The 126,397-nt window shown below is 33.5% G+C and overlaps 3 protein-coding genes and 1 long non-coding RNA gene across 4 annotated transcripts in view; 2 read left to right on the top strand and 2 right to left on the bottom strand.

Moving 5' to 3' along the window:
- The first annotated feature begins 14,653 nt into the window (after positions 1–14,653).
- Positions 14,654–41,815, top strand: LOC124368804. Its single transcript, XM_046826191.1, has 8 exons — positions 14,654–14,897; positions 21,631–21,745; positions 22,133–22,300; positions 30,904–30,978; positions 31,230–31,452; positions 31,953–32,158; positions 38,775–38,935; positions 41,517–41,815. Exons 1-8 carry the CDS (start codon positions 14,859–14,861, stop codon positions 41,793–41,795), a joined length of 1,266 nt encoding a protein of 421 aa, XP_046682147.1. The 5' UTR covers positions 14,654–14,858; the 3' UTR covers positions 41,796–41,815.
- A 3,400-nt stretch (positions 41,816–45,215) lies between these two features.
- LOC124368797 (small ubiquitin-related modifier 3) lies at positions 45,216–52,735 on the bottom strand. Its single transcript, XM_046826180.1, has 3 exons — positions 52,512–52,735; positions 48,089–48,208; positions 45,216–45,961 (listed from the first exon to the last, which is right to left on the bottom strand). Exons 1-3 carry the CDS (start codon positions 52,527–52,529, stop codon positions 45,806–45,808), a joined length of 294 nt encoding a protein of 97 aa, XP_046682136.1. The 5' UTR covers positions 52,530–52,735; the 3' UTR covers positions 45,216–45,805.
- An 8,635-nt stretch (positions 52,736–61,370) lies between these two features.
- LOC124368790 (digestive cysteine proteinase 1) lies at positions 61,371–119,759 on the bottom strand. The gene is made up of 11 exons (XM_046826167.1): positions 119,330–119,759; positions 109,340–109,480; positions 103,880–104,052; positions 102,479–102,583; positions 101,895–102,054; positions 87,731–87,920; positions 87,282–87,499; positions 84,822–84,922; positions 71,166–71,297; positions 65,716–65,905; positions 61,371–61,656 (listed from the first exon to the last, which is right to left on the bottom strand). The coding sequence occupies exons 1-11, from the start codon at positions 119,391–119,393 to the stop codon at positions 61,472–61,474; spliced, it is 1,659 nt and encodes a 552-aa protein (XP_046682123.1). The 5' UTR covers positions 119,394–119,759; the 3' UTR covers positions 61,371–61,471.
- Positions 119,760–121,392: 1,633 nt separating this feature from the next.
- Positions 121,393–126,397, top strand: part of LOC124368785 — a 6,262-nt gene continuing 1,257 nt past the window's right edge. Inside the window, exon 1 of the long non-coding RNA XR_006923003.1 lies at positions 121,393–121,624. This is a non-coding gene — a long non-coding RNA (uncharacterized LOC124368785). The remainder of the gene's footprint in view (positions 121,625–126,397) is intronic.

Here is a 126,397-nt window from a genome sequence, read left to right as displayed (position 1 = left end):
TGACGGCCGAAAACCCTTTAGAAAAGGAGGGCAATTTTCGAGCGTTGCTCGGGTACAGATCAAACTAACGGTCGGGAAATGCACCGGAAAAACTCTACTGATGAGAAGTTCGCCCCTACTTTGGATTTCACTGATTGAGGTATTTATGAATGAGTTATAATGACGATTTTTTGTATCATTACACTATAGACGAGTATAGTATCGGCCTATTTTATCGGAAAAATAAAAAAAATCACTTTCGGTCGGAAATAAAATACACCTGAAAAACTCTAATGATTAGAACTTCAACTACTTCGGACTTCAGTTAAACCGCGTTTACACCGGAATTGGCAAACAAAAATTGCCAACTCCGATTGCCAACGCTAGTTGCCGATGGAAGTTTGCAATTTGTATCTGCAAACCATGAACACAGTTTGCTCAATAACTGTAACTTGCAACCAAACAAATTAGACAGTATATAGCATGTCGAGTGCGGAAGAGGTTGTACTTGCTGCGGCAGCGTGTGTTGTTCTGTGTAAATTGAGGAAGACGGAGAAGACTTGGGTTCGACTTTCATTGCAGGCAAGAACAAGAGCAATCTATTGAGTGACTTAAATAGGGATGATACAGATCCTTTGACGAGAGAATTAAGATGCGATGGCAGTATAAAAAACTGTTTAAGAATGTCGAGCAACGATTTTGAAATGTTTAATTGTTGTTGTATTGGACACATAATTAGCAAAAAGGATACTAAACTACAGGAAAACAATTCCAGTGCGTGAAAGGTAAGCTATAACTTTGCGATTTTTGGCAACGGCGACTCTTATACAAGCATCAGTTATTTGTTTAAAGTTTCAAAAAGTGCGATATCTCTCTTTGTGGCCAGATGTTTGTGAGGCTTTAATATGTTTCCTGAAGTATAACATACAGGTGAGTAAATGTTAAAATACCTATCGACCACGTGAAGCCGATAGGTGGGAGGGGGGGTAGCGGGGTTTGTTGCAGACTCAATTCGCCGCTCGATTTGGCACTGCAACTCGTATTGCCGACCGAGGTTGGCAACCGCTTTTGATCTTTACCGACTTCAGTCGGAAAACCAAATTTTTGTTGCCAATTCGTAAAATCGGTCTGCAGCTACAGTTGGCAATGCGAGTTTGCAGTTGTTTTAAAGGCGTTTCGACTAAAAATTGCCGATAAAAGTCTGTGATCATTGGTTGCCAACTCCGGTGTAAACGCGGCTTTATTGAGGTATACGTGATATTTTTGATTGAGTTAGGACGACCGATTTTTTGTTATCATTAAACTGTACTCGGCTACCTATATAGTTATAAAAAAATCACTTCCGGTCGGTAAATACCGAAGAAAAGCTCTCTACAGATTCAAGTTTTTACGATTTTGGATTTCACTGGTTGAGTGGTTGAGGTAAAAGTGGTACTTAGAAATATGTTAGGACGTTGATTTTATATATTAATTCAACGCCGACTAATACATATATAATTATCGAGAAAAAGAACAATAAAACACTCCCGTCGGAAAATACCGAGGAAAAGCTCTACTGATTGAGATTTTGACGATTTTGGATTTCACTGGTTGAGGTAAAAGTGGTAGCCTACTTATAATTATGTTTTAGGACATTGATTTTAGGTATTAATTCAACGCCGACTAATACTTATATAATTATCGAGAAAAAAAAAACAAAAATAATCACTTCCTATCGGAATTATACTAAGGAAAATGAAATAATTCCTCAGTCAGTGAAATCCAAAGTAGTCGGAACTTCTTATCAGTAGAGTTTTTTCCAGTGTATTATCCGACCGGAGGTGATTTTTTTCAATTTTTTCTTTGATAATGATATAGGTATTAGTCGGCGTTCAATTGATACCTAAAATCAACGTTCTAACATAATTCTAAGTACCACTTTTACCTCAACCACTCAACCAGTGAAATCCAACATCGTCAAAATCTCAATCAGTAGAGCTTTTCCTCGGTCTTTGCCGACCGGAAGCGTTTTATATTGTGTTTTTTCTCTCTCGATAATTATATATGTATTAGTCGGCGTTGAATTAATATCTAAAATCAACGTCCTAACATAATTCTAAGTACAGTACCACTTTTACCCAATCACTTAACCGTTGAAATCTAAAATCGTCAAAACTTGAATCTGTAGGAGAGCTTTTTCTTTCGTATTTACCGACCGGAAGAGATTTTTTTCTCGATAATTATATAGATATACAGTGTATAGTTTCATGATAACAAAAATCGTCGTCCTAAATCAATCGAAAACACCACGTTTACCTCAATCACTGAAGTCCAAAAATTAGTTTGAAGTTCTAATCGGTAGTTTTTCAAGTGTATTTTTTCCGACTGAAAGTAATTGTTTATATTTTTTTACGATAATTATATACACGTCTACAGTTTAATGACACCTAAAATCAACGTCGTAACTTAATTCTAAGCAGTCATTACACGTCCCCAAGACGAATTTGAACAAAGTGGTCGCTAATTTAAACTGTTCGCCGTGTTACGGTTCAAGTTACTTTGCGACGTCACGTGACCGCGCCCTATAGAAATGCCGTAATTACACTAACACTATCCGAAAGGCCGAGCCCAAAAGTCTCGTTTGATACTTTATGATTTAAACGAAAGGACAATTATATTTTTAACAACGGTCACTTTAATCAATTAAATCAATCAATTTAATGTTTGTAGACAAGAGTAATGATAACCTTTCCCTTCTTCTCCTGCTACATGCTTTATTTTTTTATATGTCTTAAAATTTCGGGGGGGGTCGGCGGACCCCCCTGGACCCCCCCCTTCGCTACGCCTCTGGTCAAAGGCATCAATTCCATCTCTCTGAAAGCTTCTTTGTACGATTCTCTGAATTTCAATTTAATTATTATTCTAACAGCTTGTTTCTGAAGTTTGAATACTCTTTTAAATCTATGTTTGGATCAAACATCCCCATAGTCTCATTCCATATAGAAAGTGATGATATATTAGCCCTTGATAATGATAGAGTAGGCCTATCTTTAAGACTTTAGAGGGAACAAGTTTTGTTACGTAAGGCAAAAAACCTGATGCAACGGTTGAGTAAATACTGTCTGTGTGATGATCCTACATCAGGCCACAATCAATGAGCATTCACAGGAACTTTGTAGAATCGGTTTCCTCTAGCTAAAAGGACATCTTCCATAATCACTAAAGTTTGGTTTGTATTTTCCTTCTACCGATCAAAAAATTATTATGTTTATTTTTGTTTGATCAATATTCATGTTTATTTCTGAAAAATATGGAATGCATGTGTTAAGTTCAATAAAAGAGATTACCTCCGAATGTTCAATAAAATTTGCTATAAAACAAAGAATTATGTCTTCAGAATTTGTTACAATCTATTTATTCTGAGTACGTGAACTCAAATTGTTGGCATAAATTAGGAATTTTACTTGCCTTAGAATTGGGATCTGATGGTCACCTAAGGCATTTTGCTTCTACTAGACATGAAATCCGATATCTGCTCACACTGGATGTAGGACAATTAATTAAGGAGCAGACCATGCAAAAGCTTTAGAAAGAACAGGAAATATGCTGAGCACATGTTCCCGTCTCTAGTCCCTTGACAACTAGGCTTTTTAAAATATCGACTGTATCAATTATGCTCCAGTTATTGTAAACTCCGTACTACTGCGGAGAAAGGGTTTCGGATCTATCCAGAAAGCCTAACAGTCTCCCTAGGAAAGTTTTTTTCAAACACAATACAATACAATTTTTTCAACAACTTTGACCCATATAAAGACGGGTCAAAGGTATAAATTCAATCTCTGTTTGTTCTGAAACGGGCTAAATTTAAAAGACGGTAATTCTCAATTTGGGATAGGTCTCCTTTACGTAACGTAGCTATGATTAGACTTCAGGAGTCAAGTTTGGCTGATGTCATCAAATCCCACATGCTGCAATAAGAGGAAGGGAACTGGAGCTTAACTCAACATTCACAGATCTCCGTTACTTTCTGTTGAAATTACCTTAGCTGTTTTTAATAAATTGTGAAAGTCAATTATACATACCATACATTTTTCAATACTTTACCAACACATTATTGTCATGAAGTTACCCCTTTTGGATTTATTGGTTTCGAAAGGGAATCTTTTCTGAGTTACATTGACTGGGATTATTAATTAAAAATGGGATGAATAGAGCAATGACCTTATGTATTGAAACTTATGTTCAACAGTTTCTATTAACTCATTTTCTTGTCTTTGAGTAAAACATTATCGATTTTAAACTGTGGAGATTTAGAGTCGTGAAATTTTGGAACGCAGTTGACTTCCTGCTTTACATAGTAAAACCTAGTATATACTTATACAAGTGTTTGCACATTCATAGCATAGTGCTCTTAAAACAGAGGGAATTCATATCTTCTGCCACATGAAAATCAATAGATGTTTGTTACTGAGTAATGCAGTTTTTTTATATAATTTATTTCCATGATTTTGCAGGCGCAAGTAAACTCTATGTCTATTTGAAGATGTACAAGGAAATGGTACAAAAAATTAATCGATTATGAAATGTACGGCTATCCCTTCAAATAAAATTATATAAGAATTTAAAACTAGTCGAATTTAAAACGTTTAGCGCAGTCTTTCCTACGATGACGAAAGCAGATTTCATTTTGTCTTTGTGTGTGTCCATCTTTATACTTGATGCCTTTCGAAATAGTCATCTTGGAGGGTTTAAATTTGGTTTAAAACTCTACCTGTATTGCATCTATATAAAAATTGAAATTGGAAAATATCGGTCTATTGGGAGTTGATCTCCAGCCCAGGCTGTTTGTCTGCTGTGTGGCGAACTCGAAGCTTGCCTCGCTGACCCAAAGTCTGGCGTGCGTTTAACGTGTTTACAAGCGAAACGTAACCAACGTGTCGAAACAGTGGCTAATCCAAATTGTTTAGCAACTCTGTATAAATACTTAGCCGCTTCAAAATTAAGTGGTTTCTTCCTATCCGCTTATTTGGTCTCACTAATACTGAGCAGCTTAAGCTACCCAGTTATTTGGTCTCACTAATACTGAGCAGCTTAAGCTACCCAGTTATTTGCTCTAACTAATACTGGGCAGCTTAAGCTACCCAGTTATTTGGTCTCACTAATACTGAGCAGCTTAAGCTACCAAGTTATTTGGTCTCACTAATACTGAGCAGCTTAAGCTACCCAGTTATTTGGTCTCACTAATACTGAGCAGCAAGCTACCCAGTTATTTGGTCTCACTAATAATGATCAGCTTAAGCTACCCAGTTATTTGGTCTCACTAATACTGAGCAGCTTAAGCTAACCAGTTATTTGGCCTCATTAATACTGGGCAGCTTAAGCTACCCAGTTATTTGGTCTCACTAATACTGAGCAGCTTAAGCTACCCAGTTATTTGGCCTCTTCGAACTGGACAACATTACCTACTAGGTTATTTTAACTCTCCTAAACAGCGTCAAGTTGCAGTTATCTGCTTATTTACCCATATACCTGTCGAGTTATTTGCAAACTTCACAATATACCAGCCACAGTCATCTTGTCACAATCCAACTGTATATTTCCTGTAAATTACCTCTAATGTTTTTTTCCAGTTATCTAAACGCCTAAGATAAAGATCAGTAACTTGAAGACTATCTGCTCACGAGGCGATGTTTATTCAACTCAAACAGTGCAACTTTTACTTGGCCAGTCATACTTACCTACCTAAAGTATGTACGAGTATTATGTATAATACTATAGTATTGTTTATTCTAGTCCCATAATGTATGAATCATAGAGCTGAGTAACTCTGAGCAATAAACAAGAATTGTTACTGCTCTGTCGTATGTTGTTTCTGAAGCGATTACTCAGTGACACGTCATTTTACACGTTGCTCAGTGAGACATTGCAGATTAAATAAAGGAAATAATATCACGATTTGCGTCGGAATTTGGAAATAACTAACAGCGATTTAATTTTCTAAGCTACCTTCGCGGTTTTTTTAGCTAAATCAAAGGATAAATGTTATTTAATACTACGATGGATAATATTAGGGAATAGAGAGAAAGTAAAAAAGAAACAAAAGTTTTGTTATTAATTTTTACTTGGTGCATTTATCGTTATGTGTTGAATTATTTACTTTTTTTTAAATAAAGTTGTGTTTTGGTATTTGACACCTTAAGTAAAGGAAGTTGAATTTGTTATCAACTTACAAGTAGGCAAGCTCATGCATATTAACTAAGTAGGCCTACATTATAATAGGGGTTTAACTCTTTAATAAAGTTGTATTTTAGCAAAACTATTCATTACTCGTTCATTGAACTTTAAATAATTTCGATACATATTACAAATGCACAATCTCGGTTACCCCTCATGCATACTAACTAAGTAGGCCTAGATTATGATATGGGTTTCACTCTTTAATAAAGTTGTGTTTTAGCAAAACTATTCATTACTCGTTCATTGTACTTTAAATAATTTCGATACATATTACTGTTGTGTACGGGTTACGGGGAATCGGAATAAAAGACTGAATTAGTTTACATCATCGACTGTTTTCGGGTAAGGTTGGAGGGTAACAGAGAGAGAGGCAAGGGCAGGACACTGGAAGTGGTAGGTGGTACGATCTGGTGGCGTAATGAGAACAGCCAATGGCATTTATTCAAACTAATCACCCCATATGACGTCACAGCATCATAGATCATACAGTTGGTCTTTGGCTGTAGCTTTAACTTGCCAGTAACAATTTATAATATGTATAATAATAATTATTATAATTATTATTGTAATTCAATACATTACAATTACAAAGGCACAATCTCGGTTACTCCCTCATGCATACTAACTAAGTATGCCTACATTATGATTGGAGTTTAACTCTTTAATAAAAATGTGTTTTAGCAAAACTATTCATTACTCGTTCATTGTACTTTAAATAATTTCGATACATATTAAAATGCACAATCTCGGTTACTCCCTCATGCATACTAACTAAGTATGCCTACATTATGATAAGGGTTTAACTCTTTAATAACGTTGTATTTTAGCAAAACTATTCATTACTCGTTCATTGTACTTTAAATAATTTCGATACATATCAAAATGCACAATCTCGGTTACTCCCTCATGCATACTAACTAAGTATGCCTACATTATGATAGGGGTTTCACTCTTTAATAAAGTTGTATTTTAGCAAAACTATTCAATACTCGTTCATTGTACTTTAAATAATTTCGATAAATATTAAAATGCACAATTTCGGTTACTCCCTCATGCATACTAACTAAGTATGCCTACATTATGATAGGGGTTTCACTCTTTAATAAAGTTGTATTTTAGCAAAACTATTCATTACTCGTTCATTATACTTTAAATAATTTCGATACATATTAAAACTGCACAATCTCGGTTACTCCCTCATGCATACTAACTAAGTATGCCTACATTATGATAGGGGTTTCACTCTTTAATAAAGTTGTATTTTAGCAAAACTATTCATTACTCGTTCATTGTACTTTAAATAATTCTGATACATATTAAAACTGCACAATCTCGGTTACTCCCTTATGCATACTAACTAAGTATGCCTACATTATGATAGGGGTTTCACTCTTTAATAAAGTTGTATTTTAGCAAAACTATTCATTACTCGTTCATTGTACTTTAAATAATTTCGATACATATTAAAACTGCACAATCTCGGTTACTCCCTCATGCATACTAACTAAGTATGCCTACATTATGATAGGGGTTTCACTCTTTAATAAAGTTGTATTTTAGCAAAACTATTCATTACTCGTTCATTGTACTTTAAATAATTTCGATACATATTAAAACTGCACAATTTCGGTTACTCCCTCATGCATACTAACTAAGTATGCCTACATTATGATAGGGGTTTCACTCTTTAATAAAGTTGTATTTTAGCAAAACTATTCATTACTCGTTCATTGTACTTTAAATAATTTCGATACATATTAAAACTGCACAATCTCGGTTACTCCCTCATGCATACTAACTAAGTATGCCTACATTATGATAGGGGTTTCACTCTTTAATAAAGTTGTATTTTAGCAAAACTAATTCATTACTCGTTCATTGTACTTTAAATAATTCTGATACATATTAAAACTGCACAATCTCGGTTACTCCCTCATGCATACTAACTAAGTATGCCTACATTATGATAGGGGTTTAACTCTTTAATAAAGTTGTATTTTATAAAAACTATTCATTACTCGTTCATTGTACTTTAAATAATTCCGATACATATTAAAATTGCACAATCTCGGTTACTCCCTCATGCATACTAACTAAGTATGCCTACATTATGATAGGGGTTTCACTCTTTAATAAAGTTGTATTTTAGCAAAACTATTCATTACTCGTTCATTGTACTTTAAATAATTCTGATACATATTAAAACTGCACAATTTTGGTTACTACCTCATGCATACTAACTAAGTATGCCTACATTATGATAGGGGTTTAAATCTTTAATAAAGTTGTGTTTTATAAAAAACTATTCATTACTCGTTCATTGTACTTGAAATAATTCCGATACATATTAAAACTGCACAATCTCGGTTACTCCCTCATGCATACTAACTAAGTAGGCCTACATTATAATAGGGTATTTAAATCTTTAATAAAGTTGTATTTTAGCAAAACCGTTCATTACTCATTCATTGAATTTTATTTAATTCCGTTGCGTATTAAAACTGTCGATATATTGTCCTATACTTACAAACCATGTGTTAATGTTGCAATAAAGTTATAAGTCAATTATAAAGTTTTTTATTTTTTTATTCTGGAAATAAAATATAACAGCCGGTGTTTTCAATAATTCAGGTAATAATTGCAACTATAAATTTGGATTCGGTTTTGCATTTATAATGAAAATTATAAAGAATATAAGCTTATAGATCCGTTACTTTTTACGTCTAGTATTTATAATTTTCTATGTCCCTAATATGTCATCACTTTAATAACCAAAGAACTTACCTACTAGGATGTGGCCGATAAGAGTTGATGATGAGGCAGTAACATGAGTCAACCCCAGATAATTTGTTATGTTCTGATGCATTTGCTCAGATACATTAATAAATTAATCATATTTCCCAAATATCTCACTTCTGGCACATCTCACAAACTTTACCACACCAAAAATTAAGATATAGTCCACAAAGAGTGAATTATAAAATGGGTCAGGAGGTAGACTCAGCAAATGCACAGTTTATGAATTGTTACATAAACTTTACCACATACATATGAACTAAAGGCGTATCTTATTTAGAAATACTTTGTTTACACTCAGACAAGCTAATACGTCCGTTTTTATGTATTTTCGGCACTGTTTGAATTTTTTATTACACGGACATTCTCTATCGAATTAAAACAACATTTTAATACTCGTGGTATCAAATGATTTAAACTGTATATCTCCATAAGCCCAAAAAACTATTCTTGAATTAGCCTATATGGTAAATTGGATTTTTATCTTCTTGTGAATCGCAAAATGTGTTGCTAAGTGATTGATTCATGAGCCACAGAACAAAGATCCACAGTCAGGTGAATATAGTCCCTACACACCACGTCAGCAATACCAAGTTTCCGATCAAATAAAGATTTGTTCAAAAGTCTATTTTTTCGGAAAACCTTTTTTAGACAGACCAAAGCCGCCATATTTATTTTGATTGACACCATTTTTACAAATACTCTATGGTAGAATGGTTTACTATCCAAAATACTGAATCATTACTCGGCTGTAAATCGCCTGTTTCGTCAGAAGTAGACATAGTAGGTGTCATATTTTGAGGTACCTCTTTATTTATTTCTACTTCGGATTAGGCATAACTTTCTTCTCCTTGATTACTACCAGCAACATTTCTATTATCTATACTACTTGCTTCTTCACAACATCTGAAATTTCTCCTTCAAACACAGAGTTAGTATTTGATTGGAAAGAACTTTTTTCTTGAACGCGCATTTTCTTTTAACGTATAAAGTTTTGAAATTTTACCATTTACATCAACAGCTCTTTTCTTATTTTATTCCGCTTTTAGGTACTCTGCACCGCTTAGGCTCTTACATCCGTCAACCGTATTTTTTGTTCAAACCAAAAGAACTGTGATACACAATACGTTTTTGGTACACCAATAAAATGATACAATAAAGCATATTTTACGAAACTGATACCGTTTAAAACGAAATGTTCACTAAACACAATCACAAAATTAGTAGTAGAATAATAGCAGTAGCGAAAAATTATCACTATTAATTTCCTATAGTTCATTGTTTCCAAGAAATTTTATAATTTTAAAAGGAAATTGCAATTTTTAACAGTCAAAGTTGCAGAAATAAAGTTTTACTTCAAACTGCAGTAATTAAACTTGGCAATGAGAAGAAAGCAAGCCAATTGTACCTTGATCAACAGTGGATCACAACGTTCGTACATTTTAAAATCTAATGCGGATGAGTTAGACTGAAACCTGAGGGTGATGAATCCTTGATCCAATCGTTATTTGGTGGAATAAAATCATACAAAAATTTACATAAACAGTTTTTTGTCCCAATTTCCAGTATTGACAATGACTTCAATATAGAAATAGCTGTTTTGGATCAACCAAATATTTATGGGTCAATACCCGAATTACCCATGAAGCTACTGAACAAATTGTGAATTGTATGAAAAGAACATCAAACCAACTAACATAGGTGATGGACTACCCAAAATAGCAGTACTGATGCACTAGGAGCAATAATTACAGAAAGATATGAGAAACTAAAATACGGACTGATAGCGATGAAGACTGTTACACTAAACTTTATTAGTGCAAAAATTAAAGTAGACAATTTGTTTAGAAAAGTAACTGTTAATACTAATGCTAGTGATTTAAACATGAAGTGAGACCACTAGAAAATATAGATGTTGAAATATAATAAATAGAGCCGATGAATCACGAAACCGAGACGCAGCAGTCAGTACGCGCGACCAATACAGCATCAATCATAATTACGAGTTTTTTTCTCCATATTCCTAAAAATACTTTGTCTTGGCATTACATAACTCTAAAAAAATAATAAACTTGAGTTTTCTCCAAGTGAAATTAATTTCCCCTCAAATATTACCGCCCTCAAAATGTTGCCGCTCTGGGCTTGGCCCATGCCTAAATCCGGCCCTGCCTATGGGATGGGACTCGAAATATTTCAGACTGAAAGTAGATTTCAAGAGTTAGAAGTAGACTTTTTTGAGCGAAGTAGATTTCAAAGAGATACTTATATATTTTTATGATCGGGGCAATAACGCAAACTAAACAGTGGCACCTGAAATGGATTTAAATGACCAACAGTATTTTTTGACCGAAGTACGCTTCTCAGTCTTACGTATATATAGTTTTTCTTTATCGGGACAACAAGGCAAACTCTACTGTGGCACTGGAAATATCTTAGACTCGAAGTATATGACAAGAGCTTGAAGTTAGCGCTTTTTGACCAAAGTAGGTTACCAAGACCTGTGTATTTGTATTTTTGTATCGGTATAAGAAAGCAGAATCATCCGCGACGTTGGAAATATAACATTTCTGGTTAAATTAAAACCAGAAATGCGCCTATGCGTATAAAACATTATATAAGACATAGGTCATACTCTGATATTATTAACCATGAACACTTAAATTATATCTACCTGATGTATATGCCTACTTATGTTAGAAGAACTGCATGCGACTTCACCATATTATATCATAAGTGCTTTTACTAAGTTCTACAAGAACTTCGATTTCTGAAAATGAGTGCGTAGCCGCGGATAACACTACACTACACACACACACACACACACACACACACACACACACACACACACACACACACACACACACACACACACACACACACACACACACACACACACACACACACACACACACACACACACACACACACACACACACACACACACACACACACACACACACACACACACACACACACACACACACACACACACACACACACACACACACACACACACACACACACACACACACACACACACACACACACACACACACACACACACACACACACACACACACACACACACACACAATACTATACTTGTGTGTGTGTGTGTGTGTGTGTGTGTGTGTGTGTGTGTGTGTGTGTGTGTGTGTGTGTGTGTGTGTGTGTGTGTGTGTGTGTGTGTGTGTGTGTGTGTGTGTGTGTGTGTGTGTGTGTGTGTGAGTACGTGCGCGCGTGCGTGTGTAGTATATATACGGTATATATATATATATATATATATATATATATATATATATATATATATATATATATATATATATATATATACGGATATTGTAAACACTATATACTATTGTACTATTCACTCTCCTACTATTCATCACTTTAAAGATATCTGATTCTATCATGTAGACATTTTTTAACATGAGTGTGTAAACCTCTTCTTTGGTATGTTTCAGGATGTCTATTTAGATTTTTATTGCGTGTACATGCATTATAAACTTTTTTACTAAAGCTATAATTTTTAACTTAATGTTACTGAAGTACTGTATGTATGAATATACAGGCTCTTTTCATTTTAGGGGACATGCTTTTATTGTTTATTGCACACATATGCGTATATAAACAACGAAAATAAAGTTAGTGCCAGTTATTATAACTTACCTTAAAAATAATGTCCCTCATTTTATAATGTTTTCGGTTATGATTAGCCACACTTCACCGAAAACTGAAAATAAAAATCAAAACATAAATACTAAACTAGTTGTATTACATATTAATGTTTTTGTCAAACAATTTGTAATGGTTGTTCTTCTTAGGCCTTAGGATTTTTTATATTTTAAATTAAAAGTGTTTGTTTATTACAATACGGTATTTTGTCTGTTGCCGCCTTCAATGTATAGGATGCTACTGCATATGTGCATATCCATGTTGTAGTGGCTTTATAAAATATTGCAGGAGCCCGATTGCTGGAGTAGGTTAGCGACAAGTTAGAAAACGAGGTAACATAGCTACATATTTTGTGCTGTTTAGGCTTTGATTAACTAATAATTCTTAGTATGACTTGTGGCATGTGGATAATTTATCACCAGAAAACGAGCAAATTATTGAAACTGTTAAGTTTATTTATTACTTAACCATTTATTACTGGTCATTATAAAGGTTAGATCATTTCTTGAGTGATTTAAAGCTAAGAAAATCGGGGAAAGTGCGATTAATACCGGTAATTATATTGTGTTTTGGCTGTTAGGATGATTTTGTAATACAGCCTACTATGGGCTAAATCATAAAACTTGCTTATTGAAGACATGTTCAGATAATTTATGTTTAATAGTTCATCTTTATTGTTTGTAAACTAAATATAAAAACACATTTGTACATATAATATGTTTTACGAAGGAGGTTATGGACGTCAATATACAGTTTTTGATGAGATCTTGCAGTACATAAGATACAGAATTCAATGGTGTGCGTGGTCTTGTAATTTTCGAGGATTTCGTTAAGATATATTGGCGTTGTTCTTCCTAAGTCATTCTCCGCAACTCTCGGATAAAACGATCCTATTTTAATACCACTTAATTAAATTAATTATTGGAATATGTGTTGTAATTCACTAGTGGTATTAAGTTCAAATATTTCCAATGCTCCAAGAATCTTCACGATCCTATTTGTTTATTTTGCTGTACCCTCGGACTATTTTTGTGAATAAAAGCACGGGAAAACTTCTATTACAGCAGTCTGGAATAGCCTTTCAGTCTAGGTTATCAACCCTCCTATTTGGCGGTGCTCTCTCAAGGGATCAGGGTAGGTTACACCACTGATTGCTTCTCCTCCAACTGCACTGATATCTGGCAACCTTCAGTTTCTCGTGGTTTCTGTTGAGTTTGAGTGCCCGAATTACAAAAGAACTTTTAAAATTCTAAGAATGAGAGTAACCCAGATTGATTCAGCAGTGATGTTGATCCCGATAAAGCAAGCTCTATCAGGTTACTTATAATATTGACTCGTACGTTTTCCTATGTGATTATGATCCTCTATTCAGGATGAGCTTACCGACGCATTCATGGGACTAGTAAACAGTCTCTTCTATCTATCTCCTTTTTCTATTAATCCAAGAACGAATTGAAGTATCTACCAAATTTGCACGAAGCTTCGTTTCTATATATGCAATATCGAGCGATTGTGGTATACGGTCTATGGTCTGTGGGATTTGACTGAGAGAGCACAGCGATACCTACTTTTCCACAGGATATCGAGAACGAATTGAAAAGCAGACCTACATTTGTAATAGTTTTCTATTACTTAGGAACCTTTTTCCGAAGAATTAATGTGCCATACAAATATTTTATTCGTCTACATTTGATGAGCGGGTATATCACTTTAATCAGCTAAAAGATTATAAACTATTCAGCTTTCCTATAGTGTTAACTTATTTCTACTCGTTTTAGTTATAACAGTTAGTTTCCTAATAGTTATTTGTATTGAGATGTAGTCTAATTAAATTAAATTATGTACACGATATGATTTAAGCACATTGTGAAACCTTCAAGAAAGTTCAATGATACCCTCTGACACATTAAAAATGAAGTCAAAGGTGAAAAATGCATCGCGATAGTCGAATTTCGATTACTAAGTCTGAATTGTGAGTGTTGAAAATAGATAAAACAGTTAATCGGTATTTGTTTTAGTAAGATAATGACTTAATAATTGGCTTTATTGATAAGGCGGCGCTGCAAGACGCGTTGTGTAGTGGTTAGGACATCTGTTTAATCAACGTTGGATATTCAGGTGTGTGCTAGTTCTTGCTCGTGAACTCTCGTGTGTGGAATTGGTCTTCTGGAAGGTGTTGATTTACTGACATCATGGATACCTCTGTGAAAGAAGAGATCTATTTTGATGGGGTAGTTAAATTCATTTAACTTTCTGAATATTAGACTTTAAGTAAATTACACCTACTTAGCATAGTTGTTTCCGTACTTCATTGTATAATTTATCTCTTGATAGCGCAGCTTAGGCCTGTACGGCTAACCTGTTAGTTTATAGATTGGTTCCTTAAAGTTTTTTAATCTTTTCTATTTTTAATAGTCCTTCTTTATAGTTGGAATATTTGTGTTGTACTATTAGTTTTCAGAATGTATACTTTAGTAGACATATTCTATAAATTTGTACAAATTGTACAAATATTATATTATTCAAGAACAAAAAATTGCAGCAATTGACGCTGGAATTGGCTGTACAGTACTTTGAATATCATACCCAACATTTCTAAATCCCAACGGGATACTTGTGGAAATAATTAAAGTTGTTTTAATTGAAGGACACGGTCACAATAATTCTTTCGTAGTCTGACAAATAATAAATATTGAAACAATTTACAATTACACTTCAGTCAGTAGGGCCCACAAATATTGAGTTAAAATGATTCTTATTCACTTAAATGCAGACTTGAAATGTAGGTTTTGGTATACGAATCTAAAGTCCTACTTTGTAGATCAAGTAGGCTAGGCACAGATAAAATGTACTCTGTCAGCCATCAGAATGTTTATATATTACATCTTCAATATTTCTCAAAATTTTCAAGTATTTAGTGTAGTTTGTAAAAATAACAAAATTTGCACTTAAAATGTATTGTTCTAGCTTCTTGCTCAAAATCAGAGGCTAGAGGAGTTAAAGAATGCCCGGTCACAAGGTGAAGTCATTCTACAACTCAACCAAGGATTTTAGACAGTTCAAGACACATTTGATAACGAATAATTATACTAAGTATGACTAAGTAACAGAAAATGGCTTTGGAAAAAGTGAATTCCAATGATTTTGAAATAGTGAGAAACATATCAATTTGTATAGTTTTGTAAACGCCTGCCAAAGTAATGTGAACCGTTTTTGTATGTATTGCCAGTTCAAAGAGGTCACACATTAAATCGAAATTGGTGGTTGTACATACAGAATGTTTCATTTAAGGTTTCTCAAATCGATTGCTAATTACGAGCGATCAGATTACGTGGAATAGTGAACCAACAGTTAAAAAATGTATCCATTAAGTTAAACTGCAATGACTTTAGAATTGGAAAGTCAGGAATGTAAGACTTTATATCACACCACAATGAATGCAGTAAAAATACAATAATGAACATGTCTTGAAAATCTGTTGATTATTTCTATAACTCATCTCGATCAATCGCCAAGAAATGTTAATTTGAAAACCTCGAGAAACAAACTCCGAACAACGGATTTTGAAACACTGAAGGCTTATCAAGAGTTCATTTTATGGGGAAACCATTTGTTAATTATTCTACGATAATCCATTCTCTCATTCAAATTGAGACATCTTAAATGAAACACCCTGTCTAATTACGTCGTTATACATAACCTTCAGTCTGCGTTGAAGGTAAAGTTCAAATACTTCAAATCGAGCGTCTGAAGGAGAATATGATAACTACTTCAACAGTCAGGGCCGTCACGGCGTGAACAGGGGTGCATACTGCGCAAGTGGACAGTGCGACAGCGACGGGGACGTGGGTGACAAGCGCGTAGATAATGAGGGGCAAAAATAATAAAACTACAGTATTTAAAATTTTGCTACTACAATTTGGAATATTAATTGTCTTACTAAACTATTATCTTAATAATGTTCCTACGCTCACAGCTACTTATTTCATTCATAAAGTGTAATGCCATATTCATTTAATACTGGTGATCTGAATTGATTAATGTCTTGTGGAGGTCACGAAGGCAAGAGTGTAGTGTTGTGTGTTTGAAGAGATATGGTAGAATGATGTGCAGTCCCTGCCCGCATCTCCACCACAGGAGCGCTCCAGTCGCTCCAAGAACTTTTAGAAACAATTCTCTTCATATTGTCTTGGCTTTACCCCACATCACATAATGATTTCAAACCGGTGTGAGCGCCATGTCTTAAGTAGTTTCCCTCTTTTGTTAACGTTTAACATGTTTCCCTCATGTTATAACATGCCGTACCTTAAGAAGAGATACCGCATAATGATGTTCGTAGGCATCATAATCCTGTTATAAATTTAAATAAATTATCATTCATAATGAAGTTTGAACAAAGCAAATGTCTTTGCCAAAACTGTGATACAACAGTCCAAATGTCAGAGAGCAAAATCTGATGTTTGCATATTGATTACACTTTTTACCCTTGCTTGTAATTCTATAGTCATTAAACTTCATATCACAAAATTTTTGCGGAGGGGAGCGGCAAAGTATTGTTTTGAACTGAGCGGCTAAATAGCTAGCGCTGTCCGTATTTATTTCCTGATATTGTGAAACATATTTCAATAAAGGGTTTTATCGTTAAGGACATTTTTTGCATACTGGATCATCAACTCACAGGCTACATGCGTTATACAGAACCCCAATAACGTTTGTTGGGGCCACTAATAAAGCAGACAGGGGAATAATAGTGGGGAAATTATGAATAAAACAGTGTACAACTGTTCATATTACTTCAAAGACAACATCATTAAAACTATTTAAATTAAATTTTAGAACACGTCCAAAAGTTGTCAAACAACTTACTAATATGTAAAAAAAACTGAAAATTCTCATTAAACCAATAAAAAATCTGCTACAGTCAATGAAGAAATTTTTGACAAAAAGTCACAAAAGCTATTAATAATCTCTCAAAATTAATGAAAAATGGTAGAAATTTGAGAAATATTACCACATCTATGATCTAACCATACAGTTTTTTATGTTTTGATTATTTCGCCACTTTTTCCCCAAATTTTGCAACAATATCTTTGATATACAATAGACATGTGTTAAAATACCTAAAAATGTAAATTTTTGTAATATTTAATTAAAAAGATTTTCTGTAGTAAATAGAGTGAGAAAAAATAATCTATCCTTACTAAAAAAAGGAAATTTCAAAAAAAAATTATGGAAGACATTACAACTCTAAAATACATTTGAAAAACAAAGATATTTATCAAAATGAGCTAAATTCTTTACGGACTTGGGCTAGAGAAAACCTAATTAAGGACTAAAAAAATGTATGATTTTATCCTCTAAACATAGCCTATACAATACATTTTAACAAATTCTAGCAAAAATTTGCCTGTTTGCAAACACCTATGTGTAATTTGACCCAATATTAAAAACTTGGTTGAAAAATTCTTACATAATGTCAAAAAATAGTTAAGGTTCTCTTTAGAATGCAAATGTGAAAGAACTTTAATACAGGAGAATCACAAACCTATCCAATGTATTTTACTATCAAATCCAACAAAACATACAATATTGATGATTTTATCACTAATCAATTCAATAAATTATTGCATCGAGAACAAACGAATAATCCAAATGCTGGATCTAGATGGACATTAAAACGCTACAAACAACTAATTTTGAGACTAAACAAACACAAGGTTATGAATGCCGGGTTATGTATTGATATACCAAAGGAAATCAAAGATAAAAAAGTTTTTGTGCACTATTAAAAAACCTGAAAAACATGCTGATAAATATAAAAAATATGAAAGCTTTGTAAATGATGAAATAATTTCTATATTTGACTATCCATTATTGTTCAAAGATTGTTCGAAAAACGAAGTTTTGATCCAAAATACAGATATCCAAAATGTCCATAATTATATATACACTTGTAATGAAAAATGTAATATTGTTCCACTTCAAACATCAGAAAAATATGACAGAGTCAGAAATTGATCTACTATTTGTAAAAAAAGTAAAAAAAATCTGTATACCAAAGAATTAGCTAAAAATATGGACATGCTGATTTAATTGCAAACACTGATGAGAAATATATAAATTACTAGTTGTTTCCCGGGGCTTCGCACGCTTTTCGTAAACTTTGCCCGTGTCCATGCACTTCACATGATCAAGAAAATCTGTGTATTTTTATAAGAATTGTACATGTACATGTACTTTATTATAAAGAGGTCTAACACTCAAGCTTTAAGTTCAACCAGGAATTTATCTTGAAGACAAATATAGCCTACATCATAACTTAGCGCCTTCAAATATTATTTGGCTATTTAATATAAGTAACTGTCTAGAAATTGCAGTTTATCTTGTGCAGCCGCTTCGAAAACTTTTATGTTTTGCAGCGCCGCCTGGTGGCGAGTTACATCAATGAACATAACATATAAATCTTCTCCGTATAAAAATACATATACATACAAATTTTCATAATGATCAGTCAAATAGTTTACGATTCCATAAAGGACAAACACACAAACATTCTTTTTTATATATATAGATTCTGTAAATTCTGGTTATGGATACGAGTTTGATGGTGATAAACCCAGGAAATTCATAAAATTTATTGATAATATAAAAAAACTTGATTATACAGAAAAACTGAAAATTCAACATTTTTTCTCAATTTTGACAGATTAGAGTGTTTCCAAGAAAGATTATCAGTATTACTTGAATGTGTAGAACAAATTGAGGGAGAAAAATCTAGGAAATTACTCAGATTTATACAATATTCTAGATGTTCTACTTGCAGGTATTTTTGAGAATTTTCGATCAATTTGCTTGAATTGCTATAAACTTAATCCAGCTCACTATCTGACTACCCCTAGTTTTGCTTGTGATATGATGCGAAAATTAATAAAAATGGAACTACAATTAGTTAGTGATTACAACATATATTTGATGATCGAAAAAGGAATCAGAAGCAGAATTCCTCAATGTATAAAAAGATTTGTCAAGCAAATAACAAATATTTGAAAAATTTTAATGAGACAATAGAAGAGAATTATGTTGTATGCATTATTTTGATGCAAATAATGTTTATGGGCATTGTCGCAAAAATTGCCATATAATGAAATAAAGTGGGTGGCCCGAAAAATATATAAAAGAAGAATGGAAAGACTAGCAGTTGATCTAGAATATACAGAAAATTTACATGCAAATCCTAGACGTTTACCTTTTTCTCCAAAACATTATAAAAACAGGTTGGGCATAACTTTACGAAACAAAACAGAATATGTCGTTCATTAGAGAAATTTTAAATATTACCTAGAAAAGGAGATGATTTTGAAATATGTTAATAGAGTGGTTGCTTTTGACCAAAAACCGTACATGAAAGAATACATAGATTTTAACACGAATATGAGGACCAAAGCAGTAAGCGAATTCGAAAAGGACTTTTATAAGCCGATGAACAATTACAAACATATTTTTCTACAAACATTATATTATTAACACATGTATAACACATTATTAACCATGCCCCCACCTCAACCTCATTAATTGTGATGACATATAATGTACTAATGCTGGCGGGACTAAAGATTTTTTTATAACTTTTGAATGATTTTGTATGATACATATTCTGAATGATTATCGAAAACTACAATGATTATTTTATTAACTACAATCAGCAGAAATAGAAAGATAGAAAAGCAATCTGATAGATTTCCTATAAAATGCCTGGGATACTTATTTACTAATCGGCTTTCACTACGATATTCTAGAAAAATCGGACCTCTAACATAAATTAAGCCAATACCACAAGAATTCTTTGTTTAAAATTTGTTATTGACAATGGTTGGATTTGGAAGGATAATATAGAATTTCAAACATTTGCCATTGTTATATGTTACTAAAACTATAATGTTTAGAGGATTGAAATCTGCTCCTTTTTTAGATGTTAAAAAACACTAATTAGGTTGTTGAAACATTCACCAAAACACTTAAAAAACAAAACAAAAGTGTGACAACGGACTCCCACTTAAAAACTACATTATACCTGACTGGTAGACCAACAGCATGGGGTCCAAATGAGAGAATGGACCCAAATGATGCCACTGCACATAGGTAAGAGCACAAACATGTTAAAAGCACTAACCAAAGGTGAAGACTGACAAGAAAATCAATGTCTGTATTTCCTGTGGTATCGCAGCATATCATCTGAAGCAAAGAGAACAGGAAGACAATTGTCGGGAGAAGAAGGGGTGAAGGGCACTCGCTTCTGGTTTCTTGTTTTGTTATTGGTAAGTTTTTTGTTTTGTTTTAGGCTGAAGAGAGGGTAGACTATAAATACAACACAATATAATACAACCCTCGAAGCGTAGTGTTATACTTTTGTTACATATATCCATAGAAAATGCCTAAATATTATTATACTACCATAAGAATGATTAATTGTATAGGGGTAAGTGTAGAAGTAAATTAACCCTCTGGTTTTGGAGAAACTAAAAATGTTGTCATTTTCTCTTCTCTCTATCTTGATGAGCTTCTTTATTTCTCAACTCCTAAACTGCAAAAGACTGTAAAATAATCACGAGAAACAAGATGTTTATTCATAAGTCACAAACTTTGGTTGTTGTTTTTTTCATCAATTCGTCCTTTAGTCATCTTCAAAGAAAAAGGGTGTTATAGTGTATATTTTTAGAGGAAATGGACAGCATTTTGGATTAGAAACTCAGTTTCATACAACTAAGATTTTTGAATTCCACATTATTAGACTATTAATGCTGCCTTATCTACTAAGAAAATAACAAGCTTGAGTATTTATTTATCATCCTCGATTAAAAAGTCATTCATAATCTTCCATTACAATGTTATATGCTACAAAAATAATAGTATAAGATTCCAAGAATTTCTCAATGAAAATTTAATCGGCACAAACGTGTGTTGCAGTTCTCGGACTGGTTCATCCATGCAACCCCTCTAGAACCTCTGTGGAAAAATCAGCCATCTTATTTAATAGCTCAAGGGTCTTACCTTCTTGGAGGAGTTTTCACTCTTATTCATGGTAAAGTAATAAATTTAAACCAGTACATTTAGCTATTGAATTCACAACTACCTGTATTGTCAACCATATTTGTTATTCTTCTGTCAACCATAGTAGGACTTTGATCTAACAATAAGGATTTGATTATTTGAGGAATGCTGAATTTGGCCAGAACCATAGTACAGTACTAGTAACGCAATTGTTTGGAGGGAAGATGTTACTGGTTGTATAGCTGGCCTATAGCATAGTTTTGCAACAAAAGAAGGTGGGGAAGGAAGGTGGTGATATAATTAGAATGATATAATTGATCTTTGACCATGAAAAGGCTTACTGAGTTCTATTCTATTCATTCTTAAAATGTAGAATCCATTTTTTGTGAGTAAATTATGAATGGTATTTTGTTGGTAGCACTGCGAGGGGGTGGGAGGCTGCGGTACCTCTGGCTAGCCACGATACTCCATGGACTGGCAGTAGAGAGTATCTGCTACGTGCTGCCTGATGTAGACAATTTCTGGCACTCGCAGACTCCACTCATGTTCTTTGGTAGAAGGCTGCCTCTACACATTATTCTACTCTGTAAGTTCAGAGTTCATACTCAGAATTTCTTTTAGGAGGATGGTACATGTACCAAAATAATAACTACCATGTTATTATTTTTTTTATTTCCAAGATAACCATCTTTTGATAAACATAATTGAAAACAAAAATGGATATACGATGTTAATTAAACTTATTAATTATTCTTAAGTATAGTTTTAACTGTTGGGGGAATTTCTTGTATCTATTCCATATTTGCCATTATGATTACAAAAGGCAAAAGGTACATCACTTATAAGTGTATACCTTTGTAACCATAACGATGGCAAATGTCTAAAATCCTGGTATCCTGTCAAACCTTCCATTGCAAATAAAAAATAATTCCATATTGGCTACACTCCTTTGTAGCAAGATTTTATAATGAAAGAGGTGAGGCTGTTAAGAATTAAATTAGTTTGTATCCCCTTCATTTTTTTTTTAATCAGTTGATTTTTAACTGCTACTGAAAATATATTTAGTTATACTAGAGTGTGTAAGAAAGTAGAAATGTTAGTACAGGTAGTGTTAAAGTGATGCAACTGTTTTATTTAGATACATTGCCCTAAAAAGACACAAATCACTCAATAAAATGTTAATTAATGAATACTGTTAAACAATGCTCATATACAAAGGCTACATGTTGATCGTGCAAATTGACTTCAATCAGATTTAGAGTTTTAATTAGCATTAGTACTAATAAAAAAATGTTGAAAGTAATTTAATTGTCTTTGCTCAACAAACGGATGTTGTGCTCCTGATACAGTAAAAAAATAATTTTAACGTGCCCGTGACTATAATGTTTATCTGAAATACAATCTTGGTTTTGTCTGTCCCAAGATCTAGGATGCATTTGTTATAAATCAAATAAAGAGTCAAGAGATATTTAATAGCACTTTTAATATTTTAACTAAATCAAATTAACACTCCCCCTGAATTTGATGTTAATTACATAAATGTATGACCAATTTTAAGTTGAAATTTACAGTTATGCCTTTATAATTTATAGAGGATCATTTAATACTGCTTCAAAGGTTCCTCCTTGTCATAATTATGTATAACAAGACTTTATAATGGACTGAATATAAATCACTAGAAAACCATATAGTCAAATTTTCCGTGCAGATAACTTATGTATGACATTTCTCCAGCTAGCTTTAAATATACAATATGTGATATATGTTTCTCAACATGCCTTAATATATAAATTATACAGTTTTATACTATCATATTTTAACTTTTACTAAATTTTACTTTATAATTTATTAAATTTTAAATTCATATTCCATATACAAACAATAGTCATTAGGATTGTTACAGAACATTTAGACTATAATTTAATATTATAAAACTTAAACGTGACACTTGCAAACTACACAGTGGTATACGTTGAAGAAGTTATCCTTTGTAAGAATAATTGAGGCTCAACCAGGATCTTGGACAATACTGCTCTGCATCCACTGCCTAATATTGTGTAATTTTATGTAAATCATCAACTGTCAACACTAATTGTACATAAATTAATGTTTTTAGTGATTATGTAAAATTTACATAAATTACTAAAAACGTTTAAATGATTGTTATGAACATGTGAAGAATGACAAAATTCTGATTATTAATTTAAAACTTGAGTTTTGAACTGTACATGTGTGTTGACAATAGTATATTTCTAATTAATTATTGTATTTATTCATACTTCATTGTATTTATTAACATTTTCTAAATTAATCTTATGTAACAATAATTCTAAAATGTATCTCATTTTTAGTGAAAATTGAATTAACATGTGAAGTTTTTAACACAAGTAAACTTGTGTGATTAATCATTGGCTTTATGATTTACCAAATCAGCTCTGAGATATAAATATTACACTGAAATAAATTTCACATCAGTCATTTCACATCAGTTAAAAAACAATCAATTACACAAGACAAGCTTTGGCTAAGATTTTACAACAGAGTATATTTTTAATTAAATTGAATTTTTTTGTCATAATTTGGTATATGAATAATGCATATACAAAATATAAATGTTCATCATCTCTATTTTAGTATGAAATAAAATAACTTTAATTTATAATGAGTAATAAATATTTAAAAAGAATTTGATTTTTGTGTATAAAACCTAAGTTTATCAACATAATACATTTGTGGAATTTTTGTTATATTTGTTCACTTTCTCTGCTCTCAGCTTGATCTTATTATTCCAATTTATCACTATTTATAGCTTGTTTGGCCAATTATTCAGAGAACTTTCTATTATCCCAACATAGTATTAACCATTAGGCCTACCTAAGTAAACATTGAAATGTATGGTCCTATTTCAGTATATTTACTGTCCTACTAAATTTTACTGTTTCTGTCAAGATTCAAAGTACAGTTCTTTCTATATCACTGTCGTAAACGTTTCACTATTTTTATAGGAAAATTTTGAGTATTAATTAAATGGTCATTACCTGTTCCATTATATTTATATTACTAATAAAATAATATTGATATTACAATGACAACTTTTATGCAAACTTTAGAATATTTTCTGTTTAATTCCACATTTTACTACATCAACTATGCTCATCTATCTAAGTTACATATCTGTATATGTACATGTACATTTCTTTTTATCAAATCAAATCAAAGAATTCTTTATTGTTAATTTCTTCAACAAATAACATGGTGTCAATGATATTGATAATGTTAAACATCAAATATGTTTTATAATATTTTCATTTATTACTATAAACTTTTACTTTCTAGAGACTATTTGCAAAGTAATTAATTTAAATAATTTTCTGTATTTTTATTCTTCTTTGAGCATCTTCCATTGATCCTAATTCAAAGTATTAGTAATAATTTAATATTCCCTTAATATCTAATATCAATCAGTCCTTAGACATTAAATAATGATTTGTGGTTACTTCCCATAAGTATATTGAATACAAACTTTCTAACCATTTTTCATTATACCCTTATGAAGTTTTAAATTTTCTTAATAATTTCTGCTGTTTGTTTTTGACCCATCACAATATGATACAAAATTATATTATAAATAAACTATTAAATATTGTATAATTATATTTATATTACAACTAGCAGTTGCCCGCGGCTTCGCACGCAATTTCCTATTGAAAAAACAGTACACTATATTCACGTATTCTTTTTCTATCACATTCTAAACATTCCTGACATAATTGATAGTCGTTCCTTCGTGAGCCTCTCGGGCGCGTTATGAAGGTATGTACCATATTTCCTGCCTCTATCTTTCGTGGTTTTTGCTAGGTGTTGATAAGTTATTCAGTACAATTAATTTTTATAGATGAATCTTAATAAATTAATTAGGTTATAAATAATCAAACTCGGTCTGTTAAAATTAATTTTCTGTCTAAGGTATTTTCAGTATTATTGTGGAGTTTGCTTTGTGCTCCGAACAAGAAAATATATCAACAAAAACCAATTTCGATCATAAATCGCCTTCTTTCGGCTCTTTTAATTTACCTTCGATCTAACCAAATTCGATTTCCTTATGTGCAAACATTCACGGCCTTGTACAATGAGGTGGTTTTATAACAGCGTTTAATAGTATTTGTATTGTATTAGATAAGTTTATTGATCATTGGTGCAATCTAAATTTAAAATTAGGCAATAACTTCTTCTATGCAATCTGCATTACAATACTGATCAAGCACTTTACAATAATAATTTTCAAAATTTTAAATGTAAACAAATATTTCTGCCACTTTGATGAACTTCAGCTGAAAGTATTAACAGCTGTTAAGTATCAGTTTACTTTGTATTACGTGTTGTAGCGCAGTCTGCCGGATCAAAGGTAAAACATCCCAAAATCAATAACAATTTATAAATTAAAATTAATGAAATAAACTATTTAAAATGGACCAAATCATTAATCTAAACCATACTCGAATCCCCTTCAACTCATACACAAAATTTCATCAAAATCGGTCCAGTCGTTTAGGAGGAGTTCAGTCACATACACATGCAAGAAATATATATATAAAGATTATAACAGGGTGTCGTGTAATACTTTGAGCAAAGATACACCACGTTATTGCTCAGCAAAACAAACATATTTCACCATATGAACAAGAGTCTCCCATGCTTCCGATGCTCATTTTCCCATTTGTCTGTCTGTATGTGTTTTTTATAAAAATTTTAATATCTTAAAAAGTTATAAATTAAATTATACCAAATTTGACTCAAATGTTTATGATAACAAGGCCAGTTATTGAACAAATATCATGAAATTATCTTAAGTATTTTCAAAATGGCATCCATCAAAACGTTTTAATTGAATATCTTAAAAAATATAATTGTCTCTCAAAAATTGTATGGATAACAGTTTTTAAAGGATTTTATAACAAATCTAATGACATCAAAATTATTTTAATCAAACATTTAATAAGTGATTTATAACAGATTTACTGCGACAAGACATGGCCCACATTAAGGTTGTCAGTGAATAGCCAACAATACAAAAACTGAATGAATATATGGCAGCTTAAGTATGTGCCTCAGAAATTTGTTTCTATTTGTACAACATTAGTATAACTTCTACAGAGTATATTTTAAAATTAAATTACATTTTTAAAAAACACCTATGATAGGTTTTCCCTTTAGATCACAACACCCACACAAAATAATTTAGTTGAATGATCTCTTGCTGGAAGTGGGCTTTCACAGAATGAATCAGTGACACTTTGAACCATTTTGTCACACACTTCTGTAGAGATACTTATTCATGTTGAACAGTAGTTACTTTGTATCAGGCAGTACCCACATGTCAGTTCGGAGCAAAGTAACAGTCAGGACCATCTGCATGTTTCGCTTATCTCTGAATTTTTACTATTAAAGCAATTTATCTTTTGTATGAAAATTTTTGTTTGTTTGGGAATCAATAATGAGAACCCTACTGAACTTAAAACGAACAAAATCTTCAGAGATAATTTGTATGTATTTTGAACCTTCATCCAAATAAATTTATGAGTATACGCACGGAAATACCTACTAACTCAGAAAACCAAGGCACAGTTTACAACACAGAGTCATAACTCAATCACAAACAATATGCAGGTTAAATCAAACAGAACTTCATCTGGGAGGGGAACCAAAAAACTGTTTCAGCGTCGCACTACAAGTGGCCAAACATCATTGTAGAAACCATACAAGGCCTGGGACCTATGACAAGCAATAAGCCAATAAAGACCAACGTCACTGAAGAGGAAGCTGAAGTTGGCAATGAGAACTGTCCTCTAACGGCCCAAACTACAACTACAACACTGAGAGACAATGGAGGCACCCATGAAGCCTCCAGTTTCTGCTAAACTCCTAGCACCCAATGAAACATACTTGGACTTCTTCAATAAAAATGCAGAACACTACAGGGCAACATCAAGAGCTGCAGCGGAGGCTAAAGAAAATGCAAGAGAAATTTCTAAATCTCAGCCAGCTGATAATGGCTTAGTTACTGACACGTTACTAGCAGCACCTACGTCAGGACAGAGCCCGCCTTTTTTAGACAGAAGCTTCAAAACAAAAAGCCGCTACAAATCACGGCTTATCCTAAATTCAATGCTGAAGGAGCACATAAAACACTAACAGTATTTCACCAGAATGTGGACAGGATGACAAATAAAGTAGAAAGAATAAACCATGAACTAAACACCAGGAAAACCGGACATTGTCATCCTCACTGAGCACGGGATGAATAAGGACTGTCTAGAAAATGCTCGACTACCGGGGTACTCCCTCGTCAGCAACTTTAGCAGAGTCAGCCACCAAAAAGGAGGAGTTGCCATTTACAAAAGTAACGAACTGGGAAATGATATAACAAGCCTTAATATTGAAAACCGCAGTATTGAACTCACATGCGAGATCACATGCATAAGTCTTAGAGTAACAAAATCTAATTACCCCTATATTCTTGGAATCTATAGGACAAGTAGCCATCTAGACACCACTCTGGAAATCCTAACAGACCTGCTGGATGACCTCCTAACGCAGAAAACCCAATACTGATCATGGGTGACATCAATATTGACTCCATCAAAGAACATACCCAGAAAAACCAAATTTAATGAACTCCTCGCCACTTTACAATCTGCACAGACTGACACTCCCAGCGACAAGGATTACCCACAACACTGCAACCTCAATTGACTGTGTCTGCACAAACATGGCACAGCATGACATTGACGTGGAGGTTGTCCACACAGGCCTCTCAGACCACACTGGGCAATACTGCAGCATGGCAATACCAACACAGGCAAAAAAGACACTAATCTCAAATCGCAGACACTTCAACAACAGAAATCTTGAGAACCTTAGGCAGCTTCTATCGGCTCAGGACTGGACAAGTGTGACCTCAGCGAGCGGTATGGAGGAAACCTATACCAACTTCTCCAACATTATGACTTCTGCCCTAGATATAACATGTCCATACAAAAGATCTCGGGCAAGGCACAGTACCCAACGAGGAATAGTAAATGACACAGAGGGCCCAGACCTTAAAAAAAGAACTTCCAAATTGCTTGGCAAAAGTACATTCAAACCAGCAGAGATGAGGACAAAAGGGATGCTGTAAAAAATTTTAAAAAAATATGACTTGAAGCTCAGAACCCTCCGACACCTGGCTAGCGAAGAACATATACATCAAGCCAATAACAAGAGTAAAGCTCTGTGGGACATTGTTAATGGCGAGAGAAAAACCAAAAGGTGAACAGACATCAAACCTGCAATTGCGAATCAGAGGGAGATTAGTAGACGACCCTAAAATAATAGCTGACCACATTAACACCTACTTTGTTAATGTTGCTAATGAGACCCTTAAGCAGAATGACAGTGTAACTCAAATGCCCCTAGACAATGAATGACATCCAAGCTTACAAACCATGTCATTACATTCAACTACGCTCAAGGAGGTCCAGAAGATCATTGACTCACTAAAACCCAAAACCCTCAGCTGGAAATGATGAAGTGTCAGCGAAAACTATTAAAATACTGCAAAAATGAACTATCTCCCATTCTTGTTCATATAGTCAACAAATCTTTCGCCAAGGAATCTTCCCTTCTGGCTTAAAACATTCCAGAGTATATGCCAAATACAAGCAAGGTGACAAGCTAGAACTTTCAAACTACAGGCCAATCTCACTGCTCTCAACCTTCTCTAAAGTAATTGAGAAGGTTGCCCTCACCAGACTACTGGAACATCTAAAGTGGAATGGACTATTAACAGACAGGCAGCATGGCTTTATCAGTGGCAGATCAACAGCGATAGCCCTCATTGATTTAATTGAGCGCACTGTAGACCACTGGAAGCTGGGGACACTGTTATAAGCCTATTACTGGACTTTAGCAAAGCCTTCGACTGCCTGGACCATGACTTGATAATAAAAAAACTGAATGCCCTTGGAATACATGGAGTGGAGGCTAAATGGTTTAAAAACTACCTCAATGGAAGAAGTCAGCTGGTAGAAGTAGAACACACCCTGAAGAACACTATCACCTCAGTCAGATCAGACCTGCTTCCAATCCAAAGAGGAGTCCCACAGGGCTCAGTGCTTGGCCCCGTGTTGTTTGTCCTATTCACAAATGACTTACCACAGTACCTCCAAGACTATGCGTACAGTGTAATGTATGCTGACGACACAGTGCTGCTAACAGGAAAGAAAAACACAGAAGACCTGGAAATTGACTCATATATTGCACTGAATGTGGCTGCTGAATACTGCATAAAAAATGACCTTGTACTTAATGAGTCTAAGACAAAACAGATTGTTCTGGGAAGGAAACAGAGAGAAAGTCTCGGAACTCCCCAACATCACAGTGACCAGCGAAGTGAAGCATCTGGGGATCATCATAGATGAAAAGCTATCCTGGAATGGACACCTGGATAGGCTTTGTCAAAGACTGAGCTCAGCCATCTTTGTAATAAGGAGGATTAAGGACCATCAGCACTCAGCACTCAAGCAGCCAGGCAAAATCGCATACTATGCACTGTTTGAGTCACACCTAAGGTACGGCATTGTGGTCTGGGGAGGCTCAACAGCAAGAAAATATACAGCGTGTACTGATCCTACAAAAGAAAGCCATAAGAACAATATCTGGGCTAGGCACAAGAGACAGCTGTAGACAGGCTTTTAAGGACTTAGGGATCCTCACAGCACCCTCCCTTTATATCCTAGAGACAATACTTCATGCCTCTTCTCGAAACCTTCCAAGACACTATGATAGGCATGCCTTCCAAACTAGAAATGCCACAAACTATACATTACCTCTACACAGGTCAGCACTCTATGAATCAAAGCCTACATACGCTGGAGCAAAAATTTTTTAACAACCTCCCAGAAGCACTGAAGAGTATCAGCCGCAATCTGCTTAAGAGAGACTGACAACCTGGTTGCTGGACCAATCATTCTACAGCCTGGAGGAGTTCCTGAATTGGAGAGAACATTAACCACAACTGCCTAACCTGGAACCTATTATTGACAAATTGTAAAATGCTTATACTGCTTGACACCAATTCAGATCTTGATGATCTTGTATTAAGTTCTATCAATAAATCAATATGGATTAAAAACTAAACTTATGTTTCAGATCCTTGCTTCATTTATCAGGCTTCTATTGCAGCTGCTCAACTGAGACTTTCAAAGTGGGCTGAGCCTTTTGCAGGTATAAATATTGACTATGATGTGTTGTAATCACTGACCACAAAGTTCCATAGACACTAGGATATTAGAATTAATTATTTTTTTTAACTTGTGAGCTTTATTGTGAGCTAGAATTTAATATAACAATAGTACAACCAGAAAGTAATAATGTTCGTAACTCTTACTGAACAGTTGTCTCTTATTTTAAATTCTATGTATAAGGGCATAAACAGATAGTTTAGGCATATTTTATAATCTTGTCACTGATTGCAGTGGGCCTGCTGGTTGTGCTGATAGATGTTCCATATGACATCACCAGTGTTAAGTTTGTCCACTGGTCATGGCACGACACAGATCCGAACATTGCGGATCGTCACTACTGGGTACCTTGGAACTCCTATTATTTTCATCTGACCTTCGCTGCTAGCTTTGCATTCTGGTTTCACTCTATTCGACGCTGGTTGGCGCCACAGATACCTAAATGGCAATCTTCAAGGTGTGTATACTTAGAAGGTTCAGGTTTATTGACAATTCAAAGCCATTATTTATCTTGAGAATTATGGACTTATATAGATGGAATGATAAAGCTGTCTTGAAGATGCCACTTTCTCTTAACAAATGACTAGTCCTATTGTGCTGGGTTCTGAAATTATAGAATGAATGGGTCTTGTTTAATGTTACCTTTATTTTATTTGAGAAGTGCAAAACCATGTATTTTTACTGCATACTTTCTACTTCTGTCACTTTTTAAATTATATATGCTAGTTTTAAAAGCCATCAACATTTATAGATAATAAATAACTTATTAAAAAATCATTACTTTCTCTAAGTTTAAATTTTAAACTTTAAAATTCAAGTGAAATATTCTCAGGAAAAAAGGACTAGCTAAAAAACTAAATAGAAACTCACGATTAGAACTTTAAGATGATCATATAATAATCGTATTGATTAATTAAATATAATCAATTTACAATAAATTAACTTTTTTATTACTAGCATTGGTATAGAGGTGGTCAGTATGGTGCTGGCTTCTATCTTGGGCCCACTGGGTGGGGTACTACTGTTTGTTCCTATATACCATCCCCTTCATGACATGTTCCACATTCACTCCGAAGTGACTTTCTTCATTCTGCTGACTTTCTCTGTGCTTCTAGTCTGGTCAGAGGATAGGACTCTCAACCGCTTGGAGTCTGACAGCATCAGTAAGTGAACAATTACAATATATTACTATCATATACTGTTTATAATATGATACCACACACATTAATACATATCATATCACATTTACTAGCCTATAAATACTTGTAAATAACTGTATCAATTAACAGTTTTTTTTCCTTTGTCATGAATGATTAATGTGTTTTTTTACTGTACTTTGATCTTACTTCTAAATCAAACTCTTTAAAAAAATTTTTAAGCTTAGAAAAATTCTACTTAATATTGGGTTTTTAATAAACAAAATTGAATCAATGAATTAATTTAGATCATACAAAGTGTTTAATTTATTTAGGGAGGTGAGTAAAGTAACTAGTAAAATAATGCAAAATGTTATTTGTTATTACAATAATTCACAATTTTCACATTCTAACTGCCTCTAAAATTCAGGGGAGGAGGCAAAAAATCTAGACCATATCCAAATTGGTAAAACCATTCAGCCCAAAGGCTGAAAAGGTATGGTCGTTTCCACTTTAAAATTTGACAGATAAAAATTTTGAAATAGTCAAAAGTTAATATATTTATGAAATGTGGATGATAATTTAAATATCCCAAAAATCTATATAAGGAAAAGGCATAGTCCCCTCTCACTCACTTATACACTCTTCACTAATTTTTCAATTTCCCAATATCCTAGAAAGTTCAAATTTGGCACATACATGCCTCATAACATAAATAGAAAAACTAAAGCATTTTCATAAAGATCATACATCTATATGGATTGAAATGGAGTACAACCCCTAAAAGAACTTAACTATATTTTGTTTTTCAATTTCCCAAAGCTGTAGAAGATGAGACTTGACACATAGGAGCTTCATAACTTAAATATAGGGTACACATTAAAAGCATTGTCATGATGATCAATCACCCATAGGGGTTTAAATGAGGTTGCAACCCCTAGAACAACTATATATTTTTTTTTTTTTGCCTTCCCACTGTCCTATAAAGGTGAAATTTGACACACATTTATATTAATGCTCTAAACGGACTACCGCACTTTCCTATAAGTGACTAAGGTGTTTCTGATGCCAGTGTTGGCTGGTAGTAGTTGCATAGGCTTTTTGATAAACATAGACTTTTCACACCAACATAGGTCAGAACTTTCTTGATCAGGACAATTATAAGGAAAACCCTCACATGGCGCCTGAATACTTTAGTCCAGAAGTAGATTACTATGAATGACAGTAGACACTTTTTGACATTCTCGAACTTTTCACATGTAAATTTTTTTGATCAAAGCAATAATGCAAAGGCTACTATGTCACCAAAAATACCATGGACCTTACAAAAATTGCAAACACTAGAAGTAATCTTGTTTGATCAAGGTAGACATTTCAGACCAACTTTCTTGATCAGGACAAAAAGGCAAACACTACCATGGCACCGGAAATACTTTAGATTGGAAGTAGATTATTTTGATTGTTCATATACGCTTTTGACCAAAGAAGTCTTTTCAGACATATGTATTTATACATTTTCTTCATCGGGGCACAACGCAAATACTATTACACCCCACAAATATGTTACACCAGAAGTAAATTTAAATGACTGGAAGTAGTTATATTTTTCAAAATAGTCTTTTTAGAACAACCTATTATATTTTCTTAATTGGGGCAACATTAAAACGCTACTGCGGCATCAGAAGTAGATTACAAAGCTAACATTCACAAAGTAAACACTTTTTGAGCGATGACTTTTTAGACCTATATACAAGGGAGAATAAAAAGTTTGCAACTAAGGTATAAAGAAAGCAGCCTGATCAATCTATTAGCCTGATTCCTTATTGTATCTCTCTAAGAGAAGGCACTCCTAATATTACCTCATTTAGTTCAGTCTGAGTTCTACAGCTGCTCAACTAACATGGCAGATTCCAGTGAGTTTAAATCTCAATACTGCAGTGTAAACAAATTTTTAAGTAAAGAGGAGAGTTCCGTGAAGAAAATTTACAAAAGAATGGTGATAGTGTACGGTGGGAAATGTCCTTCTTTTTATATAACAACTCGATGGTTCAATAAATTTAAGCGTGGGCGCGAAACCGTGAAAGACAATCTATGGTCAGAGAGACCTTCTAACTTGACTGACCCAGATAATGTTGCCCATGCTGAAACCCTCATTGTAGAAAATTTGCGGATAAAGGTGTCAGAACTTGCTATTGAACTAAACGTATCCTATTTCAGTGCATTCACGATAATTCATGATGTACTGGGCATGTCCAAAGTTTCAGCCAGATGGTTGCCTCGAAACCTATCCATTCATCGTGTGACTTCCTCTAGGGAGCTTTTGCACCTCTGTGAAAATGTCCTCGAAGACTTGATGGCCCGACTAGTGACTGGATAAGAAACAAGGTTTTACCAGTGGGACCCTAAAACTAAGCAGCGGTCCATGAGTAAGGGGCATGGTGGTAAGGGATCACCACCGAGGAAGTTCAGAACTCCGAAATCAGTCAAAAAATTGATGGCCACAGTTTTCTGACATTCTAAGGGTGTACTGATGATTGATTAGGTTGACAACAGAAGAACAATAACAGGAAATATGGTGCCAAACTAGTCAGGAATTTAAGACAAGTCATATTCGGAAAAAAACGACAACAAACCAGTTGATCAGTCTCTATTGCACATGCTGCTCTGCTCTCCAGATCTGGCACTAGTGATTCCTGTTTCCCAACTTGAAAAAACACCTTAAAGGAAGGTGATTTGAGGGCTTTTAGTTTGTGAAAGCTGCTACAGAACAGTGGTTTGTAGATCAGGAGGAAACTTTTTTTATGAAGGTCTTCTGAACAGGTTGACCAATTGTATTCAATTAAGGGCTGATTATGTAGAAACATAACAGTTTCTTATTTTTAACACCTTTCTTTATACCTTGCTTGCAACTCTTTTTGATTGCCCCTCGTACATATATATTTTTATTGATTGGGGCAATAATTCAAACACTACTATAGCATTGATAATACTTTATACCGGATGTTTTTCCTGTCTCCGCTGAAAATTTTAACGATTACTTTGTAAATATTTGTAATGATATTATACCAAATTCAAACCCAGCAAATATTGTAAATGTAGACAAAATGCTAGAAACAACACATGTTAACATTGTAAATAATTTTAAATGGAGTGATGTAACTGTACTTGATTTATAAAGATGTAATAAAAAACTCAGTAGTTCAAAGTCCGAAGATTTTTATGGTTTATCAAATTATGTATTAAAGCAATGTTACAGTGTTTTGCTATGTCCTTTGGCCTATTTGATAAACTGTATGTTTTTTGAGGGTATCTATCCTTTGAGGGTCTGAAACTTATCATTACAATACCTGTTTTTAAGAAAGGAGATATTTACTCTCAAAGTAATTATCGTCCAATATCACTAGTCCCAGTTATGTCAAAAGTTGTAGAAGCTATAATTAAGGAACAACTCAATAAGTACTTTGAAATAAATAGATTTCTATCATCAAGTCAATATGGTTTTAGGAAAGGTCTTTCTACCATCAATGCTATAGAAAATATAGTGTCCTATGTATTTCAAGGATTTGAAGAAAAAAATTAAACTCATGCAACCTTGTTGGACCTAAGTAAAGCATTTGACATTGTGTCTCACGATATTCTTATGACAAAACTTGAATTTTACGGTATTGCGCAAAATGAACTAAATCTATTAAGGTCGTACTTGAGGGATAGATATCAAATGGTTAAAACTGGTGAACAACAATCAAGCCTGCAAAAAGTATTAAACGGGGTTCCCCAGGGCTCAGTACTTGGGCCATTTCTTTTTATTATTTTTACTAATGACCTCCCAAGTTTCTTATCCAGTAATTGTGCTTTATATGCTGATGACACAACATTGTTAAATGCAGGAAAAGATCTTAATATATTACTCGAAGACAGTGAAACAACATTTAAAAAGTCTTGCATATGGCTTTAAAATAATAAATTATTACTTAATAAAAATAAGACTGAAAGAATTGTTTTTGGGCTTAAAAACACTGAAAATAGATCTGTTAAACTCCTAGGAATAAATCTACACTGCAAGCTTAGTTGGAATGAACATACAAATCAATTGTGTAAAAAATTGGCTAAAGTTCTTTTCTTATTAAGGAAACTAAAAACATGTACCAGTAGGGAACTTATTTTAAATGCTTACTACTCTTTTTTTCACTGTCACCTATTATACGGTACAACTCTTTGGGGAAACTCCTCTGGGGCTCAACAGGTTTTTATATGGCAAAAGAAGGCGATTAGATGTATAGTGGGAATTGGGGACACTGAATCATGTAGACCGTATTTTATTGATCTGAGTATTCTAACGTTACCCTGTGTGTTCATGTTTCAATCAATTATGTATGTTAAAGACCATTATGCAGAATTTAATTTACGAAGCAGTAAACATGTATATAACACCAGAAATAAAAACCTTATTGATGAAAAATTAGTACATCTAAGTAAGACGAAAAGTAATTACATACATATTGGCATAAAGCTTTTTAACAAATTACCTCTAAATGTAAAGTCTTTAAATAAAATAAAATAAATAAATAAATATAAAATAAAATAAATATATAAATAAATAAAATAAATATATGTTTATTGCCATCTTACAAAAATGCATCAGCAAAGTCAAATATACACCTAAGTGGTATAGTCTGGAGGCAATATTATTAATCTAACATTTAAACATATTTAACAAAAGTTGCCAAGAATTTCTCTCTTCCACCTATCTTCATACCTACATAATAAATAATACAATTTCATAAATGATACAACGGAATAAACTTAGGTACTAAACAACATCCTGATCAATCCCTATTACAAGCTATTTAAAATGGACTGTAAAATTGTAAATAAAACTATAACCTATAATATTAGCACCTACCTAGGAAGTTAAAAAACATTAAAATATTATACAATTAAAACATTAAAATATTATACGATTAAAAACATTACAATGTTATACAAAACATGAAACAAAGTATAGTAAATAAGAAGAAATAAATAAGAATAAACAGGAAGAAATGGAAAACTAGAAATTTACTTCATGAATACTAAAAAACTCAGTCAGATCATAAAAAGGATTCCTCAGTAACCAAGTATACAATTTAGCTTTGAAAATGTTTGTTGGATACTTATCAACTACATTTCTTAATTTGTTATATTTTTGGGTTATATATTATATATATTCTTTGTTATATATTCGGGTTATATATTCTTTGTCTGTAAATAGTTTTAAATTAGTTCTTAAGAAGTGGTTTTAAAAAAAAGCTTTTTATAGTTTAGACGAATTCTACAATGTTTCATTAGATGACATAATATTTTAGGTGTAAAATTTATATATCATAATTTATTCTCATATTTTGTAATTTTTTATTATTTGTTGTATTTATTGATTGTTAATTTTATTAATTGTTGTATTTGTTCATTGTTATATATTGTTAATTGTTATATTTAGATTAAGACACATTGATAAACAACAAGCTATCTTACATCAAATTTGCACTGAAGTAAAATGTCTACTATTTTATTTATATCATTGTGCTACCATTTAATTGACTAATGTGACAAAGCCTATTGTAACATATGTTATTTAACGGCAATAAACAAATTGAATTGAATTGATGTAGATTATAGTGGTTGAAATTGGAAGCTTTTTGACCAAAGTAGATAATTTAGACCAACCTACACACAACATTTACGTTCTTGATTGGGACAACAATGCAAACGCTACTACGGAACTGGGAATAACTCAGACCAGAAAAAGATTACACAGGCCGAATGTAGACAATTTTTTATTGAAATTGGCATCTCAGAGCAAGTACATAAATAATTTTTAATCAAGGCAACTACTCAAACTCTAATATATGGCATCTGAAATATAGTTGATTCAAACCAGAAATGCTTCTTTACACAGTAAACCTGAATTAAGAGTGAGTGGCAATGTTGTTTAATTCTTGAAGCTCTTAACACTAAAATAATATGTACTATAAACAGTTATATTTCAGATTCCAAATTATTATAATGCTCCATCATATTATAAACATTATAAGTGCTTTCATTAAAATTACTAAGACAGACTTTGTATTCCTCCACTCTGTAAAAAAATATTTCAAGTGTTACTGAAATTTTTGGAGCTATTCAATCAAACATTATGGAGTATTTTGGAGAAATTTGTGTATTTCATTGATACTCATAAAATCTGTTTCACTCTCTGACTTCAGTAGCACAAAACATTGATCTTTAAAGTTAAAGTTCAATTATCTAAATTGAAAAAAGAAGGAATGAAACAGCTTTATTAGAAGCAAATTTAGGACTATAAGTCCTTTCTTCTCCTAAACTAAGAAGTGGATCATGAAATTGGAATATTTTCCAGTGACCATCACTTATTTTCAGGAGTGTTTAATAAGTCATTTAAAAAGGACATGTCTATGATGTACCTGTTACTCAATAGGAAGTCACAAGCAAAGCCAAACTGCTAATTGGACATATAAGGCATTGTAAGGAGTCTCAAAATGAGTTGGATGAATCACGCATACATAAAAATGATTTAGATAATAACATTTTTAAAGTATGTTTTGACTTAGTATGCTAATTACTATGTATTAACTAATACTATGTGCAGGATTGCGATGGAGGTGGCTGCCACTTGTAGCTCTGATTGTTCACTATTCTGTGTATATGGGACTAGTCATCTGGGGGCAGCCAGAGAGAGAGGTGTCTGTGGGCCTGCACGAACCTGTCGGACCTTGCAGTGTCACTCGTCCAGTGCAGACCATACTTGGGGTCAGTACATTTTTTTATAAAACACAATATTTTCATATATTACTATTTCTTTGTTCAATATGTTAAAAATAATGTTTTATACTGTTATGTAAAAAAATAATAAAGTATTTCAGATAAAAATTATTATAAACATTTATTATATAGGTTGTAAAAAAGTCCTGCACAGGCTTGATAACTTCCAAACGATTACAGGTAAAGCAATAAAACTTTGTACATCATTACTGCAACTATAAATCTACTTTTTGAAGTAACTACCATTTTTTGTCATGTCAAATCAAATCAAAGAGAACTTTATTCATATACATCGAGTACAGAATATGTGTCAGTATGTATGTAAACATTTTATCTAGTTTGTCAGGGGGATGGCCTGTAAGGAGTCAGAAGGAAATCTTAAATTAGAGCATAGGTCAAGTAGTACATTAAAGTTCTCTATTACTGGAGTACAACGCCGCAATTTTGTGAGCTGAAAAAGTTCACTCTTTAAAAAATTAAGCTGGTTTAAAGTTTGTAGCATTTACATTGTAGGTTCTGTTCTAGATGATTTAATATTCTTATCTTGGCTCAAGGTGTGAAAGTTAAACTTAATAAATGAATACTGGACTTATGAAATAGTTTTGAAAGTAGTTATTGACTCTTCACATCTAATGGAGTATGGTCTACAAGGAGTTAGGCAAAAATTGTAATGTAAGTATAGCTCAAGATGTACATTGTTTTAAAGTGTGATGTAAGGTGTATATCAGGTAAAGTCCAAAGCCTAACCTAAAAATAACAACTTTCTATAATAATAACTGATACCAGTTATTTTCCTTTATCATTCATCTCTGCTAAATAACCCCTTTATAATTATTTTTACATCTTGAAGTAATGAAACAAATTATGCAATGTTATAGGTCTTGATCATAAAATATAAAAGAATTCGGACAACAAACAAACAGAGTCAATCCAAAGTGTTTAAGTTCTCCCAAATTATGACAATCAGAGCTAAAAATTACTGCTGGGAGTTCAGCGTCTTAAAAAAGTTTTTAAAGATATATTTGCAAATATTATTATAATTTCCACTTTATTAGAAACTTTAGAGAACAACTTGAAATAAATTTTTACCAAAATAAACTAACTTTCACAAAAAATTGTAAATTTCTTAGTATTACTTTTGACAAAAATCTGAGATGGGAAAATCACATCAGTCACTTAAACAAAAGGCTAAATTCAGCATGTTATGCAATTCATAAAATTCTAGATTTTATGAATTTAAGAACAACAAAAACTATTTATTTTTGTAATTTTGAATCTGTGATGATATATGGAATTGTTTGCTGGGGTAGTTCACCATTCATGGAACAGGTTTTCAAAACGCAAAAGAGAACAATCTGCATTCTAAGAAATTTAAAATTCAATCAATCATGTAGAGACCAATTTTTTAAATCTTCTAATTATGACAATGAGAATTATTTAGAAATTGGAATTTTTAACTAAAACTTATAAAAGAATACAGTCCAATACTTTTATTCCATCATAACTAAACTACACAACACCTAATAGTCATTATCTACCTGTACACACACATATATATATATAGAAATATATATATATATATATATATATATATATATATATATAGAAATATATATATATATATATATAGAACGGCCCATTTTAAAACATCTTTCTCTTACAACAGTCAGTATCTCGTATTTAATACATTACCTTTAGCATAGAAGTAAATTTCCACATTAAACTATTAAAAAATATATGCTGCAAACTGAAATTTATACTTTTAATGATTTTTGTCCAAATTCATCAGAAAATAATTAACATACGTTACTAGTGTTTTAGTTTTTTTTTTGTTATTTAGTATTAAGCCTACCTTGACCTCTTCACTGACCTTGACAAACAATCCACTATCCGTTATCTTACAGTTAATCACATCCTCCGGCGGTTGACGCGCCTTGTCTGTTGGTTGGGCCTTCGCGGGTGGCTATTGTTGGGCCCGGCGGTGGCTGCTGGACGGTTTGCCAAATCACAGACCGCTGGTGTTGATGAACAGCAGTCGTCGTTGGGCCGGGGCGGTGGCCCGGTTCGCGGATGTGGTGCGTCGGTCGTACTGGAACGCGTTTTTCGTCGGGCTGGCTCTCTCGTTAGAGCAGAATTATGTCCATAACCACAACATGCATTTTTTTGTTTATTTTATATTACAGACTTTCCCTTTTTTTTTATTAAATTTTGGACTCCTCTCACCCAATTATTACCAATGAAAATACTCCATACTCGTCATAATGTACCAGACCAAAAAATGTCATTTTAATTTGAACCTCCTCAATATTGTATATTATATTATGTTACATTAACGGCTCGCACCCACGCACAGGCTTCAGCCTATGTGGGTGTCAATTTCCTTGAATGTTTGTAAAGTTTATTTTGTAAATTTTTGGAAATAAATCTTTTTGAATTGAATTGAATTTAGTGTTTTTATATCTTGACGAGCCTCATAACAGTGTAATGTTCTATTGGGCTAATAAATTATTTCAATAAACAAATATAATACTTAATATCTTGGCTGATAAAATGTTTAATGTTTTAACAGGTTTTGAAAAAGAAAGAATTCCTGTGTGCTGTGGACTATGATGAAGCCTACTTTGATTTCCACTGTGTTCATGGGGGTCATCCCAAAGGAAAAGCAAAGTGGTACACCATTTGTGGCACACCTTTCGATAACCGAGCAGAATATATCACTGTAGTATCCACCATTACTCTGCTAGCACTTGGCATCTTCTGGAACATTTACTTCAACACAGCAAAACACCAGATACATTCACTTCAAGAAACGAAAAGTATTTCCACTAAAAAACAAAAGTTTCAATAAACTGTGTTTTTTGTGATGTATTTCAATGAATTCTTTCCCATCTTTTACCATTTAACCCCTTTAGTGCCATTATACCTTTTCTGAGTTACTTGCAAAATATGTCAGCCTGTTTACATAATGTATGTGCGAAGAGTGCCAGACCAATTTTTCTATTTTACACAACATTTTTAATACAATTTATATAACTCTTTTATTTGTTGATGAAAAATAACAATCAAGTGTTAATTTTTGCCTAACAATATGATTGTTTTATTACAAAATAGATTTGGCAATATTGACTAAGTGATAAACATTTTTTATATACAAGATGTGTCACATAAAGTAACCTAAACGTATATTAAGAGAATGGTTAAAGTTATAACAAAGAAACAAATGTACCCCCCTAAATAACATACCGGGAACCTACTGAAAATAATTTTATCTAATTTAAGGAACAATGTGTGTTAAAACTGGAGGCCTTGTGTTTGATTCTTAAAATATTTAAATGTAAACCTCTGACACATGGTAGATAGTTTTAAAGCTCTTTTTGACAAAAATATCACAGTGAAATTTGTTTAAATAATAAACCGTGAAACCAGCGAATTCTTAACCTATGATAAATATCATATGAATGTAATATTTACTCAAATTTGCCCAGCCCAAAAAAATAAATATTTTAAAAAACAAATATAGGCATTCAAAGAATTTTCATGAAAGATTTGTTTTCTCTTTCATGAAAGATTTATGTTTTATCTCATGTTAAATGTCTTTGAGAAAACAATTATTTACATTTAAACCATATGTTTACCTCTAACATTTTTGAGTGAGAATGAATTAAATTGTTAAAAATTAAAATGCACTTTTCTTAAACCAGTTGAATCTCCATTTTACAAATTGCGTTGCATGCTAAATTCAATATATATTATGATTTTGTCATTTCTGAGTATCATCTACAACTTTCAACAATATTTTATTTAAATTAATGTATTAAAAAACGTTTTTTTCTATTTGTTATCTGGAACTTCTAAATTAAAAAATAAATATGGATTTTTGGGAAAATTTAATAAAACAGTTATACCTTTAAGGTACACCTGTCTATACAGCTGGAAGGAAACCGAGTGTTACACACTGAGTTCATACTTCAGTAGGCAATATCTAATACCGCAATCCTCAGGAAGCTTCTGAACCAGCTGAGAGCAACAATTACTTTAATACCATAACGATTCAGTTGGTTCAACAATACTCCATGAATAACAGTTTTCTCGGTGGGCACTATAATGCAAGTGTTCTGAATTTAAATTGAGTCAGACTTTTAATATTAACTTTTTACTCTTATTTTTTCTTTCATAATCTATGATTGTAATGTTTGAAATTTAGTGAAAAATAATATACAGAAAATACTTCATACATGTGATTTGGTGTAAAATATTTCTGCTTATTTCAGTTGGGGTATGAAATGAAAATGTAGAGGCTGACGATCTGTAGAGGACTTACTGAGATTCAAGGGACTTATCAACTTTTTTCTTCATCACCAGTGCCTAAAATCTTTCTTCAGTCATTTATGGATGTAAAATGTTGCCCACACTGTTAGTCCACAACATAAACAACATCGGGTATGGCCTCTTCCAAATGTGTTCCTTATAATTTTGATACACAAACCACCATTAAAATACAAAGAATAAGGTAATTTATCATACTTCAGAGCAATTACAATTACAATAATCACAAGCTCATTGGCAAACTGCTGACACCCTACAAAAGCAACTGCTCCACCATGTTTGCAAAATTTTCACGCACTAACTAAATAATTAACCCTATGCACTCGAAGGCAATATATAATCTGTCCTTGGAGCAAGCTCTACAACACTGGTCAATGCCATTTTTTCGGAAGCATGGATTAATTTTTGCTGTAATGTTTTCTCAGCTCATATGTCCAGCTCTACTGGCCAAGATATAATACGTCTACTAACTAGTAAGGCCACTAAACATAGCAGTTATTTTCTAATATTCTTTTTGTTTTATAATGAATGGTGAGAGCTGAAACCTACAGGCAGCTTTAATTTAAAGTAATTTTTAAGTAAAGTAGTTAATTTTAAATTAATCTATAATTATTCTCTAAACATTGACTGTGCTAATAAGACAAATGACGTAGTGAACCTATACACTGAAGTGCTAGAAACCTAGAAAACATGTGCTAACTATTCGTGATCACACATAGGTACGTATTTTAAAGTTTTATTACGTAAAAAATATAGACATAAAAAATTTTTAAATAGTTCATGTCTCAGTATAATATAACTGTAAATGCCTACTTTATAATATGTATTTACATATCTTTTTAAAAATACTCGTATAAGTTAAATTTCCCAAAAGTATGTTTATCTTTGTATTAGAAATATTCATTCAAAATAAATATTTTTCATTTCTTCTTTAAATATTTTAAATTACTATTCAAATAACGCGGAGGAAATTGAAAAATAATGCTTATGTAGGGAGGCAAACAATAAATATGGCTACCGAGCTCTTAATGAAAGTAGCATGGCCATCTGTACTGGACATATGAGTTTCGAGGACAAACTACAGCAAAATAACGTGAGCTGTCTGCAATCTTGGCGTGGCCAGTGCTGCTGGCCTTTCGAGCGCAAAGGGTTAATCAATACTGGATCTGAGGCAGTTGACCATTGGTTTTCGGAGGGTCAGCTACTTCAGATAAAAACTATTCAACATGTTGTTTCTTAAGTTGTCAATCATCCAATTTATTCTTTGTTTTGAAATTATAATAAATTAATTATATTTTTGTGCATGGATGACCTGAAGCTATAGTAAAGAACCATTTATCATATTTCTTCGGGTTAAGCTATGATGATTGTTAGTATGATTATATTTATTAGTAAAATTATTATTTATTCAAATGCAATTTTCTGATAGCCTAAGTTCCACAGGTACAGAGCCTGGTTCATTATTCAATTAATTTATTTTAGTACCAACACTGGATTTAATTTATTCCATACTCCGCTCGACTTTACACATTATTATGTTATTCCTACAGTAATAATTGCTCCAAAAACGGTATTGCTGTATTTTGACTTTGATTGGATGAAGATTGTAAAATACTCAAATGACAAAGTATATTTATAATATATCAATTATTGATATTAATTCTTTCATAAGACATATTTCTACTTCATTGTATTATAATGTGATTGTAAAGTGCAATCAATGTTTTCTGAATCATTACATTAATCACTTACCAGCAATTTAATTGAGTTCATTAACCCATATACTGCCAGGTTTTCTGGTGGTTCAATCTCAATAGTGGCCCCTACTAAGATTTCTTCAGGCAATGCACTTGATTTTGCATTTCTTCATTTCAAATTTTTATTATAACCATCCATGAATTTAATTAATACACCTGACATCAATTGTGGAATAAAACTCATATTGATACAAAAAAATTATTTATTTAAACTAAAACATATTGACATAACTGTAAATAGCTATTACAGGGCTATCCACACATTTTCAACTTGACCATTTAAGTTCATACGACTTCCCACAATTATACAAATGAGATTTTAAAATACAATACAATTTTATTTAAGCACATTACATAATCTAGTCATCAAACATTTACATTTCAATAACTTTTGTTTAGGTGGAAAATATTTGAAAATTACATTAAGGGACACAATATCAAAACAACAATCAGCGGTCAATTAAAGCAACTAACTTAGGAATGATTTAAAGACAAACCATACCAAAAATCCTCTTTAATACTTCTGAGCAATAAATGAATACAAACTGAAACGTTCAAGTATTACATTTATTAGTTACAATGTTTTTTATTTGTATATTTAACCAATTTAATATGCATACAGAACAGCAGTATGTGTACAAGTTGTCATCGAACAAAATTTAATATTAAAAAGAACATGTATTTATGGTCTTGATAACTTGAAAGGAATTCACGAGACCATAGTATGTTTCAAGTCTATATTAATGTATATTACAATAATTCACAGGTTTTTGTGTTAGAGTGCAGGCACTGTTGGCCAATGGTGGCCCCCGGTCTGTTGTTGGTAGACTTCGATAGTATCCCCCTCTTCCATCTCCAGGGTTAGGGGAGTGTCACTCTCATTGATAGCTTGACCGTCAAATCGGAATCTCACCGCCGCCATTGCCAAGCCCTGAAACATTAAAATTGTCTATCACAATTTTGCAATGGCTTGATTTTTTAATTTGCTCTTGATACCAGTGTCTCAACACTAAGCAACATTTCCCTTAATAAAAATAAATGATAATTATGATGTTTGTTACATTATTTACAAGCTTGCTACCAAGTTATAACTATTTTAAGTCTATAACAATCTTTAATTGTCTCTACTTTCCCAAAAATACTTCAATCTTAAAAGTAGCAATCAATAGAATCATGTGCAGCCCTTTACTCTCAGGACAGCAATTTTTTATGGTTAGCGCATGGTAGTGTCCAGGGCTCTTCCCCACATAATCCAAGGTATCACAACCCACCAAGACGTCGTTGAAGAAATTCCCATGGCCTCTTAATAGGTAAAGACATGAGTGAGATATCCCTAGATATCCATGTCCCACTGAGATGTCGTTGAGGAAACTCAATAGGATTTAAAATACTTAGATACAAATATAAAATAACTCCATAGCAAAAGTAACAGAAAAATTTTCCAAAGTGTGACCTTGAGATTTGTTTGATAGCATTTGCTTTTTCAGGAACAAATCATGACGTGTTCTTTCAGTCCAGCTTTGTTAAAATCTACCACAAACTTTTAATGGAAAAAAACCACCAAGTTATATCAGTACCACAGGAATAGCTGTTGTAACAGCATACAGACATATATGTATTTTCTTTTACTGTGTACACTACAATTCGCGAATGTGCAGTAATGCGTAAGCGTATTAGTTTATGGCAGTCAGGAAACAATCTGGAATATTTCACACTGACAAGAAACCAATAACTTGTAATATTGATTTATTGCACCTTTTCGTCAGGTAATGTATGGGATGACATGCGAATATAGACTTATACCTGTACTAATGATGGAGCTTTAATAAAGATTTTCAAACAGAAGAGGGTATATATCAGATACATATTATTTCAGTGTTCATAGTCTAATTTGACTACTTCACTCAAAAAGCATCTACTTTTATATAGGATATATTATAGGGATATATTTTTCTAAGGTGATCTATTTGATTAGTGACAAAAACAATCTAATAAAAATTAATTTATAAGTTTTAATTTAGTGGTTAGTCCACCTATGTTAAATAGTCAAATGTAATATTGCACATAAAAAAAACTGTAAAATATTTACATTATAGTGTACAAAAAGGAGGCTAATGTTTATACATAATTGAACATCTATGGAATCCTCTCCAACCAAATCCACTGAGATCCATATTCGAGAAAATTTGCACGCCCACGAGGTTCGCCGATCGTCTGTGAAAACTAGTAGCCAGTGTGAACAGTTCAGTGCTTTCCCAAACACTACTATTACCCGGGACTTCGAAACGCTGCTGTCAAGTATGATCTAGTAGTAGTGGCGGTTGTTTACGATATCGCTCATAAACGCAGCAATTGACCAGCTAACGCTCACTCGAGTAAACCGCTCCATTTAATCTGACACAGTAGTAAATAGCGCCGTCAGATTGCCACGAGTCGCAATTAGGCTTGCGCGATTCTCGCTTACGTATGAACCAAGAGATCGCTTACAAGAGTCATGGCTTGACACATGTTGATTCATTTAATCACAAGTTGTGGAGCTTTTCAAGCTTTGTAGATTAAATTCACGGCTTATTTAAAGTTTTTTCACAGTAAACGAAATTCACTGCGCATTCCCGGTTTCACAATTGTGTGGGGACCCTGTTTTAAGACTACCTACATTTTGTTTGTTTGAAGATCACCGTATATTAATATATTATTAAAGTTTATAAATATTTCACGATTAATGGTTCTATATTTGGTTTGTATCAATCTCTTTCTTTTATACTGTGAAATAATACCTTTTTGAATGAGACATTAAACTGAATAAAAACTTCAATACATCAAATCATAACTGAGTGACAGTGAAGACGTGGAAAACCAACTAAACTACAACAATTCCTTACTCTACAGAAACAACTCATAATTTTACACATTTCAATATTCCATAAAGTATTAGTTCTTCGTTGACAAACGATTTTACTGATTGGTTATGTCAGATCACTAGTGAGTCCGTGAGACAACGCCCCAGGGAGTTAAGACTGAGTTAATACTATCATATTTAAACCTGCTAAATACTTACAGCACGATCACAGTAGGCATTCATTAGCTTCCGTAATGGTGTGTGTTTCTTGATTTTAAATTGGACAATCGCATTATCCTGGCCCATTACCTTAAGGTTGATGTGTTCTGTTTCTCCCGCCTGAGAAAAAAAATAGAAACTTGTTAAAAAAATTAAGATAACTGAAAACATGTATAATTGTGATTTAAATCTAACTTAAGATAAGTGATTTTAATAACGTTTAAATTATGACCGTGTCTACACAAATTTAACATCTATTGATATTGTAAACATAATTTGAGTGATATTTATGAAACAAATTAACAAGAGTATTCGGAATATTTTTACTTTTTCACTTGATCAAATTTTTCCTATACTCTTAAAGAAGAAAAATGTATTTTAAAACCTTAAAATATCACTAGCTTTAAAGTTTTAGTAAAGAACGTTAAGATTGTTCATTATAATGACTGATAAAATATAAATATGGGCTCAATGCATTGAAATTTGGTTCTTTCAACTTCAAAATAAAATATGTATTGCAGTAGGCAAGAACTATTTGGATTGAATTTCCAACAGATGATCCTGTCCCAAGACCCAACAAACCTCGAAAGCCTGGTATAAATTTGCTGTGTAATGTTTTGGGATTCCCTTCAATCACATCAGCACTTCAGAAATGAAGAAGTTAACATAACAAGATTTTCACTATATATATATACACACGAGGTGTGTTCAAAAAGTATTGCGAATTTTGTGTATTTTCAAAAATTATTTATTTATTCATGAATATCTATTTTGTCCCCTTCAAAGTAATCCCCCTGGGATATTATACACTTATGCCAACATTTTTTCCAATCTCAACATTTTGACATTTTGCTTCTACTGATTACTATACTAGATTAGCGTAGAACAATATTTCATCAATATCAAACAGAATTGTCTTATCGCAAACCCCTCCCCATCCTCAGACAGAGGTCAAAGTCGAGCGGTCTAGTAGATAACGTGATTGCAGTGTCTCACCGCCCGTTCAACTGGTGCGTCGCTTTGTTGTCGCCGTGTTTTACCTCTACATTTCTCCAAACACAAAAATTCAACAAAAACAAACTTTACCAAACAAAAACTTAACTCTTTATTGAAAAAAACACACAAAACTTGTTTTTATTCTTTATCACACTCCGCCACCCAAAATGCGAGTGCCTCCGGCCATCAGCGCAGGCTTCGGCAGTGCCCTGCGCTGATGTCAACAAAAGAAAAACATCCCTCGAGATAGTACCTATCAGTAAAATATCAAATTCTAGAGGGGCTGATCAGAAATATAAATTGAATTGTAATGGAAAGGCAATTATATACTGTGCAAAAAAACTTAAATAATCATGTGATGCCGCACGGCCTGCCGTAATCGGGATTCTCGAGAAAGATAAGATAACAGCGGCAACAATACCGATCACAATACCTGGAAATGCTTATTGATTGATGGAATGTTAGTTCTGTTACTCAACTACATCATTTTATAACGTTCTAAGTTCATTGAAAAAGTTTAAGCGTTGGGGGTATATAGCGGAATCTGATCCCATTAACAATTGATGTTGTAAGTTTGTAATTAAAGAGTTTTTTTTTTTTCGTTCTATCATGTTTGTTTCTATAAATTTATATTTTTGTGTTCTTCATACTAGTGTGGTCGGTATAATCCCAAAGTACCGATTAATTATTTTAACAATTAACTTAATCTATATTAACAGCTGCAATCACTTTCACGTAATCGTATTATTATATATATCACAATAATAATTATTATTAATTCAATAATTATGACATAAACCATATGAATTATGGGTCATAATTATTTATGAGTTTTCCTGTTTGATTTCGTTCTGGTTAGTTTATTATTTATGTCATTTCTTATTTATTTATGAGTTTCCTTATACTCCTATTTTAATTTAAAACATACAGTTGTAACTTAGGGTTATATAGATACTTTTATAGTAGAGAATTTATAGTATGACCGGTGACTTCGAGATGCGCCGTAGGCAAAGACGGAACTAAAGTGGTGGGGGGTGGAGCGGCTCAGTCTGTTGCCGTATTTAGCCTTGTGAACTTCGGTCTCCAGTCTTCTATACGTGCCGCCCAAAAAACATTCGCTTGTGCCAATTCACGAGTTGTAATACAATTTGTGAATTAATTGCGTTGTGCTCATTACGTTTTAAGTAAAGAGTTTGAGATGGATCATAATGTAAAAAGTAAAATTGGAGGTAGAAAGGTTATACACGGTCAAGCAAGAGAAGTGCTTCCCATTTTATGAAACGGGAAGCAGAAACCAACACACTTATAAATTTGAAGAAAGTTCAACAGCGTGTCGTAGAGGCAACTGGAATTTCTGAAAGTACGCTGAGACGAATTTTGAAGGAGGAAAAAAAATAAGTCCAATTGGCAATTCTTTTAGTACGCCCAACAAAGTAAGAAAACTCAAACATACTAAAAGTAATCTGGACAATTTTGATTTGGGTGTAGTTCGAAGAACAATAAATAATTTTCATCGACAACGGGGTTTTATTATGTTAACTATTGCGTGTGGATAGTTGGCGTTATTGTTATTTTAAGTATACATCATTAAATTAACTTGATACAAGTTGGTAGATAAAACTGAGTTTTTTCTTATTCTACTGTGTATATTGACAAATTAATTAACCAGTTTTATATTAATTTTTAATTTAGCAGCTAGGCTATGTCAGTTGAAAATTTTGTAGTGTATCTACTATCGTAAATCTTGAAGCTTACACGGTTAGTATATGATAATTTGAATTTTAATGGCTAACAAAGCGTAACAATTACAATTCTGAACTGTTGTTGTCGTTGGAGATCAAGAATAATATAAATTCCTACCCTTTCTTACCACCAGGTATCTCTACTGCGAACTCATTAAGAAGGGTGAGCTATGAACACAATTTCGGCAGAACATAGTCATTGTTAAGATCACGTACATCCGGTCCCAATATTTCCAAGATTTCCTGCATTGAATTCCCCATCATAAAAGTCCGTCGCCGTAACTTCAAAAGAGTCTAGAAATGTTCAAATATTCTCAAGGTCTCCTATACTAAATTGCTCATCATAAAAGACCACCGTGGTAAGAACATAAGGGTCTAGAAATGTTGGCAAACACTACAATATTCGGCTCCCGCCACCACTATGAGCCGGGAGCCGAAAACTCTCAGTAGGGTTAGTAGCACCGTATTCCCTCCCCTACTTTAGATTGTGCCCCCACGCGCTCAACTCCTCCACTCCTCACGCGCATCCCACCGGTCATGCTATAACTTCCCTAGAGTATATCAATTGATAGTCTATGATTTAAGATGCGAATATTAGGTATCGATGATTATATTCTTTGATATAAAACAACCGGGTCCCCTTATCATATCCTTCCCATAAAATTATTTTGAGCCAATCTGCATATACATTACCATTGTGACTGTAGTTATCACTATAGCCTTCTCCTACATAAACGAAATAACAACAGCTGGTAATGACGTAACTAGTCTAAATAAAGAAAGCTGGCAATTATTATTTATGAATATCTATAGGTCAAATGTTGTATTCGATAGTCTCGATACTTAAATTGATAGTCATAATCCGATTGTGTTGGTGGTCGCTTATTATACTGTAGCCATAATTAATTGGTTGACCCATTGACATGGATGTAATTTTTACTTTATAGGCCAAGGTAGGATTACATTTTAGTTTAGCTATATTTTTATACATTAAAATGATGATGAATAAAATAAAGATTGCCAATTTCACTAATAGGCTCTCATAATCAGAGAAAATAAAATGAAAAATCTTCAAAATCAATGACCCTTACTAACACATTAGATAGAGATATTACTTAGTGTATAGAAACACTAAACAGCCTATGATTACCTATTACAGACTAAACCTAAGCCTGTTACATTAAGTGGAACATATTTCACAAAGGCTAGCCATTAGTATCGAGGCTTATTTTTACTCCAAGTAGTGATTCACAAAACATGATTATATTAAATAGTATATAAGTTATTTGATACTCTAAATTAATCTGTGTTTTAGTAAACCAATATTCAAGATAGACTATGAGGCTAAAATATCACATAAAAACTAAGCTTACTTGTGAATTAGCCAATGCTTATCAGTTCTAGACTAGGCTAACAAATGGGACTCAAAATTTCTTGGTAAATATAAAACTATTTAAGTTTAAAATAAACTATTTTAGACTGAATGGCTTATACAGCGGCTTAAAATTGTTAAAGAGAAATACTGTTGTATAGAATCTGAACTTGACAATTCTCGTTAAAAACCAAGTCGGCAAGACTTAACATCATAAAGCATGGCATTTGACAATAACGAGAACCCATAACGATTTACCCGATAATCATATTTAGTCCACATATTGTGGTTATAAACTTGGATGATTACTCACTTTCTTATCTTCAGTCATGGTGTGAAATTAGCTATTTGACTTAAAAGTAACCAAAATTTATATATGTAACGTACACTGGTAACGCTGTTACTAGTTCACAAAATGGACGCTGGAAATGCCGGCAAATGGGATAGCTAGTTACTACACGTTATAGAGGAGAGACTTTTAGAAAAGATTAATTGTATGAATACTTCAATCATATATCAACAGTGAATTCATAATTTCAATAAATTTAAAACTAATAAATTATTTAAACAAAAATGTTACATTTTCATAAGTTAATATTTTTTTTACTGATAAATAATAATTACAATTTATATGCTAACAGACTGAAACTATTAATAGCGTTTAACCCTTTAGTTCAAAAAACAGAATATAACATAAATGGATTGGCTACTTGTTTCCCTGTATCCTTGAATATGTACTTTATTTAACACATATTCATCTTTTGGTATATATATTCTAAGACAGTAGTAGTTCTTTATTACAGAGTTTGCTATTTACTTTACTGATTTTGTTCGATGTTTTATGAAAGAATACTATATTACCAAATTAAGAAAGCTAATATTAAATGATTACAATGAGGAAATTGACAATAAAGATGAGGGACATTCATTTCAATAGAATAGATAGTTGGATTAGATATAATACACAACTCTTTGATTCATTTGGTACTATTATAAGATATCGATCATGAGTGGTAAATGAAAGCTAGGGATAGAAAATGGGTACCTTCCAGGGCCGGATTTAAATATAGGTACTTTTTACTTGGTTTTCCGACTGTAGGGTCCAGGGTTAGGTCAAAACGGTTACAGAAAAGACTACAATTTTTGTGAGATCTAGCAAAGGGTCCACCTATTAGAAATAGTGCTGCAGCATGTTTAGTATTTTCTAAATTTGTTCGGATTGACTATTTATATATACAAAGTTTGGGAACGCATTATGCAGAGGCGTCATCGTAGTGCAAAAGCCAATTTTTGGTCTTCCACAAATCCGGGCGTTTCTGGCGGATTGCTTCGCGCAAATTGCACATAACTTGCAGATAATATTCCATGTGCAGTTCTACCCTGTGGCAAAAACTCATGATGAACCACGCCCTCCTCTGCAATCGAAAAAAAGTAAAACTTTTACATTCGACCTAACTTAGCTTTTTTGAGCTGACTCCTGCGGTAGCTTCCGCATATTATGATCATATGAGCTTTGGTCATAACCGTAAACTTATGATTTGTCTGAACTGTGTGCTCGGGCTTCCGGTACGCTGGTTGTCGTTCAAATCTCAGTCCTCTGAGAACGTTTCGTACCACCGATAAACGTTGCGTCGGTCCAAAATAGCTTCTTCATAAGCCACAGTCAACATTTGGAATGCGTCCGCGCATTTGATTTCGTTTCGCTTTGAGGCCTTTTTGGTCATTAATTTGGTCAAAATTGAGGTGGTTTCCGGAATAAGGGCCCATAAGCCGTTTTTTATTTCGAGAAAATCAAGGCAAAACATTTATTGTGCGTACAATTCATTGGAAAATTACTGTATGGTATTATTGATGAGAATATATTTTTCCAACGATTTTAAGTGTAATTTTTATATGACGACGATTAACATTATTTTATTTTCAAAATATTAATACAAATTTGAATCTTATGTGTCCTTTTAAATAAAAAAAAACTGAAATATTAGTTTAAAAAATTAAATGTATACAGGAATAAAACTTTTTAATTAAAACATTCTACAAGACATATGTAGCCTACGTTTAAACAGAATTAATCTTTTTCTTTTAGGATAAACTCAATACAGCCACTGTCTTCATGAGGCAAGAACTGAAGGAGACTCCTCACATATTCCTCCTTTGCTTCTGCAATAGGTACTAGTTGAAGATTTATAATTCTTAATGAGTTTATGGTAGGAAAATACTTGAATGGAGAGTACATATGGATATAGCCTGAGGTGGCGTATTTCGAAAAAACGTACTTTCTGTTTTTAGGAAAAGATTCTTTTAGGAAAAAATTAGGCAGGGCTGATTCCCAGTCCCTAATCAAGTTAAGTGTCCATTGTCTTTTCAAATGGGGAAGGATTAGCTTGAGCTGTTGTGTCGGACAAGGGAACAACAATCTTAATGTTTTAAAAAATCTGGGCTTGCTTAGAATTTTTAAGGCAGTTATTTATAAACAAAAACATAATTTTTCTCCAGTATAAGTTTCCATTTGACAGTAGAAAAGTGATGAATCGTCATTATAGACATGGGTATTGTTCACCCCACACTTTATTTGATTTTATATCTCGAAATTTTAAACTTTGATCACTGTAAATAATCCTTCTCTTCTTCTTTAAAGATGAATCAATTTTAACTACAGAAAAATAATAGTTACTTAAAAATTAGGCACTAAATGAAGAATAAAATACAACATCACAAGCTCTAGCAGTGCAAACAAACAGCCAGCCATCTGACAAGAAAAAACGGCTGTGCAAATGCTAAAAGAATTTACTCTCAGCCTACAGAGTAAAGATATCTAAGAAAAAGTTCCTGTGAATATTCCTAACAAAAAGGTGGATGTTTTTAAATGATTTCTGGAAAAAGGAAAATAGGTATATGGGCCCATCTTTCGGAAACCCCATCAATTACAAATTTTAACCAATTCGCTTTACTATGAATAAACTTGTATATTTATTGGAAACAACAAAGATTTCAGTAATTAATGTTATCCTTTGCCCGCCACTCTACCGGAATTTAGAGCAAGAATCTATGCCACCACTGAGCAAGTTACACCAAGTAACTCGTTAAAAATAGTAATTGCATCTAGTATTTAGAATTGTTTACAGTTAAAAAGTAATCAATAATGAAAATAATATTACTATCTAATTCTTTTATAATACGAAGAGCTTTTATTTTACTTTTGCCATTATAAACAATATAAAATGTTTAAATAAAATCATGGTTTATAAAAATTTTTATTGAGGTATTAAAATGATTTCCTAGTGATCCTAGAGTTAAAAAAGTATACATGCTGAATAAAACCATATAAAGCTTATTGACACTGTTGAACCAACTTAAAGAATTCTGCCATGTCATATACAAAATGGTCTGCAAGCCAGTCTCTTAGGATCTTCTTCAGCTTGTTACCGTTGAGACATCGAAGTGACTCAGGAAGAGCATTGGAGCATTGTGAATGTGGAGTTTATGTCCGATGTAGGATGGTTTCTTTTCATACAATACTGTGTGATGAATAGGGTAGGATGTATTGTGATGCATGTCTGGTGTTGTGTGTATGTACACTTCTTTCTGTAGGTAACTCCATCTCATCAATATGTAAAACAGCATCATATAGTGTGCATTGACTGTTAGGATCCTGAGGGATTTAAATTACTCTCTGCATTGTCCATTGGACCAAGATTTGCCAATGCCCTTATGGCTCTCTTTTGAAAGACAAGAATTTGCTGTAGGTTACCTTCAGTCGTTCCTCCCCAGACTACTAGGCCATATCTAAAATAGGACTCTACAATTAAGTAATAGACTGTCTTTGTTGCATTTAGATCACCAATCCATTTAATTCCTCTCATAATGTAAATCCCAGTACTTATTTTATTGTCTAGATTGTTTATCCACAAGGTTCTATCCTTGGACCTATTTTATTTTTGATATACGTAAATGACGTTAAAGATGTTGTACATACCGGTAATCTTATGCAGTATGGCGATAATACAACCCTCACCTTCAAGGCTGAATCAAAAGCCCTATTAGAATTATCAGCCTACACAGAATTAAATAGCTGTATTCAGTATCTTCAGGAAATGAATTTCGTAACCAATGAACCCAAATCAACCTACATGGTATTTAATAGCCAGAGCATTTGATATAAATCATCACCATCGGTAATGATTGGTGAAAAATAATTGATCGAAACATATACAACTAAATTCCTTGGTATCAACATAGATTGTCTGTCCTGGAGTAGGCATATTGAAAATATTTATAAAAGAATTTCGTCTAATATATATTTGCTAAGACAATTATCACATCATTGTCCTAAGCCCTTATTGAGATTTGCCTACTATGGACTCAATTTTCCACGCATATCTTATGGAATTACACTGTGTGGTACTTGTCCAAATTCGTATTTTCAAAGATTATGTATATTACGAAAACAATCTGTTCGCATAATCAATAACTTAACTTCCCGAGAGTCGTGTAGAGAATCCTTTAAGGAGCTCAAATTGCTGACATTGCCTGCGCTGTACGTGCTTGAGACGAACATGTTCTGTCGTTTCAAGTGGTTGTTGGTGCAAGGTAGGAATGTCCATGGTTACAATACAAGAGCTGGAGAAAACGATAGAGTCCCTCAACACAGACTACAGCTTCATGGCCATCTCCCATCTTAGATGGGTGTCAGATTTATTAATTGTTTACCAGAAAAAATCAAATCTATCACAAATCGATCAAAATTCAAAATGGCGTATAAACAATATTTAATAGAAAACACATTTTATTCCGTGGGCGAGTTCCTGGAACTCAGCAACCAACGTTGTCAGAGCTGAAAGATGTGGGGAGCTGAAGGGTATGCGATTGAGTTAATATGACAGATTGTATAATATGTGTAGTTATTTATTGTTACTTATTGGATGCATTTTTATTATTATTACTAGTATTATTACTTATTTGAAATGTTTATTAAATTTTAATTTTAAATGTTTTATACATTACGAAACTTATTGGCTGTAGGATTAGTGACGCATGTCATACAATTTTGTATAATTGTTAAATAATGACAATAAAGAATTATTGAATTGAATTGAATGTATGTGGTTAGTCCACCTAAGATCGGTGCCTATTGTAAGGTCTAGGAATTTTGATGATTTTCTTATAATGTGTCTTGTAATGCTGAAACCTTTCCATTTTCCTACTAAAGTTTAAACAAACTGTTTTGCTTTTGTTTATAACTAGGTCATTTTGCAAGCAGTAATGACCTAGCAAAGTTTTGATTTTTGCTAGTTTGACGCTATTATGTAGTCCTTAGGGTGATTCGTCATTAAAGAGAAGAGTAGTGTCTTCTGCATACATAAGAAAGAGAACTCTTTATTCACGAACATTGAGAATAGAATATTTGTCACATCATAGAATAGTATAAAGTCTAAATCGGTTACATCACAAGAGAAGAAAATTTAAACAAGAGGGCAAAATTTAAAGGTCAAGGATGCAATATAATTCTTCTATGGTATAGATTGACTTATTCACCAGCCAGTCATGTAGTTGTCTTCTCATCGTCTTCGGGTTGCAACTTTTAAGGTCCTTGGGAAGTTTATTGAGCTTGGCTCCAGCAAATGATGGCTTTTTGGTGTAGAGAGTAGTTCTGTGGGCTGGAAAATGATATGCCTGAGCTCTTCTAGTTTGATACGCACGTACCGCTTCATTTATTAACATATTTTGTTTTGAAGCATACATAATCACCTCCATTACGTAGGTTGAGGTGACTGTAAGGATGTCTAGGTCTTTGAAGGCTTCTCTACAGCTGTTGAGGAGAGAGAGGCCGGCCATAACCCTTATTGCTCGCTTTTGAAGAATCAATACCCTCTGGAGATTACCAACTGAGGAGCCACCCCATAGGTTGATTCCGTATCGTAGGTGAGATTAAAAAAAGGGCAAAATAGGCAATCCTTAAGGCGGATGGTGTGCCAGTTGCTTTAATTCTTCTAAGGGCAAAGATGGCACAGCTTAGTTTTGAGCAAAGATTATCTATATGGCAGTTCCACGACAGACATTGGTAAAAAAAAACACACCAAGGTGTTTTAGTTCACCTACTCTCTCTAACTCAGGTGGTCCTGAAACGTGAGTTAAGCCATCTCACTGCAAGGAGCTTGGTTTTAGATGGATTAAACACCAGGTCATTATTTAAACAAGATTGCTGTGCTAAGCTAACTGAAATGAAGGTGTTGATCTCCAGTGATTCTACTGATTTATTGCAGGTAACTAGTGCAGTATCATCTGCATACATGACGGGGTGACTATAGGCTTCAAGTTTTTCAGACAGGTCGCTTTTAAAAAATATGAACAATACAGGGCCCAATACTGACCCTTGTGGGACTCCTCTTGTAATATTTTGTGGTCTTGGCTGTAAAATTTCATTAACACCATTCACACACTGCTTTAATTCCACTACTTGCTCTCGCCCAGTAAGGTAACTTTCGAACCAGCTAAGAGCTGTTCCTTTTATTCCAAGGGCACTGATTAGTGAGAATTAGTATATGAGACAAGGAGTCAAAGGCCTTACTTAAGTCAAGAAAAATAGTTGTGAGTGTTCCCAAGGTCAATATTATCTACTATTTTTTTCAATGAGTTCAGTAAGAGCAGTTATAGTTGATTTTGCTGGGATAAACCCATGTTGTCCTTTCGGTATCAGGTCATTGTGTTTAAGGTGTTCAATATTATTGAAAGTACTTCTTTCTCTAGTACCTTAGACACAGTTGGAACTAAAGAAATCGGTCTGAAGTTTGATATGTCATGCTCATTTCCTTTGTTGTGTAGTGAATAGACCTTTGATAATTTTAACTTTGAGGGGAAAACTCCCTGTGCTAAGGATTTATTGATTAAAGTTTGACAAGTCACGTCCTTACAGAACTTGCCAACATTTTTGATGGAATCTCGTCATTGCCTGAGGAGGAGGTTTTTAGTGAGTTGATAATGTTTAACACTTCATCAGTGGATGCCAGATTAAATGAAAGAAGTTCATTTCCTAGGAAGTTATTGCGTGTGCTAAAGGTATTAGTACTTGTCTCCTTATTAAGTTTAAGGATTTCTTCTGTGATTGTTGTAAAATAAGAATTAAACTGTTCATCTATACTAAAAAGATCTACATAATAATCAGCAATTTTTAACCTCCAGACAGAAGCTGAATCTTCCCTTCTAGTTGCTCGTACACTATTAATGACTTCCCAGGTAGCTTTGCTTTTATTGCTTGATTCAGCAATAAATTTGTGATCAGCTTCCTTACGCAAACTTTTTAATTTTAGATCATAGGTTTTCTTTTTGTGTGCAGCTATAGCTTTGTCTTGTAGTTAAAAAACGGTCACGGGCTTGAATAAAAGCTGTTTGTAGCTCTTTTACTTCAAGGTTGGAGGCAGTTTTAGTTTGTTTCCTGGTATTATACTTTTTTGTTGAAGGTGGACATATAACATTAAGAGCTGTAGTCAACGTCCCTATGAAGTTGGAGTATGCATCTTCTGAGTTTTGAGATTGGTAGACATGTTCCCAAGACCGAATTCCAAGATCATTTAAAGCTGATAGTTTCTCATGGCTTAGGTTGCTTTTGATTAATATTGTTTGTTTTGTAGTTGTTGAGCAGAGCATGGCGTAAAGTTTTCCGGAGTGATCTGAGAGACCGTTTTCATAGATCGTTATGTCAAAATTATCAGAGGATAGGTTAGTACATAAAATATCTACTGAAGTGGCAGTTGTGGGTGTAGTCTTAGTTGCAGGTAGGTGGCATCGAGTTAAGTTAAATTGAGAAAGAACATCACTAAGCTTGCTATTTTCTCTGTCCAAGGATCTGTTAAGGCTGTCAATATTAAAGTCACCAACAATGCAGATTGTACTGTTATTTTTAGGAAATTTGTCAAGTGATCCAGCTAATAGTTCCAGAGATTGTTCTAATGGACTTCTTGGAGAGCGATACACACCTAAGATGTGTAATTTTCAATGAAATTAGAGATCATTTGTGTAAAGAATGAATAAAATGGGCCCAATATCTTACCTTTGAGGCACACCTGATTTATTGGCAGTGGATTTAATCTATGGGTCAGGAAAGTTTTGTTTGATTTTTTAATATTTCTACAATTTGTAAGTGGTTCTCTAAGTAGCCATTTAGTTAATTTTCTTTTTAATCTAAGAGATGGCAGTCAAAGGTCTTGCTGTAGCCCAGCAGTAGGGCTGATACATATTTTTGGTCTTCCAAATGGTCAATTACATAATCTACAAGATGGATTGCTGCACTACTTGTAGACCTATCCTTGATGAATCCATGTTAGTTTCTTTCAAGAAGCTGATTATTTTTTAAGTGGGCAATGAGTCTAGTAAGAGCTATCTTTTAAAATACTTCAGAGAAGGTTAGTTGATAGCACTGATATTGGGCCATAGTTCTTAATTTTGACTGTGCTGCCTTTTTTGTGCTTTGGGTAATTTTCAAAAATTTTAAAGCTGTAAGAAGACTCCAGAATTGAAGGATCTGTCGATAATGTTGACCAGTAATGAGGCTAACTGTGCTGCACAATGTTTTACAGCTCTTGCTGGAACTTCATCAAAGTCAGTTAATAATTTTGGTTACCACTTCCTCAAATGTAGTGGGGCTAAAAATGAATAATTTAGTCACCTCATGTGAATTTAGATTACAATAAATAGGAAGTTTGATTTTATTTTCATGATTTCCTTAAAAACAACAATAAAAGCCAGCACTATATCTGTTTTGAATAAATTTATATGAATTTTCAAAATTGTAAAATTTTTTTTGAAACACCTGGTACAATACCGGTTAATTACCAGGGGGACATGTAAGCAAGTAGGTCTAGTGCTGAAATAGTTTTTCTCCGTTTTACAAAGAATGTACATTGTTTTCCTATAAAATATATACTCATATTGATCTCTCTAGGTATTTCTTGGATGAAATACTGAAACTTATTGGGTCTGACAGCCACATATTGAGCATCAGAGTATATACATAAACTCAAATGAGGACAGTGACAAACAAGATGAGGTGAACATAAATTGTTGAATATTAATTGAGATTAAAAAAAAAAAAAAACAAAACAAAGCCTACACAATTTAATTTACAACTTCATGTTTCAACAATTAGTATATAGGGCTATTTTCATTAACACAACACTTGTCTAAAAATATTTATTAGTCTTTCATATCACATGATTCAAGTTAAAGTAAGATACCAACAAAGGGAGTTAATTTAACTAATCGCTAAGTCTAAAATGTCTACATGAGGACGTAGGTAGGGGTTGTCATGACACCGCAATTGTTGTCCACTGGATCCATCAGCACGTAACCGTCATTGCCCCAGTAGTTGGACCAGGAGTTCTTTATAAGCCAGTAATCGTGTTCACCAATCTTGCCGTAACCGACCAGCAAAACTGCATGGTCCAGACCATCAGGGTCGTTTCCTAGAACACATTGCCAAGATTCAAAACAGCAAATTACACAACAGTCACATTATAAGATAGATATAACACAAGAGTTTGAAGTGAATTACACCATGATCCTCGACAAGTGATGTAAATTTAAACAAGATGCATTATAACATATTACATGATAGTTGTGTACATTTTATGTACAATGCATATACAGAATGTCAATATCAGCATAAAACTATCAATAAATACTGTCAAGAGCTTTAATGATTTTACTATAACAGTAACCACAAGAGAAGGGAGTTAAACAGCTGTTTCATCACTTAACCCTTTCTGGGCCAGGCGGCAATATATTGCCGCCATAGATCGTGTCTGAAAAGTGCTAGGTGGCAAAATATTGCCATAGGTGACATATGCGAAAAGCACCAGGCGGCAATATATTGTCTCCTTAATATTCGCCGTTTTCTTAAATAAATATGACATCAAATGATTAAAGTTTTATGTTTTTTTTATTCCCTAGTATATTTGTAGATAATTAATATGAATATCATTTTTATTTTGGAGGTCTATGCATTTTTATTTCGTAATTGTCACGTGACATTATCAGCTGACTCAATCTTTCGTTGTTACTTTATGCTTTAGTGTATTCGTATTATTGTATGCTGGATTCTTCTTCATTATTTTATTTTGTGGTTGTAAATATTAGTAGTTTTAGTTGTTACGTGCTTAACTATTGTGTGTAATAGTTACAATGACTGACAATTTGCGATCTCACAAGAGTGAAATTGTAAATAGCTCATTTGTAAATAGAAAAAGTGAAAATAAATTTCAAATAAAATTGTGTAAATATTTCTTGGTAAATAGTGATTTTAACTGTTTTGAAACTGTTTATGGATCCTACAATCATCTGTTTACCAGTACATCTAAAATGTGAATATTTATTTTAAGTTTCTTGCAATGTAAGAGTCAGTTGCTTTAACGCTTATAAAATGTTGCGAAGTACAATTATGCGTATTTATACAAAATGTGTCATAACAAATTTATTTATGAGAGAAATAACACAAAATGTTGTATGGTTGTTCCTTTCTAAATGTATAATATAATAAAGTAGCTTCTCACGGTAAAATTATTTTTCCTTTTTTAGTTATTTGCAAAAAAATAAATTTTTTTTATGTAATCTATTAAAACATTTTAACAAATTTTAATTTACTTAAAACTACATCTATATATTTTTTTGTTGATAATATATATCTATACGAGTAATTTGGTGCAACTTTTAGGTCATTCTCTAATTTTTATGAAAACTTGTAAATTTTAATCTGAGACTGGAAAATCGCCAATTTTAGCCTGGCACTTTTGACTAGTCACAAGGGAATATGAGATGTGAAAAAATTTTGCAACATCTCATATTTGCTCCTGGCCCTGAAAGGGTTAAATATTTAACCCTATTCACTCGAAGGAGTATTCATAATTTGTCCTTAAGGCTCTACTGGCCACCACCATTTTGGAAGCATGGATTAATTTTTGCCAAAATGTAATCTCAGCTCATATGTCCCAGCTGTACTGGCCAAGATATTATATGTCCATAGCTTGTAAGGCCAGCACCACTGGCCACTAAACATAGCTCTTGTTTTCTAATATTCTCTTTGTTTTATAATGAATGTTGACTGCTGAAACTTATCGAGAAGCTTTATTTTAAAGTAATTTTTAGGTAAGCAGTACATTTTAAATTAGTCTATAATTCTTTTCTAAATATTGACTGTGCTAATAAAACGAATGAAGTGTAGTGGGCCTATACAATGAAGTGATAGAAACCTAGAACATTTTACTAGAAGACATGTGCTAAGTATTCTTGACTACATATAGATGTGTATTTTAAAAAGTTTTATTCCTTAAAAAAAGGTAAAGACTGAGAAAAACGTAAATTAGTTTATGTCTGAGTATAATATAACTGTACATGCCTATTTTATTTACATATCTTTGTTAACAATATACATAAGAGTTAAAATTTCCCAAATGTATGCTTATCTTTTTTAGAAAGGTCCATTAAAAATAAATTTTAAATTATTTTCATTTCTTCTTTAACATTTTTTAAATTACGGCACAAATAATACAGAGGATATTGAAAAATGATTCCGATCTGGGGAGGCAAACAACAAATATGACCGCAAAGCTGTCCATTAAAGTAGCGCGGCCATCTGAGTTGCGAGGACAAACTATGGCAAAACTATCGCATGCTGTCTGCAACCTTGGCGTGGCCTTTCGAGCGCAAAGGGTAACAGGATATTTTCAGACATTTGCTATCGTTCAGTGATATAAGAAATAAGATTTCCTGTTACCATTGAATTAGTGTACTAGTTACCTTCATAGTTGTTCTTTAGTCAGAATACAAACTTTAAAAAAGGACTTAAATACTGATTAACACAGTCTGTTAATTAATACTTTTTAATTTGGAGCTCTCTTCCATAGATAAGTTTAAATTATAGTTATGCATAGTCTATGTTTATGAAGTTGGTTTGCACACACAAAAACAGAGTTGTCATCATTGTTTTTCATATTTTCTTAACCAACTGATCAATCTTATTTGAGGGGGTGAGAGAGGGAGAAGAGCAGAAAGGATGTCACAGTGAGGAAAGCATCTACAATGCTGAGAATTGTATTTCCAAAATCATAGATTACTCTTACAGCCTTTTAACCTAACGAATCTCAGCAGTTCAATACGAGGCGTGTTCAGAAAGTAAGTACCGTTTAAAAAAAAACAAGTAAAAACATTTTTTTTTCAACACAATTCCATTCCTATATGAAAGCCAAAAACCTTAAGACCATTTTTGGAACCCATCGGGAACACAGCTTGCGATAACCTAAGCGGTCCATAACAATTTCGTACAAAAGAGTGCGTGAAATTTGTTTAAAGTCGTCAGATAGCGTTGTTATAGTGAAATGTCTGTTCTCTTGGATTTTTTCATCAATTGACCTCACCAGGTCATTGGTTGAGAGAAGGCCGATTCTCGTCATGCACATTTGACCCCTATTGAAAATTACAACCCACTTTCTCACTATTCCTTCACTCATCACATCTTCCCCGTAAACATCTCAAAGTTGACGAAACCGACTGAGATTTCACATTCCTTGCGTTCAAAAATCTTATTACAGAACGTATCTCACAATCGGCAGGATCACTAACTGCCTTAAACATTTTAAACATTCAGAGAAAACTGAAAACACAACGTAGAACAACTAAAAAGGCGTGAGTCGATAGCCAGTAAACAAGGCAGACTAGTGCGCATGCGTGGAACACTGATTGCAGCACTATGGCGGAAGTAGAACGTAACAGTACTTACTTTCTGACCACGCCTCGTACATATGCAGATTGAAAAGCTTGTGAAGGAAGAACAGGATTAGAGCTGACCAATGGACAAAAATTTGTTTCACCCACACCGCTGGCGATCAATTATTAGTTCCATTATGCCTTTGTACTTCCAATACAAACATAAACACATGACAAAAAATACATCCTATGTGGGTTGTCAAGGTTTAAAACAGTTAAAAAATATGGAGAAAAACATGAGTTGAGCTTGACAACCCACCTGGGCAAACTTTTAATTTATTTTGTGCCATGTGTTTGTTTGTGTAGGCCTACACTGTGTTTTTTATTGAGTTGAGTGTGCGCTTGACAATGCCATGATCAAGCAAAATATGTCATGGTTATGGATATAATGGATTGGTTCAACCTGTGAGTACATAATATAAGATTTATACCAGCAATTCCAAAACCAGATTAAAATAAAAATCACTAAAACATTTTTCAACTATAATTTCAGTAAAAGTAATCCAAACATTTTGTAAAATCTTTCTCCACGTTAAACATTCTTTATGTGAAAATAAAGCAGAATAATACAATTAATTAAATTACCAATGAAAATCATGATAGGCTTTACACAGGGTAATCATGAAGTCTTTCTCCCACTCATGTTTTGAACAGTTACAGACAGACAAATTTTCATTTACTAGCACTCTAATCTATATTTCTTAATCAAATATATTTTATCAATCAATTACAAAAATCTACAGAGATAGAAATGGACCACTCACTGCAATTCTTCTCGTTATAGATTCCATTGGCGTAGAAAGTGAAAGTGGGGTTGGAGGCGTCGATGGCGACGGAGATCGGGCCATGCTTGAGCAGAGCCACTTTGAGTGCCTCAGGATCATTGGAAGTGACATTGACATAGCCCATTATAGCAGCCACTGTGGGTGTACCATTGATGTGGCAGTAACCATCCTATAAACAGACGACCTCAATTACAGAGTACAATGCCTTGTCCACAAAATACAACAAATACTGGCTGAGATATATAAGGCGGTACCCAAAATAAACCGGACTAGAATTGCTGTGGACAAAGCTTGTGTTTCTGCCGCTAGGCATGTATAGCGCAAATCATAGCCTGTTCAGTGCCGCCTGTATTGCCAAAATAATACCACGATCTTTAGCAGAAAATCTGGGTAAGCTTCATGCTATTGTTTCAAAACACGACATGTTTCAACTTGATGTTCCTTTTGATTTCAGTCAGAACCCGAGGAACAAACTTAGCAGCAACTCTTTTCATTCCCAAATCTTCCGTTAAAATATGCTGAACCGAGCTTTAAGATAACCCGCTAATCTCTGACTGTCGAATGTGCTCAATAGTGTTGTCGATTCGGGCAGTTGATCGACATCCACAACAAGGGTTGTCATCAATCGACATGTCGCGATTTTTAAACCGAGCAAACCACTCATACACTTTTTCCCTTAGCATCATCTTGGTAAGCTGTTTTCAAAATTAAAGCAGTTTCAGCAGCATTCTTACTGAGTATAAAATAAAATTTCACAGCTGCACGTTGTTCACTTAAACTTGCCATCATAAATTACTAAACAAGAATAAATATTCTATTCTGGTTTCTTTTGGGTATCCTCTCATATCAGAATGATATCATCTTGGATATGTATATGAGAAGCAATTCTGTTCTCATAAGTCTGCCCAACCAATGGTGGACATTCAGAAGTAAACTTGATGCTACGGAATTATGGAAAGTATATTACAGTCATGAACCTTAGCTAAATAATCTGATCAATAATTCCAGATTTAATACTAAAAGACCTAAACCTGTGTTATCATTATATATTATATCATGGGTGTGAATTTTTTTGATTGTTTGATCGATTTTATCCATAAAAATATGTTTTTCAACATTACTTGAACAAACATAAAAATCATAATCTTTGTGGGTCTTCAATCAAATACAATAGTGCAATTGACTTTGTCAGAATCATAAAAGACAAACCTAAGCCTATACATAAATGTACAGGAATACATAAATACACACAGGTACATATTATTACAATACTAAATACATGTAACAGCAATGCATATAGTAGCCTAAATTTTCTCCAGCAATTTAAAAGTGTTTACAAACAAAATACAATTGGTTATTTTTGAAGAACCTTTTACTATTCTTAGAGGACAGCTAAGGGAAAATAATGAACAGATTAAACTAGATTATTAAATGTAGTCTAAAACTTTTTAAGTTATTTTTAATTGTAGAACTAATAATCTTAACACATTCACTGCTGCCTGCTATTTTGAAAACTTTCTTACACTGCCGCCCATTTCAATGATTTTTTTTTATAAATATAATTTTTTAAGCAATTAAAAGAAAACCATGGGAATTAATTTTTTTTTAAGCTGAGTTCTTCCCCTTTCTACACAAATGCTCATGCATAAATATGTTCAAACAAAAAGTCTTGTTTTAAAACTAAAAAACATTGTGAAGGAAACAGGATTTTTCCGGACATTTGCCATCGTTCAGTGAAACAAGAAAAACAGTAACACTACGTTTTCGAGATCTGCAATCTGATCTCTTCTTCAGGTAAAGAACTAACCTAATACATAATTACAAACTAGGTTAAAATAAACAAATCTTACTAAAGCGTTGTGGCACGCCTAAGTCAGGAATCACAACCTACATGTTGTTGTCAACTTCACTAACACTAAGACATGCACTTAATACAAAACTATACAAAACACTAATCATTAAAACTAAACTAAACTACGGAATACAGGTCACAATACGTCTTCACTCGTCTACTAACCACCTACGACTGACCAGAGGGACTAGCCAATGGCAATCGTGACGGCTGGCTAAAACAAGATGGCGGAAATACAAGGGAAGGGGAACAGGAATGGGCCCTTTCGTTATTATTGGTTCATGCGAGATGAACTTCTTAAAACCATATTGTGACTCCGCATTGGTTTATTACAAATATCCGATCCGTTTGATACTTTTGGTTTTCTCTTTAGTTCATTTTTTAGAATTGGCAACCAAAGCGGCCTAATCTCGACTGATGGTTGACTGATTGGTTGGTCTGTGCCCAATTTAATGTATGTTTGCCTCAATTAATTTCCTTTTGAAGAAATGTGGTTCCCGATGTATTATGTGGGCTTCATCCCCAATTCATATGATGGTCTTCGGACCAACAATGGTGTGCAATTTTTGACTTTTCTGTGAAACCCTTTTCTCGTGTTTTCTTTTGTGTTCTTTTATCCTTACGTTTAGTGGTCTTTTTGTTCTCGCCTATGTATTCCCTATTGCAGCTACATTTTTATACTGTAAACGCAGTTTTTTGGAATTCTGTGTGCCATTCAATTGTTTTGAGTTAGAGGTAAAAATTTACCGTCAAGATGAGGGGGATGGCAATGGGTTCTCCACTGTCTCCTATTTTCGCCAATATCTTTATGGAGGAATTCGAGCGAAAAGCTTTGGCTTCAGCTCAGTTCAAACCGAAGATTTGGTGGAGGTATGTGGATGATACCTTTTGTTATTTTTTCTCATGGAGACATTGAATTAAATAATTTTTTGAATCACATTAATAGTATTTCTCCTTTCCATCCGCCTCACAATGGAAGTGGAAGTCCAAAACAAGCTTCCTTTTTTGGATGTGTGTGTATTAAGAGATAGGGATGTCCTTAAGACAACTGTTTTTTCGAAAGATAACACACACAGGGAAAATATTTAAATTATCAATCCAACCATCAAAAATCTGTCAAAGAAGGAGTAGCCTACTCGTTGTTTGATAGAGCAAAGAGCTTGTGCTTAGATAAAGATGGACTAAAAGAAGAATTTAAGAAAATTGAATCGGATCTCAGAAGCAATGGATACCCTCAATTAGTAATTAATAAGTGCAAACGAACCAGAAGAATCATTCCTGAGTCAGAAAAACAGAATTGTGATAAAATTTGCGTTTATGTCAATCCCTTATGTGCCGGGATTATCGGAGAAAATTAGAAGAGTAGGTAGAAAGTACAACATTAGAACTGCGTTTAAAACAGACAACACTCTTAGACAAAGTCTCGTAAAAACAAAACCAAAAAAATGGCAACACAGGATTCCAAAAACTGCGTTTACAGTATAAAATGTAGCTGCAATAGGGAATACATAGGCGAGACAAAAAGACCACTAAACGTAAGGATAAAAGAACACAAAGAAAACACGAGAAAGGGTTTCACAGAAAAGTCAAAAATTGCACACCATTGTTGGTCCGAAGACCATCATATGAATTGGGATGAAGCCCACATAATACATCGGGAACCACATTTCTTCAAAAGGAAATTAATTGAGGCAACATACATTAAATTGGCAGACCAACCAATCAGTCAACCATCAGTCGAGATTAGGGCCGCTTTGTTGCCAATTCTAAAAAATGAACTAAAGAGAAAACCAAAAGTATCAAACGGATCGGATATTTGTAATAAACCAATGCGGAGTCACAATATGGTTTTAAGAAGTTCATCTCGCATGAACCAATAATAACGAAAGGGCCCATTCCTGTTCCCCTTCCCCTTGTATTTCCGCCATCTTGTTTTAGGCCAGCCGTCACGATTGCCATTGGCTAGTCCCTCTGGTCAGTCGTAGGTGGTTAGTAGACGAGTGAAGACGTATTGTGACCTGTATTCCGTAGTTTAGTTTTAATGATTAGTGTTTTGTATAGTTTTGTATTAAGTGCATGTCTTTTAGTGTTAGTGAAGTTGACAACAACATGTAGGTTGTGATTCCTGACTTAGGCGTGCCACAACGCTTTAGTAAGATTTGTTTATTTTAACCTAGTTTGTAATTATGTATTAGGTTAGTTCTTTTAACCTGAAGAAGAGATCAGTATTGCAGATCTCGAAACGTAGTGTTACTGGTTTTCTTGTTTCACTGAACGATGGCAAATGTCCGGAAAAATCCTGTTTCCTTTCACAATCCTTCCATCGTCAAAAATAACCTTTAAATAAAAAACATTATTTGAACAAATAAAAAAGTTTGCCAAAACATCACCATGTACTAGTCTATAACATAAATATATTTCTAATTAGTATTTGCTGTATTCAGCATTACCATTACTTTCACTATAGGTACACATATTTACAAGTGAAATCTACTTGTTTTTAAATATTTTTGTAGTGTGGTTTAAACATGGTTCTTTGCAAATGGTAATTTTGCACTCGCTACACTGATAGTGTGTCTCTTCTTGCAGCCTTGCCTGATTGTTTTTTAGTTATCAAAGAGTAAAATAAAAGTTGTTATTACTATTTTGCTTATATTTGTTATTTTATAAAAAAAAAGCAATGTCAACAAACTACTTGCATCTCCAAGAAGTCCATCGGTAATAAAATCAGGATCATTATTGATTGTCTTCAATACTGTCACGATGCATTGTATTTACTCACAAAACAACCGTTGTAAACGAAAGTAATAGCAAGCAAAACAATAACAATGCAGACGACGAATTAGCAGAACGACAACAAACGGCAGCCTAGCCGACGCCCCGCGACGCAATGATGTGTGCGTAAAGAACAAACCACTATTTTTCCGATATTCCAGATAACTGCCAACAACATTTCATAATCGTAATTGTAATCCATAGTGTAACAAATAAATACATAGAAATAACGAATGACTATCAATGTCGAAATCCAAATATGTTTAAATGCATTTTTATTACCGTCAAAAGACGTTGTCGGCAGTGAAAGGGTTAAAGTAAGCAAATACCTTTGATTTAGACATTTTTATAAGATTACATCAAACAAAACCATAAAGAACTAAACTAATTACTGTTGTTTGATGGAATCTGTAATTATGGCACAAGTAAATTATTTCTATATTACATCTCCCTTTCTTTTCAGGCTTTAGCCAATGATATGATTCAAGTATGAAGTCTGTTTACCTTTATTGCATTTTTCTGAAGAACAGGTTTGGCACCATTTTATAAGATTAAATAAAAATAAACAATAAAGTGAGAGTAATAGTTATTTTATTTCACTTTGAATCTAAACTAATGAATATTTCCATAAACAAATGGTAAATCATCTGATTTATAATAGATTAATTATTTTTATATTACAGACATGTTTTTTGGCAATAACAACACAGACTTGTGTGAATTAATTCATGTTGCTGTTTACTGTAGTAAAAATAAAAAGCAATTTTTTCGCCAGAACCCAGCAAACTCTACAGTTACTGACCTGACCCAGATAGTTGCCATAGTCTGCCTCCAAGGGTAGTCCTCCATGTTTCATCATCCACTGGTAGGCCCTGAAGTCCTCCCCTCCATCACAGCCATTGTTCCCTTCCCCCCAGCTACAGTCTACCAATGCCTGTAACACCAAGGCTAATCAGTGTATTTCGCGTATCACAGCAGTAAAAATTGCATTTTAACACTTTTCATAATCACAAAAGGAATACTACCATATCACACAAAGATTTATTTGAACAATAGGAGAAAGTAATGGAAAGCATTAGTAGAATCCTTTCTAAAAGTACAAGGTTAGAACTACTTAACTGTAAATTAAGAATAAGAAATTCATATCTTAAAACCCAATTTATTTTACAATTTTAGCAAGATAATCAATAACAAGGAAACATAAGAGGATCACAATGGGAACTTATTAAAAGTGTTTGCTGTTATTCACAACAGTGATTCTTTTCACCTATTCCAACCACAACACATGGTTTAGGCAAAGAAACCTTTTTTAAATAGTAGTTCTAATTATTAGGAGCAAAAGTGGTTCATTTTGGTACCCAATTGAGGTTTATGAACGAGCCAAAGCCGAGGTTGGGAATACAATTGAGTGTCTAAAGACACTTTTGCTCCATTTGCTGAACACTGGTTTATATTATACCAGAAACATAATTAAAACTTATAAATTTTATTTAACTTTTATTACATAAAAACATAGTATTATTGCAAAGTTTATAAATGAAAAACTCCTGTGTTTTGTGCATTTACTTCTACTGAAAAAATAATAGTTGTAGGTTAGCACACTGAAAATACTGAAATTGTACGCCAGCTGATTCTTAAGATTTCTGTTATAAGATAATGTGAAACAATAACATTATGGACCAACTTAATTATTACAAACTGCTATTATTTGTGCAGTATAATAAAAAAATATTTTGGGATCCAACCTCTAACCAACGTTTATTTTACAACATAATCTCCTCTTAGGATCACAAGCCGCTAGTTCAATGTTTTTAGCCTCCTAAATATTTCACACTTGCTTAAAAAAAAATCTACATGTAGAACTCTTTCCAGAATAAGTAACAATAGTAAACCAAAGGAGCCAAATCTGGAAACTAAGGAAGATACGAATTAACCCTAGAACGGTCGGGCTGGGTCTGTGAGACCCAGCATTTATTTTTCTATAGTTTTTTTTAAGTTTATATTTTAATCTGAGCAGTCGTGTACCTTCCAGGAACAACCTGAAGAGAGCGCTGTTATCTGCATCCGGTTGTTATTTCCCTCAGTTATCAGTTTGATCGGAGTCAAAGTGCACGTGGGCCTGTGAGACCCAGCCCGACCGTTCTCGTTACTGTTTTCGGCCATTCTCATTTTGTGTAAATTCTGTTGGTTGTGGCAATTACCTGCACAATTTTGTGTTTTAGTGTTGTAAATTTGTATATATAATTGTAGAACATGACCATGAATCTTAGAAATAGTGAAATAGACAGAATATTGAACTGTGAACAGGAAAGTGACGATACAGACGCTGATCCGACCTTTGAAGTGTACAGTGATCACGACAGTAACAGCGAGTGTGGGTTCAGTGAAGAAGAACCAGACAATTTAGAACCGGAACTGCATACTTCATATAGTGTTGATGATCAATCACCTATTGCCTCAACTAGTTCTGCCAAGCGTGGTTCTGCCGCACCTGAGTCAGGTACCCCTTCATTTTTTTATGTAGGTCGTGATGGAAAGACCAAATGGAGAAAAACTTGTTTTCCACGTAATGTCCGAACAAGAGCTCACAACCTTGTATCAATGCATTTGCCTGGAAGCATAAGAGCTGCCATGCAAGTAGACGCACCAATTGACTCATGGAGTTTATTTTTTAACGAACCTTTGATTGAATTGGTAGTTGAATCTACAAATATTTATATTGACTCTGTACAACAAAATTACACAACTGACCGAAATATGGCTAGAAAGACAGACATAATTGAAATTAAAGCTTATTTTGGCTTACTGTATATAGCCGGTGCAATACATGGCAGCAAAATGAACATAGAGCAGTTTTGGAAAACTGATGGAACTGGAGTAGAAATCTTTAGGGCAGCTATGTCTCTAAAACGATTTCGGTTTCTAATTCGTCTGCGATTTGATAACATTCATACCAGGGAAGAAAGGAAAAGACTGGACAATCTAGCTGCACTGAGAAAACTGACAGATATGTTAATCTCTAATTGTAATAAATATTTTACTCCCTCTGAAAATGTTACGTTAGATGAGATGCTTGTCCCTTACCGAGGTCGGTGCAAGTTTAGAATGTATATCCCTAATAAGCCAGCTAAATACGGTATTAAGATTTATATCCTAGCTTGCTCAAAAACCTATTATGTTAAACACCTAGAAATATATGCAGCTGCTCAACCAGAGGGGCCTTACAAAATCAGTAACAAAACAGATGATGTTATTTATCGGCTTGTTGGACCTGTAGCAGGTTCAAGTAGAAACGTAACCATAGATAACTGGTTTAACTCATACAATGTTGTAAAGACCTTGAGACAAAAAAATCTCACAGTTGTAGGTAATTTAAACAAAATTAAACCTCAAGTTCCAGTACAATTCTTAGCACATAAAAACAGTGTACAACATACCAGTACATTTGGTTTCCAAGAAGATGTTACCTTAGTGTCTTATGTACTGAAGCGTAATAAATGTGTACTGCTTTTCTCCTCCATGCATAATGATAACGAAATAGATGTTGATACTGGTAACATGATGAAACCAAGTATTATAACCTACTACAATAAGACTAAAGGTGGTGTGGACGTTTGCGATGCCATGTGTGGAGAATATACAGTGGCTAGGGGAACAAAACAGTGGCCTCTGTGCATTTTTTTTGCATTTTTAAATATTGCTGCACTTAATGGTTATATTGTATTGAATTCTAATCTTTAAATATTCAAAAGGGATGACTATTTAAAAACCTTAGGAAGATCACTCATTCAGCCCCACATGGCATCACGTGTTGTGAAGCAAAATCTTCCCAGAGAAATTCGTAGTTTGGCTTCACGTCTTTCCGGCATCGAAAAGGAACCAGGAGCTGATCCACAACCAGGAAAGAGAGGAAGATGTCTAAAGTGCAAGGATACAAAAATATTTTTGCAAGTCTTGTAAAGTTTGGTTATGCCTGACGCACGCAGAAATGGTGTGCGGTGACTGCTAGAAAACTAAAGGTTTTAGCGATATCCAGTTTCTTATATTTACTCTAATTTCTTGAAATATTCTACATTTAAGTAAAGAAACAAGTTACTTCTACACTAAATAGGTATAAAGAAATATTAAAATTAGTTACAAAATAAGAAAGTAACCTTTATTTGTAATGTTTACAGTTTGATGCAACAAAATACATGTTATATCATTAATTCGTTTAAAAAATCAATATAATTTCTTTTTAATTTTATGTGTTTTTATAGTTGCTAGGAGATAATGTACTAACTATATATTATAATGTAATATATTAAATGTACCTATACAAAATATTATTTTTAGAGTTATTATTTTTGGGTCTCACAGGCCCAGCCCGACCGTTCTAGGATTAAGGTGGAACTCTATTTAGCAGCCACAACTTTGAGATACAAGCTGTTGTTTTTGCACAATGGACATTTCATTACTAGTCTCGAAAGTGACCTATTGTGGGGCAATATTGCATTTATGCAGAGTGTGGAAAATGCTATCAAGTCCTGCAATAGAACTTTCGAGGAGAGTATTGAATGATACTTTTCATCACGATACAAAGAAGTACACAAAACCTTTTAAAAGATTGTCTGACATTTCATAGTCTACTAATTAGTCTTCCATAACAAAACATAAGACTATTTTATGTTTCATTTTTATAAATCAGCTGTTTGAACATAGCAGCTTTCAAAACAAATATTTCAATGGTTTATATAAATATACTAGCTGACCCGGTGAACTTCGTTTCACTTACCTCTTAACATAAACCATATTAATTTAAACCCTAATTATGTATTGCAGAACCGGTAACTTTATAAAGGCATCATCATCATAGTATAGGCCATGCTATGGCATCTTAGAACTGTTCAAAATTCAATGAATACAGCGCCTTCTACACCGCAGCTGTTGAACTATGCCACAATAATTAATAAAAAAAAACATAAAGGTGTCTTTAAAAAGGTGTTTTAAATTTCTGTCAGATCAAGTATCAGATCGCTTTGTTTTTATAATTGGCTGAATTCATTTGTAACGTGATAGTCACTTTCCTTTAAATTGATTGATTGATTTGTTTTTATAGAAGAAGAACTTTTACAATGCATTGTCTCTTTTTGCAAAAAGTGGATAGAACGGCAGAATAAAACAACTACCTGTCCCAGTTGCACTAAAAAATTGTTAAGATGTGACGAATGTTTGACAATAACCGCTGATAATTTCAACTTTTGTATCAAGAGCGGTCACAATTTGAGCAGCATAATAAGAATTAATAGGGCCAAGGAACAAAAAAATCAAGTGAAACAACAATTGTTATCAAAACCGAAGTTCGTCTCAACAATGCTATCATCATCATCATCTGAAGGAATAACATTTTCAGAACTTAATTTAACTGGTGAAGAATTAAAATATTTGGACGAGATAGAAGAAAATCAGGAGCACAACATCGGCAATATTCTGGCTGTGCCAAACTTGTCCGAGTCACCGAGGCCTCCCGCCACGCCGTCAATTTCGTTAGATGAAATAGGAGAAAGTCAAGAGCACAACATCAGCAATATTCTGGCTGTGCCAGACTTGTCCGAGTCACCGAGGCCTCCCGCCACGCCGTCAGGTCCTAGCGAGCACAGTGAAGACATCATTAGCAAGCCGGGTTTATAAATAATTTTGATACAGAGGTGGAGTTTAACATTTAATTTTAACACTCATCATTCGAAAGTTATATTGTTTAAAGATTCAAGTGCCTAGAAATTTAAGAAAATATGTTTCTTACCTTAAAAAACTGATTAATATATGTTTAATTTGATTTGTCGGCACTATAATCGATTTCTGGATCGTAGGAGAATGCTGCTCGTTCCAGGTTCACAGGAGCATTGCGTTTGCGGAATCGGTCAATTTCCTTTTCTGATCGTTCCTCGCTGCTGCTGTGATCGATGTGCCCGAACTCGTTGCATTCTTTGTCTATCCACTTCATTCTGATTTACTGTAGAACGGCAAATGTGCCATACCAATTACGACTGTTATCATTATCAGTCTCTTGTTGGTCATCATTGCGATTAGCGCGTGAGGTAGCTCGCCGCACATTCGATCTACTTCGACGACCTATGTTAGGTCGTTTTCTTCTCGGCATTGTAAGCAGTATCTGAATATTAATGTTTTTCTTGCACTAATAATGTTAACCTATAATGGCGACAGCTTTTTTTACCCAAAATTGCATGCAGTAGTAAGTAAACATATGATACTGAGACATTTTCGTCATTTGTATCTGTTACAGCTGTTAAATTAAATTAAGTTAAACATGGACATCAATCAAACGTTTGACAGGTAAGAACAGTTTTTATGGGAAAAATCAAATTGTCTTTTTTAGTATTTTCCTTGCAATTTTGTTATATTTTCTCATTGTTTAAACCTTCCCTGGACTTCCAACGAACATTTCAAAGACCAAAATTAGCCAAATCGGTTCAGCCGTTCTCGAGTTTTAGCGAGACTAACGAACGGAAATTCATTTTTTATTTATATAGAATATTTACATAAAAAGAATTGTTTACAAAGGGAAAGAAAATGTTTGGGGAGAGAGAAAATCAGCTAACTTAGCAACAACAAAAACAATACCTTCTCAGATCTCAGGTGTATTGAAAACTAGCCCATTACCATACAGTGATGAAAAACATAATTTCCTTGTGGAACTACAATTTTTCCTAAAAGAATTTTTTTTTAAACAGTCCAATATAATGGTGTGTATCTATTTTAAATTTTATTAACCTCTTTAACCCTTTGAGTGCCACGCGAAGTGGTGGAGGTCATGCAGCCAGTGCCAATCATTTGTGACAGGCCATTCCCCTCAGTGCCAAGCACTACTTTTATGTTACTGCAGTATTTTACTAAAAAATTAACATCTTCCTTAAAAATTAACATAATGGGACACTTTTTACTTTATTATTTAGGGCAAGATACAGGCTACAAATTGGTATATATATATATATATATATATATATATATATATATATATATATATATATATATTTTGACCATAAATTAAAAAACAAATATGTATATATGTGTAAAACAAAAATATAAAAACAAAAAAAACACATTTGTTTTGTTTAAGATACAAAAAGTATTTATTTATTTTTTGTTTTATTAGTGTTATTGTGCTAATTTTTATGTTCCCCATGTTAGTTGGAATAAATGTACCAAGTTGCATAAAAATACATTTATATATATAACTGAGTTTTGAATTTTTTTATATATTGCTGCAAAATGCTGAAAACCTGCACCAACATGCACGCTTTTTTTTTTCTTTTTTTCCTTCTTTTTTTTTCCTTGGGGCGGCCTACTGCCATGCACTTAAGCCTCAAGGGCCTTTTGCGCACCCCGAAAACACCATGAGGACTACCAGTCTACAACTTCAGCAGTTCAACAAACCGCCGAACACATCCAATCAAGTCCTCCTGGGAAAAACTCGCCACCCCCTGTTCAAGCTACCAAAGATGGCATACCGCTCTCTTGCTATTGCTGGGCAATCAAAGAGCAGGTGCTCAGCAGTCTCCTCCTGCTCATTACACCTTCCACAGAGCGGATCCTCCTGAAGGATACCAACTCTGTGTAGATGCTTCTTCAGGTGACCATGCCCCGTAATGAGACCAATGACCTTGGAAGACATTGATCTGTTTAATGAGAGAAGGTCCGAGGCCACCTTGGAGGAAGGTGACTGTAATACCATTCTACTCACTCTCAAACCCGGATGCAACCTCCACCTTCTCCCATGCTCCGCGCGAATCCATTTCGAGACAACCCTAGAGGATTCACACCTTGGAACACCGCAGAATGGTTGAGGGCCCGTCATAATTGTTGCTGAGCCCTGGTTGGCCAGGGCATCAGCTCTTTCGTTCCCAGAAATCCCCTCATGACCAGGAACCCAACAAACGGTTACATTGTTGATTCTGGCAAGGGAGGAAAACGGTCTGATAGCAATCCCCAAACCAGTTTGGATTTGATTGCGCAAGAATCCAGCGCCATCAGCGCTGCCTGACTGTCCGTGAAAATGTTAATCGTCTTGCCCCTATATCGCAGACGGAAGATTCTCACGAGCACATTCCATAATGGCTGCGACCTCCGCTTGAAAGACTGTCGGATACGGACCCATAGGAACCACCAGCTCCCTACATGGTCTCACTCCCAGAATTCCAGCGCCTGTGCCGCTTTTTGTTTTAGAGCCGTCCATTCGAGCTCCGCTGGTGGAAGAGGTTGCTTCCCCTCTGACCAATCATCCCTTGAGGGCAAAATAATCCTAAAGGGTTTGTCAAAGGAAAACTTTTGTGGCATCTGATCAGAGATCATATGCAAAACATCCTCCTGTATCAGAGTGCTAATTCTGCAGTGCCCACCGCTGCAGCCCGACCAGAATCCCGTCTGCTGAAGACAGTAGGCACTCTTCCTGGCCATAGCTCGAATGACAATGTCCAGGGGGGCGAGATTAAGACAACAGTCCAGAGCCGCGCCTGGCGCACTAGGAAAGGCCCCTGTGATAGCGAGGCAGGCCATCCTTTGGATACCTGCCAGACGTGCTACCACCGTTTTGGCTTCCATTTTTGGCCACCATACGACAGCTCCGTACATTAGTGCAGGTCTGACCACGGAAACATAAAGCCAGTACAAGAGCCTCGGCTTCAGTCCCCAGGGCCCACCTATCACACGTCTGCATTGCATTAGAGACCACTTACCCCTGGCAATGACCCTTTCTAGATGAGGTCCCCAGTTTAGAACCCTATCTAGGATCACGCCCAGGTACTTGACCTCAGGCTTCAGCTCAACGGGTGAGCCTTTAAATAGAAAAGGACCAATGCCCTCCATCTGTCGCCTCCTGGTAAAGGCAACCACGGCAGCCTTGGTGGGGTTGACGGTGAAGCCAACCTTATCACACCAGTTTCCCACCATGTTCAGAGCAGCATTGGTCAGTTCCGTGATTGTTGTGTTGAACTTGCCACTCACAAGAATCACAATATCATCTGCGTACCCTTGTGCAAAGACACCGCTGCTATTCAAAGAATTCAGCAGGTCATCCACAACCAGGTTCCACAGAAGAGGAGAGAGGACGCCGCCCTGCGGACAGCCCCTCGTAGCCTTCGCACTAACACTTGCTCCCATGAGGGTTGAAACAACAACCCTGTCCGTGAGCAAGGCCCCTATCCAGTCACACACCTGACCATCAACGCCACGTCCCGAGACCGCATTGATAATCGCCTGAGTGGCTGTATTATCAAAGGCACCTTCAATGTCTAAAAAGACTCCTATAGCTACCTCTTTTGCCGCCAGCGTCTTCTCAATCCTTGCATGCTTACTCTTGTTCATATAAAATATATTTAACTAGTTTTATGAAATTAAATCAAGGTAGATTATACAACTGTTATTTATTTATTATGAACAGACTAAAATTAATTACTTTGGGCTTATTTCATACGGCCTATTATACTAAATCCTTCAGATGAAATAACTGAGTGAGTGTTTTTATCATATAGGCTAAGAATGAATTGATGTATTTTCGTGGTCAGATTCCGTTATATGCCCCCAACGCTTAAACTTTTTTCAATGAACTTAGAACGTTATAAAACGATGTAGTTGAGTAACAGAACTAACATTCCATCAATCAACAAGCATTTCCAGGTATTGCGATCGGTATTGTTGTCGCTGTTATCTTATCTTTCTCGAGAATCCCGATTACGGCAGGCCGCGCGGCATCACATGATTAGCTAGTAACCAATTGTAATTCATTATAATCATACGTAAATGAAAAATTAGCGTTGGGGGCATAATGTTAGTTCTATTACTCAACTATATCGTTTTATAACGTTCTAAGTTCATTGAAAAAAGTTTAACCGTTGGGGGCATATAACGGAATCTGACCTATTTTCGCTTAAGGGCGATCTGTTCCTTTTACTCATTTCGGCAAACTATACCTTATTCAAAAATGAAATTGAACTGAAGTAATAAAAGTAGGAAACTTTTAAAACACTAATCAAAATGTCAACACAGCCACACTAGACAGCTAGCAGAAACAACTGAACGTAAACAAAACGACTGCAGCGTGACAACAGGCGGTTCGCGTCACAGCCTTCTAGATATCAGCTACATAAAAATATTGTATACTATATATACAAACTATCACTACTTGAATTATGTCGTACATTTCTTGGGCTTTAATTTGATACGTTTTACGATATCATATGTCAATATTTAGCAACAAGATGACCAATATTGGAAAGGCCGATCTAGTCGGCCCTTGGCAATTTTCGTCAATACCATCGGGCCGATTAGATCGGCCCTTGGCACTATGCGGAAACGTTGCTAGGCCGATTAAATCGGCCCTTGGCACTCAAAGGGTTAAAATAATTAAACAATGCTGAAGATTTTTTTTTTAAGGAGAGGCCGATCCCCTTTTATGCCTTATTCTGTCCGTCCTCATGGGCCACTGGCCTGTGCAAGGATCTTATCAAACAGAATAAGGGGGAGAGTCGATACAGTACAAGGTTGGTGGTATTGATTAAAAGGTAACGGTCACAGACAGGATCCGAACATGCGCTATCTCTAACTCAGACTCAAAGCCCAACGACTTAGACCGCTCAGCCATCGGCACTCCCGATAAAAATCTATATAGTCTATGACAGTGTAATGCCATGATGACATCAATGAAAATGGAGAAGCCAGATTTTCGGTTAGAAAGGAATAAGTCCCTATTTATAGGTATGGAACCTAAATTTGGTGTACCCATTAATTTTGGAAAGTAAGTTAAAACTTCATTGATGTTTTCAAGACCCTCTAGAGGAAAGGAATGTAATGGCATTCATTTTACTAAAAGAAAACAAACTCCAGATTGGAATGGAATTTGAACAGAACTTGGACCTTTTCGAAAATATCTTATATGAGTATAGTAGATATTTGATATCCCCTGGATGTATATTTTTAATCCTAATTTGAAGGGTATTTTTAGAGTGGCTTTGACCCATTGAACATTTGTCCAATTCCAACTTACCTTATTCTCTTTCTAACTTTAACCCTTCAACGCGTTTTGCCGTACTAGGTACGTCATGACACTTTCACTTGAGATCGCGTTTTGCCGTACTGAGTACGTCATGGAGTAGTCGGTTATTTTTGTAGCTGTAACAGACAACTATCGAATGTTTTCAATGAAAAATGTATACCAATCGAAAGGAGAAGATTCAAACTTTCAATTAATTGAGTCGATATCTCGAAAAATCGATCTTTAGAACAAATATCTGAGAAATCAGCTGCATTCAAGACGACGTCATTGCCGTGCAGCCGATCGTTTGTCAGCTTACGTTTGTTGTTGTTTACAGTCATTGTTAGTGTGATGGTTATGTTCTACTGACATATTTTGTGTGTTTTATGTTCCTTTGTTTAGTTATTATTATTAGTTTTACAAGCTAACTATATTGTTTTGAAGAAGGAAATCCCGTTTTGACAGGAACAATTTGTTGTGTTTTATAAACATGAGTTGGGAATGGTTTGTAGGTTAGCTAGCTTTTAGGGAAATATTTTAGCATATTTTAGGGAATTTATTTTAAAACTGTTATCGTTTTTGTAAAATGTTTTAAAATCAATTGAAAATGAGTAATCTTGAAGGACACCTAGTGGAAAGAGACAGTGAAATTGACAGACTTTTGAACCTTGAATCAGATGAAGATTTCGACGACGATGGATATGACAATGACTTATCGTTGAGTTTGAAGTATTAGACATTGGACAAAATAGTGATGATGATATTGAAAATAGGCTAGGTGAAAACATTGTACAAAATGAGTTCAATGTTGTTGAAAGAGGAGGAGGTGATGCAGACCTAAATGTAGGCCTAGGCCTACCTGGTTTTTCTTCTGGTTCTGAAATGGTTTGGGAACACTGTAAAGTTAATAAACTAACCTAAAGTAGGTTAATTTTGTTTAATTTGGCTAATTTTAAACCCTAACAACATAGAAGTATAATAAAATAATTATAAACTTGGGTAATTTGCTTATATTATTTATAAAACACAAAATCTCTAAAAAAACCGCAAGAAAAATCAACGCAGGAGGGGGTATGACCATGAAAAAAAAAATAACGCGTTGAAGGGTTAATAAATGAGATGATAGGTACTACTATCTCAACATGATCAGGTAATATTGAATTCCTTCTAACAAGCTGATTTGCTTAAAAGTTATAATTTATTGATACTATAAACTGCTGATACCTATTGCGAGAGCTGCACAAGGTGACCAGTTTTAACCCCTTAACTGCCAAGCCTTTGTTTAAACGTTTGCTAACAACTGTCTAGTTACGCAATGCCTGACAGCTAGAAATGAATTTTAATTGACTTAAGTGGTGTTTTTTTGCACTAAGTTAAACCTTCAGTAATGCTATAACACTCTAGTGGCAAATTTAGGAACTATTACTAAACCAAGTTCCGTGTCTTTATAAGCTGTTTATCAAAACAGAATGTTGTTTGTTGTGCGTTTTCCTTTGCAATTGTGAGTTTATGGTTTTACATTGTTATGTGTACTTCAGTATCGTAGAAACTAGTTGCAATAACTAATCTTGCAATAGTTCACCAACGATTAGAAAGAAACCTTGAAACTTGGCTCAGAACCCAGAATAAAGGAGAACGTCCATCATCTCGAGAAATGCCCCCGAGACTTTCTCAAAGGCATTTACCTTCACTTCTACCACCAACAGAAAAACGCAGTACCTTTTAGACAGTGTCATGTTTGCAAAAACATAACCAGGCAGAAAACACACTACATGTGCACAGGATAAAGAGAACATACTAATGATCAATGTTTACCACAGTTACCTGTTGGGAGAGCCGCACAAGGTGACCAGTCTTAACAAAGTAATACCTTCTATATGGCCAGTGGTACCAAAACTCCAGCAGGACCCACACACTACAGGATAAAGAGAACATACTACTGATCAATGTTTACTACCTGTTGTGAGAGCCGCACAAGGTGACCAGTTTTAACAAAGTAACACCTTATACGAGGTGTAATCAAAAAGTTCCAGGACTTTTTATATACTATGGGAATGCAATGTTTCACAGCGATGCGGTTGGCAGCATTGTATTCCCTGACTCAACAGTAACACAGCTGTGTTTGCAGATCAATCATAACATCACTGAAAGTAACATTAGCACAGTTTGTTTGAGATTAGTTTTATAGAGTTTGGCTATTTTTTTGTTTAATGAAAATGAATGTGAAAGAAGAGCAGCGTGTTTGTGTGAAGTTTTGTGTGAAACTGAACAAAACATTTTCTGAAACCTTTTTGATGTTACAAGAGGCTTTTGGTGAAGAATGTCTAAGCCGATCATGCTCCCATCAGTGGTTCAAGAGGTTTAAAGATGGCTGAACATCCACAGACGACGATACTCATTCCGGACGCCCTTCAACGTCAATCAATGTTGCTAAAGTGAGCGCTCTCGTACGATCATACGATCAGACCGTTGACTAACAATCCGTGAAATGGCAAAAGAGTGTAACATTTCATTTGGGTCTTGTCAGGAAATTTTAACTGAAAAACTTCAAATGCGTCGTGTTGCAGCAAAGTTTGTGCCAAAACTGTTGACTGAAGACCAAAAACAACACCGAATTCATGTTTCTGAGGAACTTCTTCAAAAGGCAAATGACGACAAAAGCTTCTTGGATCATGTCATTACGGGAGACAAGACATGGATTTTTGGTTACGATGTGGAAACAAAAGCCCAATCATCACAATGGACATCAAAAGACTCTCCAAGACCCAAGAAAGCACGTCAAGTCAAATCAAAAATGTGAAGGTCATGCTTACGGTTTTCTTTGATTGTAAAGGTGTCGTTTACTATGAATTCCTTCCACAAGGTCAAACAATTAATCGTTTTGTTTATCTTGAAACCCTCAGAAAATTGCGTAATGCTGTGAGAAGAAAGAGACCTGAGCTGTGGCAAAGTGGTGATTGGGTCCTTCACCATGACAATGCTCCTGTTCACTCTGCATTAGTTATCCGTGACTTTTGTGTAAAAAACGCAATGACTGTCATTCCTCAGCCCCCCTAATCACCTGACCTGGCTCCAGCAGACTTTTTTCTCTTCCCGGAGCTCAAGAGACCCCTGAAAGGACGAAGATTTCAAACAGTTGACGAAATTAAAGAAAAAATGACTGAGCTGCTAAACACCTTTACAAAAGTAGAGTTTTCCGGCCCTTTGATCAGTGGAAACACCGGTGGGAAAAGTGTGTAGCTTCCCAAGGGGAGTACTTTGAAGGAGACAAATTCGAATAACCTGTATGTTGTATGAATAAATGTATAAAAATTCAGTCCTGGAACTTTTTGATCACACCTCGTATATGGCCAGTGGTACCAAAACTCCAGCAGGACCCACACACTACAGGATAAAGAGAACATACTACTGATCAATGTTTACTACAGTTACCTGTTGTGAGAGCCGCACAAGGTGACCAGTCTTAACAAAGTAAGCACCTTCTATATGGCCAGTGGTGCCAAAACTCCAGCAGGACCCACACACCGACTGGTCTGCACATCACATTTGATTTAATACTTCATTATTAAACAATAATCTATACAATTTTGCTACAGATGAACTTATATACATTTTTTAAATATTGGAATTGTTAATAATTTTTAAATTTTAACTTTGAAAAGACTGTAAGAAATGCTCATGTAAAATATATTATTGGTTTGTCAAAAAAGCTGTAGTGCACTGAGGATGACTAAATTCCATATACATGATATATTAATAATAATCAGCAAGTATTCTTTTAGTTTTTCTTAGTTCAGTTGTAATTTGCCATTTTGTTTTTTAATTTTTTTTTTGAAAAAAATTTTGTCCGATAAAATGTGAATGTAACAAATCTTCTTAAGGGGTAAAACAAGTGTAAAAGGGTGAAATAGATTATGAAGATTAACAAATTAGCTTTATGTTAAGTTTAGGCTTATTGTACTTAACTTAACTCGAGAGAAAATAGATCAATTAGAGTGATTGTTGAACATTAAAAAAAAAGGGATCAATTCCGAAACTCAATACTAAGTGGTATCGAGTTATTGAGAATGGTCGATACCGGGACTCTCTTAACTCAATTCTGATATCAATATTTTCAACGTATTTGATTATAAAATAGTGAATAAAATCAACAGGAGTGCTTAGAATAATACACTTGGTAAGTTATGGGTTTCACAATATGACAACAAACTAGTGATATCTCAAAGCTGAATCTCGAATTCACCAAATCTTCAAATTAAGTCTACTTATGATTGCTGAAACGTTTTATTATTGTACTTTCTGTGTGGTAAAATGATGATAGACAAAATAATCACTGCAATGAATTTAATTTAATTTAATTCAAACGGATTACAACTTATCATAATTATACATTTTACTTACATTACTCCATAGTTTAAAGTGATAAAGTCATTATTTGTTAGTTTCTTATTCTTTAAGTGTTATTTAGAGTTATAATGTCTATCATAATGTTTGCTAAACATTTCTTTATCACAAAGTAAAAAATTATTTTTTCATTAGTCATTTATTGGGAAAATGTTTTATTTATAAAATTTGTACAAAGTTTTGTTGACCAAATTCACATTATTTTTTTCTCATACATTTTAAAACTTGAAACATCTATTCTTTAACAATTGAAAATATCTTTGTCTTCTATAATAACCTTTACAATCATAAACATAATATCCTAGATAGTTGTCCATTTATCTCAGTTGTAGAAACAACAAAATTAACATATTGATCAAATATATACATTGGTAGATGTAATTCTATAATTTCTCTTTGCATTTACAACAAAAATAATTTATAAAGGGATAAATAAGTAACTATCAGCTGTTAGAACTGTTTTAACAGAGTAGAAATTATTGATAAAAATATTTAGTTTGAAAAAATTGTAATTTAATATTGTATGAGAAAACCAAGCCCAACAAATTTCTAAAGAAATTAATACATTTGAATAATTTACTTAGAAAATTACATTATTAACACAAAAATAAAACAGAATTTGTAAAAGAATGAAAAGCTTAGATTGTCTCATGTTGATTTAGAAAACAGTGATATATTATTTAAGAATAATTATATCACATTTGTTGGTGTAAAAACATATATGTATATTTTGTAAAGATATTAACTGTGATTTTCATTCTTTTTAGAAAAAGTTTCAATATTACAATTTTAAACCTGAAAATTTTTATGATTTCTACATTTAAAGAAAATAAATTTAAAAAAAAAACTAAAAGATTTTGAATTTGAGCTCTACATATATGTAAGAATTCAAAGTAGTTACAAAACTATTAACACACACGCATTAGATTAGATATTACTCTGTGTTCATAAACTAACAAGATGTTAAAAAAATGCTACTAAATTTTAAACAGAATTTTTACATCCAGGGTATCAGAATAGAATGAAACCATGTATTACATGCACTTGGGTAAAATATGTAAAAACCTAACAAAAACACAGAGAAATAATACACTTTAGCAAAAGTACAAAGCTAACATAGTTGCTCACCATACTTTAACATAACATGTAAAAATTTAATTTAATTGTTTAACATTAGTGTTATGAAATATGATAACTCAACAAAACTAGAGTTGTTGTGATATAACAATGAAATTTATATATATATATATTTAAAAATTTTGACTTGACCCTCCAACCCCCCATTTTGGGTTGAGGGGCTAAGTTCTCATGTAGCGCAAAGATCATCATTTGTCATTATGTAACTACCCCCCAAAGGATATTGGTTTGTTTAATTCCGTTCAAAAGTTAGAAGGGGGGGTGGGACTTTTGGGACACCCGGTATATAAATATATACACATACATATATTTCTATAAAATGCTCCCCTGATAAAAAAACCCCATCCTCACCTTTGACAGGAGTAACAGCCCCATATATCCTCCAGTCAAACTGGTCAGGTAGTGAATTTGTCAGATTCTTGGTGTCATAGGGAAAGGGCAGACCGCCATTATATCCTGAGCTGTGCTGGCGACCCCTCAGCACCTTCAGCTCCTCAGCTGTGTGGTCCGCCAGGTGGTTCACTGCCAATGTGTAGCCCATATTGGCTCGGTTGTGAGAAGCTATCAGCCTAGCCAACAAAACAGACAGGTCTGTTAAGTCAAAGCAATTTAGTGGTTAATTAAAATTACCTTCTCAACTTCATATTTCAATTTTAGAATATCTTTAGACATACATTTTATTGACAAATCTGAGGTATTTTTCACATTGTCACATTTTAATTGATATAGGATAAACAGTAGTGACTGTATACACAGTTATCCCATACTTGCCTCTGTAATTTGGAACGTTCTGATCTTACCTCATGTTCTGACGGAATGTGTCCTTGCGCCGTGTAATGTGTTCCGGCTTATACTCCTTGTTATGAGTACGTTTGTACTGTTCCCAGGCACTGTCCACATGGTCACTTGCATTGTCCACAAACTCTGCCATAGGGTTGAAGTTGTAAATGTGATCAGCTCCAGGGCCGGGAAATGAACCACATTCCATCTCTAGACAACAGAATGAAGAAAAAAATTATCCTATAGTTCATAAATTTTCACAATAGCCGCATCAGGAAAAGCTTCAAAATAAATTATTTATTAAAAATTATCTGAATGTTGGGCTAGTAACATGAAACCGAACTGGCAACTTTTTGAGCACCAGTTCTGACATACTAGTCAATACAGCAGTTAAGAATTAATTTGGCTTCAAAAAGACGTAGAAACAATGTTGGTTATTGTTAATGTTTTGGTGCTCACATTGTTATTTAATTTAAAAAATCATAATATATTTTTACAGCTTTAACAATAAATCACAACTTTCTCATTAGATGCTTGACAAAATTGTGCTATCTGCAATTTTAACTTTAAGTAACAAAAAAACAAAAACAATTCAACTGCAATATGGATGATTTAATTTTGATCATTCGAGTTCTCTAACAAATTATTTCAATGAAACTTTAGAACTAATTGAAACTAATTTTTTATCACTTTTTACTTTCTAGAGTTTACAACTCAATAAATCTCCAGTTTTCTTCAAAAGTAACGGTTTAGTAAAACGGACAAAATTTGATTTTCACCATTATACAATTTATAGCACCTTTCAATAGGACCAAATGACTGCTGTAGCTAACCTACACTATGCTTAGGTGTCTTGTAGACTGAAAATGCAGAATGTCTAGTAAATGAAAAGTAACATGCATAAGATGAGTGGCAGAATGAGAATTTATTATTTGATAGTTCACTGTTTTATTATTTGACAATCTTGTATATAACTTTAAAATTATATAGGGACTGTCTCATTGGCATATGTCCAAAATCTAGAATAGCAATCTCATAGCAGAACCGGGAGCAATTCAATTATTGTTACCCTTATTCGGGATGGTGTTATAGTGCCAACTTGAATTAGTGATGAAATGTATTTTGTGTATTTTAACACTGAAAATTATTTAATTTAAAAACTGATATTTTATAGTGTCGAATTATATTACTGTAGTGTGTCCATGTAATGTCTCTGGATGAATTTCCACTTATAAATGGAAGACGTATCCTGGAGACTAATTCATCTTGGTCTCTATCATCCCAGCATCTCCACAAAAGTTTTAACCCCAAAGTGTGCAATGAAGTGAACGTCAAGTGTGGTGACTCCTCCTTTCAGGCTTCCCAAACCTTTACCAGGATGCATTCTACTACTCCTAATTCTCATGAAGCCTCTATATTTGATTCCAATATTCAAGGTCTCAGTCAAAGTTTAGAAATATATTTTTGTAACATCTCTTAGGAAACCATTCGAATTAAGCCCACTTTTCTCTGTTTTACAGAACACTGGTTAAACAAAGACAGTATATTTCTTCTTAATACACTTTCTGGTTACCATCTTGATTAAAATTGGGAGTTTCAGAGTTCACAGTTCTTGAACTCTCCATAGAGGGTGTGTGCTACCATAGTGTTTTAAAATGTGCTACCACTCTTGTCAAACTTTCTAAAGATTCTAAACTGTTAGTAATATTATGTATTTACAGACCTAAAAATAATAAAACTAATATAGATAATTTTTTAGTACATTAAACAATTACTAACTAAATTAACACTAAAAATTCAGAAATGCGCAGATATTGACTGCTAGATACTTATGTTGATATTATATATAATGATAATATCAAACATGATTTTGTAAATAGTTTCAAATCATTTAATCTTAAAACTAATTTTAACCCTCTAACTCACATTAAACCACCAACTGAAAGCTGTCTTAATAACATTTTTACCACTTTTGAGCCAAATTCTTTTGATTGGTTTGAAACTGGTCTTTCTGACCGTTTGGCTTATGTTTTATATTTTAAATCGAAAACTGTAACGAAAAAAGTCATTTCTGGTCCTGACATAACTTTTTGGAAAACAACGTTTTCAATTTTATTGAGGTATTTCAACATGCATTCTGAGATTTGGTGATATGCCAAAGCATTAATGTAAAACACAAACTATTTATAAGCATAATTTGGAACATTCTGATCACAGCTTTCCCGTTAAAAACTGATAATATTAATACATGGTCATGCTCACTTATTCACAGACGAATTTCATACAAATAAATAGCAATGGAATTTTTATTAAAATGTTCAAAAAGTTAGTTTTTAAGAAACTTTTTATAACTATACTGGATTTTTTTTATTTAACTCAAAAACATTTTCAGTTTGTTAATATTAAATAAAATAAAAAAATACTTTTAAAATTTTCCCCTAGTCTATTTAAACCTATATGCCAAATTAGGTTTCTTCAGCTTAACAAGTTCTAGAAATAACAATTTTTACAAAAATTAAAAATGACGGCTAATGGCGAAACAAGACACGCATATACATAAAAGTCAAAAAATCTTTATTCGTTTTAGTTACAATGCTGTAACATTTGAATAGTGTCAATTTAAATTAACTAAAAACACTAATATAATATAAGGCTATAATAAAACTATCTAATTTGCAAATCAAAATATTCATCTAATGCATATAAAGCCTTGTCTATCAAGTATGCTTTAAGCTTTCTTTTCAATATTTTATGTTCTGTTTCTTGTTTGATAGCAAGTGTAATGGATTTAAGAAATTTGGATCCAATGTATGTTGGTTTTTGTAAAAATATTTAGCCTATGGTGAGGTATTAAAATATCATTTTTATATGTGTATTATACAAATGAACTATGTTGGTCATATCAGTATTTAAGTTTTTAATTTTAGAACACATAATTGTATCCATTATATATTGACCATAGGCAGTTTTCAATTCCTTAAAATATTCTTTCACAGAATCATTTATTTTTAGTCCTAACATAATTCTCAAAGATTTTTTCTGTATCTGAAGGATTTAATCAAGATTTAATTTTTAGAAGCACTATTATAGACCATATGCAATAGAAGAATATATATAAGAGAAATAGATTGTTCTCAATGTATCAGATACAAGATAGATGTGACAGATAAAAGACATCTACATCAAAGCATAATTCCCGAGTTTAATTTTGTAATCAACAAATTGTACATGTTGATCCCAATTGAAATCTTCATCAATAGTCAGACCTAAGAATTTAGTACTCTGATATTTTGTTACTAATTTGTTATATACCATGATCATTGGCTCAATTATTTTCTTTTTTTGTTGAGTTTTAAAATATATATATATTTGTTTTATTTATATTTAATTTTAAATTATTTTCATTAAAAAAAGAGTTAATGTTCTTCAATTCCAAATATAAAATCCTCTCTATCACATCTACTGATTTAGATGATACGAGGGTCGTCCATAAAGTAACCTCCGTTTGGGCGTGGCACGATAAGTAGTGGGGGTAGCGCCGCCATTCTTACATCGGTGTGCGCAGCCGTTCAGTACGCTTCTAGCTGTGCAAGGGAGAGCATCGTGCGATCGCGCGTTCTCTTGTTACAACGTAAAAACATGAGCGCTATGATAGAAAATCCCGCCAAGTGCAAAGTACGTGGTGTAATAAGATTTCTGTGGTCGAAAAGTTACACAGCAGCTGAAATTCATCGTGAATTGAGTGCGGTGTATGGCCCAAACATTATGAGGGAAGGTGTAGTCCGTCAATGGGTTCGTTTTTTTAAAAATGGAAGAACGAACGTTCACGATGAAGACCGGAGTGGTAGGCCATCTCTCGTCAGTGATGACTTGGTGAACAAAGTGGATGAGAAAATTCGCAAGAACCGTCGCTTCACAATCTCGAAACTTTCGGATCATTTTCCTGAAACCTTTTACTGTGAAACCTTAAAATGGCTACGACGAGCGATTCAAAACAAGCGCCATGGTCTTCTGACATCTGGTGTTGTGTTTGTCCATGACAACGCCTGCCTTCATACAGCTCAAAGAACAACAGAACTTTTGGAAAAGTTCAAATGGGACATTTTTGACCCACCCCCCCTACAGTCCGGACCTGGTTCCCAGTGATTTCTATCTTTTCCCGTACATGAAGCGGTGGCTTGCATCTCAGAGGTTTGCGAGTGATGAAGAGCTTCAAAACGCTGTGACAGGTTGGCTACGTTCTCAGGCGGCAGAGTTTTTTAAAGACGGAATTTCAAAAACTGTTAAAAGATATGATAAGTGCTTGAATTTGTATGGTGAATATGTAGAAAAGTAGAGAAAAGCTGTAGTTTTAACATTTATATAATAAACTTTTTGTATCTCAACTGGTTTATTTTTTATTTCAAAACGGAGGTTACTTTGTGGACGACCCTCGTAGTTTGAGGTTTGCATCAGCATATACACAAAGGTTTTCTTTGGGAAACTTTTAAACTAAGGTGCATATCTTTCAAGTCACACAAGAATAGCAATGTTCTAAAATTTATCCATGCGGAACTCCAAAAATTAAGGTTTTAAGTTTGGAGAATACTCTCAAGATATTATTTTGTAAGGATATCGAAGGAATTTCTACATATTGAAATCTATTAGTAAGGTAAGATTGAAACCATTTTAAATTTTTTGACTTTATCCCTAAACAATATTTAATTTATTAATTAAAATTAAGTGTTCTACGCCACTAAAAGCCTTTGAAAGGTCCATAAAAATACCTAGCGCATGTTCCCCTTTATCGATACAATCCATTATCGACTCTAAATATTCTACTGCTGCACTTATTGTTGATCTACCAGTACAGAATCCATGCTGGTTATCATCTAAAATATTATGTTCCTATAAGAACGCCATTAGATGAGAATGAACGATTCTTTCATAAGTTTTTGATGTTGAGGGAAGCAGAGATACAGGATGGTAATTTGACATTTCTTTTTTGTCATCCTTTCTATGTATTGGAAAAATGTTGGCTATTTTTAATTTATCAGGGAAGATGTCAGATATAAATTACAAATTTACTAAATGTGCCAGTATTTCACACAAATGTTCTCTAGCAGATTTTAAAAGTATAACTGGTATTTCATCCATTCCACTTGAATAATTATTTTTCAGTGAGCTTAATACATTATTGACATCCCTAGCAGTCACAGGTTTAAATCTAAAAGTTGGTTTTCTTAAATTATCATTAGAAAATTTATTAAATGTCTCTTCAAGGCAGACATGCTGGAGACTATGTTGGCTAAATAAATCAATCATATTTTCAAAATAATCATTAAAATTGTTCATAATGTCTGTAGGGTCTGTTAATGTTTTATTGCCTACTTTAATTTATCATAATATTTGACAGTTTTTATTTCGTACTTCAAAGTTAATAAATTATGCCCCATACTGTTTTTACAATATTGTCCGATTTGAGAATCTTGTCATTATAAAATGCTTTTATTGTTTTATTAATGTTTTTCCTATAATCCATCAGTTTTCTTTTCAATTTTGTTTGTCTGTCTTTATTTTTAGATTGTCTAAGTTGTTTACTTAATTGAACCAGGTTAGTTCTTTCTTCTTTTAACATATATGTTATCCATTTATTATTTGAATTTCTCTGTTAAATTGTTTTCATGGGGAATGCTTGACTGAAATAAAATTTGAATAATTAATCAAATTGATCATATTTTTCCTCAACTGAACAAAAATATACATCATGCCAAGATTATTTTGATAGCAAATATGAAAAAGTCAGTAGATTTTCTTGCGAGTAACGTTTTTGAACAGTTATAAAATTGCTATTACTTACGGTATGTTCCGGGCATCCGAATTTGCCCATCATGATCTGAGAGACATGTTACACAACAGAAATTATATTTTGTAAACGCTTTTAGGCAAAGAAATTATCAATAGCGGTTTCAAAAACGTTTGTTACTCTAGTTGGAAATTTTACTAAATATTCCATATTATGACTCGCCGACATGTTTTTCAGCATTGTCTGCTCTTTAGAATCTTTAGAATTGACAAAAACATTAATGTTTGTGCCTCCAGCACAAAAGACAGAGCAGTCTTTATATAATTTGATTAAATAATTTAGAAGTTGACTTAATTTATCCAAAAATATGTTTACACAAGATGCTGGAGATATATAGATAAACCTATCATTATAAATAGTCTAAGAGCTAGTGGTCGGCTACCTGTATGTATTTGATGAGACTTGGGTTTTTGTACAGTGAGGCCCCTATACCCACTGTACATGAGATGGGGAGTCACTACGCTCCAGGTTGCCGACTTGGCGGGCGCTCAGGTAAGACAGGTATCAATTTTTGGCCAATTTCATAAGTATTTGATGACGTCTGCCATTTTGTAATTTGAAAATATATTATTATTATTATCAGAAAATAACAATGGCAGACCATTATCGCGCGGATTTCATTGCGACAGACGATTTGAAAGTGCTCAAAAAAATAAAATTTTTAAAGTAATTGACGAGATCTGCCATTGATATATTTTATTTATGAGGGTCTTAAAAACTTATATTGATCATGGCAGACATCTATATAGCGGACATACTTTAGTAGAAAAGAAAATCTTAGCTACTATCCGGTCAGATGTATGCATAGACCGCTTAAAGCTATCTTCCTTTTTTCCCCTATGGATTACTATTGTACTCATTCTAGCCTATAATATTGTCTTGTATTGTTACTAGCATTCGAATAATTCAGATTTTATACCTGAGAGGGCCAAATTGTATCACCAGCCTAACGGATGTTTTCAGTATATTTCCGAACCTTCATACAGTTGGCTGCATGCTCTATTGTCGCAGTTGTATAAAAAAAAGTTACCTCGTTTTTCGTAAATATATTGAAAACAATACAATACGTAGTGTTGCTTTCTTTTGTTTTGTTGATTTCGTTATTATTTATCTAATATATCTGTAAGAATGTCGAGTGAAAAACCAGAACAGAAGTGTGTTTTTTGTGACTCAGTAAAAAATGACAAATTATTGCTGTTTTCAGAAGATACTATATCAAAATGTAAAAGGATTTTGAGGTTAGGAAAATTCCACAAATTAAAATATAAAGACATTATTTTACCGGACGAAATTTATGATTCAGCCTATCACAGTATGTTATAAGACATTTACAGCATTAAAAAGGCAGTATTTGACGACAGATGTTGAAAAAAAGGTTCTATCACAGTCCAAAAAGTCTTTGTCTGCAATTGAACAGCCATCTACATCAGCTGATAGTTCAATAATTGAGGATACACATGTACATGATTCCCTTTAAAACAATGCAAACATTCTTGAGACAAAAGAAGCAGAAAAAGAAATCGACGCTGAAGCTGAACCTTCGTTGGAGGAGGGGTCATCTTCAGATTCAGCAAAATCATCGAATGTTCAATTTTCTAGTACTGTAGCTTCCGATAGTGTAGCTTCTGCAAACTCAAATTTGTGTTTTATTTTGTAACAAAAAAATGAAACAATTTCGATATAAAATTGATCCATTACGGACTTCAGAGAAGGATCAATTTTAAAAGAGTATCCTACTAAACTTTAAGCCAGATACTACAATTTACCAAGAAACTTTAACAAAAGTAGAAAGTTCTCTCATCTGAAGTATATTACCATGAACTTTATCGGCAAAATTTTAGGAATAAAAAAAGATCACTCGTGAAAAGTCCTGTCCGTACTGCATGGCACATCTCCCGAGAAGTACATGAAACTGTTTATAAAGAAATATGTCATTTAGTTGAAGAAAATGTAAAATCGAGGACATTGTTATTTTTTGAGTTATTTGCATAAAGAGTATCTTGAAATATTTAAAGAATTAAGTGAAAGCTCATACGCAGCATCACTATTTAACGCGTTTTATTTGAAAGAAAAACTTCGCAAGAAATTTGGCGATAAAATTCTAATTTTGACATCCAACGAAAAAAAGTTGTTGCCCCAATGGGTATTTCAACAATTGATGATTCATTATTTGCGCACTTGAAAGATCAAGATATTTTACGAGAAGCTTCTGCCATTTTACGAGAGGAAATTGTGGGCATAAAAAAAATTACCCAATAATTTTAACCAGTCAACGCTTAATAAAAGGTGAGTGTTCAACACCACCTATTATTTCCGAATATTTGTCATCAATTCTTGGATGTTCAAGACGTAAAAGGCGGAATTGCGACAGTTTTCAACGTCACTTACAGTCCCTGTCACAGGACATTGTATGTATATATATACATATATATATATATATATATTTATTTCAATAAACATTGAATCGCAAAAAGTACTTGCTCCGCCGGGACTCGAACCCGGATCTCTCAATTGAAATTGAGACAACAGTCAAAATTTCAAACACAAATGCCATCCATGCAATAAACCACGCTGTGGAATATGCAATATGATGCAATCTACAAACTGTTACAAAAGTTGCGTTACGCACAAAAAATATTCTATTGCAGAAGATATCACATGTAACAGTGAAAATGTAGTCTATAAATTATCCTGTCAACATTGCCCTAAAGACTACATTGGAGAAACATCTACGTCACTTAGGCTGAGGATGAACAATCATCGTGCCGATGTTCGACATCAAAATTTACTTAGACCCGTATCTGCACACGCTGTCCAACACAACAAAACCTTTGAAAATTGTTTCTCTCTAATTGGCATCAAGAAGTTTCAAAATTATGACAATAAAGAATACACAAAATTATTACTAAGAAGATATGAACAAGCAAATATAATGGCTCTTCAATCAAAATCACCAGTTGGATTAAATTTGAGACATAGCTAATTTAAATTTATTATTCAAACTTTTTATCTATCTCTGTGTTTAGGAAAGGTTACATGTTTAATTTTCTTCTTTGATACCATATGTTTTGTTTTGTTGTTTCCAATGTTTTTATAACCTTCATTTTTATATTTGTTTATATTTTATTGTATACATGCTTTTGATAATGTTACTGAAAAGTAACGAAATATTAAGCTTTTCAAGTTGAAGAAACATGTTTTGTTTTCTTTTATACCTATATATATATATATATATATATATATATATATATATATATATATATATATATATATATATATATATATATATATATTGTAGTGTGCTGTTCACTTTGTTCTGTTAAAACTCATTTTAGAAAAGTCCGTTACAATGTTGTTTTAGGGACCCATTCAATTGAATAACACTGTAATTGGAACTAATGATATCATTATCTGAATGTCATTCAGAACTCCATAATAAACCATACTTATTTGGATGAGACTCTAACATCAGAGATGTTCATGCAGCACAGTACTTTCTACATTATCAAAGTTAATATTATGTGCTATAGGTCATAGAGGCAAAAGCCATAACCCTGATATCAGCAGTGGCTGAGTTAAATAGACAAAACAAGATATTACCCAACCAATTTCTCACTAAATGTACAAATTATCTTTATCTTCTTGCAAATAAATGATGAGTTGGGACAATAACATCTGACTTATTAAAAATCCAGTGTACCAAACTAAGTTTATCACCGTAATGTGATAATTATTTGAAATACAGCAATATTATAGTAATTATTTTTAATTACGTCCGATAAAATAAGTGAAAACTTCCTTTATTGAATAAAAGAAAGCAAAGTATCTATTTTTTAAACTTACTAAGCGTACAATTATTATTTCTTATACAGTGCTTTTTACACTTAATTTATACCTAAAATGTGACAATAAATAAATAGAAAATATCAACACTACAAAAGAGGTCCTCATCTGTTATCTGTAGAAATTATTGTTACTTTTTTATTTCTTCACAAAATAATTATCATTTAATCGGCAAGAAAAATGAAAAAAATAAAATAAATTTTGAGCCTTGATTCTTAAAGTTATAAAAATTATGTAACATAAAATATTGTCTAAAAATCGAAATAAATACATAAAATACACATACACAGTGCTTAGAAATCGTGTCTAAAAAAAAAAACTCGTGCACTTGATGAAACAATAAGGATATCTCTTCACCTAGATAATACTATATTTTGTAGTAATCAAATATGTTTTGGATCTCTTTAAACAAACATAACTCCAGATTACAGGAGTTAAGTCTTCGACAGTGTCAGATTTCAGATGCTGCACTAAGAGAAAGGTGACTGGAATAATAATCAATATTCACATTAATATTGGTTAGATTAAAGTTTAAATCAGTTCTCCCAAATCCTTTAAACAGTGCTGTCAAAACTCATTAAGCATTTCTTTGACTGATGTGAGGTTAGTAAGTGTAAGATGAAAATGTTAAATTTAATCATAGTATTAAAAGCAATTTATAAATGAAAATAGTTGAATCAAAGTACTGCCAAATAATGAAACATTCCAAAAGATTTATTTTATTTTTTAAAACTGTCTATAATTATTTAATTAAATATTTGTTTGTAACATGTAATTGCAATACCATTGTTGAGTTTAGCTCTATTTCACCTTTTGCTCAGTTCAGCACCGGAATTCTGACACTTTCACACACTTGATCTCAAATCCATGTTGATCCGAAGAAATAGAACAAAGGTGACGACAAAGACATTCATACGAACTCTTAGCTACGTTATGTATAACCAATATTATTAAAATCAAATTCCATATTGAATTGTATGAATGTTACTTGTCTTCTTCTTGATAATGGGTCTGAATCTATCATAGTTCATCATATTTAACTTTCTTATATACTCTTCAATTAAATAAGAATTTGGGAAAAGGTAAAACATTAACAAAACATCAAGATAATGAAATAAGGTACAATAAACAATTTATAAACCAAGACCTTTAATTAATTTAGGATCTATGAGGAAAGAAGGAAAGACTGATCATGCACTTTATGTTGTCTCATAATGCTGATCCTGAGTCAGTCTGACTCTTCTTCTATTTCATAAGATTCAATTTGGCCTTAGGAGAGGTCATGGCATTGAATAGGCTCTGGCTCATTTGGTAAATGAGGTATCTCAGGCCTTGGATTAGTCACAAGCCACTGCCGGTGTGTTTTGCGATTTATTTAGGACTTTTGATTATGTTATACACAACATTCTTATTAAAAAATAGGGATTTTATAGTATTGGAATTAAACTGGTAAGTCTTATTTTCAATCTAGGAAACCAACAATCTTTGCTTAAAATTGGAAGCATAAAATATGAATATGAATGGAAGTCTGTAAGTAAGAGGGTATCTCAGGGATCCATTTTAGGCCCAACATTATTTTCTAATTTATATATATTAGGTAATAACAGAGGAAGGTTTATTATTTTATGATGATGATACAACAGCAATAGTAAAATACCTAAACATTGTCAGTTGTATTGTAAAATCTCTTCACTTATCTTAAAATTAAATAATTGGATCAATCTAAATGGTTTATTTTTAAACATCAAAAAATCAGAAATCATTGATTTTAAAACACACCTAAATAAATCTATTAGTTTAAATATCATATATAAATCTAAAGTTTAATAATGAATCAGTAATTGTTTCTAATACAGAACTATACAGTGACAAAAACATTTATTGGGAACATCATATTGAAAAACTGGAAAGTAAGCTGAGTCCTGCATGTTTTGCATTAAAACTTCGGTTTTCAAGTGATGATAACAGTGTATTATGTTTATTTCTTTCCTTACATGAAATATTGCATGTTGGCATGGGGTTCATCCTCTAAAACAATTTATATTTTTAAATTGCATAAAAGAGCTTTGAGATTATAAAAAAACAAAATTTTAGATCTGAAGGTCTATATTTAACCCATTGGGGAACTTGCCCGAGCGTCACTCGTTGTGGCCAAGCGGAACTGAATAATCTTGCCGAGCGGCACTCGTGCTTTTTCTAGACGCTAATGATCATGTATTCGTTTGTTTTTCCACTAAATTGCAGTTTTGTGCCCTACTGCATTCTTATGAGCAATTATTCCATTTTGAATCATTATATATATGAAAAAGTGAGCGCTCTGTGGTGTAATGGTAGCACATTCACCCGGCAAGTGAGAGATCCGGGTTCGACTCCAGGCGGAGCAAGTATTTTTTGTGATTCAATGTAATATACATTCTGAGCTATGCTTAAGTTAAATTTCTCCCCCAACTCCTTGTAGGCCTTCTTCCATTGGATCTGAAGAATCATTAACTCTAAACTCACTAACTAAAAGTATGTGTTTAATGTTAAGTAATGAGTGTTATATATAACATTTTCTGTTAGAAAAATTTTTTAAATAATAATATATTTGCACTTACTTCAGTATCGGTTTTTTTATTTGTACATAAATTAAAAAATGTGTATTGTGAATTTTTTGTTTTCTAAGTTTTACTCCATGTAACTTTCACATGACTTGAAATAGTAAGATACTGTAAATGTATAAAATATACATAGTTTTGTAGTGAACAAAAGGATTATAACATATATACAGTTATTTACAACACAAAAAAGTTTTTGATAAAAATGTAAAGTAAGTACTACTTTTTTTGGCAGAACGCATCCATATTGGTCCAAGAGGAATATCAGATAATGATGAATTGTTGTCAATTTCATTATCAATTTGTTCACAACCCAACTCACATTACACCGGTTTATAATCATCCAGACTACCTGACAACAAATCTGACAAAGAAATATCACGCACTTCATTTGCCAATATGTCACTTTCATCATTAGAACTAATATTTTCATCATCCAATAATTCATGTATATCATTTGAAAAACGAGGATCGCCCATTTCACAACATAACAATAAATTACCAACAATTAGCCTACATAATAACCTAGCAACAGTTTAGTTATGTCTTTATAACAGATTCCGTGTAACAATAGCGGAAAGTTGACTGACGGCTGTGCAGTCTTCATCATTTCACAAGCGGTATTGATGAACGTCTGTGCCGTCAGTCATCAGTTAGAGGGTTAAATCTTGTGTTATTAAAAACTGTCAGTGAGGACTTCTTGCCTATGGCGTCATTCATACTATTATTTGACCTCACATTGTGGTAAGGACAACTGGATCGGCATTACTGGACTATCCTTTCAGTTCATCTTTGTCCAAAAATCTAGTAATTTCTTGGTGGAAAGCGATTGAAAAGTGTAGACATATGTTGGATGATAGTTACCAACTGGTTAAATGAATAGACAGCACATTTCTTTGCTGAGAAACAATACTTAAAAACTGGTACTTAAGTCGTGGTATTAGATTAATATTTACAGTATAATAATAAAACGATCTTCATATTTTCATTTCCTATAAAAGGTATAATCATAAATAAAGTGTTTCTTATTGAATAAACAACCCTCATATTTGACCTGACATGCTGTATGGTTCTTTCGACATAGGTTAAATTAGGTTAATTTGGCTGACAAGTTTCATTAACAAAATACTGTATGTTTTTACATATTTAACACATTCACCTCAATTTATATGCAGATGCAAAACATGAAGGTATTCACCCCAGTGCATAGAGCGTATTTCCTGAGCCCCAAGCTTAATTTAAATGAAAATTATATTTTTGAAATAGTTATTTTCCAAATAGCTTTTTAAATAGAAAATCTCGTAACAAGTTACTCGTGACGCACTGGAGTTATAACGTTTTGATTGTGTACGTTTCTTTTAAACTTGTGATATTTTTGTCTAACTTTTATGCCACAAACGACAGTAAAAGCTAATTTTCTTTGTATAAAAGACTTACTGTTGTTACTAAACAACAACATTATTAATAAACAACCGGTTACAAATTACAAATAATCAGTTACTCGTTTAATGGCTTCCGATTATGTTCCTGAGTTGCCACATTTGCAAGAAGGATGTTGTAGTTCCCCCTTACTAACCTAGAGCGGTCCATTGTAGTTGGCTTCTGAGAAATGATGTGCAGAAAGTTCGCTGTGCAACGAGTTACCCATTACTCGTAATGCACCAGGTTATGTTCGCACCCAAGTAATTTTCATAGCATAAGAACAACGCAGGGAATATGTTAATAGATTTAGTCCAGATAATATCTTTTTTGAACTTTGGAGGGTTTTACCTCAGGAAGTTATGAATTTTTGGAAAAACTGTTGTAAGACTAAATATCTTATTTTGATCTCTAGAAGACAAGTTTGTTGCAAGGATTCAGACATAGTAAATATTTGAAAGGGCACTGAATTGTACTTACGTGGCTTGACATCGAACACATCTGCAGGGGGAGTGTCCCAGCTGAACTCATCGTAATTAAGATAGTAATGGTCGTAATGGGAACCCAGCAGCGAATTGTAACCCTTCATCTCATAACGGACTGGGATAGGAATCTGGACCTTAGGCGCCTTTGGAGATTTCTAGAAGACCGAGACAGATGTGAGTTCTAGGGTTCAAGGTGGAAAGAGAAAGTTGGGAACACTGTGAGGAGAAAATTTGGAAATATTGGAATGAACATGGATACAACAGGAGAGAAGATATCTAATTAATTATTATGTAGAAATAAAATCTAAATATTGTTTTACTACTTAACACCAATTTTTAATATTCAGAATACAAAACAGACTAAATTGTAAGCGGAAATATATATATAAATATATATATATATATATATATATATATATATATAAATATTATATATGTCAGTGGCAATTTCACTAAAAACTGATTTCAACAGTAATAAATTGTTTAACTTAAGGTTAAATTGTTCTCTCATGCCAACGTTCTTGAGAGTCATTCGACATTTCTCACTATCAGTTTACAAGTAACACAACTGATACTAACCTTCCAGCGCAGATACATTGTGTATTTGTTGACTTTCTCACCCTTGTTGTCAATCTTCCTCCACTTGTCTGTCATCAGTCCGTTGATCATCTCCTGACCTACCATCTGCCGACAGAAGACAACATGTAGTTAATATAAAATTGCTTAACTTTTAAACACGGTTACCAGCTTTTTTGAATAATTGCATTACAATTCCAACGGTACTTATTTCAACAAAATCCATCAACTCATAAGTGAACTTTAATACTTTAAAGATACGCTTGCATAAGGCATGAGCAACAAACAACTGATACCTCTCTACTGTGACATGTTTGGCGCTCCCAGCTTGTGCAATCTTATTTTTAAAGTAGTCGTGCTCGCTCATGCATGACGGATTTCTTTAAAACAAGCACCATTGGAATTACTATAAAAATTTCAAAATAGTTGGTATCTTGACAATTTTTATAATCTACGAAAAATTTCTTATGCCTATCAAAAGACAAAATATTTGCTGCTTCCGGTTTGTGCAAGCATAGATTTAAAGTGGTTGTGTTCGTTTATGGATTGATGGATTTAATTGAAACAAGTACCATTGGAATTGTAATAAAATTGCCCAAATAGTTGGTGTCTAGTATATATTTTAACTATACTGTTTTTTTTTGTTATTTTACTTTTGAAATTTTCAATAGACACTATTTTGTTAATAATAAAGAAAATTACATTATAATTTTTCTCTCATCTATTTAAATATATGTACCAAATTTGGTATCTTTAGCTTAACTGGTTTTAGAGATAAGAATTTTGTTATATAAATAATATAAAATAGTGGCTAAACATTTCTCGATTTATATTTATATGACATTTTTTGTTTATAATGATGAGTATTACCAGCCACAGAAGTTTGTGATACCCTTTTGTGAACACCCTTTATATATATAGAGATTTAAACATCTAAAGTATTTATATCTGCATATTATGAATGAATAAAAAAACTTTAATATGTCGAGTCCAACTAAATTATTATATATTGATGTCTAACTGTCGGATTACAAGATCAAATGACAATGACAAAGAAAACTGTCATGCTTCACAACTCACTCTGTATATACTGCCATTCAGAGCAATTAATAATTAGCCACTTAATACAACTGAAGTGTTCACTATGACTCTTGGAAGATACCAGATGCAATGTTTTTTACCTCAGATTAAATCAACTTGAGAATCTTCTCTCTATGATTTGTAGGTAAGAACTATCTTATTGAAATAACTGATCAGTAGCTAAAATGAATGAATGGCTGATGCCAATCTTAAACTTAACAAAAAACAATTTTTAAACTTATTTAGCTCAGGTTCTGCTTTTTTCCAAATTGTATAGAAACCAATATTATCTGAGAACCAATGATCGGTACTGATATTTTTTACCTCAAAGCCAGTAAGATCAGGCAAAACACTCTGTATCCTAATCTTGTCTTTCTGGGTGCCATTAACTTGGAAGCACTTTATGGTATTCAGTTCGGTTTCCGTTGTCATCGGGGCGAGCTTGCGGGAAATGCCAAACTGTGTCTCAGTGCTCAACTGATAAGTCTTCACCATTCCTGGAACATACATTAAATATGTTATATTGTTGTGTTGGCCAGGTCTCCTTACACTAAAAATATCAATAATTGTAAAAGTATCAAGGATTAATCAATATGAACAGATGACAAATGGTCTGATCCCATGCTCTCTCTATCAAGGAATATTTCCAAACTGATTAAAAACTGCTAAATTTATCAAAAAAATGTAAAATGGACATACTACTGGATCAATCAGTTAGTATACTTCACTGGTATCAATCTTCTCTTACTTAAAAGAATTATCCTGAAATAAATATTAGGCCTCCTGGATCACAACAAACTCGTTACTTCAAGTACAGATCAACAACAGCAGCAGTCATAAAACTGATCAAAATGATCACTGACAAACTGGAAGAAGGTTGCATAATTACAAACATTATTGACTTCAGTATGGCTTTGGACTGTCTGGATCATATGTAAACACCAGTCTACAATACTAAATGCCAGTCGTTAGGAATTGGTGGCAAGAAAACAGAGTAGTTCATGAGCTACTCCAGTAACACGAAACAGCTGGTAGTAAGCTCTACAATTTGTGAACAACAGAACATTTCACAAAGTAAAATTTGAACTGTTCCCAGGACCTAGAGGCTTGCTTTTAACTAATGATTTTTCACAATACTTAGAATATAATATATACAAATGACACTGCTGTTATTACTAAGACAACATTAATCAAGATATAGTTTTTAAATGACAAGAAATACATAAATAATCTATGATAACTATGTATCTGGTACATTCAGTACTGTAATGATAAAAATTCTAATCTCGACCTTTATGGACAAAGAATATTTTCTATTGATAAACTGAGTAGGTCACTCAATTTCCATTGACATCAGGGTACCGCATTTCGTTCTACATACACAAATGCTTTGTATTTTAAATCCCGATCTTACTACTGGAAGAAGTTGATCAAACCAGAAAGACATTTTGACTACACAATTTAAAACATAAGATTTTGAAGCATGAAACATGTCAATTCTATTAAAATTGTTTTAACCCCTAAATATGTTAACAATAGTTTCAAAATAGGGTTCAAATGGATAAAATTATCAGTGCGATTGACTAGCTTTGAACCAAAATCCACTGCCACAGATATGACAGCACAAAATTGCACTGTCTGTGCAACTTACTTTCCCAGATAGACAGTGAGAGCATGCAGCTGCATTGTGTTGTGCTCTTGGAGGTTTACATCTTATAAGCGATATCACATTATACTGCTCAGTGTTATGGTACTTGATTGAAATTGCAGTATGGTAAATGTAGCTCAAGTACATAAAAGGAATTAGACCTTTAAATCTCTTTTATTGCCAACTACGTATTTCAAATTATGAAAAAGAAGATTTGTAAAAACTAAATACTTCTAAATAGTATTGGGTTTACTGCAACTGACAATTAACACAGAAGAGCATTTGTTACTGTCAAAGAGTATTTAGTTCTAAATGAAAAAATAATGGCCCTGATTGTTTATACTACCAAAAAAGGAGAAGCACAGATATAATATTTAATCTTAATTGTAAATCCACAATTCCATACTTCGGAATTTCGATCGACTACATTCCCATATGGAAGCCAAACATCAGTTACTTACGACACTCTGTACACAAACCTTTCTCATTTATCGACTGAGTACCTTGGAACCTAGAACTCTTGCCTCCATGAAACCGATTTAAGGTACAACATAATCAACAAAGATCAAAAATTTTAGTGAAAAAAAAAAAAAAAAATACTGTCAGAAGCCTTTCAGATAGTGAGAGAACTCTCGAGTAGGGTTGTCTTATCACTAGATTTCTTCGGAGATTACTGGATTTAGAGGGTAAAAATATAATTTAAAGGAATTTCAGCAAAATATGTTTCAAATATTTCTAAAACCTATTTTAAATAAAATAAATGATGTATTGAAATCGCATTTGAGAACCAAAAGTATTACATTTTTTTACATCATGTAATGATTGCTAAAACCACTCTCCTTTCTTACTTAGATGTGGTTCAAGACCTCAGGATTTCATAGATCATTAGTTCAGAGCTAAAAGAATCCACAGACTAAATATAAGCTTCACGAGCTGGGGACCAAATCAGATAATCTTGAGATTATCTTAATTCAAAACTATCATAGCCGTGACCCATTGACTAGACAAATCGGAAATTTCTATTCCTGATATTGGCAACAAGTCTGGGACTGAGTCGAGAAGCTTTGGCAGATTGTGTAATTGACTAACTATAGTATGTATGGTAAAGAAAATGAAACTCTCTGATGACTCAGTTTACTTTTAGTCTAGTTCAAGAAGGGTATAATTAATTTTATAACAATAAATTTGGACGTACTCATAATTAAATTGGGGAGTTATATACCCTGGTTAAAAGTAAAATAAATATGAATTTTTTCTAAAAAAAACTTAATTTTTCACACAAATGGATTTCATTACTGCTAAGCTATACATACACAATTACATTGCCATATAATAAATATATACCCTGGTTACAAGTAAAATAAATATAATGTTATAAGCAATAACCATTTCTCTAAAAATACTTCACACAAATTGATTTCATTAATGCTAAGCTATACATACACTATTACATTGCCATATAATAAACAATCCAAAATCTTAAGATTTAAGATTTTGATCTATTTTGGAGATATGAGAAATTACTTAATAATATGTTAATTTGGCATACAGTAAATATTTTTAAGCTTTGTCTCATTCATTACTATCTATCTCAATTACGTACAAATTATAGTAATATTTAAATCAATTATTGTAAGGTGTTTGCACAGTACTACTTAATTTTTTACTCTCTTTCCACCTCACAATTTTGTCTGAATAAACCCTTGTTACCAGGCTTATGAACATCTCTTGCTTTTCGAAATAAGCGACAACAAATCATAATTAGTTTAATTTAACCAATTTTTTTTTTAAACACGAGTTGATGGTACAGTTCGAGGACTTTAGCTGTGCGTGTGACCTGGAGTGTGTGGTGATGGGAGGGGTGGCGGGGTAGCATTATGCGCTGCGTCCCGAAAACATTTCCTTTGACTCATGGTTAAAACCCTCCTTTTAGGAATCGTATTGGCCCAAATAACTCATCGCACTCGCCACAATCAGTCTGTTTTGTGACAGTGCTGAGTGTAGCTTGTGCTTCGCTTTTACCGATAATGTCTGTTGAGTTAAAGTCAAAAGTCAAAAGCCTATTCATAGTCAGGCTCGCGAAATTGTGAGTAATGTTTATACATTTATGAAGGAAGAGGCAGACCATCAAACTGTTAAAATTCCGTTGTCAAAGGCTCGCCAAAGAACTGATGCAGCAACTGGAGTGTCATAGCGAGTTGTAACTAAAATAAACAGTTAACTTAACAAGTTGAAGGTTAGTAACATGTGTGAGGCAAGTTTTACTACACCAAACAAAATCCATCAACGACGTAGAATAGTTGACAATTTCCATGTTAAAGAACATCTAATACCGACTGCAAAACTTTTGAGGGAGGCGCTAAGGGACAAAATATATTTCCAGGGTTGTGAGAAAAGTTTTAGGTGGGTATTAAAGGACCTGGAATTTACTTGGAGAAGGACGGCAAAAAATAGGAAATTATTAATTAAAAAGCCAGAAATCCGAGAGAAGAGGATAACATACTTGAGAGCGTTGAAAAATTACAGGGAGCAAGGACGCCCCATAATTTATTTAGACGAATCTTATATACTATCGTCTCACGTATCTAACCAAACTTGGTCAAATGGCTCAAATGAAGGGTTACACGTGCCGATTTCCAAGGGCAAGAGACTAATAATTATCCATGCGGATGGAGAGAAAGGGTTCTTGCCCAATGTATACATGTTGGAAAGCAAGCAACCATAGTGGATAAAGGAAAAAGTGTTACTGAATTTAGAACCAAATTCAGTACTAGTATTCGATAACGCGCCCTACCATAACATACAAATTGATAAAGCTCCTACTTCAAAAAGTAGGAAGCAAGATATGAAGGTGTTACTTTCAAAAAACGGAATACCATTCTGCGACGATATCCTTTTATCCTGAACTCTACAAACTTGTGCAGCTATATAAACCAAGGCATGTCCGGTACGCCTTGGACGAAACTGTTCAACTACAGGGTCATGACATCTTACGACTTCCGCCCTACCACCCAGACCTCAATCCCATTGAGTTAATTTGGACCGAAGTCAACATCATGTGGTTATGAGAAATACATCTTTCACTATGTATCAAGCTAAAGCTCTATGCGAAGACAAGATATCAAGTATGGACGCAGAAGAGTGGTCAGTAAAGTGCAAGCACGTAGAGAAAATCGAAAGGGACTATGCAGCCGCAGAACCCCAGATTGACAATATTATAGAATCCCTTATTATATCAGTTGGTTCGGATACAGACAGCAGTGACAGTGACCCAGAAGAGGAGGACAACTTGAGTGGAACTGAAGAACTCCAATGAAAAAACAATCATTGTAAGTAACATTTGTTATTAGAAAATTATATTCTGGCATTTTAATTAATTAAATATTATTGAAGTGATTGTAAATTAAATAATAAGAGAATACCAAATAATAACATTAATAGGACTTATCCTTGTTTTTCAGTTGTTATATTGTTGTTTAACGTGTTTTTGAAAATAACGTATGTGTGAATAATAATCGGCAAATCGAAAGTCGTTAAGATTCTTGCGCCTTCATCTCAGCGGCTAGCACGTAAACGCAACCCGCCACACAGATAGCATTCGTTTTTTGAAAGGGTAGTATTAGGGCTGCACGAGCACAGCTAAATTCCTCCAAATGTATCTAAGTTTTATTCATATATATCCTTTCTCAAACCAATTCTTGTTTCATAGTTGATTTTAAAATTTGTATCACAATATTCAAAAATCCAATTAATTTTTTACCTTTAACTCTGTTGAGTTGCTCTTTATACTATTAAGAAATTTGAAAAAAATATAGATAACTTCTTTTGATCCTGAAAGAGTTTATTTTTCATTTCCATATCATATTGACAATTAGATCATTATATTTGGAACTCATTATTTTTATAATTTAACCCTTTGTATAATAAAAGCGATCTATATATACTATCAGGATATATCTTCAGTCACAACAAATAGTTACTTCATATTCTAAAGTTTAAAATCCTATTCTTCAGCTTGTGAGATAATGTGTCAGTCAATGAAGATTTTATTACATATCACAAAACAAAGAATGGTAATAACCCTTTCACAAATATGAATTAATGGTCCTTTATCACTAGACATTAAAAAGACTTACCACCATAGTAGTCGATCCTGCTTGAGCCTAGGTTGGAGTCGTACCAAGCAGCAATCGGTTCACTCAGCTCGGCGTATGGAATGTACAACATACCTTTCACAACGTATGTGTTTGACCATTCTGGTTCACCAGATGTCTCACCTAAAAAGAACAGATGGAAAGCATTTGAGTAAAATCAGACAGAAATGGTGACAGATATTTGCATCAGCTTATGCTTTAATACAATAATAATTTTTTTAACGTTACTGATCTCTAACTTCCACTTCGAGATAGATCTACTGTTTGACAAGTATGTTCATTTTCTGTTCTTTTGAAAATGAAAGTAATTATAAAAATAGATTTATATTAGTTAATTCTGGATTGTTCCCTCTGTCTTAAAACAAGTTAAAGTTACATTACAGTTAAGTGAATTTAGCTTTGATTATATTAGTTACACAGCTAATTTAATCAAAGGTGTTAGCCAAGCAACAGGCAAGATAGTAATAATGAAATTAAAACAAATAATAACATATTCTTACCATGAAAATTGCAATCCCCTCTGTTCTCACATCTTAGTTGCTATTTTCAAGTACTAAAACCGAAGATTTTGTTAAAGTATTTGAATTTTTTAATCATAAATAAAAGCCAACTATTAACGTAATTGATTGAGCAAAGCCTATCACTCGAGGGGTTGGAAAATATTTTTGTCTGTCCACACAAAATCTTGAGAACGAATTGACCTATAGACTTGAAACTGTACATGAAGCTTCTCTATGTAAGCAACGTCGATGTTGTGCAACATTTGCATGTCACTCCAAATTGATTTAGCTGAGCGAACATTTTTACATTGCTCTCATGTTTAACCATAATGGCAACGAAAAAATAGTAGAATAAACAAATTTGTAAACAAACTGAATACAGGCTTTTGACATGTGGCATAATAACAAAATTTGGTAACATTTAATGTAATAAGGTTACCTACTTTGTTGGGTTGAACGTAAAAAGTTTGTTTACAATCTGTTGAGTTTCTTAGATACTCAGTTTTCTGAGACATTTAAGTACAATTACAAATCAACCACATAATATAAAAAATTAAAACACATTTATATGTTAAGACATGTATGAATAGCCTTGTTATTAAGGCAAAAAACAAGAGACATAGGAGGCTGCAATAATTATTATTACACACAGTTATAAAAGGTATGAAATAATTCATATAATTTTACAGGACAAAATATATAGTAATTTTTTTGTATAGACAAGATAGAGTTTAATGACAGTACATATAACCATGGGGTTTGATTGTGCATTAGGAAATCACTTGAAAATAAATTGAGTATATTTTAAAATATTGAAATTTTGTATATTTTGCTTAGCTATCACAAAGGGTCCAAGAAAATTCTTCTTTTGTTTGTCTTTAAAACCCTTAAACATACTTCAGTATATTAAACAAGAAAAAGAGTTTTCCTTTTAAAAACTAAGATAAAATTAACCATTAAAAACCATATAAGAATGATAATATCAGAACAAACAATTATAAATACTGTACATGGATATATTGTTTACATTTTTATTTTGAAGGATAATTATTGTTTCTAATGTTAGTTTAAGTGTTCATAAGACTGTATTTCAATCTTGTTCTTTCAGTACCGTACTTTATCAAAATAAAAAAGGGTTAAGCTCAAAAACTAAACATACCCTTGTTTTTGGTATTTCAATAACCATTAGGAAAGTGCCCAATTTATATTCACCCTCCCCCTGGTTAGGTACCCCATTACTGCTCGAGATAGTACCTCGGTACAAGATCAGATCACTTAAGCACTTGTAAATGTTATTAAATTACTCAAACCAGCAAAAATATAGGAACATATAAATAAATTGAAAGATGCAACTGACTTCAGCGGAAGCGATGTAATTACAGGCTACTACTGGCAGATACAAGAGTTATCAGTTATTGGAGCAGTTACTGATCCCAACTCGCTCAACGTCTTAGCTACTCACATCTGGCAGTGACATAGACTAGCGTTACTTGACCATACAACAATGTAGATGACAGGGCCACCACAATAATCAAATTAACTATTAATTAGAAATATAAAAAATATTGAGTATAAAAATATTTGACCTATAGATATTCATAATTAATAATTACCAGTTTTTTATTTTACAGAACAACAGTATTGTTCAAAATTACAAAAGTTACACTCTAAATTTGGTTTTAAAATGAATATATTAACAATCATGTACTATTTTAGTTGCAACCAACTATCTATAACTTTCTAATAAATTAATGTACTTTTGACATCATCAGTAAGTGCAGAAATATTATTGCAGATTGGCAATAATTTTTTAGAGAGGTTTGTTTTGCATGGTTATAAAAATATAGCTTTACTATATACAATCTTAAAAGCCTACAACATAATTAGGTTCAACACTATTGTTCCAAATGAATTAAAACAAAGTAAAATCTTGTATATGATATTTGAGTAAAGGCCACAAGTGCAATGGCAATGTACGTTTTATTTGTGTCACAAGGTGTCAAAAACGTTTATCCTTCAAAATAATAAAATGTTACTAAATGTTCTTCTTTTTCTTCTATAGGGTGGCCTACTGCCATGCACTTCAGCCTCAAGGGCCTTTTGCACAGCCCAGAAGCACACCATGAGGCCTACCATTCTATGATTTCAGCAGTTCCACAAACCACCGAAAACAACCTATCAGGTTCTCCTGGGGAAATTCACCACCCTTGTCCAAATTACCAAAGTGGCATACCACTCCCTTGCTATTGTAGAACAATCAAAGAGCAAGTGTTTGACAGTTTCATCCTACTCATCACACATTCTCCTGAAGGATGCTGACTCTGTGAAGATGCTTCCTCAAGTGACCATGTCCTAGATCAGATCTATAACCCGAGAAGACATTGATCTATTTAGTGAGAGAAGGTCAGACGCCACTCTGGAGGAAGGTGACTGTAATACCATTCTGCTCATTCTCATGTCCGGATGCAACCTCCACCTTCTCTCATGTTCAGCACGAACCCATTTCAAGAGAGCACCAAAGGATTCACACCTTGGAATACCGCAGAACGGTTGAGGGCCTGTCATAATTGACGCTGAGCCCCGGTTGTCCAGGGCATCAGCTCTTTCATTCCCAGGGATCCTCTTATTACCAGGAACCCAACAAACAGTCACATTGTTGATTCTGGCAAGGGAAGAAATGACTTGATAGCAATCCCAGACAAGTTTGGATTTAAACACACAAGAGTCCAGCGCCATCAGTGCTGCCTGACTATCCGTGAAAATATTGATCGTCTTACACCTATCGCAGCCGAAGATTCTCACGAGCACAATCCATAATGGCTGCGACCTCCACCTGAAAAACTGTAGGATAAGGACTCATAGAGACCAACAGCTCCCTGCGTGATCTCACCCCCACAATTCCAGTGCCTGTGCCGCTTTTTGTTTTAGAGCCGTCTGTAAGCCATTCAAGCTCCACTGGTGGAAAAGGTTTCCTTCCCTCCGACCAATTGTCCCTAGGAGGTATCACAATCCTAAAGGGTTTGTCAAAGGAAAACATTTGTGGCATGATCAGAGATCATGTCCAGAGCATCCCCCTGAATCAGCATGCTAATTCTACAGTGCCCACTGCTGCAGCCCGACCAGAGTCCAGCTTGCTGAAGACAGTAGGCACTCCTCCTAGCCATAGCCCGAATGACAATGTCCAGGGGGCGAGGTTGAGGCAACAGTCTAGAGCTGCACCTGGCGCACTAGAAAAAGTCCCAGTGATAGCAAGGCAAGCCATCCTTTAGATGCCAGCCAGACAAGCTATTGCCATCATGGCCTCCGTTTTTGGCCACCAGACAACAGCCCCATACATTAGTGCAGGTCTGACTACAGAAACATAAAGCCAGTAGAAAAGCCTCAGCTTAATTCCCCAAGACCCACTTATCACATGTCTGCATTGAATTAAAGACCATTTCCCTCTGGCGATGACCCTTCCTAGATGAGGTCCCCAGTTTAGAACCCTTCTAGGATCACGCCCAGGTACTTGACCCCGGACGTCAACTCAGTGGAAGAACCTCTGAGTAGAAATGGACCAATACCCTCCATCTGACGCCTCCTGGTACAGGCAACCACAGTAGCCTTGGTGGAGTTGACAGTAAGGCCCACCCCATCACACCAGTTTCCCACCATGTTTAGACCAGCATTGTTCAGTCTCGTGACTGTTGTGTTGAACTTGCCACACACAAGAATAACAATATCATCTGCGTACTCCTGTGCAAAGACACCGCTACTGTTCAAAGACATTAGCAGGTCGTCCAAAACTAGGTTCCACAAGAGAGGAGAAAGGACGCCGCCCTGTCGACAGCCCATCATAGTTCTTGCACTGACACTTGCTCCCATAAGGGTGGTAACAACCACCCTGTCTATGACAAAGGCCCTTATCCAGTCACATTTTTGACCATCAATACCACATCTGGATACCGCATTGATAATTGCCTGAGCGCCCGTTTTGTCAAAGGCTCATTCAATGTCCAAAAAGACACCTATGGCTACCTCTTTTGCTACCAGCATCTTCTCAATCCTGCATACCAATTGATGCAGGGCCGAGTTGCATGACCTTCCTGGAGTGTTGGCATGCTGATTTAGATGTTACACTGATTTGTTTTTTACATTTTATAACATTAACTTACTTTTTACTATTTTGAAGGATAAATGTGTCTGACACCTTGTGGCTGCAGTATAATATGCATCCAACACTCAAGTGATCGATAATATCGAATCCTCAATCAGAATGATTTAAATACTATCAGACATGTTTACCCTGTTCAGTGGTGCCACCCCGCAGTTCTATGTAGGTACATATCATGCATATGTATAGTAATAACAAATAGTACATAAGGACTGAGTAGTACCCAATAATTGTATAGTAGAGTGAAAATTGAGGTAACCTGTTTATAATTTTATTATTCTATCAGTCTAAACACTACATTGTAGTGAGTTAGTTAAATTTTTGTACAAGTGGGTATATATATTAAATATACCCACACATGTAGATTTACTCCTAGTATACTTGCAACTTAGTAACAGCATGATGCTAATAGCGAAATTGGATTGGCTGGTAACGTTACTGGAACGTAATACATCAACACGGTACTTTGTAATAGGTTTGAAATTTAACATTATTTTCCATTATAGGCTATATATATATATATATATATATATATATATATATATATATATAGTATTTATAGCAATCATTATTCTAAACTATACACAATTTAACTTTGTTTGAATTATTTCAGAACAATAATGTAAAACTGAATTATGTTGTAGATTGTATATAGTGAATCTATATTTTTATATGGGGTAGACTTTAATAAGCGGCCTACACTCTTAATTTGGTTGTTTTATCAAATGGTTTTTATCCAAATGAATAAATCAATATTACAAATTATTGAACAACACATATGATTCATACCTATTAGTTACAGTCATTTATGATGTAAACAATTCACAGCAAGAGGTAAAAAAATTTTGAGAATTAGAAAATGACGATGAATATGAGGAAATTAAGTGATAATTGTCTATATATCCATGTGGGTTTGGCTACAGCCTTCACAAAATTGGTTGTTCACTGTTATCAGCACGATCTATAAATATTGCAACATATTTATTATATGTAGGCATAGTCCATAGTTGAATTTTTGGGTAGGGTCCAATAAGCGGACCCGGTTTTTTATATCGAAATTGGCAAGCGATATTACTTAATCATAACCATCGATATAATCAATCGATACTGATGAATTATTTTTAACAACTTAAATAATCTATATGAACAGCTGTAAACACTTTCAAATAATACAATTAAGGTAATATTTTAAATTTCACGTAACATTGTGTATTAAAATGGCCGTCAATCTTAGGAAGCTTCACGAAATTGCTTTAAAAGACGATAAAATATGTTTTTTATGGCTTCAGGATGTTGGGTTAGTACCTAAGAATCCATTATGTGATATTTGTGGAAAGGTAACAAAATATGTAACTGTCAGAGGAGCTAACATGGTCGTCTTCAGATGCAAAAAAAGAAGGTAATGGTGGACACAACTTTAGTAAAAACGTTTTCGTTCTGTTTCATTTAGTTAAAGTTATGAGTTTCCCTGATTTTGGTTATGTTCATTTATTATTTGTTATCATTAAATTCACATTTTAATTTAAACATATGATTGTTATTACTTTTATATCGATTGATAGTCTATGATTCGATATGCGAATATTAGGTATCGATGATTATATTCTTCAATATAAAAAACCGGGTCCGCTTATTGGACCGTACCCGAATTTTTTATTTTGTAATGTTATTGTAATATTTGTGTTATTAGAAATTGTAATGTATTATTCTTGTTGTTAATGTATCATAATTCTTGTTTCGGTAAATCTTAAGATCAGCGACTACCGCTCCAATTGCCATAATTTTTTGCATACTAACACAGGTTAACGTAATTTCACCGAAAAAAATAGTCCCGATTATCGCTAACATATAAAAACCAGTTTTTCGGCAGTAAAAGTTTGGCAATACAAAACACATAAATAACAAGATTTTCGACTATCAAACTAAAAACAATGGCCGACCATGGTCGTTTTGATGAGTTGACAGTAGTCACATGACAAACAGGAAAGTTTCTGATTGGCCGGGCGGGTCACGTGACCTATAGGACGGCTTCGATTGACCGCCAGACGTAAACAAACAAACCCACATGGACAAGGAATAATTAGTGAAGTTATTGACATGGCATGCGATGGTTCTTGTCACACGCTAAAAAGACCCTAGCTTGCCTATTCAAAATTCAGATCACGCGATGCTTACCCGCTGCGCAGCGCTTCGCGCTGCATGCTCTTTTAAAGAAAAAATTAACTCGAGCTTGCAAAGTCCAAGCCCAGATCACGGCATGACTGCTTACACACACAAAACTAAAGCAGGTTTCATTACAGGCAAAAGGTAAGCAACGCGCGTTTATTACTGATAAGATAAGACGAGTTTATACTAGAACTATTACCTGGACTACTGCCCTACAAACTAATAAGACCAAAAAAACGAATAAATGCAATGTCAATCAGGTTTTTTTTTAAATTTTATTTTTTCCAAAGTTTTTTTGGAGGGGGGGGAGTAAACGGCTACGGCGATAATCGGGACTATTTTTTTCGGTGAAATTACGTTAACCTGTGTTAGTATGCAAAAAATTACGGCGATCGGAGCGGTAGTCGCTGATCTTAACCCTTATAACGTCACAGACGCCGTATGGCGCATAGACAAACTATCTCCAAACGGCAAAGACGCGGTACGGCGCATCGACACTAAACTGCGTCTATAGGAAATTTAAGTTCCTTTTAAATCCGATCAATGTCACTAAAGGTATGCGTCAACCATGTGTGTGGGTTATTGACCTATGTCAAGCGTCAAAATATAGCTGTCGCGTTACATTGTTTGAAACAATAGACGCAGTGTCTAGACACTCTCCCCGACACACGGCACAGACGCCGTACAGCGCGCGCGCTTTTGTTTGCAGTTTGGCTTCAGGTAGTGCGTGTCTAACCATCGCCGAGTCGGTTTCCTTCGTTGTGTTTTCTGTTAATATGGTTTTTATTTATTTGTTAAAAGTATTGATATCTTAGTTTTAGTATTCATTTAGTGTTTTAGTGTCATTTTTAGTGTTTAGTGTCACCTATTTAGTGTACTTTGGGATTATACCGACCACACCAGTATGAAGAACACAAAAATATAAATTTATAGCTAAACAAACATGATAGAACGAAAAAACAACTCTTTAATTACAAAATTACAAACTTACAAGCATTTCCAGGCATTGTGATAGGTATTGTTGTCGCTGTTATCTTATCTTTCTCGAGAATCCCGATTACGACAGGCCACGCGGCATCACATGATTTGCATGATTTGCGCGGTACATAATTGCCTTTCCATTACAATTCAATTTATATTTCTGATCAGATCCTCTAGAATTTGTTATTTTACTGATAGGTACTATCTCGAGGGATGTTTTTCTTTCGTTGAAATCAGCGAGAAGGCATGGCACTCGCATTTTGGGTGGCGGAGTATGATCAATAATAAAAACAAATTTTGAGTGTTTTTTCAATAAAGAATTTAGTTTTAGTTTGATCATGTTTGTTTTTATTGAATTTTTGTGTTTGGAGAAATGTAGAGGTAAAACACGGAAGTACAACAAAGCGACGCACCAGCTGAACGGGCGGCGAGACTCTGCAATCACGTTATCTACTAGACCGCTCGACTTTGACCTCTGTCTGAGGATGGGGAGGGGTTTGCGATAAGACAATTCCTGTTTTATATTGACGAAATATTGTTCTACGCTAATCTAGTAATAAGTAGAAGCAAAATGTCAAATAACGATTCATGTCTGAGTGTGGTCGGTATAATCCCAAAGTACCGTGTTCATTATTAGTGATAAATAACATAAACTTATCTCGTAACATTGACGATCCTGAGTACAGTGACTTTATAATTTTAAAATTTTTACTTTTTTATACTTACCATAATTATAGAAAGTAGGCTAAAAATAAAAATGAACTTTACACAATTTAAATTTTTTTTTTTTTTTATTGTGCCGTTTGCTGGAAGTCGTAAAAAGATATACTGACGTTATAAGGGTTAAGATTTACCCTTGTTTCATACAATTAATATATAATAATATCGAATTTAGATAATATATAGAATGGTTCAACAATAACAATCGCATAACAAGTGTAGGCCGCTTATTAAAGTCTCCCCTTTATATAGGCTACACAAGAGATATACGTATTTTAGATTATATAAAGTAATAACACTTTAATTTATACTAACTTTGAGTAGCATAATTGTAACAATTAATTTATAGGATAAACGGTAAATCTTAAGCTCAGCGACTACCGCTCCAATCGCCGTGATTTTTTGCATACTAACACAGGTTAACGTAATTTCACCGAAAAAAATAATCCCGATTATCGCCGTAGCTGTTTACTCCCCCCCCCCCAAAAAAATGACGGAAAAAATAAAATTAAAAAAAAACCTGACTGACATTGCATTTATTCGTTTTTTTGGTCTTATTAGTTCATAGGGCAGTAGTCCAGGTACTACTTCTAGTATAAACTCGTCTTATCTTATCAGTGATAAACACGCGCCGGTTACCTTTTGCTTGTAATGAAACCTACGTTAGTTCTGTCTGAGTTTTGTGTGTGTAAGCAGTCATGGCGTGATCTGGGCTTGGACTTTGCAAGCTCGAGTTAATTTTTTTTCTAAAAGAGCAAGCAGCGCAAAGCGCTGCGCAGCGGGCAAGCATCGCGTGATCTGAGTTTTGAATACGCAAGCTAGGGTCTTTTTAGCGTGTGACAAGAACCATCGCACGCCATGTCAATAACTTCACTAATTATTCCTTGTCCATGTGGGTTTGTTTGTTTACGTCTGGCGGTCAATCGAAGCCGTCCTATAGGTCACGTGACCCGCCCGGCCAATCGGAAACTTTCCTGTTTGTCACGTGACTACTGTCAACTCATCAAAACGACCATGGTCGGCCATTGTTTTTAGTTTGATAGTCGAAAATCTCGTTATTTATGTGTTTTGTATTGCCAACATTTTACTGCCGAAAAACTGGTTTTTATACGTTAGCGATAATCGGGACTATTGTTTTCGGTGAAATTACGTTAACCTGCGTTAGTATGCAAAAAATTACGACGATTGGAGCGGTAGTCGCTGAGCTTAATATTTACCGGATAAACATGTCTGACAGCATTTTAATTTTATTGTTCTAATGTTGATTGGATTGTGGTTGTGGCTGCTTATCATACTGCAGACTAATGTACCAAGTGTCTGTTTTTCAACAGGAAATTGTGTAACTGTTAGTGTAAGTAAATAATTATATGTGTGTGTCTGTATGTGTTGTGCGAATTGAAAGATTATCACACACAAACCTTATAAGTGAAGTAGGAAGAAGTTTAGACTTACCTAAGTTAATGCACGTTCCTAGAAGAATGGTTAGAATAAAGTTGATCCAAAATGGGTTTTTCATGTTAGAAACAAATTTTACTGTACGTGCCTAAGTGAAATAACTTTTCAACATTTAAATTTGGAATATATATTATAGTTATTAACCGTCAATTAGTAAATATTGATTTTGATATTAGTTAGCAAATAATGTAATGATTAAATGTATCAAACAATATTCAGCTTAATTCCTTTTACAGTAAGCAAAGTCTTAGAAGGCTAGTATTTTTATTGCTTGGTCTATATTTTTCTAATTTGAATAAACAAGATTTATGTTTTCAAAGCGAATCCATCTCCTCTGTTTAACTTGAACTTGAACAGAACTGAACTAAACTGACATGACCGTCCTGACCCACCTTACTGTTACCTGTACAGTCAACTGTAGTATTCATATAACGCTATAAGCCAGCCGATTAAGTGTTGCCAATGTTAAATGCACAAATTATCCACAGTACAATTTTACCCGTCAGATATTAACATCAAAACTCTTGATATATATGTTACTCTTAGATATGAAAATAATTCCAACGAAAAACTTATGTTACAAAACTACATCAAAGTATTTAACTAAAAGCATGTATTAAACAGCTTGGGCATTATATAACAAATGACCATTACAATTCCATACTTTTATCAGAAAGAGAAAATATAATAAAAACCTTATACAAAGAGAAAAATTAAATTCAGGGGTACACTTTATTTTCTTCTTTTAGGGCTTGGTATCACAAAGCCACACGCATTTTATCTTCAAAATGTAATAACTAATTCCAGTTAGATAACACATTTGTTAAGAAACATTTTATTTTCAGGTAATTTCAATTTATATATTATATATTTGTCGTTTCGAATTTTTATTTTTACCCGTGTTACAAATTTCAAGATGTGATCCCAAAGATGGCAATGATCTGTTTGAAGAAAGCTTAATAAATGTAATGGAGTTGCAACACTTTTTTCCTTAAGTTTTTAAACATGTTGTTGCGTTCCTTAACATAACCACCGATTGGATATATGGTAAATTGAGTCTTCAACTCCACTTCTAGATTTTGTACAATTAGAACTATCCACTAGCTTAATTTGATTTAATCGTGGTGCGTTATTAAAGCGTCCAAATTTCACCATGCACATCATAAATATAAAGTGCAAATTTAAAACACTCATTCCTATCTACCTATCTTTGGTTGCATATGTTTGTACATTGGCATTTGTCAATTTATCCAGCCATGTATAACATAACTCAAACAAGATTAAAATAAGAGAAACTTTTGGTTTTAATATCACGGTTCAACGATTCATTAGAACTTGGAGGTAAATCAGAGTTAAAACATCTTATATGGTTAGGTTAGTATTGTAATTGTAAACCTTTAGCTGCCAATGCAAAATCAAAGAATAAACTTTTGAGATGATTGTCAAGGTTATCAGTACATTACCGTACGGCAAGAAAAGTACAAAAAATAAACCGTGAGTACCGTAACAACTAAGAAAAAACTGAATTAACCGTCACATTGTCAATCCCAATTCAATTCTTCGGTTACGTCCCCTTAAAGCAACCCCCAAAAACTGTTAAATCGACCCATAAATACAAAACAACCGAAGCTAAATTGTCTAAGGACTCCAGTCTGGCCATAAACTAAGATCAAACGTTTCATAAGGTAATCTCATTTTGAACTGCCAATAGAGTATTTTACATCTTCTTAAAAGGTAACATATTCATTTTGAACCTCTTTTAAAATGTCGAATAACTATTGGAAAATATATCACTACGTACAATGAGCGCTGTCAATGAAGGCAATTGGAGGTGGAGCCTACAGGTGACCATTTCTGGAACCATCCAATACTCATCATGCGGTGTTGCTAACGTTTCTTAGCTTTGAGGCGTAATAATTAATACCAACTAAAGTATAAGGCACGAGTATAACATAAGGGACCAATCAATATTCGAACATTTTAGCAGTATGACAAAACTCTTTGTGAATATCATATTGTCAAATTTAATAGCTGTTGAATGTCATCAACACATGTTTTGGTAATAGTTCATAGTGAAAGAAAGTACACAATAAAAAATGTAGAATTATTTATTAGCAAATTATATAGTTTCTGAGTACATGTGTGTATATGCGCAGCCAGGACAACGAGAGATAAATATGTAAATATAAATCTCTCACATACAAGCCACATCTTCTTACCGTGAGTTAATGAAGACGAGATATCCTACAACTAGTATCAAGACTCAATGTTTATACAAGATTCCAGAAAAATGTAAACTATTCAATATCCTTACATGTAAAATCATGTTACAAACTTCGTTTTAAAAATAGAAACTAATGATTAAGAAAGAACGTAACGCATGAAATAATAATATTTATTGTTTATGCGCGTGTGTTTGTATAAAATTGCGCAAAATTAACAATTATCTTTCCCTATGAATTAAAATGTAACGTAAGTTTCTATAATCTAGCCTTTTCTTTATATAATTAAATATTTAGTATACCGGCCGCAGCAGTAACAATCCGTACCGAAATGATACGTATTTTCTTGATATTTTAATATTAATTGTACTGAGTAAGACGTCGAAAGAAATATAAATCTTAAAACTACCATTCTAAAGTACATTTTTGGTATAACTTTGTAATGGCAGTTAAAAGAGTCTGCAACTCTTAATCCGTTCCGTGTTATTTGAAAATAAAATGCATTGGTCAAATCCAATCTCTACTCTATAGGTACTACTAAAATATAAAGTATTGTTGGATAATGCGCTACAGAACGGCTTCTTCGAAGACTGTAAGCCATCGGTTATATTGAGAATTGACATATACAAATTTCATTTTGAGGAATGTAATCTGACCAGTTCCTAAAAAGATTAGCAAGACTAGTGTTTTCTTAGAAGTTGCGTGTTCATGCTTGTGGACAATCAGAGAGAAATAGACCTACAGTGACTGAAGAAAAAGGATTTCTTCTTTGTGTTCATTAAGTATGTGCTCTTTGTAATATCCATATGAAATAATCAATACATATATAAACAGAAAACCAAGATTTTAAAAATAAATATTGTATTTACAGACTACATTTCTGATAAAATGAACTTAATGGATTTTGTGGCCACCTTATTTAGTGGTAACGTATTTTTTTTGTATATTGAATAAGGAAAAGTGCTCGTCATAGTACAAGAAGAAAGACTGCCCATATAGGAAAGAATGATCCTTTCAGTGTTTATACTTTATAAATTAAATTTCTCAGTACCTTATTCATCAGCTTTTTCACTACATTGAATAATTATTTTCACATTTCCATACCAAATCGGTTCCATGTTTTAAATTATATTTTTTTAAAGCAATGCTTGGTGTATTTGATGTGTGGCAAAAATATATTTGCCAGTTTATACTGCGGCACTAATTACCGGGGGCATTCGTGATCAGGGTTTTAGGGATTTTGATCTGCGTCTCGAATTATATTTTTCATTTGTCGCCAACAGCACAAGGTAGCAGCAAAATTGCACTGATACATTTAAAAGGTACACTATATTGATACATTTATAATGTGAATTTAAAAGTCATACAGTAGGAGCCATTCTTCCTGTATTTTGATGATAATCTTTCTTTTATTAATCTTCCTGTATTTAAATGGCGCAAATACTGAACATTTCGTTTTTTTTTTTAATTTATAAATGTTTCATTAAAGTTAATATTTATAGTATAAAATTATTGTTAAATTATTAAAGCTTACAAATGAAATATTTTGAATATTGTTATATGGTATAAAAGCTTAGTAATTACCAAAAATGAACCGAAAAACTTATTACATACTTAGCATAAGATGTTTAATTAAGTTTATCCAAAGTTCATTATTACCGAGCAGCTTCAAAATATAACGATCACAACGCATTGACTTTATACGACGGTACTTGCATTGTGGCCGCGTTAATGGTTTTTATGATGAATAAACAGGCATTAGTACGAGCTGTTCGATGTGGCAATTTTGTGCTTCCTTACAATTGCTTATTCAAAGGACTTTTTTGGTGGCACTTTATAAAGTATTAAATGTTTGTAAATAGAATAGAATAGAATAGAATATATTTATTTTTCGAAAGTAATTACACTCCATCACAACTAAAATAATCTGGCGCAAAATTATCAAAACAGATGGTAATAATATTAATTCACATATAGTCTTAAATTAATGACTGCAATTAAACTATACAATATCACAAAGTATCATAATTAAAAGAATAAAAATACTATATATAAGTTTAAATGCAACACACATATTCTAGTATATATCCTATATATATTTACTTTCAAAAAACATAGGGCCTCTAAGGCAAAGCCTGTGTAGAGGTTCCTTCTCCAAGATTGAACATTTTGCCCTATTTTTATATTTTATTTAACTACATAAAGTCCCACTAAATAAATGCAATTGTGGCAATATAACTTCAACAAACCTAGCCGCTTAGAACAATGTTTGTTTCTTTACGATATAGATTTAACACAAATTAAACTTGTATATTAATAAGGTCATCAATATTATCTTTTTTTAAAAGCCAAAACTTCAATTTTTTTGCAAACAACTTAGCATTTGTACAATTTGCAATGCTTTTCGGAATAATATTAAAAATTCTAGGACACATAAAACAATAACTTTTTGTAAAAAATGTCAAATTTGGCTTGGGTACTTCCAAACGTTCTTTATACCTCAATTTATCTTTGTAACAATTATTTAATTCATTCAAATTCCCACTTTTTACAAAAAAAATTTTTAATACTTTATATACAAACATATATTTTAGAGGGAGAATTCTTAAATCTACAAATAAAGGCCAAGATGGTTCAAATTTACTTTTTCGTTTAATTAATTTAATAATTTTCTTCTGCTGTGTAAAAACTGGTTTCAAACTGTTGTCAAAAGTCCCACCCCAACAGAAAATACCATATTCCAGTCTACTGTTTACTAATGAAAAATACAACATTCTTAAGACATCTTCCGTTCACATGTTTTTCAAAAAATAGAAACATCTTAGTGTATTGTATAACTTTTTCTTTAAACTTTCAATGTGTTTCTTCCAGTTTACCTCCCTGTCTAAAATTACTCCCAAATATTTCAAACTATAAGTCTGTGACACAATTGCACATCTATTATCGCAATGGGTATTTTTAAGCAAACAGTCCATACATTTATATATAATTTCATTATCAAATTCTTGCTCACTTCTTAAATTGAAATTTATGTATTTTGTTTTTTCCGGACTTAAAAGCATACAATTGCTTGTAAACCACCATTGAATAGCGTTCAAGTCGGAATTCATGGCTTGCTCTATTTCAGTCCAACTATTTTTTACGTAACACAAAGCTGTGTCGTCCGCAAAAGATGTTAATTTTCCATTTAATTTTGCATTACAAAGATCATTAATGTAAATTGAAAAAAGAATTGCTCCCAAAACTGACCCTTGGGGTACTCCACTACTGATGTAACCAATTTCACTAAAAACGTTGTTAATTTTCACACATTGACTCCTTTTTGATAAATAACTTACAAACCAGGAATACGCATTTCCTCTAACACCGCTCATGTATAACTTTTCCAAAAGAATTTTGTGATCTACTGTGTCAAATGCCTTTTTTATGTCTAAGAAAATTCCACTAACTTTTTTTCCAGAATATAAGGACTCATAAACTAAATCCATGAAACGTTTTAATGCTACCTCTGTACTCAACCCTTCCCTGAATCCAAACTGATTTTCACTAAAAAACTTGTTTCTTTCAAGAAATGTAACTAGTTTCTTTTTCATTAATTTTTCTAATATTTTTGCAAAAGTAGAAAGAAGAGATATCGGTCTATAGTTATTGCAATCTTTAACAGAGTTATTTTTATGCAAGGGTATCACCACTGCAGTCTTTAACATATCCGGAAAAATTCCCTTTTCAAAACTTAAATTAACTAAATACAACAAAACATCTGAGATCTTAGGATAAATTTGTTTTAGCATACCAGAACTAATATTATCAATCCCAGGTTAAGTTCCACTCTTTAGTGAATTAATTACTCTAATCAAATCTTCAGCAAGTACTGGATCAACAAACATGGAGTTAACTGAGTGTTTTATCTTAAAGCAATTCTTAAAATAACATGAATTCAAATTACTAGGTTTTGTCTTCGTTATATCCAATGTATTCACAATAGATAAGAAAAAATTATTAAACTCATTACAAATAGTTTTAGTATCTTTAACTTCATTACCATTTATGTTCAGACTCTTTATTGATTTATTTTTTACTTTTTGACCTGTCACTTCATTTAATACTTGCCAGGTTCTTTTTGAGTCACCGTTACAGATTTTAAAAGCAATCTCATAGTATGAATTTTTTAAATTTTTTATTTCAATCTGAAGTTTATTCCTATAGCCTATTTTTTAAAATAATTAATTAATTTATCATTGTTCGGGTGATTTTTAACTTGCTCAAAAAGCTTGTTTTTAATTTTTATTTTCGCACATATATAATTATTCTTCCACGGTTTAATTTTAACTAAGCTTTCCCTAGCATTGCGTTTTTCAACTTTACATTCAGAAATGACTGACAGAAGCTTACTGTGAAAAGTATAAAATGCAGAGGACGGGTTTGTGTCACTGTAGACATCTTTCCAATCTACGCTATCTAGAGTTGTTTTCAGTTTGACGTAATCAATACGATAAGAAGGGCCAGAGCTCGCAGGTGACGTGTCTATCTGTCTGTCCGTCCGTTAGCGCACACTCGTACACTCAAGACAACCATCCGGTGGTCCGTTATGTTTGTGTCAACAACCATCACTTCCGCCTCCGTCATATATTTGTTTGTTATCTTTGTAAAAACGTGATCAATGCAGGAAATCGATTCAGCTGTAATTCTAGTTGGTTCTTTTATTAAACATTCGAATCCATTTGAGGAAAGAAAAGTATTGTATTTATCAACAGTTCTGTCATTAATAAGTAAATTAAGATTTACGTCACCAATAAAAAAAACATTCCTCTTATTATTGAAGTTATGGTTGTCCACAAAATAT

The sequence above is a fragment of the Homalodisca vitripennis genome, chromosome 1 (assembly GCF_021130785.1).
Source record: "Homalodisca vitripennis isolate AUS2020 chromosome 1, UT_GWSS_2.1, whole genome shotgun sequence".
Classification (NCBI taxonomy): domain Eukaryota; kingdom Metazoa; phylum Arthropoda; class Insecta; order Hemiptera; family Cicadellidae; genus Homalodisca; species Homalodisca vitripennis.
This window is presented reverse-complemented; position numbering and strand designations above follow the sequence as displayed.

Bases quoted from the DNA above. Each gene is read 5' to 3' on its own strand.
- LOC124368804 (XM_046826191.1), top strand. From the start codon at position 14,859: ATGGATACCTCTGTGAAAGAAGAGATCTATTTTGATGGG. The intron at 22,301-30,903 runs GTAAGTTCAGAG...CTTATGTTTCAG, and splicing joins TCTACACATTATTCTACTCT to ATCCTTGCTTCATTTATCAG. The intron at 32,159-38,774 runs GTAAGTGAACAA...TACTATGTGCAG, and splicing joins CTTGGAGTCTGACAGCATCA to GATTGCGATGGAGGTGGCTG.
- LOC124368797 (XM_046826180.1), bottom strand. The intron at 45,962-48,088 runs GTAAGTATTTAG...TTAATGTTTCAG, and splicing joins ATGCCTACTGTGATCGTGCT to GGCTTGGCAATGGCGGCGGT.
- LOC124368790 (XM_046826167.1), bottom strand. From the start codon at position 119,393: ATGAAAAACCCATTTTGGATCAACTTTATTCTAACCATTCTTCTAGGA. The intron at 102,584-103,879 runs GTAAAAAATATC...TTCTGTCGGCAG, and splicing joins CTGATCTTACTGGCTTTGAG to ATGGTAGGTCAGGAGATGAT. The intron at 71,298-84,821 runs GTAACTGTAGTA...TTGGTGTTACAG, and splicing joins TTGTGCGGCTCTCACAACAG to GCATTGGTAGACTGTAGCTG.